We start from the raw sequence: 143,671 nt of genomic DNA, 5'->3' as shown, positions 1-143,671 counted from the left end.
TGACATAAACAGTCAATTAACACATATTTTGTAATATAATATACTGTATTCTTACAGTAAAGTAAGCTACAGAAAAGAAAATGTTAATAAATTTATAAGAGAAAATACATTTATAATACTGTAGTGTATTAAGAAAAATCTGTATATAAGTGTATCCAGACAGTTAACCTATGTTGTTTAAGGGTCCACTATATATCACATGGAATACTACTCATCCATAGAAAAGGAATGAAGTGCTGAAACATGCTACAGCATAGAAAAACCTTTTTTTTTTTTTTTTTTTTTTTTAATTTTGATAGAAGGAGAGAGACAGCATGAGCAGGGGAGGGTCAGAGAGAGAGGGAGACACAGTATCTGAAACGGGCTCCAGGCTCTGAGCTGTCTGTCAGCACAGAGCCCGACATGGGGCTCGAACCCACAAACCGTGAGATCATGACCTGAGCTGAAGTCGGACGCTTAACCGACCGAGCCACCCAGGCGCCCCTACAGCACGGAAAAATCTTGAAAACATTATGCTAAGTGAAAGAAGCCAAACACAAAAGGTCACCTATTGTATGATTTCATTTATATAAAGTATTCAGAATAGCTAAATCCATAGAGACAGCAAATTGGTGGTTGGCATGGGCTGAAGGGTAGAAGACTGGGTAGCAGGTATTTGATAGTTAGGGGTTGTGGTCCCACAAAGTTGTGCATGTACTAAGTCCTGAATTGTTCACTTTAGAATGGTTAATTTTATGTTCTATGAACTTCATCTTAATTTTTTTAAATGGGCAAAGGACTTGGTAGACATTTCTCCAAGGAAGATAAATAAATGGCCAATAAGCATGCAAAAAGCTGCCCAACATCATTAGTCCTTAGGGAAATACAAATTAAAACCATAATGATTACATACTATCTCCACCTACTGGCTAGCTATAATTGTTTTTGATGAAAAATAATATGTCACCAAAGCTGTGGAGAAAGTGGAAAAGTTTGGTGATTCCTCAACGGTTTACATTTAGAATTAACTTATGACCTAGCAATCTACTTTTAGGTTTATACCAGAGAGAATTGAAAACAAGTGTTCAAATAAAAACTTGTACTTGGATGCTGATAGCATTTTTCATAATAGACAAAAAATAGAAACAGCTCTCATGTCCATCAACTGATAAATGGATAAAGAAAATGTAGTGTATCCATGTAATGGGGCTTTTCAGTTATAAAAAGGAATGAAGTGCTGAGAAGTGCTACAATATGGATGAACCCTGATTACCTGCTAAGTGGAAGAAGCCTGATACAAAAAGCCACATGGTACAAAATATCCAGAATAGGCAAATCTGTAGAGACAAAAAGTAGATGAGGGAAGAGAGGCAAATTGAGAATTTATTTGTTCATTATCGCTGCCATAAGAAAATATCACAGGCTTGGGTGGCTTAAACAACAGAAATGTATTTTCTTATAGGTCTGGAGGCTAGATGTTGGCAGGTTTGATTTCTCCTCAGCTCTCCTTGGCTTGCAGATGGCTGGCTGCCTTCTCACTGTGCCTTCACCTGACATTTCCTCTCTGTGTACACACCCTTGGTGTCATTTTGTGTGCCCAATTTCCCCCTTCTTATCGGGGTGCTGGTCAGACAGGATTAGGGCCTGACTTTATGGCCACATTTACTTTAATCACCCCTTTAAAGGCCTCTCTCCTAATACAGCCACATTTTGTGGTTCAGGTCATTAGGGCTTCAACATATGAAAGGGGGAGGGCACAATTTAGACCATAACAGGAAGTGACTGCCTGATAAGTACGGGCTTTCTTTTTGAGGTGATAAAAATAGGGAATTAGTGGTAATGGTTACAACAACATTGTGAATGTACAAAATGTCACTGAGTCACATATTTAAAAATGGTTAAAGTGATGAATTTTATGTTTTCTGAATGATGAATTTTATGTTTTCTGAATTTTACCTCAATTTAAAAAAAAGAGCAGAGCCAGAGAGAACTTTAGATTAAAAGGTCTGTCATGTCATTGTGGTCCCAGAAGTAGAATAGAAATAATATGAAGTAGAGTAGAAATAAGATGGTGCTGAGGAAAGTCCACTCTCTCTGTACTGCAAGTCTTAGCGAGTGCAATCATGCAAGAAATAAAGGCATACACGGGGCGCCTGGGTGGCTTGGTCGGTTAAGCGTCCGACTTTCGCGTAGGTCATGATCTCGCGGTTCGTGGGTTCGAGCCCCGCGTCGGGCTCTGTGCTGACTGCCAGCTCAGAGCCTGGAGCCTATTTCAGAGTCTGTATCTCCCTCTCTCTCTGACCCTCCCCTGCTCACGCTGTCTCNCCTCTCTCTCTGACCCTCCCCTGCTCACGCTGTCTCTCTCTCTCTCCTAGAAATAAATAAAAATATTAAAAAAAAAAAGAAAGGCATACACTAGAAAGGAATAAATAAATTAACCCCTATTTGCATAGGGCATGGTTGTTTATGTAGAAAACCCCAAGGAATCAAAGAAATTCTTAGAACTAATAATTGAACGATGTCACAGAACACATAGTGAATGCATAATAAAAAATCATGTCTGTATATGTTAGTAATATAAAACTAGAAACAAAATTTTAACAGGACCATTTATATTTCCAAAAATAAAATAGGTATAAATTTATCAAAACATGTACCAAATGTTTATGCTTAAAACCATAAAACATTGATGAGAGAAATGAAAGAACACCTAATTAACTGTAAATACACACCATGTTTATGGATTGGAAGACTCGTCATAATAAAGATTTAGTTCTCAATGTATAAATTTAGAACAATAGCAATCAAAATTTCAGCAAGATTTTTTCTGTAAAGACAAACTGATTCTAAAATTTATATGGAAAAGCAAAAGGACTTGCATAACGTAAAACAATTTTGAAATGGAAGAATAAGGTTGGAGGAATTGCACTACCTAGTTTTAAGTCTTGCTATGAAACTACAATAACTGGTACTGAGTAATGGGATAAATACCTACATCAGTGGAACAGAATGCAGTTGAGAAATAGACCCACACAGAGATGACCAATTGATGTTACACAAAACCGAAAAACCTAACAGTGAAGAAAGGATAGCGTTTTCTACAAATGGCATTAGACAGACTACCATATACAAAATAATGTCAATCTAAACCTTACATCAAACTTCATATAAAAGGGGATCGTAGGTCCAAATAGAAAACGTAAATAAAACTGAAAGTTTTATAGGAAAAGAGAAAATCTGATGTTTGGTTTGCCGCCAGCTTATACATGGACCCAAACGTGTTTTCCATAGAAGAAAAATGTGATAAATGAGACTTCATCAAAATTAAAAACTTGGCTGAATGAAAGAAACTTTCAAGAGAATAAAAAGACTACAGAATGAGCAAATCACATATCTGACAATAGACTTGTATCTAGACTCTATAAACAACTCTGAAAACTCAACAAACAGCAAACAACCCAATTAAGAAACGGGCAAGAGACACGAACTGATACTTCAGCAAGGACATAAGGATAGCCAAAAAGCACATGAAAAGACAGTGACCGTCACTAGCTAGTAGGAAAATGAAAATGGAAGCCCTGGTGAGGTACCCCGACATCCCTAGGAGAGTCACTAAAACATACACAGAACCAAGTGCTGGCAAGGCTGCACAATGATAGTCACTTCAGAGAACCGTGTGACTCAGCAGTCTTTGTTATCCGCCAGAGATAAATGAACACAGCTTCACACACAATCCTGTGTGCATGCTTATAGCAGCTTTATCATAAGTGCCGTAAAGTAGAAACAACCAAATTCCTTCGATAGGTGAGGGGATTACCAAACTCTAAGACAATGGAGAACTACTCAACAATAAAAAGGAGTGAATTTTCGATAATAGGCAACAACGTGTGAGATTTGCGGAGGCTGAGTGGAAGAAGGCTACCTGCTGTATGATTGCATTTGTATGATATTCTGAAAAAGACAAAATTACAGGAATAGAGAACAAGTCAGTGGTTATGAGGGCTTATGGACGGGGGACAGGATGTGAGTGTAAAGGGATACCGTGAGGGAGTTTTTTAGGGTGGTTGATGGAAAATGTATGCTTGTTAATGTTCCTGGAATCTATGTGTTAAAATTCTTTGAACTGTATTCCCTACACTTTTGACTACATGACAAAATTAAAACAAGTTATAGGTCATTAGTACATTTGTGACATAATTTGAAAATCCAAAGGAAATGGGTGATTTCTTAGGAAATATTTGGTCACATATACCAAAGTTGACTTAAAAATAGAAAGCCTAATTTGTGCAAATATCAGAGTTGAGACTGAAGATGATGATTAAGGATCTATGATTTTAAAAGGCATCAGGCTTATGTGGATTTACAGCTGAATTCTGAGTAACCTTTGAAGGATTGATGGTTCTGATTCGGTTTACACATTTTGCCAGACCATTCAGAAAGGTTAAAAGTTCCCCAATTTTTAAAAAATAACTAGAATAGTTTTAACACCAAAACCTGATAGAAAGAGGAAACCACTGGGGCGCCTGGGTGGCTCTGTCGGTTAAGTGTCTGACTTCAGCTCGGGTCATGATCTTGCAGTTCGTGGGTTCAAGCCCCATGTCGGGATCTGTGCTGACAGCTCAGAGCCTGAGCTTGCTTTGAATTCTGTGTGTGTCTCTCTCTCTGCCCTCCACTGCTCGTGCTGTCTGTCTGTCTCTCTCAGATATGAGTAAACATTTAAAAACAGAAAGGGAAAAAAAAGAAGAACAAGGAAACTACTGACCAGTGTCACTCTTTATAGATGTAAAAATTCAGAATAAAATACCAACAAATCAAATATAACAGTGTTATTAGGGAATAATACAGAATGAGCAAGTTCAGTTTAAGCCAGAAATACAAGGTTCCTTCTGCTTCAGGAAATCTAAACGTAATACGTAATGTACTTCATTACGTCAACAGATTAGGGGAGAAAACCATAGATATTGGGACGACATTGACAAAAGTCGTTGCTAATGGAAACTGTCAGGTTCTTGATGTGCCTCCTCTCATTTAATTTTCCCAAAAACCTGTGCCCCCTTTTACTGATGAGGAAATGAGTTCAGAGATTGAGACTTGCTCAAACCTGGCATACAGGGCCTTTCTGAATGTCACACATCACTTTTTGCCAATCTGACAGCCTAACAGTAAATAGTGTGCCCATCTCAGTTGCCCATTCATATCCTTGGCTTCATTTTCTGTAGAGTTGTTGGTTTCTTTTCATGCTGATTTGCACAATTTCTTTATATGTTCTGGAAATCTCATCCTCTGTCAGGTGTGTTCTAAATATTTACCGCCAGACCGACTTTGTTATCATTTTATTTATGCCTTTTGTCCCTCTTCTTTAAAAGACCTTTCTTGGGGCGCCTGGGTGGCTTAGTCGGTTAAGCGTCCTACTGCTTAGGTCATGATCTCGCGGTTTTTGGGTTCGGGCCCCGCGTCGGGCTCTGTGCTGACTGCCTGCTCAGAGCCTGGAGCCTGTTTCAGAGTCTGTGTCTCCCTCTCTCTCTGACCCTCCCCTGCTCACGCTCTCTCTCTCTCTCTCTCTCTCTCTCTCTCCTAGAAATAAATAAAACATTAAAAAAAAATTTTTTAAATAAAAAATAAAAGACCTTTCTTTTCCTCAAGGCCATAAATATAGGCTTAGGTTTTTTCTTTTATTGTTTCAGTTTCGTCTGGAACTTAACTTAGTTAACCTCTTGTAGTCAGATCTCTAGTTGTCCCCCCACGGCACTGATTTGTGACCACAAAGTAACATGGAAACAGGCAGTGGCTGAGGGCATGTGGCCTTAAGCCAGCCCACCTCTTTTGAGTCCTGAAGGCACCTTTAACTAGGTGTGTGACTTTGGGAAAGGAATGTGAAGGGCTGAGAGCATATGGGGTGAGGATGGGGGAGAGTGGGAGCCACTGTGGCTTAGACGTCCTGTGCCCACAATTAGGGACCACTCCATCCTGTCCCCATGCCAGGGGCAGGGCCCAGGAACAAGAAGCATGTGTACTTGAGTCTCGGCTGTGGCTCTTACTTGTACCCTCCTAACCCAGGTGCAGGAAACCACCCAGGACATTTTATCAGAAGCCAAGCCCACTTGGTCACACACCCGATGGTCCAGCTTTCTCAGGTTTCAAGGGGAACTGACCTAGAACCCTAATCCATGAAGGAGAAAGGGTTTTGATAATCCTGTTTTCACAGTAGTCTTTCCAGAACAAGGAGGACACAAATCCCCACTATAGTAGTTCTCATTATCGGCATCGTTTTTGTTGCTTTTCTAAATAGGACCTTTTTCCTTTTTCTGTTATAAATTCTGGGTGGTTGTTCTTGCTGTAGAGGTGCTATGTATTTTTCTAGGTAGATGATCATAATTACCTGCCAGCTATCTCTTTGGTATTGATGTACGTATGAAAGTTGAGCAGCAGCCTTGAGTGGCAAACATCAGCCCTTCTTGAACTCTAACGGGAATGCTTCTGGTGTCCTGTCAGGTGTGGGCGTTAGGGTTCCGTGGTAGACATCTTCTCTTCCTTCACGAACTTAAGGAAATTTCTAGTTTACAGAGAAGTTTTAATCACGAATGTCTCTAGTGTTATCAAATGTCTGCTTGTCATGTCCCGAATTGATAATGGGGCTGTTTCCCCCTTTAGTTAATGATTTACAGGGAAAGGTTTTTTTTTTTCCCCAAAAGAGCCGTTATGCAAAAAAAGGCAAAATTACATTGAAAGCGTTTTAAACAGTAAACCGTTGTTGCATTCCTGAGATCAGCCCCGCTTTATCTTGATGTGTTGTTCTTTGTTTGTTGATATTTGGCTTGAAATGTTGTATCTGTGTCCATAAATGAGAGTAGCCCAAAGTATTCTTGTCTTGGAGTTTTCTTGTCTGGTTTTGGTTTCAGGATTATTTTATTAAGTTATAAAATGAATTGGATTTTTTCCCTCTTTTCTGGAAAGACAATATATCATAGTAAATAAGAACATGGCTCTGTGGCCACACATTTTTGTTGGAATCCTGAGTTTCTATCATCTTGACTTCTAAAACGATAGGTTACTTTCTCCTGCTTTTGAACCGTGTATAAACAGAATAATGCAATGTGTACTCTTTTGTGTCTAGGTTTCTTAATTATTATTATTTTAGAGAGAGTGTGTGCAAGCAGGGGAGAGAGGCAGAGGGAGAAAGAGAATCTTGAGCAGGCTCCACGTTCAGCATGGAGCCGGATGTGGGGCTCGATCCCAGGACGCTGGGATCATGATCTCAGCTGAAATCAAGAATTGGACGCTCAACCAACTGAGCCACCCAGGCGTCCCTGTCTAGTTTCTTTCACCCCGTGTTGTTTATGAGATTCATCCATGTTGTTACATGAAGGCGATAGTGTAGTAAGTCTCATAGCTGTGTAAGTATTCCATTGTATAAGCGTATCACAGTGTATTCATTCTATTATTGAGAGACAGTTCCAGGTTTTTTTTTTTGTCTTTTTTTAAATATTTTATTTATTTCTAGGAGAGAGATAGAGACAGCATGAGCATGGGAGGGTCAGAGAGAGAGGGAATCACAGACTCTGAAACAGGCTCCAGGCTCTGAGCTGGCAGTCAGCACAGAGCCCGACGCGGGGCTCGAACCCACGAACCGCGAGATCATGACCTGGGCGAAAGTCGGACGCTCAACCGACTAAGCCACCCGGGCGCCCCAAGACAGTTCCAGTTTTTAAAAGGCTCTTACCAGTTGTGCTGCTATGAATATTCTTGTTGTAAACATGTGTGCATTTGTTGGACATTTCTGTCCGGTGCATACCAAGGAGTGGAATATATATGTGTATGTTAAGCTTTAATGGATGACGCCAACAGGTTCCCAAAGTCTCCCTTCTAACAGCCGTATTGGAGAGTTGCTTCTTCCACATCCCTGCCAATAGTTGGTACTGTGTGTCTTATTCGTTTTTGCCATTCTGGTAAGTGCGTGGTAGTGTTGCATTGTGGTCTTAGTCTGCATTTTGTTGATCACCAGTCAAAAACCTTTCCATACATTTTTTTCAGGTCTAGCATTTATACATGGATACAGTCCTTGGGTTATCTATGGATATATTCCCTGGGTTAAGCCCTGTGTTCATAGCCACAAAATTAAAGTCAAATAATCAGAATGTTTTTACTTAGGTTCATAATGGGTATATAAAAATTTATTAGGTCGTATCAGTTAAAATTACATTTGGTTGGCAACTAAGCAAAAACTGCAAAAATAGTACCTTAAGTAAAGTTAAATTCTCCATCACCAAAAAGAAGTAAACATGTAGACACCACATGACCGTTATTAGGGGAAACGGGGATCTTCCATCTTGTTACTCCATTTACTGGGTCTCCAAAAAGCCCAAGAAGGATGATAAACGTTCAGACTTACCATGATACTCTAAACATCCAATGGAAGGAACTTGTTGAAAAAGATCCCCTTCTTTTTAAGGAATCTTCCAGGTAGTACATATAACTTTTCTGTAAATGTCTTATTGGCTACCAGGTGTACAGTAACAACTAGCTGCGAGAAATGCTAAGAAACATTTGTAGCTTAGAGTCAATGCACCCAGCTAGAAATTAGGCCTTTTGTGTACTAAGAAAGATACTTAGAGGATAATTAGACCAGTTGCTTTTATTCAGGATGTGTTGGAGACAAATCAAGAAGTAAAAGCCACACAAAGCTACCACAAGAAAAGAATACTACAGGTGGATATTCCTAATGAACAGGGATGCAAATATTTTTATTTATTTTGAGAGAGAAATAGCATGTGGGGGAGGGGCAGTGACAGAGGGAGACAGAATCCCAAGCAGGCTCCACGCTGCCAGCGCAGAACCTGATGCAGTGCTCAAGCGCATGAACGGTAAGATCATGACCTGAGCTGAAATTACAAGTCACAAGCTTAACCCACTGAGTCTCAGAGGCACCCTGGGATACAAAAATCTTTAATAAAATGCCATCCAACAGAAATCAACAGCACATTAAAAGGATTATACACCGTTAACAAGTATACAAGTGTGATTTAGCATTGAGTCATAAGGATGTCTCAACATATGCAAAAAAAATCAATTTGACACGTTGTATTAACAGAATGAGAGGTTAAAACCACATGATCACCTCAATTGATGGAGAAAAAAGCATTTAAAAAAATCAACAAAATAGGTATAGAAGGAACTTAATGCAATAATGGCCACACATGAAAAGCCCACAGCTAATATATAATCAATGGGGGGAAATTGAAAACTTTCCCTCTAAGATTCAGCACAGGACAAAGATGTCCACTCTTGCCTCTTCTATTCAACATAGTATGGGACATATTGGAGCAATCGTACAAAAGAAAGAAAAGGTTTCCAAATCAGGAGTAAAAACTATCTCAGATCACAGATAACATGATCACATATGTTGAAAAGCCTAAGAACTCAACAACAACAAAAAACTGATTAGAACTAATAAGTTCCGTAAAGTTGCAGAATACAGAACCAGTGTATAAGAACGGAATTAATAATACAATCCCATTCGTAATACCAACAAAAAGAATAAAATACTTAGGGATAAGCTTAACCAAAGTCAAAGACTTATACACTGAAAATTATAAAAACATTAATGAAGGAAGTTAAAGACAGACAAATGGAAAGACATGCCATGTTCATGGATTGGAAGAATTAATATTGTCAAATGTCCATATTACTGAAAGTGATCTAAAGATCAGTTTTTTACAGAAATAGAAAAAACAATCCTAAAGTCATAGGGAATCGCAAAAGACCCCAAATAGCTAAAGCAATCCTGATCGAGAATGAAGGTGGAGGCGTCACACTTAGTGATTTGTAAATATATTACAAAGCTACTGTAGTCAAAAAGTATGGTACTGGTATAAAAATGGACTTTGAGACCAATGGAACAGAATTGAAGGCCTAGAAATAAATCCACACATCTCTGGTTGGCTGCTCTTCAACAAACATGCCAAGAATACACAATAAAATGAATAAATGATTTTGAAACACTGGATATCCACATGTAGAAAAATGAAATTGGACCCTTCATACCGTATAGAAAAATCAACCCAAAATGGATTAAAGACTTATTAATTTTTAATAGTCTTTTATTTTTTTAATATAGTTTATTGTCTGGTTGGTTTCCATATAACACCCAGTGCTCATCCCAACAAGTGCCCCCCTCTATACCCATCACCCATTTCCCCCCTCCCGCAACCCCCATCCACCCTCAGTTTGTTCTCAGTATTTAAGAGTCTCCTGTGGTTTGCCTCCCTCCCTCTCCTTAACTATTTTCTCCCTTCCCCTCCCTTATAGCCCCCTGTTAAGTTTCTCCTGTTCCGCATATGAGTGAAAACATATGGCATCTGGTCTTTCTCTGCCTGACTTATTTCACTTAGCATAATACCCTCGAGTTCCATCCACGTTGCTATTAAATATGCAAAGGACTTTACATTTCTCAAAAGAATACCTACAAATGGTCAACAGGTATTTGAAAAGGTGCTCAACGTCACTAATTATCAAGGGTGTATATATACGTACACACATACACACACACATATACAATGACTATGATTGAGCCTTAATGTAGAAGGAAAATCTTGACATTTTCAACCACAGGGATGAACCTGGAGGACATTATGCTATGTGAAACAAGCCAGACACAAGAAGATAGATACTGAATTACCTCACTTACATACGCAATCTAAAATAGTCAAAGTCCTAGCAGCAGAGAATCAAGAGTAGAGTGATGGTTGCTGGGGCTAAGTGGTGGGGGAAATGGGGAGATGTTGGTCAAAGGGTACAAAGTTTCAGTTATGCAAGATAAATTCTGGAGAGCTAATATACAGCCATGTGACTATAGTTAAAAATATTGTATACTTGAAACTTGGTAAGAGAGTAACTCTTGTGTCCTCGTCGCACCCACAATTGAACCTCTCTTTAAAATTATTTATTTATTTAATGTGTTTTATTTTTTTCACAATGATACCTCAATAAAGCTGTTTATTGAAGTCCCAAGCATTGATTTCCTCTGAACTTCTGAATGATTTAGTTATAAACATTTTAAGTATTAAGAACAAACTTATTTTTGTAGGATGGTGAAGATTAGTGGTCTGAAACATCTATTTGGGAGTGCATTGTTGGAGGGAAAACTTTTTAGCTGGAAATTGTCCTGCGTGTCAGTTCCAGCAGCTTCAGAAGGTGTTTGCCATTGTGTTCTCAGTAAACGGTGCTAATCCTGTAAAGGAGAAGTGCTACTATAATGGGAAAAAAGAGAAGAATTGAATACTTAGTCACTAGAGCCTAAAGCACTTTAAAAGGTCACTGAGTGTCTTTCTTAAATTTGAGTCTGTGAAAATAAAGTGGCTCATCCAAGACCACGCAGCTGGGCAAGTGCAGGACCAAAGCTTACCCTTGTTGTCTCCTGAGAATGTCAAGGCCCAAATCTGTCTAACTTCAGCAGGCACTGACGAGATCATCCAAATCATCAGTAGAAGCGCTGCTTCTACACTCATAGAAACAGTTTTTTTTTTTAATGTTTATTTACTTATTTTGAGAGAGAGTGAGCGAGAGTGGGGGAGGGGCAGAGAGAGAGAGAGAATGAGAGAGAATCCCAAGCAGGCTCCCCGCTGTCAGCACAGAGCCTGACACGGGGCTCAATCTCATGAACTGTGAGATCATGACTGGAGCAAAAATCAGGAGTCCGGTGCTTGACCAGCTGAGCCATTCAGGCGCCCCTAGGAATAAAGTTTGATCGGGCTAGAAGCAGATGAGCCTTCTCATCCTTTCTTTGAACTCCTGAGCCTTACCTTTGTCTTATCTTACTCTGCTTTAAACTTTTTGTTTCTGACTTTATTGGGTTACAGACCATCTAGAACGTTATCACACGTGAAATAATGGAGAGACCCATGAACAATGAAAATTATGGCACCTATTCAGTGCTCTGGGGGATTTTAACCACCTTAATCTTTAAGACCTTATTTTAGCTGCACAGTGCTATTTTTTTTCTTGCTTGCTTGTTCATTGTTCATTTTTTAAACAGCTTTATCAAGGCATAATTGATATACAAAGGACTGTACGTATTTAATGTATGCAATTTGATGAGTTTGGACATATGTAAATAGATGTGACACCATCACCACAATCAAGGTAATAGACACATCCAGTACCTCCAGAGTTTCCTTGTGTCCTTTGTGGGTTTTTTTTTTATTCATTTGTTTTTGTGGTAAGAAGAGAACATGAGCTCTACTCTCTTAACAGACTTTGAAATGCACTGTACCTTATTATTAACTGTAGGCACCGTGTCATCCAGCAGATCTTTAGAACTTACTGCTGTAACAGAACTGAAGCTTCATGCCCCTTGAATAACAACCCCCCCTTACCCTACCCCCGTCCCCTGGCAACCACCATTGTATTTTCTGCTTCTATGAGTTTGGCTGTTTTAGATGCTTCATATAAGTGGAATCATGCAGTATTTGTCAATGATGGTAATTTATAATTTCTTAGAAAATTGTCCGTTTTGTCTGTTTACCATCCTTTGGACTTGAGGATATATGTAGTTTATTTTTTAAATCTGTTTAATTTTCTTTGTGGCATTTATCCCTAATGTAAATTAGTTCATTTATTATTTACAGTCTCTTTCCCCCATTAGATTGTTACCTCCATAGTTGGGGGGATGTAGACTGTCTTGTTCACTAGTGCCGAGGGCAGGGAGGGCCTGCCATGTCGTAGACATTCGGTAACTATCTCTTGAGTGGAGGGTTGTGTGATCTGTTGCTTTAAGTGTGTTCCCATTCCCGTTGCTGATGCTGTTTGCTTGTGTTTCCTCTTTTTTCTTGATTCTGTTGCCAGAGGCTCATCTGTTTTGTTGGTTTTTTTCAAAGGTCCAGCTTTAAGTTCTCTGGATCAATTCAGTTTCTTAGCTTTTTAAAAAAAAATCCACTTTTCTTTTCATTAATTTCTTCCTTCTATTTCACATACATTTTATTGTTGCTGTGTTGTTATTATTTTTATCCTAAATTCATGAGGTCAAAACTAGGCTCATTTTCTATCTCCCTTGTTTTCTGATAAATACTTCTAAGGGTGTACATAGTCGTCCTCACCTGCCCTGGAACTTCTTTTGGGAGTCTTTATTTTCTCTTCGGCCTCGGAGTTATTTAGAAGTGCATTTAAAAATGTCCAGATTTGTCAGTCTGGGAAGGGGTGGGATTTTTGTTTGTTTTGTTTTGTTTTTGCTATTACTTTAATTTTTAACACATGATGGTAGCCGTGGCCTGTGTGATATCAGCCTTAAGGAATTTTTTTGCTATTTCCTTTGTTACCTAGAAAAGAGGTTCACAGACGACAGCCCATAGGCCACACGGGCCTGGTGCCTGTTTTGGAAATGAAGTTTTATCAGAACACAGCTGCGCTCATTTGTTTACTGATTTAAAATGCACCGTGGAGTGGCTGTGACAGAGACTGTGGCCTATGCAGCTCAAACCATTTACTATCTGGACTTTCCATAAAAAGTTTGCTGGACCTCTGACTAAAGCATGGCCAATTTTTGTGGCCTTTTCATAGAGATAAAAAAAATATGTATACTGTTCCTTGGGTCTAAGTCCGTTATATCCTAGTTAGAATAAGCTGGTTAAGTTCTGTTGTAGCGATCCTTACATCCTTTCTCATGGTTTGTGGGTTTGATTATACATATCTGAGACAGATGTATACAGACTTCCTATCCACTTGTATATTTTAGTCAGCGTTAGCTTCATATATTTTGAGGCTGTATTGTTATTGCATAAAGAGCGTATAAAGGTTCATAACTATTTTATGGTCCTGTTGTGTTTTCCATCATAAAATATGAAATAGCCTCCTTTGCCCATTGGTGCATTTATTTATGTATGCCTTCAAATATTTCTAGAGAATATTATTGTTCCTATCAGGTTTACGCTGAACTACATATATTAAGAAAATAATAAATAACAGTTTAAACAAGAAAGATGATTTCTTTCTTGGGCAGAAGTCTGGAGATAGGTATTCCAGGGCTCTGTGATGTCATCAGGGACCTGGGCTCCTATCTTCTGCTTCACCATCTTGGTATATGGTTTCCATCCTAAGGTCTCCTCATGGTCCACGAGACTTCTGGAGTTCCAGCCCGCACATCTCCATTGAGGGCCAGAAGGAAGAGGAAAGGTAGGAGAGCAAAAAGGGGCCCACCCTAGCTCAGCCAGTTTCTAGTAAGTGACCTCAGAAGTCCCAGAAAACAATTCCATCTCCTTCTCATTGGCAGAACTTAGTGGAGTAGCCACACCTAAGCTACCGGGGAGGCCTGTCGGGTAGCTTTGCCTTGGCCAAAAATTGGCGTTCTGTTACCGAGGAGGAAGGCGACACCGGACATTGCATTAGTCAGTCAGCAGTCTGTGCAACTGCCTGTTGCATGTTTTAGTTCTGGTTAGTAGCATTTTCCATTTATAACTTTTATTCTCAACCTTCCTCAGTTATTTTGTTTCAGGTATGTTTCTTGTAAATAGAATACAACAAGATCTTGAGTTATTTGGTTTGAAACAATCAGAACATCTGTCTATTACTAGGGGAGTGTAATGCTTTCACTTTATTATCACGCATGATCTATGTGGCAGTCTTCCTGCAACGACCTTTGTTGCCTTCTGTTTGCCATGCTTTCTGTTTAATTCTTTTTACATTTCCTGCCATTTGTTACACTGGCTGAGTTTCCTGTTTTTTTCTGTTTTAGAAGTTGTATTCACTGCTTTGATTCTTTTAGTTATTTCTCTTAATGTTTTTTAACATTCTTTTTTTATTTTTTTATTTTGTTTTTTTTTTTAATGTTTTATTTGTTTCTGAGAAAGAGAGAGAGGCAACATGAGCAGGGGAGGGTCAGAGAGAAAGGGAGACACAGAATCCGAAGCAGGTTCCAGGCTCTGAGCTGGCTGTCAGCACAAAGCCTGACACGGGGCTCGAACCCATGAACCGTGAGATCACGACCTGAGCCGAAGTCGGATGCTCAACCGACTGAGCCACCCAGGCGCCCCCATTCTTTTTTTCAAAAATCATTTCAAATTTACAGAAAAGTTGCAAGAATAGTACAAAGGGTTCCTGTGTATCCTTTACCCAGATTCCTCAAATGTGAAGATTTTATCATATTTCCATTATCATTTTTTTCTTTATACCTATATATGGTTTTTCCTGAACCATGGGAGAGTAAGTTATACACACGATGGACATTTCCTAATGAACTGGTATATTCTCTTACATAACAGAAATTGAAAATAGTCAATTTCAGGACATTAAAATCCATACAGTACTATTACCTAATCCACAGATAGTATTCAAATTTCACCAGTTTTCCTAATAATATTCCTTATAGCAGGATAGACCACTTTATTTTGGTCCAGTATGCAGCTTCACACACTGCATGTAATTACCATGACTCTGTAGTCTCCTTTGATTGGAAACCATTCTTTTGTCTTCTGTGAACATAGTATTTTTGAAGATTGTAGGCCAGTTATTTAGGAAAATGTCCCTCATTTTGGATTTGTTTACATTTTATCATAATAAGATTCAGATTAAGCACTTTTGGCAATAACACCACAGAAGTGATGTATTCTTCTCAGTGCTTTGTATCAAGAGGCACGTGGTATCAATTTGTCCCATTGCTGGTAGTTTCAACTTTGACCAGATGCTTAAGGTAGTGTCTATGAGGTTTTTCCACTATAAGGTTACTATTCTTCCCTTGAAATTAATAAGTGTATGGTGGGGACTTTTAGCATTCATCAGTGATTCTCTCCTAAGTTATTACTAAGATGGTTCTCCAAAGCACTGTTCTAATTCCATCATTCCTTTTACTTTTACCCGTTGGCATTCTACTCTCCCAGGAAGGGCTTTTCCCTGCCCATTTGTTTATTTATTCATTTATTTATTAACATTTTTAAAGGTTTATTTATTTCAGAGAGGGAGAGTATGAGCATGCACGTGCAAGCAGGGGAGAGGCAGAGAGAGAGGGGGACAGAGAAGCAGCTCTACACTGACAGCAGAGAACCCAATGCAGAGCTCGAACCCACAGACCGAGAGATCATGACCTGAGCTTTAGTTGGGCACTTAACTAACTGAGCCACCCAGGCGCCCTCATTTATTTATTTATATTCATATGTGTAGCTGTATTCTTATTTTATTCAATAGGTTCAAATTGATTATTATCGTTAGCTATTTTGAGGCACACATTGTTTCAGAATCAACCAGTGGAAGCTCCCCCGGTGTTCGTTTGCCAAGTTCTCCTTATTCTTTGAGCACTGCTTGGTTTTCTGGCACAAGATGTTCCACCTTCATCTTGTTCTTTCCTGGATTCAGCCCTGGATTCAACATTTCTCCAAGGAGCCCTGCTTCCTTTTATTTTTTAACAGCTTTACTGAGGTATAATTGACATAGAGTAAACTATACACATTTAAAGTATATAATTTGCCAGTTTGACAATGAATTATATTTAAAAAATAAAATGATGTAAAGAGTAAAAAATACATTTGTTAAAGCAAAAAAAGTATATAATTTCATAAGTTTTCACATGTGCACACTTGTATATACCATCACCACAATCAAGATAATGAAAATATCCATCACCTTCAAAAGGTTCTTAGTGTCCTTTTGTAATTCCTCCCTCTCATCACTCCCTGTCCCTCCTCTAACCCCAGGAAACCCTGATCTGTGGTCACTGTAGAGTAGTCTGCGTTTTCTATGGGAAAATATACATATCTATAGAATCATAGAATCTATGTTCTTCTTGTCTGTCTCATTTCATACACCAGAATTATTTTGAGATTCATCCATGTTATGGCATGTATCAGTAGCTTACACCGTTTATTACAGAAAAGTATTAAATTGTATAAATATTATCATAATTGTTTATTACTTTGCTTGTTGATAGACATTTGAGTTCCTTGCAGTCTTGGTTTATTACAAATAAAGCTACTTCGAACCTCTGTGTACAAGTCTTTGTGTGGATATGTGTTCTTTCTTCCCTTGGGGAGATACTTAGGAGCCGACTGGCTGAATTATATGGTATATGTATACTTAACTCTTTAAGAAATTGCCAGACTGTTTTCCAAAACAGCCTGCTGATATTTTTGTTTGGAATTATATTGAATATTGATTTGGGGAGAATTGACATCTTAATAATATTGAGTGTTCCGATCTATGAACATGGTATATCTCTCCATTTATTTTAGGTCTTTAATTTTCTTAACAATGCTTTGTTGGTTTCGGGATACAAGTCTTGTGTATCTTTTGTCAGATTTACCCCTACACATTTTATATCTTTACCCTATTGTAAATGCTGTTGTTTTAATTTCAATTTCCCATTGTTCATTGGTACTATATAAAAATACAATTGACTTTGTATATTGAGTTTATCTCCTACCTTGCTAAATTTATTTGTTAATTTTAGTACCTTTTTTGAAGCATCCATTGGATTACCCACATAGATTGTCATCTGTGAATAAAGGCAGTTTTACTTCTTTCTTTCTAATCTGGATGCCTTCTGTTTACTTTTCTTACCTTTCTGCACTCACTGGAGCCTCTAATAAACTGCTGAATACAACTGGTAATAGAAGTCATGGTAGCTCTGTTCCCGATCTTTGGGGAAATCGTTCAGTCTCCTACTATTAAGTATGATATTACCTGAAGGGTTTTTTTTTCCCTTATTGATTTGAGGAAGTTTCCTTCTATTCCTAGTTTGCTGAGAGTTCTCTTTTTCATCAATAACAGATGTTGCATTTTATCAAATGCTTATTTGTATCTATTACGATTATGAATTACATTGATTTTTTTCTGATTGCTAAACCAACTTTGCGGTTCTGGAAAAAACTCCATTATTCATGATGAATGTTCCATTTTATGTACTGCTAGATTTGATTTGCTAAAGTTTTGTTCACAATTTTATACACATGTGAGATACTAGTTTGTAGTTTTCTTGTAAAGTCTTTCTCTGGCTTTGGTATAAGAGAAATGCTGGCTTCAGAAAGCAGGTTCAGCAGTATTGCCTCCTTTTGAATTTAATGGGAGAGTTTTTGTAGAATTGATATTTCTTCCTTAAGTATTTGGTAGAATTCACCAGTCAAACCTCCTGGGCCTGGAGTATTCATTGTGGGAAGATTTTTAACTACCAATTTGATTTATTTAATAGATATAGGGCTATTCAAGTTATACATTACTTATTGAATAAGAAGCTTTGATGATTTGTGTCTTTCAAAGGACTTATTCATTTCATCTAAGTGGTTGAATTTATTGGCATAAAGTTGTTAGGGTAATATCTTTTATTGTTTGTTATCTGTAAAATCATAGTATTCTACATAGAGTGTCATGTCATTTGCAAATGATGAATGTTTGATTTCTTCCTTGCCTACTCGGATGCCTTTTATTTCTTTATGTTGTCTGATTGCTGAGGCTAGGACTTCCAGTACTATCTTAAATAACAGTGGTGAGAATGGACATCCCCGTCTTGTTCCTGAACATAGAGAGGAAAAGCTCCTCAGGTTTTCCCATTGAGGATATTAGATGTGAGTTTTTTCGTATATGGCCTTCATTACGTTGAGGTATGTTTCCTCTAAAGCTAATCTGTTGAGGGTTTACGTCATGAATGGATGTTGTACCTGGTCAAATGCTTTTTGTGCATCTATTGAAATGATCATGTGATTTTTATCCTTTCTTTTACTAATGTGGTTATCATGATTGATTTGTGAATATTGAACCACCCTTGCAGACCAGGAAGAAATCCTACTTGATAATGGTGAATGATTTTTTTAATGTATTGTTAGGTTTGGATTGTTAGTATTTTATTGAGAATTTTTGCACCCATCTTCATTGTCATTCTTTTTTTAAAAAATATGATTTATTGTCAAATTGGCTAAAATACAGTGTATACAGTGTGCTCTGGGCTTGGGAGTAGATTCCCATGACTCATTGCTTACATACAACAGCCAGTGCTCATCCCAACAAGTGCCCTCCTCAGTGTCCATCACCCATTTCCCCCTCTCCCCTGACTCCCGTCAACCCTCAGTTTGTTCTCTGTATTTAAGAGTCTCTTATGGTTTGCCTCCCTCTCTGTTTGTAACTATTTTTTCCCCTTTTCTTCCCCCAATGGTCTTCTGTTGAGTTTTCAGATTTCGCATATGAGTGAAAACGTATCGTATCTGTCTTTGTCTGACTGACTTCCTTCACTCAGCATAACACCCTCTAGTTCCATCCACGTCGTGCAAATGGCAGGACTTCATTCTTTCTCAGGGCCGAGTAATATTCCATTCGTGGAGTCTTTGTCTGGGTTTGGTATCAGGGTAATTGCTGGGCTCACAGAATGAATTTGGAAGTTTTTCTTCCATTTCTATTTTTTTGAATAGTTTGAGAAGAATAGGTATTAACTCTTCTTTAAATGTTTGGTAGAAGTCACCTGTCTAGCCATCAGACCCTGAACTTGTGTTTGTTGGGAGATTTTGATTACTCACTCCGTTTCTTTGCTCTTTATGGGTCTGCTCAAGTTTTCTATTTCTTCCTGTTTCAGCTTTGGCAGTTCATAGGTTTCTAGGAATTTATCCATTTCTTTCAGGTTGTCTAATTTGTTAGCATATAGTTTTCCATAATATTCTCTTATAATTGTTTATATTTGTATGGTGTTGGTTGTTATTTCTCCCCTTTCATTTGTGATTTTATTTATTTGGGTTCTTTCTCCTTTCTTTTTGATGCGTCTGGCTAAAGGTTTATTAATTTTATTAATTATTTTTCTTGTCGTAAGAATTTTCAAGATCAACCCTCGTAGGCAACTTTCAAATATGCAATTCAGTATTATTGACTATAGTCACCATGCTGTACATTACATCCCCAGGACTTATTTATTTTATAACAGGAGGTCTGTACCTCTTGATCCCCATCATTCATTCTGCCCATCCCTCTACCCCTTCCTCTCTGGCAATTACCGCTCTGTTTCTTATATCTATTAGTTTCATTTTGCTCATTTATTTTGTGTTTTAGATTCCACATATAAGTGAAATTGTGTGGTATTTGAAGAAAGCATTCTTAAGCTTGTTTGTGATGGATGAGTAAAAGTTAGCCAAGTGAAACTTGGGAAGAAAACTCCAGGTAGAGGAAACAGCATGTTGGAGGGTCAGAGATGGGAAGGAAGTTGCGTATACATGAGATTCTTTTTATTTTGGATTCGTTTTTTCCATTGCCACCCTTTTTATTGTTTGTATATTTGAAGGCTGTTATTTCGGTATGTAAATTTTATCTTCCTGAATTCCTTTATGTTTTGAGTTAATTTTACCTTTGGTTTTTTAGAGCCTTCTAGATAAATATCATATCTCGTCTGTAAATAAAAATAGCTTCCGTTCTCCAATTTCCATGCATGTAATTGATTTTTTATGTGCAGCTGTACTGGCTACCATCTACTTTCCAGCATTTAAATAGTAGTGAAAGCACTAAGCACTCGTGCTTTATGAATAGAGCCTTGTGGAAATCCCTGTGGCATCTCACTCTTAAGTAAGATTGTATGCAGGACTAAAGTTAACATACTTTTTCATATTAAGAAAGTATAGATTCCTGGGGTGCCTGAGTGGCTCAGTCAGTTGAGCGTCTGTCTCCTGATTCCAGGATCATGGGATTGAGCCCCGCATCCGGCTCTCTCTCCTTCTGCCCCTATCACCTGCTCATGTACTTTCTCTCTCTAATAATAATAATTTTAAAAAAGTATGCATTCCCATTTTCTTCTTTTATTCTGTGCTGAAATCAGGATTGAGTGTTGAATTTTGTTAATTTTTTCAGTATCTATGGAGGTGATTAATGTTTTCTTCAGATCTCTTAATATGAGGTATTGTATTAATGGATTCCCCACTATTGAACCAAGCTTGCCTTCCTGAAAAAATACTCTGTTGGATTGTCTTAATGTGATATCAGGCTTTGCTCACTAATATTTTGTTTCGTATGTTTGCATGAGTAATGATAAGTTTAGCTTTTGGGAATTTTTAGTACTGCTTTATTCAGGTTTAGTTGTCCATATTATTACTTGCTCCCTAAGAATTGTTTGGAGCTTTCTTTTTGTTTGGAGCTTTCTTTCATTTTTTTAGGCTCTTGTGCAAATGTATGTAGCATTGAGGATAGTGTATTGTTTTAATATCCCTCGAAGAAAGCAGTGGGGTCTTTTATTTGGGGGGGGGTGGTAGGTATTCCCTTGATATATTTCTCTGATTGACATGGGAATTGGTCTGTTTATGTTTTCTTTCTTAATGAGGTCAGTTTGGGTAAATTGTATTTTCCCAAGAAATTATCCATTTTGTATTGTTTTCAAATTTATTTGCACAGAGATCTGTCTTCCAGATCTTTACTTCTCTTCTTTTTTAATACTTATCTCCTGTTTGTCATTTCATATTTTTTTCCTTTTCCGCCTCTTGATTATGTTAGCTCGCAGCGTGTCTACTTTGTTAGTTTTCTCCCAAAACAGTCATTCTTATATATTAATTTGATTTTTTCCCTCCAAGTCTCATTAATTTTTCTTGTAGGTTTCTTTTTTCCCTTCCTTATATTTTACTTTGGTTATTTTGTTGTGTTTCATCTTAGTAATTAGAGTTTAGGGGTTAAAATATTTTCGGTCCTTCACTGATATATAAGTGCTTAAGGTATGATTTTCCACTGATCTTCGCTTTAAATATGTCCCACAGATACTGGGATAGTCGTATTTTCATTGTCATTATTTTTAAAAAACTCCTTTCATTTTGGTTTCCATTTCACCCACCCATTGTGCTCCAGTCTTCCTTCCCGCCAATCTGCAAGCCGTGCCGTAGCCTATTTGCGATGGCCCTGCTCCCTGACGCCCGCAGCGAAAGCCCCACACCGGAAGCCATTCGTGCTTCGCCTGCTTCCCTGGCTACAGTCTCTCCTGGTCGTGTCTCTGCCCACAGCGCCTGCAGTATCCGTTTCCCTTTTACTACTTAGTGAATGCCTGCCGACTCCTTTTTGAAGACCAAGCTCAAATTTAGGAATGCTTCTCTGAAATCCCTTAATCCCTAATACCACCAAGCTAAGTACTCCTTCTGAGAACTAAATAGGACACTATATTTCCTTTATCATGATACTTATAACATTTTACTTTAATATTTTATCTCTCTACTAACATTGTAAGATCCTTGAAACAAGGCTTCCCTTTTGCCACTGTGCCCCTGATGCTCCGTAAGTAGTGGAACACCCCTTCAGTGGCAGACTTCCACACTAGTACTTTAGTGCCTATGTTCTGACCTGTGAGCTCTAGCAAACTCTAGAGCTTCTTTGTCAGAAACTTGGGTTGGTTGGTTTTAGCTTTTCAGTTGAAGCGTAATGCATACAGAAGAGTGCACTAATTTTAATGTCCGTAAGTCTCCACAAGGTGAAGACACGCGCGTCCACAGCGAGGATCAGTTGCAAGAATTTTCACAAAGTAAATGTTCCCATGAAGTCGCAACACATATCAATAGATGCTGTTTTATTTGGACTAGTTCTTCTAGTTGTTCTCAACAGGAATAGTCTTAACCATCTACAGTTGGCCCTTAAACCACAGAAGGGTTGGGGTGCCGACCCCCTGGGCGGTAAGAAACCTGCACGGAACTTGCGACTGTCAACAAACTTAACTAATAGCTTCCTATTGACCAGAAGCCTTAGTGCAGTAACATAAACTACTAATTAACACAAGTTTTGTATGGTATATGGATTGTATCCTGTAAGCTACAGAAGAGAGAATGTTATTGAGAAAATCCTAAGGAAGAGAAAATACAGTCAGAGTCCCGCACGGTACAAAATCCACTTCCTGTGCGGCTCGGACCCCAGCTGCTCCAGGCCCACCTGCAGTTCAGTGGCAGAAGCAGGGTCTCTGTCCTAAGCTTTGCATCTCCACCCACACGGGTCGTGGGCTTGCAGTTTTGAGTGCACTGGCAGAGGCTCCAGCTCTTTCCGGGAGGAGTTTATGAAAATGTGAGTCCAGTCCCAGTGGGCCACTGGAACCGTTTCTGCTCATGGTCCTGACAGACTCAGCAGGAAACCCTATTACGTAGCCTTACAGCAGCTACGTAATAGCTGGAGACTGACTTCTTCCAGGTTTTTGGAATCACCAGTAGTAACAGTCGCCGTGGGGCGCCTGGGTGGCTCAGTTGGTTAACTGTCCAACTCTTGATTTTGGTTCAGGTCATGATCTCATGGTTTATGAGTTCAAGCCTCGTGTCGGGCTGACAGTGTGGAGGCTGCTTGGGATTCTCTCAGTCCCTCTCTCTCTGCCCCTCCCCTGCTTGTGCTCTTTCTCTGTCTTTCTCAAAATAAATAAAGGGGTACCTGGTGGCTCAGTTGGTTAAGTATCCAACTTCAGCTCAGGTCATGATCTTCCAGTCTGTGGGTTCGAGCCCCGCGTCTGGCTCAGTGCTGACAGCTCAGAGCCTGGAGCCTGCTTTGGATTCTCTGTCTCTCGCTCGCTCTCTCTCTGCCCCTCTCCAGTTTACACTGTTTCTCTCTCTCTCTCTCTTTCAGGAAAGAAACATTAAAATAAATAAATAAGTAAATAAATATTTATAAAAAATAATAACAGTCACTGTGTCTTCCTGCAAAGAGCCTTCTACACACCAAAAGCAGCTAGGGCATACTTTCATGAATTTCTCCCTGACTACTTGGATGTGAGGAGGGGTGCTTGTAATTCCCCGTTATTTGTGTCCTACATATGTCGCGGTATAGAGCCCAGACACATTCTGCAGGGTGGGAAAGAGAGAGAGGAAGCTACATCTTATGCTGCTGCTCTGCCATGTGCCAGTGAGGCCCCACAGTGCCAGTGGCCCTCAACCCGGATGTTCCACTGAACCCCCCATTAGGTGGAATTTAGTTTGTATTTGGGGTGAGAAGTGGGTTAGAGGTAGATAGGTTGGCCTCAGTAACAAGCATGTTTGTTTCTCCCACTCTAGCATGAAAATACAAGTATTCGTGAATTTCTTACCTATTTCCCTCCCAGGGGAGAGAACGGGAAGTGAGGGCCACTGGTGAACACGGAGGTAGAACGAATGAGGATTTATAGGAGTAATCTCATCTACATCATGAATCTGATGAATCATTGAAGAGTCCGCAGTTACTCTTCCCCAGGCTTCGCGATCAATGTGTTCAACACCACTAGCACCTTCTCAACCCAAAACTGTGTTAATTAGCTCTTCCCCTTTTCCCCTTGTCTGGGGAGTAAGCATAATCTTGTGCTCTCGAGTCTTCAGATTTTGTAGGAGAGTAGAGAATATTGACTCTGCAAATGTGCTTCTAATTTACTCTCCAGATGAGCTCAGTTTGAACCTCAGTCCACTTTGAAGTTGAGCTACTAAATGAATGACAGGAATGTCTAATCTCTGAGTCCAGCGTATCCCCAAATTTCTATTAGGACTATAGAAAACTTCTGATTATGACAATTCAGCATTAAAAACTCACCCCCTTGTTATATATCCAAAGAAAATAAAATATGAATCTCAAAATGATATCTGCACTCCCATAGTCATTGAAATATTACTCACAATAGTGCAGATACAGAAGCAACCTTAAGGTCTGTCAGTGGATGGATTGAAATAAATAAAAATAGTCAAACTCATTGAAGCGGAGAGTAGAATGGCGGCCGCCATGGCAAGAGCGTTGCAGGGGAAAATGAGGACATGTCTGTCAAAGGGATCAGAGTTTCAGGACGATGCGTTCTGGAGATCGAAGGCACGACGTGGTGAGTACAGTTAACAATACTGTGTTGTATACTCAATGTTTTCTAAGAAGGTAGATCTTACGCATTCTTACCACGGACACACAAAAAGAATGGTAACTACGTGAGGTGATGGATATGCTAATTAGCTTGAGTGCGGTGATCATTTTACTCAAAATATCAATGTCTAAATATCGGTTCCTATACCTTAAGTGTATATAATTCCTTTTTTGTCAATTACACCAGAATAAAGCTGGAAACATAAAACTGACCTGAACTGACTGCCCTGCAGGTATGAGAGGATTGAAATCCCAATCCATATCGTGCCTCATGTAACCATCGGGAAAGTGTGCCTTGAATCAGCGGTCGAGCTGCCCAAGATCCTGTGTCAGGAGGAGCAGGACGCATATAGGAGGATCCACAGGTAGAGGCCTCCTTCCTCTCTCGTCTTTCTCCTCAAGGCCTGGTCCCTCTTCTCTCCTCGGGCCCCCCTTTCTTCCCCCTCTCTGGACATGGCATGTTAACACTCTGTTTAACATTCATTGCTCTCCTGCTGTACTCTGCATCCTTCAAGGCCAATGACACAGTCATCCAACCCAACTGGCAAAGGCCTAGGGCAGTGTATCACTTGGTATATAGTCCCTGACCATTTTGTTTTCCCTTCACTGCTGCTTTGCTACTGACCTAAACCGTTTGTTCCCTCTAGCCTTACGCATCTGGATTCAGTAACCAAGATCCATAATGGCTCAGGTAAGACTTTCTTTTTTAGACTGTAGGCCGCGGTCCCTAATTACTCCGCTGACAGAAACAAATTTAGTACAAGTGCTTGAAGTGATAGGTACAAGTTCTCCTTGAATGTCCTTTTCCAGGAGCTTTGCCATTCCTTAGGTCTACTCCCAGCTTTTCTTTAGGACCCTGTGGCCCCTTTACTGTGTACGCTGCGTAGCCTAAGGCTACAGAAAAGACTGGGCCGAGCTTCCTCAGTGGCGTGCTGCCCCTGCCGTGGCTGATTTCAAACAACTAATGTGGCCTCAGCCACCTTGCAGACTTCCTGAAATTTCAACAGCTGGCTCTCATGAGCTGATCTAAACTGGTTCCGGCACACCACTACCAGTCTATTATGGGGGGGGGGGGTGAAAGAGGCGGATAGACAGATAAAAGGGAGGATATGAAAGAGGAAATCTTTTCATGTCAGCAAACAGGGAAGGAATCCTACACAAGGCCAAGGATCAGAAACTCAGTACAACATACGCACTAAATTGCTTTTCTCTAGCACACGCACCCACCCTCCCGTCCCTCATCTTTGCATAACCCTGGCTCCCAGGCCCTTCTCCGTAGTCTTCCCCGGTGACTGCCAAAGTCACCAGTGAGGAAGCAGGTGAGGCTTTCACGTGTTATAGGCCACCACTTTGAGAGGCAAAGAAGAGATGGCTTGGCATTTCTGTCCCATCGTTTCTATCCGGAGGTAAAACATGGCAGAGTTAAAGGTTGGTAATATAAGATCTGTAGCCACAGAAATTTAAAACGTATAAAAAATGAGCAATTAAATCAGTAGAACTGAATAGAGCCCAGAAATGAGCCCATGTGTATATAAAAATTTATATTGAAGAAATATATTACTTCAAACCAGTAAGAAAGGATGGATTATTCACTAGTGTTGGGACAGTTCATTTGTTTGTTAGTTTATTCGGGAAACATCTGAGGGCCTGCTCTCAGCTAGGCACTGCTCTAGCCTCGGGGGTTCGGTGACAAATGAAAGAGACATTCTTTTTTTTAAGTTTTGTTTAATGTTTATTCTTGAGAGAGAGACAGAGACAAAGACAGCGACAGAGCATGAGTGGGGAAGGGGCAGAGAGAGAGGGAGACACAGAATCCGAAGAAGGCTGCAGGCTCTGAGCTGTCACCACAGGTTGATGTAGGGCTCGAACTCACGAATTACGAGATAATGACTTGAGCCGAAGCGAATGCTTAACTGACTGAGCCACCCAGGTGCCCCTGTTGCTACTTTTTTTTTTTTTTTTAATGTTTTATTTATTTCTAGGAGAGAGAGAGACAGCGTGAGCAGGGGAGGGTCAGAGAGAGAGGGAGTCACAGACTGAAACAGGCTCCAGGCTCCGAGCCGGCAGTCAGCACAGAGCCCGACGCGGGGCTCAAACCCGCGAACCGCGAGATCACGACCGAAGCGAAAGTCGGACGCTTAACCGACTGAGCCACCCAGGCGCCCCATTACTTTTTTATTGTCTATTATTTACTTTTGAGAGAGAGAGACAGACAGAGTAGGGGGAGGCGGAGTGAGAGAGGGGAAGAGAGAGAATTCGAAGCAGGCCCAGCACTATCAACACAGAGCCCAATGTGGGGCTCGATCTCACAAACCGTGAGATCATGACCTGAGCTGAAGTCAAGAGTCAGGCACTTAGCTGACTGAGCCACCTCAGGGTGGCCCGCCGAAAGCAATGGAAAGGGATGTTAGTCACAGTCTTTATCATAGCAAACAACTGGATGCCACTGAAATGTCCATGCGCAGAAGACTTCTGAATATTGTGCAGCCCTCGAGAAGGCAAGCCACATCTTTACTGACCAGAAAGATGTCATTGTTGGGTGGCAGAATATAACATCCCAAATCCTGTGGCTTGTATTCAAAGCATACGTACAGAGGCACACACATACACGCGTATCCACATACGTATTGTCTGGGAAGACACACCACACAGTCTTACGCTGGTCATTTTCAAGAAGTCCTGTGTAATGCAGGAGAGAAAGATGTTTCCATTAGGCAGAGTTTGTTTTACAAAGAGCACTACAGAATCTTGTCTCCATGTCAAGCCCAACCTGAAGGATGATAGCTCCCCTCCTCTTCGTCCGCTTTCCTCATTGGAAAAGAGTAGCTCTACACTGTACAGACTGCATGTTAGCTCGCTTGACAATAAATGATACTAAAAACATTAAAAAAAAAAAAAGAGTAGCTCTCAGGAGAGTTGAATTTATGTATTTATTTCTTGAATCGGCGGAACGTTTGAGCCATTCTCCTCCTGGGCCTGTGGAAAAAGCCGTTGCAGAAGGAGGCCACGTTGTAGCGCCCTCCGAGTCGGGGCCACTTGTCACTTGCACCGCGTGGAGGCCCGGGGCTGGGGAAGAGACCTGTGGTTCTTCGCCCTTCTCTGGGGGGGAGGGAAGAGCCGGTTTCTGCCCCCTGCACAGCCAGGCTCCCCTCCGCCCTCCGGATCCAGGCGCAGGCGGGAGGCCGCAGGAGAGGCGTCTTCCTCGCCGGCCTCTTCTCTCTCCCCCCATGGGCGGCGAGCCGCTGCCGTCTGCCAGGCCCACTTCCCCCTGCAGCTCCTCCTTTACGTGCTCCCGGCTGGGGGTTCCTCTTGGCACGTGTCCCCCATCTGTGCGTTTCTTCCGTTGAAGTGTTCACCAAGAACCTGTGCAGCCAGATGTCGGCAGTCAGCGGGCCTCTCCTGCAGTGGCTGGAGGACAGGCTGGAGCAAAACCAACAGCATTTGCAGGAGTTGCAGCACGAAAAGGAAGAGCTTTTGCGAGAACTATCTTCTCTGGAATAAAGTCGGAGACCGCCGGGGTAAACATTTTGTTTTCAGTTTGCATATCAGGCATGGTCTGAGACTTCACCCACCCCGTGTGTAGACAGACGGCTCCGCAGCCGCTCTTACAGCCCAGCGGATGGGCGCTCAGCATGCACTGAGCATGCGCTGTCTTCCTGAAGGTGTCGCGGGGGCTCCCTGAACCCTCTCCCTGTAACTGGCCTACGAAGTACGTATGAAGATGAGTTAAGGAGTAAAGGGTTTTTAAAGGCTATGGAAGGCCTGGACATCGTGTAATGAAATATCCAAGAAGTATATTTTAAATGTTTACTTTGTCCTCGTTTAACCCAAAAGTCTTTATTTTCATTTTTAGATCCAATCCCTAGAGGCAGAAGGGCATTTCATGTCTCAATCGTGTAGTCACGATGCTCCTGTTGGACTAGTAACTGCGCCCACTGTAGGTCGTGGGAGGAAGTGAGGGTGGCTCGTTAGCACCGTGCCTCCCCTGGCAGCCCTCAGCGAGAGCCGTATGTCTTATGTCTTCCTTCTTCGTCTCTGAAATATTAGGCATCCTGAGATACCTATCGAAGGTCGAATCTGTGGGTGCCCGTTCTAACCAAATAGATGAGTTCTAGCATATGTAAGTCTGAAGCACATCCCCACCGAACAGATCCTATTTACCTAGGAACTTCCATCATAATTTAAATATGGTTTTCCAGAAACACTTAGGACTTAGGGTGTAACAGAAATCATGTTTTAACAAGTTCTGTTGCATGATTCTTGCTGCGTATAACCACAGATGATAAGCGTGTCTTCAGCAAAGAGTTAAGCCTATTGTATACTTGAAATTAAAGCGGGAATTGGAGGAGGTGGGAAGAAAGAAATCAATCTCAACAATAGTGGCAAAGGGTTGGTTTTGTTTTTTGATTTTTCTTCTTGCTTCTCCCTAGATTAATGTTTTTCAGGTTTCAAGGTGTAGTCCACCTGCTCGTGAATCACTGGGAGGTCAAACTTCATCTCTGGGGGTGGAACCTAAAAAGCTCTGTGAGCTCCCTAGCTGATCCTAAGGCATACTGAAGTTTAAAAGCCACTACTGTAGCACATGAGTGTAAGTGCTGGTTTTTCCGTAATTTCTCACGGCCACAGTTCTGGTTTTTTTTTTTTTTCTTTCCCTCTAGGAAAAATGAAATTATCCAAGTACAAAATTAATGAAGCTAAATCAATTTTGAAGAAGTTGGAAGACTCACATTACCTGGCTTGCAGACTTACTATAAAGCTACAGTAATCAAGACAGTGTGCTAGATGCCCAACTGACTTCGACAAACGTGTAAAAGCAGTTCAATGGAGTAAGGATAGATAGTCTTTTCAGCAAAGGATGCTGGAGCGATTGATACCCATAGGCAAGAAAATGAACTTTGATCTAAGCTGCATACCTTAGACAGAAATTGATTCAAAAAACATCATGGATTTAGGTGAAAGATGTAAAACTATAAATCTTTTAGGGGGAAAAAAATCAGAGAAAAATCAGGAGGATCTTGCGCTAGGCAACGAGTTCTTGGCCTCCGCCGCAAAAGCACGGTCCTAAAAGGAAAGAACTGATATACTGGACTTGAAAATGAAATAACTTTGCTCTGTAAAAAATTTAGGAGGTGGAAATTATTGAGGGGAATTATTTGCAAATGAAACATCTGATCAGTCTGGACTATGTAAAATCAACAGTAAGCAACCGTCTGATTAGAAAGTGAGCAAGAGATATGAGTAGACATTTTACTAAAGAGGATACGTGGATGGCAGGTAAGCACATAAAGAGATCTTGAACTTCATTAGCCATCAGGGAATGCGAATTAAAACCACAATGAATTATGATTACATACTTATCAGAATGGCTCAAGAAGAAATAGTACAAATAGCAGCGGCTGTCGAGCACACAAACTGGATGTCGCATACAGCGCTTGCGGGAATGCCAAATGGCACAGCTTCTCTAGAAAAGAGGTTGGAAATTTCTTACAAAGTTAAACACACATGTATCACACAGCCCAGCAATTGCACTCCGGGACATTCATCCCCAAGAAGTGAGACCTGTGTTGGCATAAAAACTCATACACCAACATTCTTCGCAGCTTTGTTTGTAACGGCCAAAAACTGGAGACACCCAGCTGTCCCACAACCGAGTGAGTGGTTAGAGCGAACACCTGTACCGCGGATACTGCCCTGCAGTGAGGAAAAACAGGCGACTGCTTATCTACCCAACGTGGGCGGACCCCGAGGGTATCGCGATGAACGAAAAAGCCAGCCTCGAAGGTCACACGTGCTATGACTGCATTCTTGAAAGAGCAAAACTATAGAAATGACTAACAGATTAGTGTTTGGCAGGGTTGGGGGCTGGAGGAGGTATGAGATATGTGCGACTATAAAGGGATCAATGTAGGGATTTCCTTTGTGCCAATGAAATAATTCAATGAAAGAACTCGGTATCTTGACGATGGTGTTAAGTTATCTGTGCTAAAACTACATAGACCCACAAATGAGGGCAGGTAAAATCTGCTGAAACCCAACAAGGTCTGTAGTTTTGTTAGCAGTATTATACCATCGTCAATATGTTCATTTTGAAGTTGTACTAATCATGTAAGATCTTACCTCTGGAGGAAACTGGGTGAAGGGTACGTGGGACGCACTGTACTATTTTTGCAATTTCCTGTCAATCCATAATTATTACAAAATAAAAAGTTAGAAGTATTAAATAAGGAACTAGGATGAATGGTACTTAATTTATGAAATAAGATAGGAGTGATAAGAAAACCCAAGGGGAGTAACATGATTTGAATGTTTTCACAGGCCGAAGTCGAGCACATGTCCCTTTCCTTTACGGGGCTTCCCTTTTCTCACTTAGAAGGTTGGGGTAGACGACCAACAGCGTTCCTTGAGGCCAGTGTTCAGTCTTTAACAGTGTTCAGTGGCACGAGGGACAGTGATACAAAGACGGTGTGTCATTATTTTCCCACCTGTACTAATTGGGCTTACTTTCCACCAAATAGTGCATTCCCTTCGCCACCCCGTATGCTCTTCTGGTTAGTAGATACTCTATTTTCAATCACAGCCAAGATTCTGATGGGAACAATATGTACACTTGCTTCCTCTCTCTGTTTTCTCATCTTCCATTCATTCAACTCATCGTATTCTGACCTCTGCACCTATCACTACGTTCCGGCCACTCCTGCCAGAGTCACCCAGTGACCTCCACATAGTGAACGTCAGCAGATGCTTTCCATGCCCTTAGTGAGCCTGCCAGTCTTGACGCAGTTAGCTACTTCTCTTTGAAATCTACCTCTCGTGGCTTCTGCTTCTCTCTGCTTTTTCTCTCCTCTAGCTGTTCTTCTCAGATTCACTCATAGGCTTCTCTATTGTTGCTTACCTATACGGAGTTGACAGACAAACCCATGTCTCCATCCAGACCTCCGTGTGCACTCTAAATCTCCACTTCCACCTGCCTTAGATCTCCATTCCCACCTGCCTTCTACACATTTCCGCTGGATCTCTTAATATATCTAAATCTGGACTCCTGGCTTTCAATCTCAACCATATTCCTTTGTTCCCATTGTTGAACGGAACAACCATTTGCACAAATCAGAAGCTGAATAGACATCTTTTTTACAACGTGTCTTCATTTTTGAGAGAGAGAGAGAGAAAACGAGCAGGGGAGGGTCAGAGAGAGAGGGAGACACAGAATCCGAAGCAGGCTCCAGGCTCTGTGCTGTCACCACAGAGCCCGACACGGGGCTTGAACTCAGGAACTGTGAGATAATGACTTGAGCCGAAGTGGGACGCTCAACTGACTGAGCCACCCAGGCACCCTGGAATAGACATCTTTAACATCTCTCTATTGCCTCCTAAACTATTTACATTTATAGAATTATGGCAATTTGAATTCTTTTTCTAACCTGATTGTCTGAGTTGTCATCTGTAAGACAGGCATATGGGAGGAAAAGTAGCTGCGTGGACACGTCGCAGTGCCTGGTGGCTGAGGAAGCAGGGCTGGAGGTACTGCACAAAGGCCTTGGTGGGGGAAATCCAGTGAAAGTCATGGTGTGCAGGTGCCCTCAGGGTGAGGAGGCAGCCAGCCATCGGTCACATTAAATAAATAACTTGATTGTGCAAGTCGTGAGGCAAGCGGGAGCTGGGTTTCTCAGTGTCAGAAAAATAACTTACATGAAAAGAGGGAAGGGTAAAATGAACCTCATGAAATTAGATTGAAATTGGAAGTATTGGACCGCCTGGGTGGCCCAGCTGGTTGAGCATCTGACTCTTGATTTCAGCTCAGATCATGAGCCCAGGGTTGTGGGATCTAGGCCTGTGTCGGGCTCCGTGCTGAACATGGAGCCTGCTTGAGGTTCTCGCCCTCTGCCCCTCCCCCCCCCAAAATAGTAAAAAAAAAAGAAAAGAAATTGGAAGTATTAATATGAAATTTTTTCAAGGGAAAGAATTTATATACATAGAGATAGAGGTGTATGTGTGTATACATATACATGTGTGTATATATATATACACATACGTGTGTGTGTGTGTGTGTGTGTGTGTGTGTGTGTGTATACACATACACATTTCTTCACTCTGTCCATTAACAGGGATTAGAAGTGATATCCAGTGGCGCCTGGGTGGCTCAGTCGGTTAAGCATCCGACTTTGGCTCACGTCATGTTCTCACAGTTTGTGGGTTCGAGCCCCGCATCAGGCTCTGTGCTAACAGTTAGCTCAGAGCCTGGAACCTGATTCACATTCTGTGGCTCCCTCTCTCGGACCCTCCCCTGCTCACACTGTCCCTCTCTCTCAGAAATAAATAAAAAACATTTTTAAAAAATTATCTTAAAACAAGTGATATCCAGTATCTATGAACACATCTATCACCTAGATGTTGGTCCTCAAATACTGTCCTTCACTGAAGGTAAACAGGGACCCTTGGAAGAAATGGTTGCTTCCAGGGCTGAGTACTGTACTTTCCAGAGAAAGTACAAGATGTGCCCAGACCATCTTTTTTTTTTTTTTTTTACAAGTAGTTTATTGTCAAATTAGTTTCCACATAACACTCAGTGCTCATCCCCACAAGTGTCCTCCTCCATGCCCCTCCCCCCTCCCCCCCTCAGACCATCTTTTTGGACCATTTCAGTAGGCAAATTGGTCCAGCCTGAAGGGATCCCATTGGCCAAATCTGGAACAATTTGTGCATCGAAATAAAAGATGATAATCCTTTGAATAATATAATAATCTGAGTCCACACTGATAAAAATGAATAGATGAAGAAGGAAAGAAAGCTATTCCTTTAAGTAGAAGGTCAACTAATAAATGGAGAAGGAATGATGAAATTAGAAAATCATCCTTGGGTGATCATCACAGTAGTGGCTGATGGAGGTGGGAGTCATCGACGGACGCTAAGGCAGGCTGACGGGTGGTTTAACTGTCAAGGACATGAAAAATGGGGATAGCCAAGGAGTTTCCCTGGACAGAAAGACATTGAAGACACGATAACTAAGTACAGCATGTGTCCCTGTATTGGATTCTGGACCAGAAAGGAAAACGAAATTGTTGGGACAGTTGCAATATTTGAATGTGGTCTTTGGGTTGGATTGTCGCGTCGTGTTCCCTGCCTTGGGGGGGATACGTGTATGGGGTAACAGCTCTGTCATGGTGCCCTGGCACCTATATGGTCTCCACATATGCCACGTAGGCAAGGCTTGAACAAACAGCTAATCTGGGTCTTGGCAGAACATCTTGAGATCGTCCTGTTACATGAGAGGCTAGAGGCCTGTGAGAAACTTCGGGAGGCTGTCCTGAAACAGTTACTTTGTGCCTCCTCGGTTCAGATGAGGTATGAGGATACTCCCTGCCGCGCCGCTCTCCGCACAAATGCGTGGCCGCGGTCTGTGAGAGGTCCCTCGGCGGTGGGGTGGCTCACAGCTCACGCGGCCAGCCTTCCAGCCCCTTCCAGCCATCTGGGCACACGGGACGAAGATCGCAAGGAGCTGGTACCTTTGAGGTCTCTTCCTTCTGCCGCTGATGTAAGTAACAAAGTGCCTGAATCTAAAAAGGGGCCTCGGTGGCTTAACCCACCAAATCTGTCAGCCTCGGTCGCTCTTGTGCTGTACACCTTTGGGGCCCAACGTGAGGCCGGTAACGTTAGAATGCCCTCCTTAAAGACGAGCAGGGCCGGGTTAGCGGATGAGACAGGCTCTCCAGGGTCTGGTAGCACAGCCCTTATTAACTGTTGAGTGAGAGCAGACAGAGTGAGAGCCCTCCCGCTGTCCTACGCGTTCGGGGGGCTGCGTGGTCTGGCCTAGGGGACCTCAAAGGGCTCCCGGGGATCCCGTAGCATATGATCGGGGCCTTAGCTGTCGTTAAAGGCTCATTTGTTCCAGCTGGCAAAAGGCCACTTAACACCCAGAGTAAATCCCGAGCGGTGAGTACCGGCGTGAGCAGCTTTGCAGCCCTCCCCAAATCCCTCCCTCCTTTACTCTCACTGAAGCGGCTCCGAAACCTCCATAAACTTCCAGCACAACAGTGTGACGAGGTCTACAGACTCACTCCCCAGTGAAATGGGTGAAAATTATTTATTTTTATTTATTTTTAATTTTTAATGTTTACTTTTGAGAGAGAGAGACCGTGTGAGCGGCAGAGGCGCCGAAAGAGAGGAGGGGAACACAGAATCCGCAGCAGGCTCCAGGCTCTGAGCTGTCAGTGCACAGCCTGACACGGGGTTCGAACGCACAAACTGTGAGATCATGGCCTGAGCCAAAGTGGGAAGCTTAACCGACTGAGCCACCCAGGCGCCCCTTTAAAAAANCGAACGCACAAACTGTGAGATCATGGCCTGAGCCAAAGTGGGAAGCTTAACCGACTGAGCCACCCAGGCGCCCCTTTAAAAAAAAAAAAAAAAAAAAAAAAAACCAAAATTAAGTCTCTGGAAGTGGTCCCAAGGGTAAACAGCAAGTTGATAAATGCCTATTCAAGTAAATCTACAAAAATGTGTTAAGTATCTCTAATTGTTGAACTGAGATCAGCTCCCTCCTTCCCCTCTCCCAGCTCTGCGAGGAGGAGACCCCACTTCAGGCTGGTGCGGCCGAGAACACTAGGTTTCCTTGCCCCCAACTCCCAGCTGGAGGGCTTTCTTCCCAGGAGGAGCGGGACTGAAGTGTTTCTCACCAGCTCCCCACTGCCTGTTGCCGAGACTAAGTCCCAGGTAAGTGCAGTGGAGAGGTGAGGGCTCCTTTCTCCCATGCAGCTGCCACTCATTGGACGGAGGCTCTCATTTGGCACGGTGCACTGGGAGTTATGGGTCCCTGGATACCCTCGCCCTCGCTTACGAGGGGGTGCTTCCAGGCCTGGAAAGGCAAGCTGGAAGGATCCTGGGCTGCTGCCCGCACCCCCCCCCCAAATGACCTTTTAACTCCTAGAGCAGAGGTGCCATTCAGAGAGAAGTTTGCCTGTGGCTCTGTCCTCAGCCACAGAGCCCTGGCCTGGGGGAGAAGCAGCCTCCTAATCTCTTCCCAGAGGAACTGACTATTTGTAACAGAACGTGGAAAAGTTCAAGCCTAAGGGCACTTGTTCGAGTGGTAGCGACTATGGTGAAAGGAGGAGGAACGCCCTAACTCGTGCGAAGCAATGGCAATCGAGACAGTTTGGTACCGTTGCAAGGGTGCACGTGCAGGTCGCCGGAGGAGACCTGGCTGTACAAGTAAACCCACACATCTGGGGTCAACTTATTATCAAGAAGTGTACCAAGACTAGTGAATGGGGGAAAGAATAGTCTTTTTAACCGCTGGTGTTTGGCCAATTGCATATCCACATGCAGTAGAATGAAGGTGGGCACCCACCCCACACCATATTCGAATATCAGGCAAAAATGTATCAAAGACCTAAATATGAGCAAAAACTAGAAAAACCTTAGAAGCAAGCATAGCAGTAAATCTTCATAACCTTGGTTTTGGCAGTGGAGTCTTAGATAGGACATCAAAACCATAAGCAACAAGGAAAAATCAGATAAATTGGACTTCATGAAAATTAAAAAACCGTCGTGCATTGAAGGCCATTAACAAAAAAGTGAAAAGACAACCCAGAGAGTGGGAGAAAAAGTACTTGCAAATCATGTAAATTAAGAAAGCATCCAGCATATGGGAAGAACTCTGACAACTGACCAAAATATTCTTAAATGGGCAAAGGACATGCATAGGTATTTCTCCATGGATAAACAAATTGTCAATAAGCAGATGACAAGATGCTTGACACCATTAGTAATCAGGGAATTCAAATGAAAACCATAAGATTCCACTTCACACCTGTACAGGACTGGGGGTACGTGAAACGGACAGTAGCAAACACAGAATATGACCATGTGACCCAGGAAGTCCCCTCCTGGGCACACAGCCCATAGGCCTGAAAGCAGGCCTTCAAACCGCAGTTATGCACGGATGTGTATGTCAGAACTATTTAAGAATAGCCAGAAGGTGGAAAGAACCCAGGTGTCCGCAAAGTGGAATGGATAATCAAAATGTGGTCTCTCCATACAATGGAATATTATTCAGTCATTACAAATACTGAATTGCTGACACTTGCTACAACATAGACGAACCTTGAAAACATGCTAAATAAAAGAAGGCAGACACAAAAGGACACATATTGTATGATTCTGTTCCGATGGAATGTCCACAGTCGGGAAATGTGGAGAGACAGCAGATTAGTGGCTGCCAGAGGCTGGACGGAGGGAGGACGGAGGGAGGGATGATGGCGAAAGGTACTGGATTTCTTTTGGAGGTAACAAAAGTATTCTAAAGGTAATTATGGGGATGCTGCCCAACCCTGGGACCATACTAAAAACCATTGACGTGTCCACTTTCAATGGTTTGTATGGTCTGTAAATCATGTCTCAATAAAGATGTTAATAAAAAATGAGAAGAGAAGACCCTTCCCTGAAGGCTGGCCTCTTCCTCTCCACCCTGAACTCTCAAAGCACCCCGCTGGGGAGATACAATGTAGACTGTCTTTTTGTCAGAACAAAAGAAAAAAAAAGAAAGAAAGAAAAGAAAAGAGAAACACCCTTCTTACAGTTGGACAAAACTCGCAGTGAAGAGAAAAAGACTTTAAATAACTTTGTGATGTGAGCGAGGCATGGGTGAGTCAATTGTATGTACTGTAAAAATTCGTAATTGGTGTTGAAATAGGTTACGTGTCTACCCTGTACATATTTATAAAGTGGTAGAAATGACAATGTCTTGGTTGTGGCAAGTAGGAAGCCTCAAACTCAATGACTGGGGCCCCAACAAAATTCAGACGCCCGCCTGCTAGGGAGAGTTTCCTGAAACGGTGGGGTGAATTTGCAGTGTTTAGCCTCTCTGTCAGTCTGAGAAGAACTGCTGTGTTTCACAAGGCAAAGAACTTTATGTTTCTGATTTTAAAAACTAAAACAAAACAAAGCAAACCCTGGACCTCCCGCCAAAAACTGCCCCATTTGTTCTACGGGAAAGCATCAGATTAGACTTTTGATTCCTTCTTGGGCTACTGGGAAGCCCTTTGTGGGTTACGCTGTTGTCATTTCAGTGCAGTCACACCACTGTCGTCACGTCACTGAGGTCCTTGAAGCTAATTTCGATTCTGTTTTAGTTGATGGACATTCTTCATACCCCCATGTTTATGGCTGATACTGCTGAATGTCCAGGGGACTAGGTGCATTGAGACGGTTTCACACTTCTTCAGGTTGTGAGGGAGGTTCCACAATTAGAACAGCGATGGTGGTGGGGTGAGTGCCCACAGTGGTGTGGAAGAGTGGAAGCAGTAGAGGATGCCAGGGCAAGAGAAATGGGGGATCACTGTCCCAGTGGAGGAGCTGGTAAAAACAGGAGCCATTAAGGAAGCTCTTCAGCATGAAGTCTACAGCCTGAAGCGCTCCTGTTTCCACAAGCGCTTTTCCATGAGTCCCGCTTCCCTTCCCCTGAGGCCTTCAGTACACTGAGGTTCCTGAAGCTGCCTGGGCCTAATTCAAAGATGGATTGGTTCACCGAAGGCCTGGCTGGGTCTCTCAGCCCCTCCCAAACTGAAAATTAAATCATTGTCCCGGATGACATTAGCAGAGTAGACTGCAGAAGAAAGAAGAAAAGCTCAGTGAATTTGAAGAGACATAAAAGGAAAGTGTCCCATTCGAAGGAAGGCTAGGAAAGGAGACGGCTTCAGAAATGAAAATGAATAGTCTCAGTCACTTGTGATACAATATCAGGAACTATGTTACACATTTGACTGGAACATTGCAGCCAATAGTAGAAAAATACGCTTCTTTTCAAGAGTACAGAGAACACTGACCTTGGTAGAGCATATTCTGTCTCATAAAATAAATCTCAACAAAGTTTAAAAAGTTGAAATCGTAAGAAATATGTTCTTTGAGAAGAAAGGCAGTACTTAAGTGTAAACGCTAATATTATAAAGAGGAATCTCGAATAAGTTATCTAAGCTGCCTTAAGGAACCGGAAAATAAAGAGAAAAATAAACCAAAAGCAAACCGAAGGAAATAATAAAGAGCAGAATTCAATGAAATAGGAAACAGAATATAGAGAAAACCAATGAAACCACAAGTTGGTTCTTCCACATCATGAACGTTGATAGCTCTCTGCCCAGAACGATGAAGAAGAAGGAGAGAGAAGACTTAGGCATATAAGGGCCGACAGCGGTACCACCACTATGGACTCCGCACATAGGAAACGTGTAATGGAGGGACAGTAGGAACAACTCTATGGACTTAGATGTCTGATCCTGGGTGAAGGATAGGAGGACATGTCCTCAGGCGGGAAGCGGCCTCCATAACATGTGACTGGAGCCTCCCTAAGAATGCCACGTCAAGGGTTTCCAAAGTATTGTCCTCGGACCACTTAACTTTCCAAGGCCTGGAGATCTGTAGACCCTTTATCTGGAGTCCCCAACATGTCCCCCTTTTTCATAATACTCAGTCAAGCGATTGTTTATTTTGTTATTGAGCATCCACCACGCAAAGGTGGTGGCCTCGCTCCTCTGGACGTGACCCGCCCCAGGCCCCGATCCTGCCCTAGGGACCCCCGCCCCCTCGGCCCGCAGCTTCAAACCCCACCTCACGGGGCTGCAGGTCTGCGTCAGGCCGCGAGGAGAAAGGGTTGCCACGTGGAGGCTAGCCGCGTAGCCGGGCCTTTCTGCCGTCACTCCAGGCGCTCCGCCTTTTGCCTGCAGTACCGGTCCTGGCTCAGTCCGCGGGCCCGGAAGCGGAGGGACCGGACTCCGCAGCCGTCACCCTCGTGGCCAGCGCTCTGTGACGCACCATGGGATCTTATGCGTCCAAGGCTGCCCTCGGGGCTACCACCGATGAGCCCACAGAACCTGAGCCGAAACACCTGGCAGGTGAGTTGCAGTTCTGGCGCAGATGGCCCGTGAGGCCCAGGGGCCTCTAAGGTCGTGGGCACCCCACTCCCCTCCTACCAGCCCCCCTCTTCCTGCGGGAGCCTGGAAGGGAGCCCCTTGCCTTTTTAACCCCAAGCTCTGAACTGTTTACAAGTTATCCCAATAACTTAGGACACGCAAAGTGGTAGAATAATAACAAGCCAGGCTTGGGAAAAGGGTCTCACTTCCACAGTCCGCCCAAGCCCCCTTATAAAATCACCACATTCAGTAAGGCTTCCGAAATCAAGGAGGGAAAAGTGTGCGGAGCAGATCATCCCCTGGTCAGTCCTAACCTGAAGTCAATCAATAGGCCTTAGAATGTCCACTGCAACGTTTTTTGCGCTCCCGTGAATGTTTCCAGGTGACAGAATTTTGATCCTTAAAGTAATCTGTTGTTCAAAGACAGAATAGACTCCCAGGCTATCCCTTCCCACTACTGTTTGAGTTCCCATTGACCACTGACTTCATAAACAATACGTGCTATTGCCAGTATACATAAATCCCGCTGCCTTTGAGAACTTCATAGCCAGCTCACTCTTTTGATCACCTCTTTATTTTGCTGTTTTGCTTAAAAACTCTCCATTGATGTAGTATATATTTGCTTTCTGAATTTTTAACTTTTTATCATCATGATACTTTACAGCAACCGCCACTTCACTAAGTGAAACAGATTATGTACACACAGGCATGCTTAACCGTAATCCGGGCAGGCCCCGTAGGAGATTCTGGAGACTATATACTATACACCCCTGGATGTTGAAATCATGGGAAAGGAGAAACAAAAACCTCCCAGGGGAAACTTCACAGAAAGAGGAGTGAAGCAGACTTAGAAAAATTATGAGAGAAGCTCATTCTTCATAACCTTAAACATGGCACAGCCACTGGCATGTAGAGTACATACTTGAATAAATGAATCTGACTGGGTCTACAGTTAAGGTCATCCTGTTTCTCACCCAGTGTATTTGTTAATCACCCTCCTCAGTACAGATCCTGGTGCTGTATGCATGTGAATGTGCTGCTTAATGATTAAGTGCTACAGATGAGGTTGTTTTATAATGATAGTTTATATAAACAGCTTTGAAATGGAAGAGGATTTTTTTTAGCTTATTCATTTTGAGTGAGTGAGAGAGAGAGAGAGAGAGAGAGAGAGAGAGATAACTAGCTGGGGAAGGGCAGAGAGAGAGAATCCAAAGCAGGCTCCACACTGTCAGTACAGAACCCAACATGGGGCTGGATCCTATGAACCATGAGATCATGACCTAAGCTGAGATCAAGAGTCAGACTCCTAACCAACTGAGTCACCCGGGGGGCCCCCAGAGAGGATTTTGAACTGAATAAAAAGTAGGGGATCCTTGCATATTGTTGAATGGAAAAATGAAATAATGAAAGTTAGCTTTTGAGGCCTTGTATGAATGGTTACAACCCAGAGCAGGAAATTGGGAAGCTGTTTTAGTAAAGTAGGGATAAGGCTGTGTGGAAGTGGGCACCTGGCTGGCTCGGTCAGCGGAGCATGTGATCTTGGGGTCATGAGTTTGAGGCCCATGTTGGAAGTAGAACTTTAAAAAAATTTAAAGAAAGAACAAGCCATGAAAGGTTATAGGATGCAAACAAAAGGGTCAACGTGGGGCGCCGCTACAAGGAGAGTGCCTGACTGAACCTTCACATCATGTCACTTTTCTTGAAAAAGGCAGTATGACCTGATGGTTAGCATCTTGGCCAAACAAATGTGATTTCAAATACAAGCCCTGGCACTTGACTGTTTTAATGCTTTTCACTGTCCCTAATTCAGATCTGATACAATACATAAATGAAACAAACATGAGTGTTGAACATCTGGCTGATGTTCTTTCTGAGAAAGCCAGGAGCAGCAGCTGGGTGGTGGTGTTCAAAGCCCTGGTCACCGTGCATCACCTCATGGTTCATGGAAATGAGGTGAGCATGCTGTACATTCAGTGTGTAATCATTTCCTTCCTGTTAGTTCAAAGGACTGCGGGTACAGGATGGCAAAATATTCTTGGTTTGTCAAGGTTTACTCTTTTACTTTGTAACAAGTAAGGGAAGTAAATACCAATAGGTTCCCTAAGGCTGATTTTTCCATTTTTACTTATGGGTATCTCTTTACAATCAGCTTTTGAGGTATACAGTTTTAGCCACTAGATGATAAAGTAGATAATAGAGTGGATATTTCCCTCAGTTCTTCAGATGATTTAGACCAAAGAGAGAAAACCCTCAAAGATGTATCGCTTTCCTTTATCAGGAGAAACTGGGTGCATGAGTGGATCACATCCTCAGCCATCCACCTCTTCCCATGTACAAACACTCTTTGTATTTTACAGAACTGAAATGTTCTTTAACATGAAATTACTTATTCTACTTTACCATTTTGTCTCAGTAAGCTTTACATTAAAAAGTTAGGATTTATAAGTTGACTGAATTTTGAAACTTACTATAAAGTGATTAATGATACCGTATAGTATTGACTGAAAAGATGAACATACATACATGGAACATAATAGAGAGCTTGGAAGTAGAACTATATACTTACATCGGAGCTCAGTGGCACTAAAAATGTGGGGGAAAGTATAGAATTTAAAATAAAGCCTTTTGGTAGAAATAACATTTCTATGGAATAAATAGAACGAGATCTTTACTTAGATCTTACTCTAATATAGAAAAATAAATGCCACATGATTGAAATATCTACAAATGCAAAACACTAAAATTTAAAATTGAAGAAAATTTAGGAGAATATGCTACAAATGTCATATATTTGAGCAGGGAAGATGCCCTAAAGTTGGAATGAGGTATTTCCAACATATACGTCACAGACCAAAGATTAATATTCAGAATACCTTATCAGTAAGAAAAAGGCACTACAGTGGAATCGTTCACAAACAAATGAACAGAGGGTCCATAGGAAAGGAAATCAGGATGGCTGACGACCATCTGAGAACATGCTCAGATAAGCAGAATTTAAGATGAATGACAGTATCAAGAGTTGGGAAGGTCTTGATGAAATGAGAATTCACATACCCGGTGGATGACATGTAAATATTGGTTGCTAGAGTTTATGACTGTGGAGAGAAGAGCATTGAGACATGTTTAGTAAAATTGAAAATGCCAAGTCCAGTGACCCAGCAAATCCACTTTCATAACATATTTCTAATAATTGAAAAGTAGAACTCAGCTAAATTTCTATCAGTACAGCACACATAACTAAAATGAGGTGTTTATAAAATTAAGTGGGATGTCTACCAGTGAGGCTAGACCTGAAAAACCGTGCTAATAAAGGAAGCAGGTTGCAAAATGATATTTAAATATAGTATGATTTATGTAAATTTCAAAATACTTAGTATTCAGTCATGGGACAATTATATCTGAAACTATAAAGAAAATAGACTGTAAAGATTAAAATTATGATACTGGTTACTTCCAGGGGGGAAAAGGAAATGGAACTTGGGGTTGGGCAAAGGGCACTTTCACTTTATAATACTTCATTCCTCTTATTTTTGAAATAGCCTCGAAGCAGTGATGTCAAAAAGTTAGCAGTTATCATTTCTGGGTAGTGGGGTACACAGACGTATCAGATTATATTTTTATGCAAATTAAGTTGTTAAAAAGCTTATTATTAAAATAATTCTGTAATTAATGAAAACTTCTCAAAATCAGAAAGGAGGGAATGGCTAGATGGAAAGTCCCGGCGGAAAAGAGCGTGTATTCACATGAGCCTCAGTGTTTAACCCCTCATTTCTTTGGGAGAGTTGAGAACAGGGCATATTCTTATGTTGCACTCACCTTTATCAGTGCTCATGAGATAGGTAGAGGCTATACGATAGAATTGTGTTAAATATGCATTCACAATGATAAACTCGTTAAAGAGCTCAACTTGTGGACAGAAGCTAATTTTATAATTTGCACATTTGACAGCGTTTTATCCAGCATCTCGCGTCTAGAAGCTCTTTGTTCACTTTACACAACTTCATGGATAAAAGCGTCCTAGAAGGTAAGATGATTCTTTGATGGAAATATTTCCATGCGTCAAGGGGGGAGGAAGCTCTGTTCTGAAAACTATGCCTGGCTAAAACATGGGCAGACCTGGGGACAGATGGTGACAGTGGGATGGGGAGCTTCAGGGAAATGCTAAGAATTTCCAATAGTTTTGTGGAAATGTGAAAAAAAAAATGATAAAGTTCAATTATTTCCTCAATTCAGAAAAGTCACCATCAACACTATACCATGAGGTGATTTCAAGGCTTTGAGGAAATAAATAAGCTTTTAAAAAAAAATTTTTTTTTACAAATAGTTTATTGTCAAGTTGGTTTCCATATAACACCCAGTGCTCATCCCCACAAGTGCCCTCCTCCATGCCCATCCCCCCTCCCCCCCCAACACCCATCAGTCCTCAGTTTGTTCTCAGCATTCAAGAGTCTCTCAAGGTTTGCCTCTCTCCCTCTCACCCACTATTTCCCCCCTACCTCTCCCCCATGGTCCTCAGTTAAGTTCCTCCTAATCCTCCTAGATGTGCAAGCATATGATATTTGTCCTTCTCTTCCTGACTTGGTTCGCTCAGCATAACACCCTCAAGGTCCATCCAGGTTGCTACACATGGCCAGGTTTCATTCTTTCTCATTGCCATGGAGTATTCCATCGTATAGATAAACCACATCTTCTTGATCCATTCGTCCGTGGATGGACACTTAGGCTCTTTCCATGTTTTGGCTACTGTTGAGAGTGCCGCTGTGAACATTGGGGTCCATGTGCCCCTATGCATCAGCACTCCTGTATCCCTTGGGTAAATTCCTAGCAGTGCTATTGCTGTGTCATAGGGGAGTTCTGTTGTTAACTTTTTGAGGAACCTCCACAATGTTTTCCAGAGGGGCTGCACCAGTGGACATTCCCACCAACAGTGTAGGAGGTGCCCGTTTCTCCACATGCTCACCAGCATCTCGCGTTCTCTGATTTGCTCATTTAAGCCACTCTGACTGGCGTGAGGTGGTATCTCAGTGTGGTTTTGATTTGGATTTCCCTGATGAGGAGGGACGCTGAGCATCGTTTCATGTGTCTGTTGGCCATCTGGATGTCCTCTTTGGAGAAGTGTCTGTTCATGTCTTCTGCCCATTTCTTTACTGGGTTGTCTGTTTTTCGGGTGTGGAGTTTGGTGAGTTCCTTATAGATTCTGGATATTAACCCTTTATCTGATATGTCATTTGCAACTATTTTTTCCCATTCCATTGGTTGCCTCTTAGTTTTATGGATTCTTTCCTTCGCGGTTCAGAAGCTTTTAATCTTGATGAGGTCCCAACAGTTTTTTTTTATTGCTCTTGATTCTTTTGCTTTTGGGGATGTGTCAAGTAAGAAGTTGCTGCGCTTGAGGTCAAGGAGGTGGTTTCCTGCTTTCTCCTCTGGGGTTTTGATGGTTTCCTGTCTCACGTTCAGGTTCTTTATCCATATTGAGTTTATTTCTATGTATGGTGTGAGAAAATGATCTAGTTCCATTCTTCTGCATGTTGCTGTCCAGCTCTCCCAGCACCATCTGTTAAAGAGGCTGTCTTTGTTCCATTGGATACTCTTTCCTGCTTTGTCAAAGATTAGTTGGCTGTACACTTTTGTGTCCACTTCTGAGTTCTCAATTCTGTTCCATTGGCCTATGTGTCTGGTTTTGTGCCAATACCATACTGTCTTGATGATGACAGCTTTGTAGTAGAGGCTAAAGTCTGGGATGGTGGTACCTCCCGTTTTGGTTTTATTCTTCAGTATTACTTTGGCTATTCGGGGTCTTTTGTGGTTCCATACACATTTTAGGATAGTTTGTTCTAGTTTTGAGAAGTATGCTGGTGCAATTTTGATTGGAATTGCATTGAATGTGTAGAGTGCTTTGGGTAGTAATGACATTTCAACTTTATTTATTCTTCCAATCCATGAGCATAGAATGTTTTTCCATTTTTTTGTGTCTTCTTCCATTTCCTTCATCAGTCTTCTATAGTTTTCATCATACAGATCTCTTGTATCCTTGGTTAGGTTTATTCCTAGGTATCTTATGGTTTTTTGTGCAATTGTGAATGGGATCAGTTTCTTGATTTCTCTCTCTGTTGCTTCATTATTGGTGTATAAAAATGCAACCGATTTCTGTACGTTGATTTTGTACCCTGCGACTTGGCTGAATTCTTGGATCAGTTCTAGTAGGCTTCTGGTGGAGTCTGTCGGGTTTGCTATGTAGAGTATCATGTCATCTGCGAAAAGTGAAAGTGTGACTTCTTCTTTGCCGATTTTGATGCGTTTGATGTCCTTTTGTTGTCTGATGGCTGATGCGAGGACTTCCAGCACTATGTTAAACAGCAGTGGTGAGAGTGGACATCCCTGTCGTGTTCCTGACCTCAGGGGGAAAGCTCTCAGTTTTTCCCCATTGAGGAGATTGTTATCTGAGGGCTTCTCATAGATGGCTTTTATGATGTTTAAGTAAGTTCCTTCTATCCCGACTTTCTCGAGGGTCTTTATTCAGAAGGGATATTGTATTTTGTCAAATGCTTTTTTTTGCATCTATTGACAGGATCATATGGTTTTTATCTTTTCTTTTGTTGATGTGATGTATCACACAGATTGATTTGCGAATACTGAACCAGCCCTGTAACCCAGGAATGAATCCCACTTGATCTTGGTGGATAATTCTTTTTTTTTAATGTTTTATTTATTTCTGAGAGAGAGAGAGAGAAAGACAGCGTGAGCACGGGAGGGTCAGAGAGAGAGGGAGGTACAAAATCTGAAATAGGATCCAGGCTCTGAGCTAGCTGTCAGCACAGAGCCCGATGTGGGGCTCGAACCCACGAACCGCGAGATCATGACCTGAGCTGAAGTCAGAGACTCAACTGACTGAGCCACCCAGGCACCCCGGTGGATAATTCTTTTTGTGCTGTTGAATTCAATTTGCAAGTATCTTGTTGAGGATTTTTGCATCCATATTCATCAAGGATATTGGCCTGTAGTTCTCTTTTTTTGCTGGATCCCTGTCTGGCTTGGGAATCAGAGTGATGCTGGCTTCATAAAATGAGTCCGGAAGTTTTCCTTCAATTTCTATTTTTTAGAATAGCTTGAGAAGAATTGGGATTAATTCCGTTGTAAATGTCTGGTAGAACTCCCCTGGGAAGCCATCAGGTCCAGGGCTTTTTTTGTTGGGAGATTTTTTTTAACTGATTCGATTTCTTCACTCGTTATGGGTCTGTTCAGATTTTCTATTTCTTCCCATGTGAGTTTTGGTAGTGAGTGTGTGTTTAGGAATTTGTCCATTTCTTCTAAGTTGTCCAATTTGTTGGCATATAATTTTTCATAGTATTCCCTGATAATTGCTTGTATTTCTGAGGGGTTGGTTGTAATAAGTCCATTTTCATTCATGATTCTGTCTATTTGGGTGCACTCTCTTTTCTTTTTGAGAAGCCTGGCTAGAGGTTTGTCAATTTTGTTTATTTTTTCAAAGAACCAACTCTTGGTTTCATGGATCTGTTCAATTGTTTCTTTGGTCTCTATGTTGTTTATTTCTGCTCTGATTTTTACTATTTCTCTTCTACTACTGGGCTTGGGGTGCTCTTGTTGCTCTGCCTCTAGTTCCTTTAGGTGAGTTGTTAGATTTTGCACTTGCGCTTTCTCTAATGTCTTGAGATAGGCCTGGAGTGCAATGTCCTTTCCTCTTAGGACTGCCTTTGCTGCATCCCATAGAGTTTGGATTCTTGTGTTTTCATTTTCATTTGTTTCCGTATATTTTTTAATTTCTTCTCTAATTGCCTGATTGGCCCATTCATTCTTGAGTAGAGTGTTCTTTAACCTCCATGTTTTTGGAGGTTTCCAAGACTTCTTCCTGTGATTGAGTTCAAGTTTCAAAGCATTGTGATCTGAAAGTGTGCATGGTATGATCTCAACTCTTTTTTATTTATTGAGGGCTGCTTTATTTCCTAGTATGTGATCTTTCTTGGAGAACGTGCCATGCACACTTGAGAAGAAAGTGAATTCCATGGCCTCAGGATGCAGAGCTCTAAATATATCTGTCAGATCCATCTGGTCCATTGTGTCATTCAACTCCATTGTTTCTTTAGTGATTTTCTGTCTGGTTGGCCTATCTATTGCTTTAAGCGGAGTACTAAAGTCCCCTGCTATTAGCACATTCTTATCTATAAGGTTGTGTCTGTTTGTGATTAATAGTTTTAAATATTTAGGTGCTCCCATATTCGGTGCATAGACATTTATAATTGTTAGTTCTTCCTGAGGGATAGACCCTGTAATTATTATATAATGCCCTTCTTCATCCCTTGTTATTGTCTTTAATGAGTCCAGTTTGTCCAATGTAAGTATAGCTACTCCAGCTTTCTTTTGACTTCCCGTAGCATAATAGATATTTCTCCACCCCTTACTTATAATCTGAAGGTGTCTTACAATCTAACATGAGTTTCTTGTAGACAGCAAATGGATGGAATTTGTTTTTTTATCCATTCTGCTACCCTATGTCTTTTGATTGGGGGCATTTAGTCTGTTTACATTCAGTGTTATTATTGGAAAATATGGGTTTAGAGTCATCGTGTCCTTTGTGGGATTTGTGCTTGTGATGGTGTCTCTGGTATCTTGCGTTTCTTAAACGTTTTCCTCAGAGAGTCCCCCTCGGGATTTCTTGTAGGGCTGGTTTAATGGTGACGAATTCTTTCAATTTTTGTTTATTTGGAAAGGTTTTTATCTCTCCTTCTATTCTGAATGACAGGCTTGCTGGATAGAGGATTCTTGGCTGCATATTTTTTCTGTTCATCACATGGAAGATCTCCTGCCATTCCTTTCTGGCCTGCCACGTTTCAGTAGCTAGGTCCGTCACCACTCTGACAGGTTTCCCTTTGTATGTTAGGGCCCTTTTCTCCCTAGCTGCTTTCAAAATTCTCTCTTTGTCCTTATATTTTGCCATTTTCACTATGATATGTCGTGCAGAAGATCGATTCAAGATACGTCTAAGGGGAGTTCTCTGTGCCTCTTGTATTTCAACGTTTACTTCCTTCCCCCGGTCGGGGAAGTTCTCTGCTATAATTTGTTCCAGGACTCCTTCAGCACCTTTCCCTCTCTCTTCCTCTTCTGGGGTTCCTATGAAATGGATATTGTTGCGTTTGGCCGTATCGCTGAGCTCTCGAACTCTTCTTTCATGGTCCTGGATCAGTTTGTCTCTTTTTTGGTCAGCTTCTTGTTTTTCTATAATGGTGTCTTCTCAATCACTTATTGTCCTTTCTGCCTCTTCAGTCCGTGCATTGAACACTTCCAGTTTATTATGTATTTCATTTATCGCATTTTTAAATTCATCATGCCTATTTTTGTTTTCCATGTTGTTTGTAGCCATAGTTTCTTTGAGCTCCTCTATGCTTTTGGCAAGCCCGGTGGTTAATTTTACGATTATTGTTTTAAAATCTTGTTCAGTTATGCTGCTTATATCTGTTTTGAGCAGTTCATTAGCTGTCATTTCTTCTTGGAGTTTCTTTGGAGAAGAGCTCTTTCATTTCATCATTTTGGTTAGCTTTCTGTCTTTTGTTAGTTTTAAAGACTTGTTATGCTCTCTGCACCTATGAGCGCTGCTGTACCCAAGAAGACTCTCTGACTGTCCTGGGACTATCCTTTCAGAAAGTGTTCTTTGAATGGTATCTCTTGGTCTCTCTTGTTGAGACCTTGGTTATTTCATTTTCCTACTCGTAGTGGTATTTGGGACTCTCCACCATGTGTACTTTGGCTTTTTTCTTGAGGTAGCCCTGTCAAAGAAAACAGACAGACAAACAGGGAACAGAGGGACCCCAATGTACAGACAAATCCAACAATCATGCTAACTAAGAGGGAAAATTAAAAAGTAATGAGAAAAGACGGAGAAGGGGAGGTGAATGATAGAAAATAAAAATACATAAAAAATTCAAAAAGAAGAAAAGAAAAGGAGAAAGAAGAAAACTGATAGACAAAGATCGGTTTAACGCATATAACCAGATTTCCCAGCTACGATTAAATAGCCGGGTGGATGCAGTGCTTTTTGAAGAGCTAGAGAAAGAGAGAGATGATAGGGCAGAGATGAGGCAAAATTGGAGATAGAATGAACAGGCAGAAGGGATAAGAAGCTTTTTTCAAAGAGCTAAAAGGTGGAATATGGTTGGAGAGGTGAGAGAAAGACGGCGGTGTTATCCAGAGAGACTATCTCGTCTGATTACTCCTGAGAGGCTTTGTTATACCGCCCTTAACAGTTCTGCTGGCCGCTGCTTCCCTGTTGCGGGGGGGTGAGTGGAGGGTGGGGGAAGTGCCATAGCCGCAGGTCCACGGGGGTCAAGCAGGGTACAACCCGAGTGCGTCTGGAGATCGTAGCAACTTCAGGTCCGCAGAGTCCGCGTCTCCTCACCCCGCCGCAGCCGCCTTAGCGGCCGCCTCCGCTTCAGCAGGCCACTTCCGCTCACGCAGCCGCCGTGTCACCAGGTGCCGGAAGCACTTCACCGGGTCGCCGCCACCGCCACTTCAGTGGGCCGATGTCACGCGCGCCACCGCCACTTCACCCTGCGCCGGGACCGCCTCCGCAGGCGTTGCTGCTGGTTCACCGGCCGCCGCCGCCATGGACGCTGCCGGACGTGCAGCAGTGCAGTTTTTCCTGGCGCCTCTGGGACCAGGGCACCTAGTTTAAAGTCAGCACCGCAGCCAGAGCTACAGAACACTGTCTTTCCAAGCTGAGGTTTTTTCTCTTCTCCAGGGACGTTTCTATGAGCAATCTCAGCTTTTCGTTCCTTTCCCCTGGACTCGCGGCAGCTCGCCCCCACTCGCCGGTGTATCCCTCCCCGCAGCTGCACGCGAGCCGGGTTCCCCCCCTCCCTCCCTCCCTCCGTGTCTCTCGGTCCCGTCCCGCTTGTATCTCCCCCAGTTCGCACTCACGCACCCATGAGGTTTCCTCCCCAGTGTGCTCTGTCTCTTTCTCTTCCCAAACTCCTGGGGCTCAGTGTCCTACGGCTTCAGGCCTTCTCTGTTTGAGAGATGAGTGCAGGCGAAATGTACGGGGCTTCCTGCTTCTCCGCCATCTTGCCTCGAAGCCACGGAAATAAATAACCTTTAACAGAAAGTGTGAGGAATATTGGACTAGGTCATTAATAAGGTCCATTCTAGCTTTTGGTCTTGAAAGATATCATTGAGGTATATGGGTGAATGGAATGAAGAGTCTCAGCATTTATTGACATATATTGTAAATGGTTAATATTAGTTACATTGGAAATAATAAAGTATCTCATTTTAGGCTACACTATGTCAACCTTCATCAGACGATATAGCAGGTACCTGAACGAGAAGTCACTCTCATGCAGACTGATCACATCTGATGTCACCAAAGCCAAGAGAGGGTCAGTAAATATCATTCGTTTGTAAGCAAGAAATACCGAAATACATGTGTGTTCTGATATGTAGTTGACTAAAAACACAGATTTATTTCAAGATGCTGATGTCACAGTGCTTCTCAAACTCTTAATTATTGATATTATGAATCTCTTCTCTTTTATAGGATGGGTGGTATGATGAGAACTATGGATACAAAAGAGCTGCTAAACATTCTTCCGATTGTTCAAATTCAGTTTGATGCTCTTCTTAATTTTAACGTAAGAGCTTTATAAATCTTTTTTAAACATGTTGGTAAATGGCACTGTTTAGCGGTAGGTGGGGGAAGGAGTTATTTTAAACTGTGGTGGTGATTGATTACTCTTTGATTTCATTTCCAGGCAAATCCTGACCAACTAACGAATGGTATAATCCTTGCTGCTTTCAAACTTCTCTTTAAGGATTCTCTTCGCCTCTTTGCAGCCTATAATGAGGGGATCCTCAATCTGCTAGGTAGGCTAGGGAATAAACATTGCTTAAAAAACAAACTGGTAGAAACCTTTTATCTCTACATTTAGATTCATATTTGTTTCAGATTCAAAATAGAAGATCCTTTCAAGGTCATATATATATTTTTAAATAATGAGACATTATATTGCTTTTTTTTGGGATAAAAATTGCTTGACTAATTAGCCACAGAACTTTTATATAAGTGCTAATTGATATTTCTGGGAAATTTACCAGGAAATCAACATGGATCACCATATTTATACGTTACACATTAAGGCCCACTCCACCATGGTCATATAATATCATTTTGACTTTCCTAGGAAGATATAGCTTATAACCTAATTGTTATTATTATATACAAGCATATGCTTCTTATGCTTTCCAGGAATTTTCTGTCCTAATGAATATTTATTTCATAGGAAGTGTTCTCTAAGCTTCATTGATGAGAATTTGATATTTTCCTTATACTGAAGAAGTATCTAGTACATTTGTACAGTTACAAAACAATAGGAAACACAGCCCTTTCCCTCAGAAAGCTTCAGATTGTGATGTTGGTAAATAAGATTTCAGACTGAAAGTTAGAGAAATTAAATTAATCTATCTGTATCTTCGCAGCATCAGTGTTTGGCATGTGGTACTTCCTAAACATCTGTTGGTTATATGGATCGACCAGTGTTGTTGTTTGCCAAGACAGAAAATAACTGGGTTAAAACTATAATTGTTTTTGAACGAGTTAAAATCATATACAGATTCAGCTTTGAAAAGAATGATCACAATGGAGTGTAATTGGAAAGTTGCTGTGATATCGGTTCCTTCATGATAAATTTGTTTTTTCATTTTTAGACAAGTATTTTGCTATGAGGAAAAGCCAGTGCAAGGAAAGCTTGGATATTTACACCAAGTTCCTTGCGAGAACAACGAAGTTGGCAGAGTTCCTGAAAGTAGCAGAGGTACAGAGATCTGTTTCTATCCAGGGCTTTTCTGCTGGTTTCTATATTGGTTTAGTGTCTGGTATAATGTGACTCCCCCGCCCCCCCGCCCCGCCACTTCACACACACACACACACACACACACACACATGCACGCACAGAAGTTGGTAGTATTTTTAACTGTATTTTAAACAGTAAACCTATACACTAAAATTAGGTAGTTTGAGGATTTTTGTGTGTAGCCATGAGGTTAAGTGTTACCAAGCTTACCCTCCCGCCGGAAACGACTCTTAACACTGGGCCAAAATCACGTGACAGACATCTTCTCAGGCAGTGGACAGTAGGAAACATATGAGGTGACCCCCTCATTTGCCCTGACATTCAGAATCCACGCGGGATAATTAGTTGAACTTCTGAAAACCAAAGCAAAAAAACCCCCAAAACCAAAACCTGATATTGCTCCCAGGAGAACAATAGGAATAACAGCTGATTTCTGAGGACCTGACAAATGAGACCATGTTTGTATAATATCCAAAATGTAGTCCAGAAGAGCAAAGATTCAATATCTGGCAAGTCTTTTCTTTTATAGGGTTATCCTTAGGATGAATATAAGTTTGTGTTTAAGGGTACAAGGCATACTTTAGCTTGACATAGTTTTCTTGATCAGCTATGAACTAGCTCAGCAAGGTATTCGTGCGCTGGAGATATTTTCTCTTTTGTGTGCACACTGGTCTCACACTCCCTTTTCTTTGTTGCCTCTCCGTGCTTTAATGTGTACTGTTCTCCCTGGTTTGTGAATTCAGCAAGTCGGAATTGACCAGAAATATATTCCATACCTTACACAGGTCAGTGTATCTTTTCTATGTGTTTAAACAAATTTTTTTGTCCTTACGTTTGTGTGTTTATTGCCTCAGTCATCATCTGAGACTCTATCCTTTGCCATAAACTTAACGTGTGTATTTTCAGTTCCTCGTGACTTACATACACACGTATTTATTTTGAGAGAGAGAGAATGTATGCAAGTTTGAGTGGGGGAGGGGCATAGAGAGAGAGAACGAGAGAGAGAGAGAGAGAGAGAGAGAGAACCCCAAGCAGGCCCCGCCTTGTCAGCATGGGCCCAATGTAGGGTTCGAACTCCTGAACCATGAGATCATGATCTGAGCTGAAATCAGGAGTAGGGACACTTAACTAACTTTGCTTTATAAATGGACAGTGGAAACGAAGGAATATTTGGAATCTCAAGCAACTCATTTCCATTCTCCATGCCCCATTTATGCGACTGCAAAATGGGAATAATAACTACCATCTTCCTCGTAGCAGTGTCACGAGAATCAAATGGAGTCAGGCTTTTCCTTTCCTCAACACTGATCATCAGGAATCCGCCACATGGCAAAGGCGGGATGTGAGGTAGAGGTGGCCGTGCGGCAAGTGTGGGTGAAACAAGGCCACCTGCTCGAGCAGCCAGTGGGTGCCTTTTGCTTGTGCTCTGTCCCACAGGTGCCACAGGACTCGAGCAGTAGGGCTGCTGGCCTAGCCTGGGCCTGCCACAGAGCCCTTTCCTGCTCTGGGCCCCAGACTAACGTGGCCAGGTCGCCTGGGATCGGGGCCGGAGCATTCTTCCCTCGTGTGGGAACATGCTGTCCCCAGAATGCAGAGGCCTGCCAGGTGTTGTGTTTCCTTCTTGATGGTGGGGGGAGCAAGATGCACTACATTATCTTCTGTCCTGGATGGAGTTTCCTGGTAACCCCCTGGCCACTGGGACTCCAGAAAGGTCACCACCGTAGAAGGCCCGTGGCTCTTGGTGAGCTTTATCTCCTACCCTCTGGAGGGCATGTAGCTTTGGAGGGTCTCCACTATACTGGCCACTTCCTGCTCATCTGATCCGGTTAGCGTGATGTCATGGATGTAAGTGGATCAGCATGATCTTCTGAGGGGCAACCCGATGGTCTAGACTTCTTCTGACCATATTGTGACAGAACGTTGAGGGCTGACACAGCCTGAGTCAGAACTGGAAATGTATACTGTTATTCATTCCATGCCTACAAACTCTTTCTGATCTACACTTTTGATAGCAATGGGAAGGAGAACATTCCCAAAGTTGAGAGTCCCACACCATGTGTCTGAGACTACACTAATCCATCCCTGCTGGAGGAACTGTTGTGGCTGGCACCGTGGCTACAGTCAGATTTCCACTTGATTGATTACACTGTAGTTTGTCAGTCTCCGGGGCCTGACTGGTTTTGGGGGCCATAATTGTGAACTACACGGAGTATGATGGAGACCATCACCCCTGCATCCTTTTTATCTCTAAGATTGGCACTCCTTTCTGCCATCCTCCTGGGAGATGATAGTGTTTTTTATTTACTCTTTTGCCTGGAGGGCAGGTGGAGGCCATTTCAGACTCAAAGACCTCCACTCCACAAGTTACATGCCCCCTCACCATCTGCCCTCACCCCACTCCCGGCCTCCAGGCCTCTAACTACAGTTAAGTTCCACTGTAGCCCAGGAGCGTGGGACTTTCATCGCCAGCCCTGCGGCTCTCCCTTGCCCGTAAGTTGGGGCTCTGACCTTTGCCCAGCCGGGTCCCTGACCTTGGTGTGGCGGACCTGCCTTGCTTGGGACTGAAGGAAGGTAAAGTGCTCAGACAGTGCCTGGCACACGTGGTGGTCATGTGAAGAGAGAGAGGGTGAAGATGTAGGGGGTGCGAGGGATAGTAGATTGAGGTCCCCAAGGGGATGAGAAGACACTGGATCTGGAACACTGTGGACACACCTGTGGCATCCAGTGAGAGAATGGAGGAGGCAAGGGTAGGATGCCTGCAGATACAAATAAATGCGAGGTTTGGTGGCAGAAAAGGGAGTTTCGATCTGATGTCTTCTCATAAACTGGGGCACAGACATTGAACCCCACTGTCGCATGAAATGATTCGCAGCTTCCTGAATGAAAAGTCCCATAGCCAGATCGGAGAAAAAGTGACAGTGTGTGAGCGAGTAGGGGAGAAGATGGGATGTCATTGCCCAAAGCCACCATAACCGGTGCATATCAATCAAAATTCACTCGCAAATACACCCTTGACTCCTGGCAGGAGGAAGGAGCTATAATGGATGAGACACGGTCCCAACTCCTGAGTTCCAAAAAAAGACTACAGAAGCATGACTAGATGTCTCCCAAGATGCAGTCCTCTGATTTTGCCCTCAGTTCCTTCAGGGAGGTGGTAGAGGTGAGGAGGGGTCTTTGCTGGGAACTGCAGCTTGGCCATCCTGAGGGCACTGACAGGCAGTAACTGGCCTGGACTTGGACTTGGCCTCTTTCAGTGCTCACTGCCTGTGGCCAGAGCTCTAAGGGGAATGTCCGACAGAAGGAGCCCCAGGACTGAGGTCCACATTTCCCACTGGCCCACCCTCTCCCCTCCTTACCTCACTTCTGGTTCCTGGGACCCCCAAATCAAAACCAAAGTACATGGCTATGGGAGAGGCTGCAGAAGGCGGTTGAAGGTCTTAGTCAGTAAACTTTCTTGCAGATCTTCCTTCCTCCCTAAATCCGCTCCGTTTTCTGGGAAGGCTTCCTTATCATCAGTACACTGGCCCCTGGCCCTCAGCCAGTACAGGAAGTCATGTGTCGGGGCCTTGAGTCGGCAGAGCTGCTCCGGGGACGCGCTGTCTCGTGTCCGGGAAACCCTGGAGTGAAATGCAGAGGGCTCCCTGGGAGGGGCGGGAGGGGAGCATTAAGCCCGTGTCGCCCTGGTCCCACTTCGATGGTCTCCTTGAGAGAGGTGCACTCCCAACAACACGCGGTTGTAAGGAAGGTTTTTGGGTTTTTTTTTTTTAATTTTTTTTAATGTTTTATTTCTGGGAGAGAGAGAGAGAGAGAGAGACAGCGTGAGCAGGGGAGGGTCAGAGAGAGAGGGAGTCACAGACTGAAACAGGCTCCAGGCTCCGAGCTGGCAGTCAGCACAGAGCCCGACGCGGGGCTCGAGTCCACGAACCGCGAGATCATGACCTGAGCGAAAGTCGGACGCTCAACTGACTAAGCCACCCAGGCGCCCCGTAAGGAAGCTTTTAGCCAGCGCGCCACCAGCTCCCTCAGAGGCACTCGGGCCTTTCTCTGTGAACGAGGCTGACCCGTTAGGCACCGAAGCCCTTGTGGCTTCTTAAAAGGAATCTCCCTTGTTTGCTCAGCGCCTCCTTTCTGTCTTGATGTCGACATCGTCCGGGGCCCACGGCGCCTCCCCTGTGAGCGGCCCTCGGGCTTCACCCGCTCTGTGCCGTTTGTGCCGGGGTGACTCCCGGAAACTCAGGCTCGGGCCCGCGCTGTCTGCGTTTCTCGCTGCTACGAGCCTCGCTCCAACATCCACCTCCGGGCCACGTCCCTCGTCAGGGCCCCAGGGACACAAACTCAAAGAGCTACCGGGCGGTCTCGCCCTCATGTGGACCTGCAGGCATTTCGCTCCCTTCACCAGGGTTTCTGTGCTGCTGGGGGGCGGGGGCGGCGGAGGGTGCCTGCGCGCCTCACAGAGACGCCTCGCGGATTCATTCCTGCCCTTTCCCCGCAAAGCACCTTGGGGCCTGGCACGTTCCAGCAGCTCCGAGCCATGTTCTGCTGCTTACATCTGCTAACCTTGGGCAGCGGTATTTCCACAGATTTGCAGCTCGCAGTGAACTGTGTGAAAACAAGTCAGATGAAAGGGAATCTTTCCAACAAACGAAGTTCAAACGTACCGGTAACTGTGGTTATTTTGTTCTTTCACTTATTCGTCATTGTTTTGTTACGCACTTGCTGAATGACTGACTGAGTGAACCAGAAACACTCTGTCCCGGCGGCAACTGTGACGTTGCCCTAATGAAGCTGGCAGCCCCCTGATCATTTTGGGGTGTCCCACTGCCCCTTCTTGCCCGCGTCGTGTATTTGAACCTTTGAGGTTCTCCTTAAACCCCAGACTTCCTGCGTTTCCCACTGCTGAAGTGCCCGTGGGCTCCGTCAAGGGCAGGGTCTCTTATTCTTCTGCGCGCAGGGCGCACGCGTTGTTGGGAGGTGTTCCGGGCGGGCCTTCTCCTGGTCCCCGCCTTTGCCCCCCCCCCGGGACAGGCCCTGTGAGCAGGTGTCTGCTTGGCAGCCTCATTCTGTCAGCTCCTCCACACTGCGTGGCACACAGGCGCCTCTGTGTTTCTTGCCCTTCTTTATACCTGTTGTGCCCCCTGTTTTGCAGAATTGTCCCTTAGCCCTGCCCACACCTCTGCAAACAGTTCCCTCATTAAACCCCCTCCAACTGCGGTTTCAGTGGCCGTCTGCCCCCGCGTCTGCCGCCACACCATCATCCAGCGTCGAGGCTCAGACTTCCACACAACTCCCAACCCTCTGCCACCATATACTCTGCCCTGCGCGCTTTGTTTTGCACAATGCGACCAGAATGCTGATCTGGTAACTGTCAAAACACAAACGTGACCACTTCACCCTCACTCCATAGTCCTCCAGTGGTCACCATTCTTAAGATGAAGTCCAAGGTCACCAACATGGCCTTTAATTTAAGGTCCTGCGTTGTTGAACCCGTACCTACTCTCCTGCTTCGTCTCGCCCACGTTTCCCTTTGCTCTCTGGTCTAGCAGCATGGTGCGTGGGCTTCCCTACTACCCTACGTACCTTCTGGACATCCTTCCGGTGTCAGCTCAGCTGTTGCTTTCTTCAGGAGGACTTGCTTCTCTGGCCTCCCTCACATGCTCAGATTCTCCAACTTAAACACTAGCTGAATACCACGTATGCTTCTCTCATAGTGCTTTTCACAACTTTGATTTGACATTTTATTCATGTGATTCTTTGATACTTCTCGTCCCCCAGACCTGTAGACTGGAGCTTCCCAGGTCATGAAGCCTGGGACCAGGTTCATGGCTGTATCCCTAGTGTCTAATGTATTGTAGTAGTTTATCAGTAAACTTGCTTTAGGGTGAGTAATTGGATCACGAGAGGAAGTGGTGGGATATAGAAAACTCCTCTGGGGAATAGATCTTATGTAAGAAGAAGACTTTTTCCATTTTTAATGGGAATTGGGAATGAAAAGATGTAGCCACATTCATTTAGCAAGTATTAATTAAGCACTTACTATGTGCTAAACCTTCTTATATTCTCTTGCAAGGAAGCAGACAATAAACATACAGAAAGAAACCTGGGGGCACTCAGGGGGCTCAGTCGGTTAAGTGTCTGACCTCGGCTCCGGTCATGATCTCCTGGTCCATGAGTTTGAGCCCCGCGTCGGGCGCTGTGCTGACACCTCATAGCCTGGGGCCTGCTTTGGATTCTGTGTCTCCCTCTCTCTCTACTCCTCCCCTACTCATGCTCTGTCCCTCTTGCTCTCAAAAATAAATAAAACATAAAAAAGGAGAAAGAAACCTATAGTCTCAGTGAAGGTAAGTGATGTGAAGAAAAGTAAAACATGAGGGTAAAGAGACTATTGGTAGCTACTATTTTATATCGGTGAGGAGGTGACATTTCAGCAGAGACCAAAAACCATGATTGAATGTGCTAATGTGAGTGAGACTCTCCCTTTTGTTTTCTCTCTGTTTCTTTCTCTCCCTTTCTCCCTCCTCTGCAATAGGCTTAATGTTTTACTTAAATTTAGTTAGTGACTTGGTGACTCATAAAGGAACCAAAAATAATGAATGATTGCCAAGTCCAACGTCTTCCCCAAAAGAGAGACGTTTTAAACAGCCCTTTTGTCATTTTTAAAAAATGTGCATAAAAGTGTAGTTTGAAAATCTGATTTGATATCAAGATGCTGCTTTTCATAATGAATTTACTTGTAGCAATTGCAGTTGATCATTGGAGAACATGGGTTTGAACTGTGCAGGTCTGATTCTATGTGGAGTTTTTTCAATAAATCGATTGGAAAATTTTTTGGAGATTTGCAGCAATTTGAAAAACCTCACAGATGAACTTCTTGGCCCAGAAATACTGAAAAAGTTAAGGAAAGTTAGGTATTGTTGTAAGAATAGAGCATTTAATACAAATAACACACAAAATCTGCAGTAACCGACTGTTTATATCATTGGTGAGGCTTCCAGTCGACAGTAGGCTATCAGCGGCTAAGTTTTGGGAGTCAGAAGTTATACATGGACTTTCAACTGCATGGAGGTCTGTGTGCCTGACCTCTACATTGTTCAAGGGTCAACTGTATTTACCTTTAATACCTTTGCTATATGGTTGTCTTAGTTTTATGATGTAGGAGAGTATGGATTTCCTAAGAACTATCAGAAAATAAGTCTTCCACAATAACTTGATCTTCAGGCTCCCTACAGTTTACTGGAAGCCCTAAAACAGCATTTAGCTTCTTTGGAAGAGAAAAATGACAGTTTCCGTCCTTACCGGTAAGTTAATAAATGCCTTAATATAGATTAATTTTGTTTCTCTGTAAATAATGTCCTTCGTTTTAACAACATGAAACTGACTAAATAAATCATGGGCTTTGAACCTGCTGGAACCCTATGCAGCAGTTTTATAGAGGTTTTCAATCTTTTCTGGATTCCATACTCTCCACAAGGCTGATACGCTTCCCAAGGGAACATCTTTTATTATGTTGAGTGAGTCTCAAAGTCAGAAGTTGGGACTGGAATAAACCCTCTTATGAAGAATTTGTTTTCCTCACTTAGAGGCTCCTCTAGTGAGAATAACTGTTGTAGATAATCATTTAACGTTTATCCACAAAAACAGCGTGCATAGTAACATTCAAGACGTGTGTGTCTATACACACACATATGCACATACACACAGACCTGCGCTCTTCCGTATATGTGTATATATATACAAATTAAATTATACACTTTGCAAAGTATAACACTTCAAAGTGTTCATGTTAGCTACTTCTGATTGGAAAAATTATGGTCGATTTCAATTTTTTCTTTTGTCTTTTTACTTTTCAGTATTGTTCGGAATTTCTATAAGGGTCATGTATTACTCATTTATTCCACTTATGAGGTTACGTTGATTATAATTGACTTACATTATCACATTCTATTAGACAAGTCTGTTGGCTACTTCTTCTCTTTAACACAGATACATAGTTAGTATATAGTTGGATGGATGGATTAATAAATTGATGGATCGATGGTTGACTTAAGGAAATGTAGGCTCAGCTGGGTAGGATATATGTGATTCTATTTATTCTCTAGTATACCTCATTTTTCTTGTGCTCTTTTAAGTCTCCAGCATGCCTTGATTCCTCCCAGGCCAAATAATCCAGTTGTGAAAGCTTCAACAAGCAGAGCTTGGTTCTCAGGTAACCTAACTCGATCATGTGATTATGTCAGTAATCACTGAGAGCAGGATTAGAGTCTTTAATTATTCTGCCGCTTAACCACCTGCTATGTGTGCTGCCTTCTCCTGAAGATTCTCGGACCAAGTGGTTTCATTGACGGGAATTTGTTTAACGCGTATATTCAGGATTGCGAAATGACATAGGAACTGGGATATCCATTACAATATTGCGATAGCAAAATGACTATCAATAAGAGGTTTATTTTTATGTATTGAAACAGAATGATCTTCAAGATATATTGTTAACTGAAAAATGAGCCAGATGTGACACAAAGTATAGTATACTCCCACCTTTGTTTTTAAAACAGAAAAAAAAGGATATATATGGTTGTATAGTTTCTTAAAGAATACTTCCGGAAAGATACGCAAAAAAATGAATAAAATGCACTACCTTCAGGAACTTGGTAGTTCATGGAAAGGATGATGGGAGAGTCCTCATTGTACACCATGTTGTAAGTTTTGAATTTTGTACCTGTAAACAATTACTAATTAAAAGGTAAATTTAACAAAGAGACACATACATACAGTAGAATACCTTGTTATGCATAACATGGAGGTCCCGTGTAATCTCTTAAGGTTAGTTTGCCTCACGCTTCAGTAGTGTGCTGAGTTTTCAGGAATGTTGCAAGCTGGTTGATGTGACATCGGTATCTTGAAAAGGGCCACGATGGAAGTATTTGCACAACAGAAATGGATAAACACTATACAACAGGCCTTTTCTTTTTCTTGGACAGCTCATTGCTACAAATTTACTAGCCCCTGACGGTTATATAATCAGCCATATTCTGTTTTTTAATGGGTGATTCTGTTTCAATGATGTTATTTAATCCTCTGGTCACAAATCCAGTAATAATGAGCTATATTATCATAGGGTTTATATGTGTTTGAATTAAAGTTTGTGCTTAATTTAACTTGGAGGCTTAAACTGTATCTATTTTAAATGTTTTTACTTTTCTTTTGTACATATATTCTCAATGGACAAACCTTCTGCCTTTTGAATGGGTAAGTTTGACCAAAACTATGAGGAATATAGTAAGTCCTTTGAACAAAACTATATGATAGCAAAAAGAGGCACCTTTTCTTTTTTTCCCCAAAGAATGACTACTTTGCTGAATCCCTACGGGAGTCATTAGTGTCTATGACAGACGTGACAAGACGGTTAAAGATGATAGTATTTGACAAACTGTGCTTAGAACAGGGCTTGACCCGTGTGTTACTTAGAAGTGCATTTTAAAATTTTATGTATAGGTAACATGCAGTGTTATATTACTTCCAAGTGTGCAACACTGTGATTCTCCACTTCCATACAACACCCGGTGCTCATCACAAGTGCTCTCCTTAATCCCCAGCACCTATTTCACCTATTCTCCCCACCCACCTGCCCTCTGGTGACCATCACTCAGTCTGTTCTCTAGAGTTAAGAGTCTATTTCTTAGTTTGTCTCTCCTTTTCCTTTGATTATTTTGTTTCTCAAATTCCTCATATGTTGAAATCGTATGGCATTTGTCTTTCTCTGACTGACTTTTTTCGCTTAGCGTTATACTCACTAGCTCCATCCATGTCATTACAAATGGCAAGGCTTCATTCCTTTTCTATGGTCACATAACATTCCATTGTATATATAAACACCTTCCTTATCCATTTATCTATCACTGGACACTTGGACTGCTTCCATAACGTGGCTGTTGTAGATAATGCTGCTGTGAATGTATGCGTACATGTATCCTTGGCATTAGTGTTTTTGAATTTTTGGGAAAATATCCAGTGGTGCGATTACTGGATGGTAGGGCAGTTCTACTTGTGATTGTTTGAGGAACCTCATAGTGCTTTCCAGAGTGGCTGCCCTAGTTTGCATTCCAATGAACAGTGCAGGAAGGTTCCCCTTTCTCCACATCCTCACTAACACCTGTTGTTGTTGTTTTTCTTTTTTTTTCTTTTTACAAATAGTTTATTGTCAAGTTGGTTTCCATATAACACCCGGTGCTCATCCCCACAAGTGCCCCCCTCCATGCCCATCTCCCTCCTCACCCCCCCCCACGCCCATGAGTCCTCGGTTTGACTCGGCATTCAAGAGTCTCTCATGGTTTGCCTCTCTCCCTCTCCCCCACTATTTTTCCCTCTTCTTCTCCCCCATGGTCTCCGTCAAGTTCCTCCCAATCCTCCTATACGTGCAAACATATGGTATATGTCCTTTTCTGCCTGACTTATGTCGCTCAGCATAACACCCTCACGGTCCATCCAGGTTGCTACACATGGCCAGGTTTCATTCTTTCTCATTGCCATGTAGTATTCCATGGTATAGATAAACCACATCTTCTTGATCCATTCATCTGTTGATGGACACTTAGGCTCTTTCCATGTTTTAGCTATTGTGGAGAGTGCTGCTATGAACATTGGGGTACATGTGCTCCTATGCCTCAGCATTTCTGTATCCCTTGGGTAAATTCCTAGCAGTGCTATTGCTGGGTCATAAGGGAGTTCTATTGTTAGTTTCCTGAGGAACCTCCACACTGTTTTCCAGAGGGGCTGTACCAGTTTACATTCCCACCAACAGTGTAGGAGGGTGCCCGTTTCTCCACATCCTCGCCAGCATCTAGAGTTCTCTGATTTGCTCATTTTAGCCACTCTGACTGGCGTGAGGTGGTATCTCAGTGTGGTTTTGATTTGTATTTCCCTGATGAGGAGGGATGCTGAGCATCGTTTCATGTGTCTGTTGGCCATCTGGATGTCCTCTTTGGAGAAGTGTCTGTTCATGTCTTCTGCCCATTTCTTCACTGGGTTGTTTGTTTTTCGGGCGTGTAGTTTGGTGAGTTCCTTATAGATTCTGGATATTAACCCTTTATCTGATATGTCATTTGCAACTATCTTTTCCCATTCCGTTGGTTGCCTATTAATTTTCTGGGTTGTTTCCTTGGCTGTGCAGAAGCTTTTAATCTTGATGAGGTCCCAACAGTTTATTTTTGCTCTTGATTCCCTTGCTTTTGGGGATGTGTCAAGTAAGAAGTTGCTGCGGTGGAGGTCAAGGAGGTTGTTTCCTGCTTTCTCCTCTAGGGTGTTGATAGTTTCCTGTCTCACGTTCAGGTCCTTTATCCATTTTGAGTTGATTTTTGTGCATGGTGTGAGAAAATGATCTAGTTTCATTCTTCTGCATGTTGCTGTCCAGTTCTCCCAACACCATCTGTTAAAAAGGCTGTCTTTTTTCCATTGGATATTCTTTCCTGCTTTGTCAAAGATCAGTTGGCTGTATACTTTTGGGTCCACTTCTGAGTTCTCAATTCTGTTCCATTGGTCTATGTGTCTGTTTTTGTGCCAATACCATACTGTCTTGAGGATGACAGCTTTGTAGTAGAGGCTGAAGTCTGGGATGGTGATACCTCCCGTTTTGGTTTTATTTTTCAGTATTACTTTGGCTATTCGGGGTCTTTTGTGGTTCCATACAAATTTTTGGATAGTTTGTTCTAGTTTTGAGAAGTATGCTGGTGCAATTTTGATTGGAATTGCATTGAATGTGTAGAGTGCTTTAGGTAGTAATGACATCTTAACTATATTTATTCTTCCTATCCATGAGCATGGAATGTTTTTCCATTTCTTTGTGTCTTCTTCAATTTCCTTCATAAGTTTTCTATAGTTTTCATCATACAGATCTCTTGTATCCTTGGTTAGGTTTATTCCGAGGTATTTTATGGTTTTTTGTGCAATTGTGAATGGGATCAGTTTCTTGATTTCTCTTTCTGTTGCTTCATTATTGGTGTATAAAAATGCAACCGATTTCTGTACGTTGATTTTGTACCCTGCAACTTGGCTGAATTCTTGGATCAGTTCTAGTAGGCTTCTGGTGGAGTCTGTCGGGTTTTCTATGTAGAGTATCATGTCATCTGCGAAGAGTGAAAGTTTGACTTCCTCTTTGCCAATTCTGATGCCTTTGATTTCCTTTTGTTGTCTGATGGCTGATGCTAGGACTTCCAGCACTATGTTAAACAACAGTGGTGAGAGTGGACATCCCTGTCGTGTTCCTGATCTCAGGGGGAAAGCTCTCAGTTTTTCCCCGTTGAGGATGATGTTAGCTGAAGGCTTCTCATAGATGGCTTTGATGATGTTTAAGTAGGTTCCTTCTATCCCAACTTTCTCGAGAGTCTTTATTAAGAAGGGATGCTGTATTTTGTCAAATGCTTTTTCTGCATCTATTGACAGGATCATATGGTTTTTATCTTTTCTTTTATTGATATGATGGATCACATTGATTGATTTGCGAATGTTGAACCAGCCCTGTAACCCAGGAATGAATCCCACTTGATCTTGGTGGATGATTCTTTTGATATGCTGCTGGATTCGATTTGCAAGGATCTTGTTGAGAATTTTTGCATCCGTATTCATCAAGGATATTGGCCTATAGTTCTCTTTTTTTGCTGGATCTCTGTCTGGCTTGGGAATCAGAGTGATGCTGGCTTCATAAAATGAGTCCGGGAGTTTTCCTTCGACTTCTATTTTTTGGAATAGCTTGAGAAGAATTGGGATTAATTCTGTTTTAAATGTCTGGTAGAATTCCCCAGGGAAACCATCAGGTCCAGGGCTCTTATTTGTTGGGAGATTTTTGATCACTGATTCGATTTCTTCACTCGTTATGGGTCTGTTCAGGTTTTCTATTTCTTCCCGTGTGAATTTTGGTAGTGAGTGTGTGTTTAGGAATTTGTCCATTTCTTCTAAGTTGTCCAATTTGTTGGCATATAATTTTTCATAGTATTCCCTGATAATTGCTTGTATTTCTGAGGGGTTGGTTGTAATAAGTCCATTTTCATTCATAATTTTGTCTATTTGGGTGCTCTCTCTTTTCTTTTTGATAAGCCTGGCTAGAGGTTTGTCAATTTTGTTTACTTTTTCAAAAAACCAACTCTTGGTTTCATTGATCTGTTCAATTGTTTCTTTGGTCTCTATGTTGTTTATTTCTGCTCTAATTTTTACTATTTCTCTTCTTCTACTGGGTTTAGGGCGTTCTTGTTGCTCTGCCTCTAGCTCCTTTAGGTGAGCTGTTAGATTTTGGACTTGTGCTTTTTCTAATCTCTTGAAATAGGCCTGGAGAGCAATGTACTTTCCTCTTAGGACTGCCTTGGCCGCATCCCATAGATTTTGAATTGTTGTGTTTTCATTTTCATTTGTTTCCATATATTTTTTAATTTCCTCTCTAATTGCCTGATTGGCCCATTCATTCTTTAGAAGGGTGTTCTTTAACCTCCATGTTTTTGGCGGTTTTCCAGACTTCTTCCTGTAATTGATTTCAAGTTTCAAAGCATTGTGATCTGACAGTGTGCATGGTATGATCTCTATTCTTTTATATTTATTGAGGGCTGCTTTATGTCCCAGTATGTGATCTATCTTGGAGAATGTGCCATGCGCACTTGAGAAGAAAGTAAATTCCCTGGCCTCAGGATGTAAAGTTCTAAATATATCCGTCAGATCCATCTGGTCCAATGTGTCTTTCAAGTCCATTATTTCTTTAGTGATTTTCTGTCTGGTTGACCTATCCATTGCTGTAAGCGGAGTATTAAAGTCCCCTGCTATTAGCACATTCTTATCTATAAGCTTGTTTCTGTTTGTGATTAATTGTTTTAGATATTTAGGTGCTCCCATATTCGGTGCGTAGACATTTATGATTGTTAGTTCTTCCTGATGGATGGACCCTGTAATTATTATGTAGTGCCCTTCTTCATCTCTTGTGATTGTCTTTAATTTAAAGTCCAGTTTGTCTGATATAAGTATCGCTACTCCGGCTTTCTTTTGATTTCCTGTAGCATGATATATATTTCTCCATCCCCTTACTTTTAATCTGAAGGTATCTTCCCGTCTAAAATGAGTTTCTTGTAGACAGCATATTGATGGATTTTGTTTTTTAATCCATTCTGCTACCCTATGTCTTTTGATTGGAGCATTCAGCCCATTTACATTCAGTGTTATTATTGAAATATGTGGGTTTAGAGTCTTTGTATCTTTTGTAGGGTTCATGTTTGTGGTGGTGTCTCTGGTATCTTTGTTCCTTGCAACCTTTCCTTCAGAGCATCCCCCTCAGGATTTCTTGTAGGGCTGGCTTCGTGGTGACAAATTCTTTCAATTTCTGTTTATTTGGAAAGGTTTTTATCTCTCCTTCTATTTTGAATGACAGGCTTGCTGGATAGAGGATTCTTGGCTGCATATTTTTACTGTTCATCACATTGAAGATTTCCTGCCATTCCTTTCTAGCCTGCCAAGTTTCAGTAGATAGGTCTGTCACCACTCTGATAGGTTTCCCTTTGTATGTTAGGGCCCTTTTCTCCCTAGCTGCTTTCAAAATTCTCTCTTTGTCCTTGTATTTGGCCATTTTCACTATGATATGTCGTGCAGAAGATCGATTCAGGTTACGTCTGAGGGGAGTCCTCTGAGCCTCTTGTACTTCCACATTTACTTCCTTCCCCAGGTCGGGGAAGTTCTCTGCTATAATTTGTTCCAGGACTCCTTCAGCACCTTTCCCTCTCTCTTCCTCTTCTGGGATTCCTATGATACGGATATTGTTGCGTTTGACCGTATCGCTGAGCTCTCGAACTCTTCTTTCCTGTTCCTGGATCAGTTTGTCTCTTTTTTGGTCAGCTTCTTGTTTTTCTATAATGGTGTCTTCTAAATCACTTATTCTCCTTTCTGCCTCTTCATTCCGTGCATTGGAGGCCTCTAATTTATTTTGTATCTCTTTTATCGCATTTTTTAATTCTTCATGCCTATTTTTATTTTCCATTTTGTCTGTAGCCATAGTTTCTTTGATTTCCCCTATGTTTTTTTCAATTCTAGCTATTAATTTTACTATTATTATTCTAAAATCTTGTTCCGTTATGCTGCTGATATCTGTTTTGAGCAGTTCATTAGCTGTCATTTCTTCTTGGAGTTTCTTTGAAGGAGAGCTCTTTTGTTTTGTCATTTTAGTTAGCTTTCCGGCTCTTGTTAGTTTTAAAGACCTGTTATGTTCTCTGCACCTATGAGCACTGCTGTATCCAAGAAGACTCTTTGACTGTCCAGGGCCTATCGTTTCAGAGAGTGTTTTTTAAATGGTATCTCTTGGTCTGTCTTGTTGGGACCTTGGTTATTTTATTTTCCTACTCGTAGTGATAAATGGGACTCTCCACCTTGTGTACTCTGGCTTGTTTCTTCAGGGAGCCCTGGAGAAGAAAACAGACAGACAAACACACAGGGAGCAGGAGCCCACAAACGCACAGACAAATTCAACTAACATGCAAACCGAGAGGGAAAACGAAAAAGTTAAGAGAAAAGACGGAGGAAGGAGAGTGAATAATAGAGAGTAAAAAATACACTAAAGAGTCAATAAGAAGAAAAGAAAAGGAAAAAAGAAGAAAACCAATGGACAAAGAACCGTTTAAAGCATATAACCGGATTTCCCAGCTACAGTTAAATAGCCGTGTGTATGCAGTGCTGCTTGAAGAGCATAGAGAAAGAGAGAGAAGACAGGGCGGGGATGAGGCACAATTGGAAATAGAATGAACAGGCAGAAGGGATTAGAAGCTCTTTTCAAAGAGCTAAGGGGGGGAATATGGTTGGAGAGGTGAGAGAAGGACGCCGGTGTTATCCAGAGAGACTATATAGTCTAATTACTCCTGAGAGAAGGAGATGATAAGGTCGGTAGGTGTAGAATGTACATCTACAGAATGGACTAGATGTGACTGTTTAAGCAAGCCGGTGATGGGAGTTAATCAGGTCAGTGTTCCGGGAAAAAGAGAAAAAGAAAAAGAAAAAGAAAAAAGAAAAAAAAAAGGAGGAGGGCGGCTCTCAGGCAGGGATGGGCGCGGCGGGATCCAATGCCTCAGGCGGGAGCTCTGCCTCGGCGGGTGTGGGGAGGAGAGTGACGTGCTCCAGTCCCTTCTTGAACCAAGCGCTGCACCTCGCTTTTTTGGGCGTGTCAACTCCCCGTGCCGGGGGCGCAGCCAACGTGGGTCGCACTCTTTAGCCCAGGCCGGGCCTAGATTCCAAGTCCCAGCCCGCGCGCCCCGCTGCAATTGCCGTAGACACCACCTCGCCGGCGATCCCCTCGGGGCGATTCCAAGCCTCTTGCCCAGCCCTGGGGGTGCAGCCAGAATCGCCGCTCCCTTCTCCTCCAGGTCGGGCTGGCGAGCATGGGGGGGGTTTGCCTGGGGGGCGTGCCGGGCCCGCTGGAGAGCGGGAAACCAGGTCCCTCTGTGGATTGTCACCTGAAACACGAACTCGCAGGCAAATCTCCCAGTTTTAAGCCCTTCGCCTTCCCTCTAGAGTTCCAGCCAGCTCGCAGCGGGGGTCCGCGCACGCCCCTCCAGGGATCCCGCCGCGCCGGGAGCACAAAGCAACAAGGGAGCGGTGCCCTCGCGCGCAGCCGCTCCGGGATGAGATGGCGCGCGGGGACCTGGCGCGCGCTGTCCTTCTGTGCCCCGAGCGGAGGTTTTTCTGTTTCCCAGCGGCAGGGGCCGTATCTTGAGTAGTTTCGGACTCTCTCTTTTTCCCCTCTCACTCCCTGCAGAGGGGGATCGCCCCCGTCCCTTGAGTCTCCGATCCCCGCCCGATTTTATCTTCCCCAGTTCGCACTCACGTTAGAAGGCTCTCTCAGTGGATTCTGCGTCCTTTCTCTCCCAATCTCTTGGGTTCTGTAAGGTTCCCTATGGCTTCAGATCTTTTCCGTGTGAGGTATGAGGCGAGTGCAATGCACGGAGCTCCCTACTTCTCCGCCATCTTGCCCCTCCCTCCCAACACCCGTTGTTTCCCGAGTTGTTAATTGTAGCCATTCTGACCGGTGTGAGGTGGTATCTCATAGTGGCTTTGATTTGTATTTCCCTGAGGATGAGTGACATTGAGCATGTTTCCATATGTCTGTTGGACATCTGGGGACCTTCTAATGATCTTTCTTGATACTGAATTGTAGCTTGGTTGCGTTATGTCAGAAAACCTTTGCTATAATTTCAGTCCTTTGGAATTTGTTGATACTTCCTTCATGGCCCAGCATATAGTCATATTTTTCGGTAGAAGTTTTATGAGCACTAGAGAATGGCATCCTCTTGGTGTTAGATGCTGTATTCTGTTTATGTCAGTTTGGCCAAGGTTGGGAATTGTGTTTTTTCAGATCCTCTGTATCTTCATTGATTATTTTGTCCACCTGTTCATAGAGTTCCTAAGGAAAGTGTGTGAACATTTCCCTTATTTCCTCATAAACCACATTAAGCACTACCTTTAGCTCCTACACCGCTAAATGAGTCTTATTAAAAGTCACCAGTCACCTCCACATTGCAGGACCTGATGGCGACTACTCAGTCTTCATCTTATTGGGTCCCCTCAGTTCATCACTCCCACTTCTTTGATATACATTCTTAAGCTTGCCTATTGGTTTTCTTCTTCTGCAACTCTTGGTTCCTATTTAGACTTTTATTTTTACTCATTTCTCTTCATTTCTCTTCTTTACATATACTTACTCATTCCTAGATGACCTTATCCAGGCTCAAGGCCTTAAACACTGTTTACATGATAAGGACCCCCAAATTCGTATCTCTAGCTGCAGCCATTTCTCTTGGACTCCAGAACTGATATCCAAGTGTCTGTTTAGTGATTTCACTTGAATTATCTAGTAGGGTTCTAAAACTTAATATGTCTAAAACTTAGCTTCTGATACTCTACCCCAAACCTTCAAAACATATCTAAATGTTGACCACTTCTCACTATTTCCAGTGCTACCACCCTAGTTCAAGCTACCGTCACCTCTGACCTGGATGCCGCATGGGCTTTCAGACCGCCTCCCGGCTTCTTCCCTTGCCCTCTACAGTCCCCCCTTCTTTACATGACAGGGTGATTCCATTAAAATGCCTGTCAGATAGGGGCGCCTGGGTGGCTCAGTTGGTTAGGCGTCCGACTTTTGATTTTCGCTCAGGTCATGATCTCATGGTTCATGGGATTGAGCCCGTTGTTGGGCTCTGCACTGACAGTGCAGAACCCGCTTCAGATTCTCTCTCGCTCCCTCTCTCTCTGCCCCTTCCCTACTCACCCTCTCTCTAAATAAATAAATAAACATTAAAAAAAAAAAACCCAAATCAGGTCATGTCTCTCCTCTGTTCAAATCTATCCAGTGGCTTCTCCATCTCAAAGATGGTGGCCTCAGAGTAAAATACAAAGTCCTTACAATTCTTTACAACGCCCTCAATTGCCTTTCTGACCCCTTTGATTACTCTAACTTCAGACACATTTGCCTCCTTATTAGTCTTCAAATATACTCCTTCTTGAGGGCCTTTGTTCATGCTGTTCTTTCTGCTGGATGCACATGGTTCACTTTTACATACTTTACTTAAAAGTCCCCTTCTCAGTGAACGTTTCCTATCTAAAATTTAAACACCCCTCCCCCACCAACACATCATACCTCTTTCTCTGGTATTTTTCCCTTAGCACTTATCACAAACTAACATGTACTTCATTTATCGTGGTTATTTTATGTCTCCAAAGGAACGTAGGCTGCATGAAGGCAGGGAGTTTTCTCTTATTTCTTCATTTTATCTTCAACACCAAGTATGGTGTCTAACAAGTGCTCAATTAAAATATATTTAATGAATAATTTAACATAACTTTCTTTATACTTATTAACCTCATAATTTTATGTGCTATCAGTTTGTAATGGGAGGTACATATATATCATTACTGTATTGATATAAGTTTGCTTTAGGCTTCATCTAATTCTGTCTCTTATTTTCAGATTATTTTCCCTATATGGTATATTATAACCAGCATTACATTCACAAGTCCGCAAATGTACTGGAGTCAGACAGCAAGGTAGAAACATCGTTGCAAACAGTCTGGACGGCTTGCCTGCTACCCTTGCAGGAAGTAAGCATCTATTTTCAAGTTAATATTTTGGATTTATATTATATATTTATAGTTAAATACATTCTAAGAAAAAGTATACAAAAATAATGTGAAATTTGTTTGTTTTATGAAACAGAGCTTAACATCGGAGAAAACCCAGTCAACAAGTAAGTTTTTATTACTTAAAAAGGACAGCTGATAATACATACATGTTAGAGGAAGGGACTCATGAGAATATCAACTAGAAAATAATTATTTTACATTCGATATAGGAACCATTTGTTAAAAAACTCTGTAATATGAGAATTGTTTCCTTCAATACTTTATATAGAGAATTTGTTACATACTATCCCAGTTTTCGTAGGCAAAGGTCTTGATTAAAGTTATTATATTACATATTGCATGGTTCTCTTCCTACCCCTCTGACAATCCCTTCATGGTTCATCTGGAGGATCTGTTTTTTCTAAACATGTCTTAAATATTGGTATTCCTCGTGGTTTTGTACTCTTGGTTCTTTTCTTTATTATATAGACTCAATTAAGTGAATAATACTTATTTTTTATTTTATTAAACAAAGACTATAAAACCACTCGTTGGAGCTCCTCAGCATCTTAATATAATCAGACTATAAAACCACTCGTTGGAGCTGCTCAGCATCTTAATATAATCAGTGTTACTTCAGTGAGTGAATCCCTATATTTTCAGCCAAAAAAACCCTCCACAAAGCAGGCGAATGGAAACCAAAGGGAGGCAGAAGTGATAATATTAACAACAAATACTGTGGGATGTAAGCTTAAAGTCACTACACAGAATTAGGAGTGATACCATACAATGATCAAAGACACTATAGAGGCACTATTTTGTGTATACACAAAGTTAAATACATGAAGCAAAAATTATTAGAAATACATGGAGAACTTAAGAAAAATACAGTTATAAGGGGCGATTTCAAACCATCTCTTTCATTTTTGGACAGATCTAATAAGCAAACCATGAGTAAAGACATAGAGGAATGTGAATAATGCATAATAAATAATAAACCTGAGTGCGCACGCGCACACACATACACACACGGAATGTTCATTTTCTTCAAAGCAATCACACCTTGGCAAAAAAAAACTACAGAATTTTACAGGCTACAGTCTGTCATAATCTAATGAAATTAGAACTCATTAATAAAATTTGACCATGAATCTTAACTATAAGTTTAAAAACATAATCCAAATGTCCATTGACTGACAAATGGATAAAGAAGATGTGGTAGATATATTCAATGGAATACTACTTGGCAATCAAAAAGAATGAAATCTTGCCATTTGCAACAACATGGATGGTACTAGAGTGTATTGTGCTAAGCAAAATAAGTCAGTCAGAGAAAGACAAGTATCATATGATTTCACTCATAATTGGAATTTAAGAAACACAACAGATGAACATAGGGGAAGGGAAGGAAAAAGAAGATAAAAACAGGGAGGGAGGCAAACCATAAGATACTCTGAAATACAGAAAACAAGCTGAGGGTTGCTGAAGGGGAAGTGGGTGCGGCGATGGGGCTAAAGGGGTGATGGGCTGGGGCGCCTGGGTGGCTTAGTTGGCTAAGCGTCCGACTTTCATTTAGGTCATGATCTCGCGGTTCGTGGGTTCAAGCCCCGCGTCGGGCTCTGTGCTGACTGCCAGCTCAGGGCCTGGAGCCTGTTTCAGTCTGTGACTCCCTCTCTCTCTGACCCTCCCCTGCTCACGCTGTCTCTCTCTCTCCTAGAAATAAAGAAAAATATTTTAAAAAAAAATAAAAAAATAAAGGGGTGATGGGCATTAAGGAGGGCACTTGTTGGAATAAGCAGTGGGTGTCATAGGTAAGAGATGAATCTCTGGGCCCTACTCCTGAAACCAAGACTATGCTGTGTGTTAACTAACTTTAATTTAAATAAATAAATAAGTAACCCATAACTTTGCCAAAGAGGAAATCCAAAGGAACGTTATCAAACTATCGAAAGCTAAACTCAGAGGAAAATGTCATCATTCTTGAAAAAGAGACATTAATAAGCATTTAGTTTTTGTCTTAAGAAAATCTATATAAAATTATAAAAATATATTAGATAAAATTTATGAAGATAAAATCTCAAATTAATAAAATTGCAAACAAAAATAAATGCAAAACTTACTTCTTTGTAAAGTCTAATAAAAATACTCCCCTGACTAAAAGGAAAAAGAATGTAAAAGTGTAACAACATGAAATCGAGAGGACCTATGTGGCCACAGATGTAGGCAAGATTACAATAAGTAAAAGCAAATATTTTATGCAGTGCTGCGGTAACAGCATATTTGAAATTTGGAATAAAGTGATGACTTCCAAGCAAAACATAAACAACAGAATTCATCCAAGAAGCAGAAACATGCATGGAGCAAATGCCAGATAACTTTTTTTTTTTTGTATCTTTTGCCAATTTTTATTGCTTACTTACAATGATGCTAAAGTAGACATTTAAATTTGAAAAGTGAGTCCCCCTAAAGATTTTAAGAAAATAACAATACTTTAAAATGTATTTTGAGAAGTCACATTTTAAATAGATATTGAATGAATAAATAGTATTTTTAATAGTTTATTGTCAAGTTGGTTTCCATATAACACCCAGTGCTCATAAATTTTTAACAAGGAATTACAGATAGGCCAGTGTATCATGGGTTCCTGGTCGAGCTCCCAAATAAAATCCAGGAATATATTTTAAAATTACGCTACCTATATAGACTGCTGCTTTTTTTCTTGGTGTGCTGTCCGAAACACCTAGTCCGGGGTGGTGGTGGCAGAGGCGATGTAATGTAAAGTGGATGCGTCTGAGACATGTTTTGAAGGTAGAGTTGATAGCTATTAGAGATGAGGAAATAAGAAGGATTAGGGATGCTGCTTACGGTTTTGGTGTGAGCTGCTGCATGGATAGTAGTGTCACATATTGTGATGAGAAGGATTGAAGGAGAAATAGTTGGAATCAGCATGTTGAATCAAGCGTTCTCTTTTGACATGTTATGTCTCAGATATGTATGAGATATCTAAGAGGTAGACATAGGAGTCTGGATATTAGAGCTAGAGCTAAAAACTGTGGTAGCTATTTTTTTAAGATTTATTTTTTAAAATGTTTTATTTATCTTGAGACAGAGGTAGAGACAGCGTGAACAGGGGAGGGTCAGAGAGAGAGAAGGAGACACAGAATCTGAAGCAGGTGCCAGGCTCTGAGCTGTCAGCACAGAGCCCGATGCGGGAATTGAACCCACGAACCGTGAGATCCTGACCTGAGCCAAAGTCGGATGCTTAACCGACTGAGCCACCCAAGTGCCCCTAGTTTTTTTAAGATTTAAAAAAAAATTTAAGTATTCTCCACACTCAGTGTGAGGCTCGAACTCATAGCTCCGAGATCAAGAGGCAGATGCTCTTCTGAATGAGCCAGCCAGGCGCCCCTGAACACTGTGGTAGTTAAAGTTGTAAGGCTTGATTCCTTCATCTTGGTAGAGAATAAAGAGGATAATGGTAGGTCCAGTGTTGAACTTTAAACATCATAATATTACAGGGATTTAACAGAAAGGTTAAAGTGTCAAGAACTGAGGAAAATGAAGCACAAACAGTGGATGAGAAATAAGTGTAACATTGGTCCTTAAAATAAGAACACTGGAAGCTAGAAGATAATACTTCAACCTGTTAAAAACTTTTAGTAAAATTTATTTCTAGTCTACAGGTTTGGATTCAGACAAGCTCCCAACCAAATGCAACAGTTAAATAGACATTTTCAAAATCCAAAAATGCAAAAAGAACCCTTACTTACGGCACCTTTGCTCGGGAAACTCCTACAGGGTGTGCTCCAAGGAAACAGGGAACTAAGAAAGAGAAACACGTGGGCTTCGGGGAAACAGCAAGCCCTACTGAAGTGAGAGGTAGAAGGAATTCCTCATACGGCAACAATGGAAATCCCAGGTGACATCTGTACAACCGGCCTGGGGAGCACTGCTGGATTGGAACGGACGGATACGGAGCCCCAAGAGAGATGTCGCCAGGAAAAAAAAAAACTTTCAACCTGAGATAGTTATTTATTCCACTAGATCATAAGCTCTATGAAGGCAGATGTGTTCATGTGTTTTATGTATTTTAAGCACCGAGAATAGTGTCTGGCACCTAGTAGATATTTAATGGATATTTGCTGAACGAATGCAATGAATCCACCTTTCACATATGAGCAAATTGAGATGCAGAAATTCTGTAACCTGCCCAACCTTATACAGTTAGGAAGTGGCTGAAGGGGATTTGAACCCAGAGAGTCTTGTTCTAGAGTCAGGGCTATTAACCTCTGTAGTGCTTTTATATTTACATATATAAGGTGTATACACACACACATACACACATCTCTCTCTCTCTCTCTCTCTCTCTGTCTCTAGGTTTCAAAGATGGAGATGTGGAAAGGGGGGAGGGGAAGTAGGGTATGGTGTGAATGACAAATCTTGCAGAGGAAATCAATACTGTCTAACTTATTAATTGAACTTATACATTAAGATATAGTAGTATAGACTTTTTTTTAGAATTATGTATTTAAATATCATGAAGAAAAGAGTGGCTACCTTTGGGAAGGAGAAGTGGTGACTGATGTTTTTGGTTTTAGATCTTTTGGCATTATTTGACTTTTTAAACTCTGAATTACTTAGATAAAAATTAAACTTATATTAGTCATATGACAAATATGGAATAAATAGGAGTTTTTAGGACAAGAACATAAGAGTTTGTTTCCTCTTCTTTCTGTTTATTGTCATATTTATATAAAATATCTTTTTTTTAATGTTTTATTTATTTCTAGGAGAGAGAGAGAGGAGAGACAGCGTGAGCAGGGGAGGGTCAGAGAGAGAGGGAGTCACAGACCGAAACAGGCTCCAGGCTCCGAGCTGGCAGTCAGCACAGAGCCCGACGCGGGGCTCGAACCCACGAACCGCGAGATCATGACCTGAGCGAAAGTCGGACGCTTAACCGACTAAGCCACCCAGGCGCCCCTATATAAAATATCTTCTATCTAGTATTATTTGTTCTCCTAAAGCAGATAGGTAAATCCCATATTACAAATAAGAAAAGAAGTTCCTTAATCAAGGTTACACAGCTAGTGAATAGCTTCGTGGGGCTCAGAATTCAGTACTTCTGCCTCTTACCTTAGTGCCCCTTCTGCCTCCCACCATGGGAGAATACTAGTTTTTTTCTCTAAATAAACCATTAAAATAGCTTAGAATAAAATGTATTCACTCAAGTCACTTCAAAAAAAATTTTTTTAACGTTTATTTATTTTTTGGGAGACAGAGAGAGACAGCATGAATGGGGGAGGGACAGAGAGGGAGTCACAACTGAAAGCAGGCTCCAGGCTCTAAGCTGTCAGCACAGAGCCTGACGCGGGCTCGAACCCCCGAACTGCAAGATCATGACCTGAGTTGAAGTCGGAGGCTTAACTGACTAAACCACCCAGGCGCCCCTCATGTCACCTTTTTTTTATGTGAAACTGCTACCATTGAACTCTTTCTATGAACTCAAAACCCAGCAGAAACATTTAGTTTTATAATGATAACTTAGTTTCATCTACAAAAAAGCCACTGAGGTTTTTTGGGGCTTTGTTTTGTGCCTTCATGCTTAAATGGTAGATTTGTCATTCTCCCGAATGGGCTGATTTATAAATCCCATCTTAGATCTGACACGAAGAGGCCTCAGCCTTCAGATATGGGCACTCCCGGTGGACTGCAGTGGCAGCTGAATACGCACACGTGCACATCAACCATCTGGAAGTGTGTTTCCATTCCTCCTGTTCATCGCATGGTAACGTTTCTCACGGATGATTACCCAGAATGCTAGAATGGTGGCAAGAGATCAAGAATTTGAGAGAGGGTTGCTAATAGATTGAAAGTTGAAATATGGGTCCCCGATAAATTATTTGCAATTCTCAGGTTCAAAAAGCTCCAGAAAACGAGTTTTGTTGTTGTTGTTAAGTTTGCAAGAAACTCTTTTGGCTGCAAAACTTTACCTGAACTACAACGAGGCTGTTGCCCTTATTTATGGAAGTGTAGATATTCACACCTACATTTTGCATTTGGATTTTGCTGCAGAGATATTAACATGTTTGTTTACAGGGTGCTATTTCAGTGCCCCCACAACCCCCAGGGTGTTACTAGTATGGTCTTTGTGTAATTTCTAAATTATTTTTTCCAAAATAGAAAACATTTTGAATTCCAAAAAACATCTGGCCCCAAGGGCTTAAGGATGTTGACCTGTGCTATTTTTTATACGATTTTGCTTTGCTTTGTGTGTGTGTGTTTATACTTTTTTTATTTATTATTATTATTTATTTTTACAAATAGTTTATTGTCAAGTTGGTGGCCATATAACACCCACTGCTCATCCCCACAAGTGCCCTCCTCCGTGCCCATCTCCCCCCTTCCCCTCCCTCCCACCCCCATCAGCCCTCAGTTTGTTCTCGGCATTCAAGGGTCTCTCATGGTTTGCCTCCCTCCCTCTCCCCCACTATTCTTCTCCTTCTTCTCCCCCATAGTTCTCCGTTAAGTTCCTCCTAATCCTCCTATACGTGCAAACTTATATGATTTTGCTTTAAAACCTAATTGGTCCAATGACATGTTAACTCTTTAGCACATAGTGACTTTACTTTTCCTAATATGCAGCTGAGGTGTGTTCTAGGAGTGAGAGTTTTGAGAGGATTTGGGAACCAGGAATAAGTAATTTCAAAACGTGCCGAGGAAAGGTGTGGCTATGCTGCTTCGTGGAGGACACAGATGACTAAGAACCTAGAGGGGTTACAGCAAAGAAGTTTTGGGCTTGGAATAAAAAGGAAGAAATGCAGGAACAACATAACAGTTTGGGTCAAATTTACGTTCATAAAGCTATTAATAGTATTCCTTTATTTTCCTTTCAGTGGCTACAAGGTCTGGTGATTTCCGTCTTTCAGTCTTGATTATTGGTGAGCTGCATCTTCCGTTTTGGCAATCTTGTTGCACTTGCCAGTGTTAGGAGTCATAACAAGCAACCAACTTTCAGTTTCATTGCATTTTCTCTAGTTTTCTCTTTCTAATTGTATTGATTTCTGCTTTCTAAATTTATTTTTTATTTTTTTAGAGAGCGTGTGCATGCATGTGCGTGCAAGGGGGGAGGGGCAGAGAGAGAGAATCCTTCCTAAGTCTAAGAGCACTGGGTGTTGTATGTAAGTGATGAATCACTGAATTCTACTCCTCAAACTAATATTACACTGCATGTGAAGTATACTGGAATTAAGATTAAAAAAACAACAACAACAACACCTTAATAAAGACCAGATCTACCCCTGTAGAGGGGAGGGGAGGGGGACCATGACCCCAGTAGTTCATAAACAGCTTCCCTGTGCTTTTGTATCTCTGCTCTCTCTCCAGTATTTTCCAGTTTCCTGGGACTTTCTGACTTTCCCTAAGCTTTAGAAGTTCTCACCCAGGCCAGAGCTAGACTTCTGGAGTTTTCTCTCATCTGTACAACAGTGATCTCTTCCAAGTTTTAGGCTGCTTAGAGTCCAGTGTGGGGATAGTGGAAGGGAAAAATGATGAATCCACGGCCAGTTTAGTGATACTTCTGATACGGGATTGTTTTTCCTGATCCACCTGCTGATGTTCTAATAGCTGCCCAGGCGTGCGACCCAGTTAGGTGCTCAGTGGGAAAGGCAGGTTGTCTGAGCTGACTAGATTTTAACCCCAACTGAAACCCAATCCTTAGCTTTTACCTTGAGTTTAGTAAATATATTTTATGTGATTACGGATATATTTGAGTATTCCTACTATAGGATATCTTCCCCTCTATTTTTGTTTTTTTCCCTCTCAGTTTTGGCCTTCTTTTGCAATAATTATTTTCCTTTTATTCATCCTTGCATTTTTTTTCCCTGTTAACCTTTGAAGTTATACACTTTTTTGCTCTCCGTTTGCTGTTTCCCTAGAGACTACAGCATGCATAGTTAAAGTGTGGAAGTCTAAAGTTAGTAATTTCCTCTGAAACAACATAAGGACTTTAGAAAACCTGAATTTTGATCATACGCCCTGCTGACTTAATATGCTATTTTTGTAAGGCATTTTACTATTAACTTTTTAAAACTTTTTTATTGTGGTAAGATACATATAACATAAAATTTACCATCCAAACCATTTTAACTGTATAATTCAGTGGCATTAAATGCATTCAAAATGTTAAGTGGTGACCACTTTTCTGTCTTCTCTCTCTATCAAGTTGGACTATTCTAGGCAGCACATTCTAAGTGGAGGCACACATTATTTGTCCTTCTGTGTGTGGCTTATTTCACCTAGTGGAATGTCTTCAGGATTCATCCATATTTAAAAAAAAAAAAGATTCATCTATAGAGTAGCATGTCTCAGAATTTCATTCTCTTTTAAGGCTAAATACTTTTCCATTGTATATACTTACCACGTTTTCTTTATTCATTCATCCATTGATGGACATGTTGGTTGTTTCCATCTTTTGGTTATTATGAATAAGACCGCGGTGAACATTGGTGTACAAGTATCTGAGTTCCTGCTTTCAGTCCTTTGGGTGCCTACCCAGAGGTAGGATTGCTGGATCAGAAGATGATACTTCTATGCTTAATTTTTTGAGGAATTGTCATACCATTTACCCTAGTGGCTAAACCACTTTATATTCCCACCAGCAGTGCATGAGGGTTCCAACTTCCCAACAAACTCACCAATGCTTGTTTTCTGGCTTAAAAAAAATATTATAGCCACCCTAATGGGCGTGAACTAGTATCTCATTGTGATTTTGATTTTCTTTTCCCGAATGATCAGTGATATTGAGCATCTTTTCATGTGCCTTTTTGGTTTCTGTGTATTTTCTTTGGAGAAATGTCTATTCAAAACCTTTTGCCATTTTTTTAAAAGTTTATTTATTTATTTTGAGAGAGCGCAAGTGAGGGAGGGGCAGGGAGAGAGGGAAAGAGAGAATCCCAAGCAGGCTCCACACTGTGAGTGCAGAGCCTGATGCAAGGCCCAAATGCACCTAACCCACGAACTGTGCGATCATGATCTGGGCTGAAGTCAAGAATCATACACTTAATGGACTGAGCCACACAGGTGCCCCAACCTTTTGCCATTTTTGAATTTGGTTATTTGCTTTGTTGTCGTTACACTGTAGATGTTCCTATATAGGAGAAATGTGAATAGCAAATATTGTCTTCCATTCTGTGGGTAATCTTTTCACTCCCTTGATGGTGTCCTTAAACGTACAAAATGTTTAGGGGCGCCTGCGTGGCTTAGTCGGTTAAGCGTCCGACTTTCGCTTAGGTCATGATCTCGCGGTTCGTGGGTTCGAGCCCCGCGCCGGGCTCTGTGCTGACTGCCAGCCCGGAGCCTGGAGCCTGTTTCAGAGTCTGTGACTCCCCCTCTCTCTCTGACCCTCCCCTGCTCATGCTGTCTCTCTCTCTCTCTCCTAGAAATAAATAAAACATTAAAAAAAAAAAACGTACAAAATGTTTAGAGTTTTCATGAAATCCAATTTATCTATTTTTCTCTTTTGTTACCTGGGTTTTTGGGATCAGATTGAAGATTTCATTGCCAAATCTGATGGTATGAAAGTTACTCCCTGTGTTTTATTCAAAGATTTTTATAGTTGTACCTCTTAAGCTTACATCTTTGATCCATTTGGAGTTAATTTTTGTATATACTGTGAAGTAAAGGTCCTACCTTATTGGCTTTGCATGTGAGTATCTAATTGTCCCCACATTATCCGTTGAAGACTGTCCTTTCTTCTTTGAATGGTCTTGGAACCCTTGTCAAAAATCAATAGACTAGATATGTGAGGGTTATTTTCTGTGCTGTCTCCTATTTCATTGGTTTATATGCCTGTCTAGTCCTAAATTTGTCATGTTCAAGGAAAGATCATTGTCCCAGCTATAAATGGTTCACTATATTTGTTCTCAATATTAAATATATAGCAGAGTTTCTTTTGTATCTTATAATATTTCTTAATAAATAGTAGTAGAAAATGTACTATATAGTAACTGATACTTTTCTTCAAGGTACCACCTCCAGGGGCCGGGACCTCAGAGCAAGTGCCCATGTATAGAATGGTAAGAAAAAAACCCTTCTAGGATATGAAGAGTGGGAGATATAGTTAAAATTCCCCATGACTTGCACCAACAGGAAAAAAGCATGATAAAGATAATTTAAAATGGAAGGTAATCCATCCACATCCTTTCCTTGCACTGGAAAAAGAAATCGCCACCCTTTGAGATATGATATGACAAAGGCTTGGTGAGATGGGTCAAGGGACAGAGAAAGGAACCCTAGAAATGGGGAAGAGATGGGATGTGTGGCAGTGCAATAATTTAGAGAAAGCTGTTCTAGAACTCATAGTTAACCCAAAATAGGAATATTTTGCACATAATGGAGATTCAAGTATAACTTACTTTACGTTCTTGGTTTACGAGTTATGAACTACTGTTGGCTGCTGGTTTTCCTCCTTTACTGCAGGGATTTTGTTATTTCATTTTGTTTCATTTTATTTTCCATTTTGCTATGTGGGATCATTTCCACTCTTCATTAAGCAGGTAAAAAAAAAAGTGAAATTAATAAGGCTGAGTTTGTTGTTGTTGTTCAAGACTTGCAGTGGGAGAAATTGTTAATACGAGCAGAATGTCTGGAAATTTTCTGATTTCAGGTTTTTCATCCAACTTGTTTCTCACTCATTTTAGTCCATAATTTCTGTTCTGCCTATTTGGCAATGTTTTCATGATTTAAAATGTTTCTTTGTTCAAAGTTGTTTGCAATCAGCAGTTCCCCTTTTGACAGCTCAGTGCATCCCATAAATGTCATGTGATGTGATACAGTTAATGGAAAGGGTGAAGTCATTCAGGCTACATAGCTTCACCACTGATTAACTCATGTTTTTGATGGTGTTAATTTGGAAAAATGTTGAAACTACAGTAAAACACAGAAGATAATAGCCATCCATACCCCAAAATCCTGAATTACTAAATGTTAGTATTTTGTCATATTTTTCAGATCATTTTTGGTACTTTACAAATAAAAGCAAAGTAATCTTTGCACACTTCCTTTTTTTATTTTTCTAAAATTTTTAAAAATGTTTTATTTCTGAGAGAGAGAGACAGACAGACAGACAGACAGCATGAGCAGGGGAGGGTCAGAGAGAGAGGGAGATACAGAATCTGAAGCAGGCCCCAGGCTCTGAGCTGTCAGCACAGAGCCCGATGTGGGGCTCAAACCCACAAACCGTGAGATTATGACCTGAGCCGAAGTTGGAGGTTTAACCGACTGAGCCACCCAGGTGCCCCGCTTTGCACACTTCCAGTGCTAGTCACCCTCCACCCCTCCAGAGACCATGACTGTGATCAATTTTAAGTATGGCCTTCCAGAACATTTCCATTCTTTTACTATGGAAAAATATGTAGTATTGTTTTATATGATTTTTAAAAATTGATTGTGATCAGTATATTTTTGTACTTATTACCAAAATTTTTCTCAAAAGAATTCTCTATATGCTATGTCACTACCTCTTTTCCTCTCATTCTCTCTTGAACCTATTACGGTAAGGATTCTGTCTGCCCCCATCATTCTTCTTTCAGTCATGAGTGACCTCAGTATTACCATAACTGTGGTATTTGATACAGCTGACCACTCTCCCCTCCTCGAACTGCTTTTTTTTCCACTTGACTTCTAAGACATCATTCTCTCAACCTGTTCCTTTTCAGGTTTATCTTTCCCATCACTGAATATTGAAGTGCTCCAGAATCAATCCCTGAGCACCTTCTCTGTCAACATTCATTCCCTTGGTGATTCCATCTACATCATGGCTTTAAACGTACATTTATATACTGATGATTCCCACACTTGTGTCACCAGTCTAGAGCTCCTCACTGTTACCAACGTATATATCCACCTGCCTAATTGACGTCTTCACCTGGATGTGTAATCGGCATCTCCGGCTGTACAGGTGCGACACTGAACTCCTGATCTCCCCGAAGCTCTTCTACTCACAGCCATCCCAATCACAGCTGATGACAACTTTGTCTTTCTAGGTGCTCAGGCCAAACACCTTGGAGTCCTCCGTGATGCCTCTCTTTCTTTTGCTTCATAAATGCTTGGCTTACAGAATAAGTTAGATCAAGCCACTCAGGTGCAGTGCCCCCCCCCCCCCCGGCCATTTCTCTTGGAGTAGAAGCCAAGGTTCCCCATGCTATCTCTCTGTCTTCATGGCCTGGCGCTCTTGCCTTGCTTAGTTCATTCGAGGCACGGGACTTCCTTGCTGTTCTTTGAGCACACCAGGCACCCTCCCAGCTCAGGGCACTTGCAACTCTGTGCCTTGTGCTCGCAGCGCTATTTTCCTAGATACTCATTTTGCTCACTACCTTACTTCCTTCAGGGATCTGACCAAATGAGTCTACTCTTGACTACCCCATCTAAACAGCACCCCACTATTACCCAGTGAGTTACTTTTCTGTCCTTATCTTACCCTTTTATCACTCAGCCAGCACATAGTCATTAAGCATCTACTATGTTCTAGGTACTGTTTTAGGAAAGGGAATATAGCAATAATCAAAAGAAACAAAAATCCATGCCCTTGTGGTACATATATTCTAATGGTAGGGAGTACACACAGTAAATAAATAAGGTGACATGCTATGAAGAAATTTAAAGCAGGGAAGAAGAGTGAGAGTATTGGGGTAGGTTTCCATCACAAATAGGCTGGTCAGTGAATACTTTATTGAGAGTATGACTCAGTCTTAAGTAGAAAACGGAAAGAGGAGAGGGAATAGGTCATGTGGGAGATCAATTCCAGAGAGAGGGAATGGTCTGTGCAAAAGCCCTGAAGAGTGTCATGAGAGAGTGGATGAGATCACCTAAGAGTCAGTGGAGATCTGTTTTAACACAGATCCAAGCAGTGAGCACTGGGATGAGCTGTCATCCACGGAACAGGGAGATGCAGAGGAACTTGCAAAGGAGGTAGAAAAGGAGTGGCCGTGGGCCACCTGGGTGGCTCATTCGGTGAAACATCCAACTTCAGTTCAGGTCATGATCTCATGGTTCGTGAGTTCGAGCCCCACATCAGGCTCTGTGCTGACAGCTAGCTCAGAGCCTGGAGCCTGCTTCAAATTCTGTGTCTCCCTCTCTCTATGCCCCTCCCACATTCACTCCGTCTCTCTCTCTCTCTCTCTCTCTCTCAAAATAAAATAAACATTAAAATTTAAAAAAAAAAGATAAAAGAAAACCAAACAGGAATGGCCAGCGGGGGAAGAGGAATGCTTCTTGAAACACTTAGATTTGGAAACACCATACTCTCTTAGTTTTACTCCTACCTGTTTTCTTTTCTTTTAACTATAGGGTTCTTAAAATATTTTTATTTGAGTATAGTTGACACACAATGTTACATTAGTTTCAGGAGTACAACTTAGTGATCTGACAAGTGTATACATTATGCTGGGCTCACCACAAGTGTAGCTGCCATCTGTCACCACACACCGCTATCACAATAGCATTGACGATATTCTCTGTGCACTTTTATGTAGACCTTTTATTGCAATGAATTATTCATTCCATCACTGGAAGCCTCTATCTCCCACTCCCCTCTACCCGTTCTGTCCCTCCCTCCGCCCCCTTGCTTCTGACAACTGTCAGTTTGTTCTCTGTATTTGCAGAGCTGATTCTGCTTTCTGTTTGTTTTGTTTTGTTTTAGATTCACATGTAAGTGAAATCACATGGTATTTGTCTTTCTCTGTCTGACTTATTTCACTTAGCATAATGCCCTCTAGGTCCATTCATGTTGTTGCAAATGGCACAGTCTCATCTTTTTTTATGACTGTATAATATTCTGCCTTCCTTCTCCACTCATCTATTGATGGACGCACGAGCTGCTTCCACATCCTGACTATGGTCAATATGCTGCAGCAGACACAAGGGTGCATCTAACTGTTTGTATTAGTGTTTTCATTTTCTCCGGTTAAATACCCAGTCGTGGAATTACTGCATCATATTGTAGTTCTATGTTTACCTTTGTGAGGAGCCTCCACACTGTTTTCTGCAGTAGCTGCACCAGTTTGCATTTCCACCAACAGTGAATGAGGGTTCCTTTTTCTCTGCATCCTTGCCAACACTTGTTTGTTGTGTTTTTAATTTTAGACACTCTGATAGGTGTGAGGTGATATGCATTGTGGTTTGGATTTGCATTTCCTTGATGGTGAGCGATGTTGAGCATCTTTTCATGTGTCTGTTGGCCACCTGGATGTCTCCCTTGGAAAAGTGTCTATTGCAGGTCTTCTCATTTTTTAATTGGATTGTGTAGGTGTTTTGGTGTTGAGACTCATAAGTTCTTTGTATATTTTGAATATTAACCCTTATCAGATATGTCATTTGCAAATATCTTCTCCCATTCAGTTGGTTTTCTTTTTGTTTTGTTAATGCTTTCCTTTGCTGACTTCACAGCTTGTTCCAGTCTTCATTTGGAGTTCTCTGTGCAACTTCTATGATTAACTATATTTGCCAGTTAATCCCCAAAAGAGGATTAGAGGAGTATTATATGATGCTAGGTATGTCTATATGCTAGAAGTCAGTATGGCCCCAAGCCTGGAGAAAGTAGACTCACTAGGACTATAAGGGAACGGGGGCAGAGCTGAGATACTCCACAGGACAGGATAGGCAGTCAGGACCCAACTCCTAAAAGGCAGATTCCAGATTAGGAGGAACCAGTAACCAGATGGCATCTGTTGTTAATATATAACGGAGACCGAAGCAAACTGTGTGGATGGCAAAGTAAAAACTAAAAGGCTGTTGCTTCGAATTCTGTATCTTCCTCTCTCTCTACCCCTCCCCTGCTCATGCTCTGTCTCTTTGTCTCTGAAAAATAGATAAATGTTAAAAAAAATAATTTTAAAAACTCAAAAAGGCTACAAAAAGAGCCAGGTTATGTCAAAAATTCTTTCCTAACAAAAGTGAACAGAATAGGGCCCATTTCCTAGGGAGTTTGCGGGAACTAGCACAAAGTTGTCCCTAACATTGGCTGGACTGTGGAAGGGGGGTCTGATCCCTCAGGAATGAGTAACTACAGACCCAGGTGAACTGAAAGACGCATACACACCTAGGTTCCCTAGAAGGATCAGGTGCTCCATCTGGTCACTGCATGGGGCTGTTCCAGGGTGCAGTGCCTGATAGAATCGTGGAAGTGGACCAAGATCTCAGTCCCTGAGCAAGAGCAATCTTGATGGTTTCTAAGCAGCACTGTTTGTAAGGCAGGAAGTCACATCAAGCCCTCTGTTCCGTCCTGCAGGGGCGGCAGCCCTGTGCCCTGAAGAGAGCTGGGGGCTGCTTCTCAATTGCTGCCATGGAGTTAAGACAACAAGAAGGACAGGGAAAGTTAACCTTAACCTTAAACTTAACCTTTTTATCAACTAAAACTCTATGAGTCATTTTCACTTCTCCCAGGATCCCCATGGGAATTTTTTAAGATCCAAGAGCAAAACTTCACAATTTTCTCTGTTAAACTTCAGCTTATTCATTTGGGATCCTATCTCTAGCCTGGAAAGTACATTAAAGCTTCTGAGTCTATTTAGTATATTTATTATCCCTTCCTAGTATATGTGTTATCCACGTGTTCACTGAACATGTCCTCTACATTCTCACTGAGAACTTAGATAAAGGTAATCTGGAAGGCCAAGGACACAGTCCTGCGCATATCGCCAGAAACCTCTCAGCAGGTCAACACATTAATCATTAGCCTTTAGATACGAGTCATTTCAACAGTTTCTAATTTTCCCAGTTGTCCTTAACACAGCCCAGATTGCCTCAACTTGCGAGCAAAAAGTGCAATAGATAAAGATAGAGAAGCAGTAGACTTGGGAAGTCATGCTGAGTGAGGAGTTTCACAGTCTAGTTAGTGAGGATCCATTTAAGAGGTTTCAACAGGGAAGGAAAATGGCCAGAGTTTTATCTTAATGGGCCTGTGCAACCTCCTTATATTTGTTTTTCATTAAATGTCCTTCTTTCATCTTTTGAATATATTTTAAAATCTGTATACAAATGCCAAATCATAATGTTGTATATTTTAAATATATACAGCTTTATTTGTCAGTTATACCTCAGCAAAGCTGGGGAAAATGTCTGAGCTTCTCAGGTCACCGGAAAGGTAATACGAACTAGAGAAATGTCAAAGCAACAATTGGCGGGGCATCAATTCTTAGCCCTGAGTGCCTGTCTGGCCCCACCCACTGCCGTTACCGGGTGTGCCGGCCGCTCTTCCCTCATTCCTTTCGCCGGGAAAATTTCTACATATCCTTCATGTTTAACCTTGACATCATCAAATCAAATCGCATGCCTGTACTAAACGTTTTCATCAAAGATACATGCATATCGTTGTATAGTTAACATGTTCCATGTCTGCCTACAGACTTCCCTTCTCTTTCCCATGAGGATTATTGGCCCTGAGACATAGGGGATCTTTTTCTCATAAAGAGTCCTTGGTAGGCCTTCTAGGTAGTCCGTCCATGCCTCCTTTTCAAGAACTATTCGTGAGGTCTTCTCCCTTCACACCGGCTCACTAGCGGCTCCTTCCCAGATCTGTTTTTCTCTCCGGCGGTTAACATTCCTTTCGGCTGACATTCAGTGATGTGGCGTTTTACTCTGGAGGGGCTTCCTGTGCTCCTGGTAGAATCGGACTGGGAGAGCAATTACATGGTGATTAAGTTTTTACTTTCTGTTTTCTTTTCCATTCAAATTCATAGGCTCAAACTCCAGTGGGAGCTCCTTACCAAATGACACCGCAACCCACGGTTTAAACCCAACCAGGCTTAAGGACCAGCGAGCAGTCCTTCTGTTCCATCCACAAGAAATAATATGTGTGTGAGCTGTTGTTGCTTAGGACTTCGGCACAGATGTACACTCGCCAGAGGCGGGGCCAGTGTCAGAATAGAGTTTTACAACATATACATCTTTTGTGTGCTGTTCGTCTCTCCTAGGAGGAAAACGAATTCTGACATTTTCAGCAGACCTCGCCCTCTACAAACTTGGGCTGCTAAACCTCAACTGGGTTCTGATCCTTCCTCAGCAGTCCTTTTATTCGTTCATTCAGCAACCCCAACTGGCTCAATCCTGGACATGTGGATAGCTCAGTCTGGAGATTTCAGGAGCAACTTTCCAGAGAAGTGTTATCTAAGTTGATTGCTAAGATTTAAAAATAGACAGCCAGTCAATGGAGCGGGGAAAGGAAATTCCCAATGAACAGATGGGAAAGCACAAAGCACCATGGGAAATCAAAGGAGGGAATGGTTAAGTCAGGGATCGAAGGTTCCAGGGTAATGAGTACCAAATGATAGGAAGGATTTCAACTAGCAGATGTATAGAAAAGAGAAGTTTTGTACCACAGCTAGAAAAAACAGCTTTGGCATAGAAGTGGATGCAGGCATGGAAACGTGAGTGCATGTCGCTGAGGCGTATGGGAAAGCGTCATTGCTCCAGAGGATTGTTTTCTAGAAGGTCTTTACAAAGTTCCTTCCTTCAGTCTTTAGGTGATGTATTGCGTCCCCTAGTTCCTGGATGTTTGTTTTAGGAGGCCTGACAAAGCTTCGAGTATTAGATAATAAGATTGACCAGAGGTTTGTATAAAAGTATTTGTAATTTATTCTATAACCACAAGGAAAGATATGTAGAAATGATAAAAGACTTACATTTCTATCTTTCTTTCATGCAGACACAACCCACGTAAAAGTACCAAAGCACAAAGATTCAGATTCAGAGGTGAAAAAAAGGCGATCGTCTCTCTACAGCCTGAGCTGAATCATTCACATCTGCCAAGTAAAATAAACATTCATTTGAACCATCAGTACTTTTGAGACTCTTCAATTCAATGTTTTAGGGGTGATGCACTCTACTTCTCTTGCTTTAATAGTTATCCTTGAGATTGTACCCTGAAAAATTATCAAAACCTAAAGTTACTATCTTAATCTCCCCTCCCACATAACACAAGGACCATAGAATACTTTTAAACCATAAGGCCATTTCCTCCTAACTCACATACTATCGTGGTCCAGTATTTTAGCCCTGTCCCATTTTGTCAACCCCCCAGATTAAAAGCATTCGTATTTATATGGGGCATCTGGCTGGCTCAGTCAGTAGTGCATGCAACTCAGGGGTCATGAGTTTGAGCCTTATGTTGAGCATACAGCTTAGTTAAAAAAAAAAAAAAAAAAGATTGGTATTTACAGAAACAGTTTTTGCTTAGATTTAGCCATGTGTTTACAAATTCTTTGTTCACTATCCCTTCTTGTATTGAAGTTATTTCCCTTTTCCTGAAGTATATCTTTTAGAAGTTCATTTAGTTTAGTTACGCTTGTGATAAACTCAGTTTTTGTTTATAGGAAAATATCTTTCTTCTTACTCATTATTTTTAAACTAAATTTTATTTTTCAAGTATATTTATTTATTTTGAGAGAGAGAGAAAGACAGAGAAAGAGAGAGTGTGCAAGCAGGGGAGGGGCACAGGGAGAGGGAGAGAGAGAATTCCAAGCAGGCTCTATGCTGGTGGAACTGAATCCGATGAACCGTGAGATCATGACCTGAGGCCAAGCCAAGTATTGGATGCTTAACCAACTGAGCCACCCAGGTGCCCCTAAACTAAATTTTATTTTTAAAAATATTTTTAAATGTTTATTTATTTTGAGAGAGAGAGAGAGGGAGCGCGCGCGAGTGAGCGAGCCTGGGGGAGGGGCAGAAAGAGAGAGAGAGGGGAGAGAATTTCAAGCAGGCCCCATGCTGTCAGTGCAGATTCTGATACAGGGCTTGATCTCTTCAACTGTGAGATAATGACCTGAGCCAAAATCAAGTGTCGGACTCTTTACTGATAGAGCCACCCGGGTGCTCCCCTAAACCAAATTTTAAACTTATGTATACATACAAGTTCTATAAGCATGCTTGTACAAATCTTTTTGCGAAAAAATGTGGATATATCTCCTGGATAAACATATAGGAGTAGAATGGGTGAGTCATAGAGTAGGTGTTTGTGTAAAATTAAAACTGCCAACATTAAAAAAAATTTTTTTAACGTTTATTTTTGAGAGACAGAGTATGAGCCAGGGAGGGGCAGAGAGAGAGGGAGACACAGAATCGGAAGTAGGCTCCAAGCTCTGAGCTGTCAGCACAGAGCCCGTCCTGGGGCTCAAACTCCTGAACCACGAGATAATGACCTGAGCCGAAGGGGGATGCTTAACCGATTGAGCCTCCCAGGTGCCCCCAAACTGCCAAAAGTTTTCCAAAAACAACTGTTCCACTTTATCCTCCTGCCAATGTGTGAGAATTCCAAGGACTCAAAATTGTGGCCAGAAAATTACTGTTGTCAGCATTAAAAAAATTTTTTTTAATGTTCCTTTCTTTTTGAGAGAGAGAGCGCGAGAGAGAGAGCATGAGCAGGAGAGGGGCAGAGAGAGTGACGCACACACAGAACCCGAGCGAGCTCCAGGCTCTGAGGTGTTAGCACAGAGCCTGACTCAGGCTCCAACCCGTGAATGTGAGATGCCACTTGAGGCAAAGTTGGGTGCATAACCAACTGAGCCACCCAGGCACCCCACAAATGGTTAATGATGAGGGAGCATGGGGCAAGCTGAGGGCCAAGTACAGGCTAACAGAACCCCCACCCTCTCAGATGGGATCTGTGTGATGTTCCTCGGACACTCCTGGCCACCCAAGAACAAAGGAAGAGGGTTTAAGTGCTTGCCATGGTGATGAGGGAAACTAAGGCAGGTGAGAAATTAAGTTCCCTTACTGCCTACAGTCCATTGAAAAGTCCTTGAAACCTGCAGAGTGACCTCCCTGTAGGAGCTCAGCCACCTCTGTGATGACACTTTGCTGGGGGCAAAAGGGAATCTTGGCTTAACATTATCCTGACCCCCAGGAACCTGTAAATCTACTTTAACACATAAAAATTCCTTTGGAAACTTCTTTGTCTCGACTCCCCTAAGGTATATGCTGGCAATCATACTTCAAGCTTATAGCCCCCTGACATACATCTGAAGGGTCTTATGACTGAGGTTTTACTAAATGGTAATAAATGGCGTTTGCCAAGCAACAGCCAGCCCCTCAAGGTCCTGGAAACCTTGCTTCCCAAATTCCTTAGAGACTTATGCTGTCCCTAAACCCCTCCCAACCTGAGGGTACATAATCAGTTACCTGTCAGTCCCCAGTGCAGCTCTTCCTGCCTATAGGTCCTGTCCCCATGCACCTTTTTGCACGAAAGACGTCTTCAAGAATTCTTTCCAGATCACCCCACCATCACCCCAAAACTTTATCAGTTCATTTTTAAGGTTCTTTAGTTTGTCTGTAAACTGTGAGTGATAACAGTCCCTGGCCCACTGAGCTGGTGGCAATTAAATAACATGAGTCAGTGACTGGCCCATAATTAGTTTTTGATAAATGTTAATCACTATTATTATTACATATGTATCCCCACTAAGTAAGGGAGCTAACATCCTTTATTCGTAACCGAGCTGGCTCATGGCAGGGTTTGTGAATGGATGAAGCACCGCTTCACTGGAAAGCACTCCAGTGTAAGCAAAGACAGAAACCAACAGGGTGGTTAGGTGTTAGAAAGAGACCAAAGAATAATTATTTAGGTCTGTAGAGCGCACTTGCTTTCGAAGGGTTGTAGGGGTGGACGACGCTGAGGAAGTCCTCAGGGCTGGAAACCTCGGAAGAGTTTAGGATTTTGTAGGAAGAATATGAAGTTTTGAAAACGTGTGAGTTGGGGTGGCAAGATTCTGATCTAAGGTAGCTTTCGGGAAACGTTGGTGCAATGGGCGGGGTATTTATTAAAATCAGATCAGTGGCTCCACCCCGAAACATGCACAAAACCTGTCCCCTTTGAGGGCCAGGAGGCTCGCTGGGATGGTGGGACCAGAGAGGCACCGACACCAAAGCCCCTGATGGCGTCTAGGTCCCAGACTCACTTTGTAGCTGACAGGCGGGATCGAGTTTTGAGGGTGCTGCCTGTTCCGGCGCGGTACCGGGGTTCCAGTCTGATCTCTGATTCCACGGGCCCTCGAGTCGTCCCACCCACAATAGTCCCTGGACCCCTCCCCTCCCCCTTTCCCGGAGTCCGCATTGGTTCCTCCTGCAAAGCCAGCAGCTCCCTCGCGACTTTGTCACTTGTCACTCACCTGCTCGCAGCCAATCAGCACTCACGATGTTGGCACCTCCTTCTCCGAGAGAAGGGGCGGCTACTCCCCGCGCGCCAATGAACGCGCACACTCACAAGGTTGGGGCGGGCCTGCAGCTGTGAGCAAGCCAATCAGGGACCACCGGCGGTTGGCGGCTCGAGAGGGTTTGTCGCGCGCTTGCTTTCGCAAGATGGCGGCCTCTAAGGAAGGCTGTGGACTAGGAGAAGTGGCGGCAGGGAACGGCCGGCGGCTCCACCTAGGGATTCCTGAGGCCGTGTTTGTGGTAAGAGGCACGCTGGTCCTCGAGATCTCGGCGCTGGGCCGCGGGCTACCCCTTCCTTCCTGGCCTCCACCCCGGCCTTGACTACGGGGGGAGGAGTTGAGCTGATATACCTGGGAGGGAGAGCCCCCTTCGTCCGCTCGCCCCTCCGCGCCTAGACGCGCTGAACTGTGTCGGGACCCGCCCGGGGGAAACGCGGCCCGGGAAGGGAAGGGGCGCGGGGCGTGAGGACTGTGGGGCGGGGTGGTCTGAGGGGCCGCCCCCCGGGCGCCGGGTTTCTCCCTCAGCTGCTGGGAACGGGAAAGGGGGAGGCGGCGGGAAGCCGCAGAGAGACTCGGCCTGCAGGCCGGAGCGGCTGACGGTTGTTCGGTCATGTAGGGTGCCGTGAGCAGGCGGGACAGCGGGTGCTGAGGTGTGAAAATAGGAAATGAGACGCGGTGCGTTGAAGGAGTGGAAGGGGAGACTGGCGGGCAAGCGGCGTGGGGGCCGAGTGCGAAGGCCTCCGTGTCCTGCTGAGGAACCGAGGCTTTGCCCACTGGGCAGCGGGCTGTTACTAGAAGGTGTCTCCGGCAAGGCACCGTGTGGCCATATTTGGTTTTAGGTGCATCGTTCTAACACCTTGGTAGAGGATGAATGGTGTGGAGTTGACAGAGGAGGCAGGGAATGCGATTTGGAGGCTTCACAGATCAGGGACAGGGAGAGCAACTGAGGTCCAGCCAGGGAGAAGCAACTAGATGCTTGCAACACTGTCCTTCCATTAGGCTGTTCTAGAAATGGTGTTTGAAAACTGTTTGAATAGTGAGAGAAAACCCGCCTGCCTTCAGCTCAGTATCCTCTGTCTTTCCTCGCTCAGTTCAGACTGACGTACTGTAAAGTGTTAATGAATGAAATTTCTCGACCGTTTTGGTTTGTACCTATATTGCCTTTCAGCCTTTTTGTTAATGGTACCGTACATTTGTTCAAAGGACCCGTTTTTTGAATTTATTCTTTATTTAGACCATTTTAATATACATTCTATTGCGTATTCGCATTTGCTGATTCAATTTTGTAGTTGTCTTTTGTTACTATTTTGTACCATTTATTTCTTTCCATTCATTTCCCAACTAATGGTAACAAGAGACAAAATTTGTTGATTGCCAGGCACTTTGCTGCTGACGCTTTTAGAGAACTCCAGGAGGTGAGATGTTCATTTCCAGTGTGTAGATGATGAAACTGGGTTCCTTTAAGCATTTGCCCCAAGTCATAGCGTGTAAGCAAGTGACCCAGAGGTTGAACTTGGGCAGTCTGTGGGGCACTAGAGCCGCTGTTTGTACATCCTCCTCTGCCAGTGGGGGGGGGAAAGTGAGGTAGTCATCTTGGCTCAGTGTCATTTCTCCTGGTCCAAGCACAGCGCCTGACGCGGAGTGTAATAAGCCCATAACTAGATGTTGAACTGAATTTCCATAGTGCCTTGAATAGTGCATTCTTGGTCCTCTGCTAGATATGGCTTCACGATACACTTTATCTGATGCTTGATAAAGTCTTATCTTAAAATGCCGTTTTCCCCTAAAACTGCTGTGGGTTATTTTTTCCACACCTTTAAATTTCTAGCAGTATGATATAATGTTTATGCAATCCAATATAATACATAAGCAATCCAATTTTTATGTAATTCTTTGAATGATATGGTACTGTACAAAGAACATTGGCTTCTAAATACACCAGGGTTTGAATCCTGCCTCTACTTCCCAAATACTGCCTCATGTTGAGCATTATTATTTTACCGCTTTGAGCCCCAGTTACTTTAAGTGTAATAGGGATAACAATATGTAGTTGCTGTGAGAAGGGATATGTGCTTTCAGCATTCCACTGTGCAGTACTTTATTTTCTTTCTCTGCTTGAATTGTCTCTTTCCCCTTTGTGCAGTGGCTGACCTCTTGATCTCTCAACATCTTGTTCAGATAGGACCTCCCTGTAGTTTTTCTTGACCACTACCACTACCCCAAGACAGAATTCTTGGCACTTTCATCAGTTCCTCCAGTAGATTGTATTATACACATAGCTAATGTTTGTTGAGCACTTATTAGTGGTCATGTATTCTTCTAAGCATTTTACACATGCTAACTCATTTAATTCCCCTGTGAGGGAAAGATATGCTCGTTTTACAGATGAGAAAATTGAGGCAAAGAGAGAGGATAAATAACTTTCCTGAAGTGAACACATCTGGTATGTGGTGAAGCCAGGATTCAAACCAGGCGGGCCCTGTCTCTTAGCCATAGTCCTGTGATGCTGTAGTTAATTATTGCTAGACTCTAACCTCCTAGGAACGTTTACCATGTGCTAGAAACCTTAATTTAGATCTCTTTCCTGCAGCGGCCCTTCTAGTAGGAAGATGTGTCTCCATTTTACAGGCAGAGTTCAGCCATTGCCTCCAGCCTCCTTTTCAGTTTCTTTTGCCTCTTGTCTTGTTTTGGGTGAAATATTCCCTTATAGCTGGTAAGCATGGATAAGAATAATGATCCAGGGGTCACAGAAACCATAAGGTAGTTGAATTTAACTTACAGTGAAGGAATAAAGTTCTTTAAAGTGCTGGAAAGCTCCAGTACGATTGCCTTACAGTTTCTTTATATTTTCATCTAATTCTTGACCCTTCTCTAATTAACTAGCTTTTCTTTAAAGACCAGGATATGGTGTACATTTAAAAAATGGTATTGAGTTTGACTACTTTTTTTTCTTAATTACTCTGTTAAAAAGATTGTTTTGTTTGCCTTTTAGGTTTATTTTGACCAGTTGATACTTAAGGACGTATTTGTGGCTTGCCTTGGGAACCCAAGGACCATATTTAACATGGTTTCAATTGCAGAACTTGTTGAGTTAAAAAGTGTAGTTGAGGGGCACATGGCTGGCTCAGTTGGTAGAGCATGTGAGTCTTGATCTCAGGGTCATGAGTTCAAGCCCCATGTTGGGCATGGAGCCTACATTAAGAAAAACTTAAGCTGAGGGGCACCTGGGTGGCTCATTCTGTTAAGCGTCCAACTTCGGCTGAGGTCATGATCTCGAGGTTTGTGAGTTTGAGCCCCGCGTCGGGCTCTGTGCGAACAGCTTGGAGCCTGGAGCCTGCTTCCAGTTGTGTCTACCTCGCTCTCTGTGCCTCCCCTGCTCATGCTTTTGTCTCTCTTTGTCTCTCAAATGTAAAAAAAAATTTTTTTTAACTTAGTCGATAATTTTGGCATACAGTCTGTTGAGTTGTTCTGTGGCTAGTGCACATGACTAGGCAATGTGTTTGATTGTTGGTAATTTTCATATTTACTACTAAGACTGCCTGGGGGGTGCATAAAGCATGTGAGGTCATATTTCTTTCCATATATATATATAAATAAAAAGAGGAAGGTGAAGGAAGAATAAATTGGATACGTAATATATGTGCAGTGTCTGAAATGGTCTTGAACTTTTTATAACTACTTTTTTAGTTAAAACAAGCCTCTGGAAAAAAAGAAACACAAGCTTCTTTTTTTCTTTTATGTTTTTTTTTTTAAATTTTTTAATGTTTTATTTATTTTTGAGAGAGAGAGATAGAGAGAGTGTGAGCAGGGGAGGGTCAGAGAGAGAGGGAGACACAGAATCTGAAGCAGGCTCCAGGCTCTGAGCTAGCTGTCAGCTCAGAGCCTGACATAGGGCTCGAACCCATGAAGCGTGAGATCATGACCTGAGCCGAAGTTGGACGCTTAACTGACTGAGCCACCCAGATGCCCTTTATTATGTTTTAAAGATAAAGTAGAAGCAGTCAAAAATCAGAGGTATAAATTCTAAAATTTGTCATGTGTTATTTTTGATAATAAAGGAAGATGTGGATTCCTTCATGAAACAGCCTGGGAATGAGACTGCAGACACAGTACTCAAGAAGCTGGATGAACAGTACCAGAAGTATAAGTTTATGGAGCTTAATCTTGCTCAAAAGAAAAGGAGGTAAGTGTAAAAATTTACAAGAGATTTTTTCTTTTTGGTTAATCTTGTATGGCTTAAACTTCTTAGAAATTAAGACATAAGTAACATATGATGAAATGTCCAGGGGGGCCTGGATGGCTGGGTGGCTCAGTCAGTTAAGCATCCAACTCTTGATTTCAGCTCAGGTCATGATCTTGGTTCGTGAGATTGAGCCCCACTCGGGCTCTGTACTGGGTATGGAGCCTGCTCAAGATTCTCTCTCTCCCTCTACGGCTCATAGTTTCTTATGCCTCATTTAAGAAATCCTACCTTTATATTTTGTGTTTAAAGAGACAAACTTCTATGTTCTCTTCTAAAAGTCTTAAAATGTTGCTTTTCACATTTAACTTATTTGTTTTTAATATTTTATTTATTTTTGAGAGAGAGATAGAGACAGCATGATCAGGGGAGGGTCAGAGAGAGGGAGACACAGAATCTGAAGCAGGCTCCAGGCTCTGAGCTAGCTGTCAGCACAGAGCCCGACGCGGGGCTCAAACCCACGAACCCACAAACCGTAAGATCATGATCTGAGCTGAAGTCGGACGCTTAACCAGCTGAGCCACCCAGGCACCCCTACACATTTAACTTCTTAGCCTAGAAATTTATTTTTATGTATGGTGTGTGGTAGTCTTTCAATTTCTTTTTTTTAGTGGATATACTGTGGACATACTATTTGGCTCGGCACTATTTAATTTTAACGTAGTCCAGTTTAACAATCTTTCTCCTTACTAGTCAGTGCTTTTTTGTATCCCATCTAAGAAATACTTTCCTATCCTAAGTTCATGAAGATCTCCTCTTCATGTTTTATTCTCTACATTTTATGGTTTTATCTTTTCACATTAAAATTTTTTTTTTTTAATTTATTTCTAGGAGAGAGAGAGAGACAGCATGAGCAGGGGAGGGTCAGAGAGAGAGGGAGATACAGACTCTGAAATAGGCTCCAGGCTCTGAGCTGGCAGTCAGCACAGAGCCCGACGCGGGGCTCGAACCCACGAACCGCGAGATCATGACCTAAGCGAAAGTCGGACGCTTAACCGACTAAGCCACCCAGGCGCCCCTCTTTTCACATTTAGATCTTTAATTCCTGGGTTATTTATAAGTGTGTTGCTAAATTTTGAAGCAGTTGTGAAACTTTCTTGCGTCTTTCTTTGTCCTCTTTGTCTTCTCAGTGCTATAAATTGATAGCTGGGTCTGTAGTCTTTATCGTATTCAGAGTTTTTGTGTTTTTTTGACAACACTGCTTCATAGGTTTCTGTACTGGTTTTCCATTAAGAGGTGGATAGTATCTAGTTGTCTTTTTTTTTTTTTTCTTTCTTTTTTCTTTTTTTTTTAATAGTTTATTGTCAAGTTGGTTTCCATTTAACACCCAGTGCTCATCCCCACAAGTGCCCTCTTTTTATGATGCTCTGTGCCTGGATTAATTTGTTCATAAGCTGGTATACTTCTATGAAGGGAAACCTCACCTGCCGATTGTTTGGTGAAAGTAGCTGCAGGAGATCAGCTCGCTTCCCAGTTGCTTCCTGGGGGGGGGGGGGGGGGGTGAGGAGGAGGCAGGCAGCCCTGTGGTCCCTGCGGTCCGTGCCACCCTCCACTGCCATCCAGTTCATGAGGTGTGTGTTTTCTCTGGCTGTTTGGGCCTTTACAGCTGGGAGGGCCAATCTGCCATTTAAACCCGAAACAGTTTTTATCCCTTTTTTAGTCTATATAATCAGGTACGTGCAATTTGAGAATTGTTATGTCTTGGTGAAGTTAACCCTATATGAAATAACGCTTACTGTTTTCAAGTCTGTTTTGTTGGATACTTAGAGCTGTTCCAGTTTTCTTTCGGCTAACATTTTCTCGATGCCTCTCTTCCAATCCCTTTACTATCTCCCTATTTATTACTTATATTAAAGGGTGTTCATGGAAACAACACAAGGTTATTGTTTTAAACCTAGCCTGTCTTTTTAGATAAACTAATTTTTCTTCTTGGGTACTTTTGAGATCATCACTTCTTTTGTTTTAATTCACTGGAATTTGGGGCGCCTGGGTGACTCATTCAGTTAAGCGCCCGACTTTGGCTCAGGTCATTTTCTCGCAGATCGTGGGTTCGAGCCCCGCGTCGGGCTCTGTGCTGACAGCTCAGAGCCTGGAGCCTGCTTCGGATTCTGTGTCTCCTGTCTCTGCCCCTCCCCCACTCATGCTCTGTCTCTGTCTGTCTCTCAAAAATGAATAGACATTTAAAAAAATAATAATTCACTGGAATTTGTGTGTGTGGGGGGGTATCTTTCGACTCTCTTACCTAACTGTATATCTGCTTCCTGGAAGTATGGATGGCTGTGGGGTTTGCCTTTACCCATAGAGGACTTTGCTTTTGCCAGGAGTGCTGATTCTGTATAATCCTGTTCCTGTTCTCGTACTTAGTATGTGAGCTCCCTCACTGAGCTGCTAGGTGGGGGGTGCAAGGCAGGCTTAGGTCTGCAGCCCACCCGGCACCTGACTCGCCTCCTGATGCTTATTACTTTTCTCTAGGTCTCACTGCTCCAGCCAAAGCCTTTTCTAGTTTTTTACCCTTTGATGTTTTCTGGAACTTCCTCACCTCTGTGATATCAACTGTTGCAGCAAAAACGATTTTTTTGTGCATGATCGAGTTGTTTTGCAGCAGATGGCTCTATGTAGTTTGCATACTGACCGCTTTCTTTACATACGCTGTGAACCTTTCTTTGTAGCCTATCATTTTTCTTTGACTTCACCTTCAGCTGTATAAAAGTTCTTTAGTATTTCTTAATTCTCTTGTGGTTATCTCTCTAACACCTGGATCGTATGCCTTTTATTGTTCTTTAACTGGAAATTTTGTGGTCTTTTTTTGCATTTTTTTCTGTTAATTTTTTTTCTCCTCCTGGGATTCCTGTTAATATAGATGTTGATTTTTCTAATTCTGCCTTCCATTTCTCTAGGATTTCTTCTCTTCTGCTAACTTCGGTAATTTGTCTTTTGATGATTAGATGGATGTCCATGAGTTCTTTATTTCAGCCATTATATTTTTATACCTAGTTGTTCTGGTTGGTTCTTCTTACAGCTACTCGTTTCTTCTTCATATTACCAATATCCTTTTTTTTCTGTCTGAGGTATTTTAAAATACTTATCGATAATCTAATCTTTCAGTATTTCATTTTGTTTTATCTGATGGATATTGTTGATTTTATTGTCTTTATTGTAGCTGTGTTTATCAGATTATCATTTCGTTTCCCCATCAGCTCACATTCCCTCAGGGATACCAGTTACTTTGGCCAGTCATGGAGTAATGTGGAGGTGGGAGTAATTTAAGCCCCTCTTGGTGAGTTAGGGGTAGGAAGAATGGTGTTGGTATTACAATCTAGGTAGGGTACCGCCGTTGGACAAATGTTTCTTCTCCCCAACCAGGTGACTTGGTCTCTGAGGATTCTCTTTGTTCCTCTGCCCTTGACTGTCTTCGCTGTCATCACTCCTGGGAGTAATTGTGGGAGGAGGGGGGGTGACTGGGGACCAGTATTTGTCTTCTCAGCTCAGCCTGACCTCTCTGCTTCTGTTCAATTCTACTATTTTTCCACCCTGTAGCAGTGATGGAGTAGGTAAGGTGATTCACCCAGAGCAATTTAGAGGGAGGAGAAAACACCTAGAAAATTTTCTTTTAGCTGTACTCCCCTTTTGAAGATTTGGTATGCTTCCCTTCCAAGCCTCCATCTCCCTTCTCACTCCCCTACCCATTCCTAGAACCTAGAGACTTCTATTGTTTATATAATAACAATGACATAGAACTGACCCAAGTGTCCATTGGCAGAAGAGTAGATAAAGATGTGCTGTATTCAGAATTGAATGTTATACAGCTGAAAATAAATGAACAAGTCTTAGGAACCTAGTTGAGTTAAAAAAGCAAACCCAAGAAAAATGCATACAATATGAGATTGTTTGTATTAAGCCAAGAAACCTGCAAAGAATATATTATTTGGGGATATACATAAATGTGATGAAACTCTTGAAAAAGAGAAACAGGGGCTGTAAGCATACAGTTCAGGAGAGCTGCTATCTCTCGAGATGGAGAAGAGTGGGGGAGGGGTGTATTGCTTGCATACACCCAGCAGCCTTGGTGATGAGGTTCCTAAGTTGCCTGGGGTTGCAGCTGATTGACTTATATGCTCCATAATTTATATGTTACGTGTAATATTTATACTTACAAAAACATATCCTAGAAATCATTGACATGGCCAAAAAATCTTTATCTGAACATTCTTCTTATGTTGTATATATATATCGGATGTTTTATAAATATGGCTTTTTAGCATTTACCTATATCAACACAGAATACAAAAGTAAGCAAAACTAGCAGATCTACAACATCCATGTTGAATTTGTAAAGAGTTCACAGAGCATTAGCCTTCAAACTAAGTAAAAAATATAAATGCTAAGTATGTGTTTCTAGATTATTTACTGGTCAGAAAGCATTCAGTATACACATTCAGTATACACATTCAGTATAGTCCCCATCAAAATTGCACCAGCATTCTTCACAGAGCTAACAATCCTAAAATTTGTGTGGAACCAGAAAAGACCCCAAATAGCCAAAGTAATGTTGATAAAGAAAAACAAAGCTGGAGGCATCACAGTCCCAGACTTTACAAAGCTGTAGTCATCAAGACAGTATGGTATTGGGGCGCCTGGGTGGCTCAGTTGGTTAAGCGTCGGACTGCAGCTTAGGTCATGATCTCACTGTCTGGGTTCGAGCCCCGCGTCATGCTCTGTGCTGACAGCTCAGAGCCTGGAGCCTGCTTCCAATTCTGTGTCTCCCCGTCTCTTTCTGCCCCTCCTCTGCTTGCACTCTGTCTCTCAAAAATGAATAAATGTTAAAAAAATTAAACAGTAAGACAGTATGGAATTGATACTGGGTTTTTTTGTTTTGTTTTGTTTAAAGTAGCAAGCTCTTCTGCCACACTTCTTGCCAGGTCAGTAGCACAGTGTAGAATAAAGTTTGCCCTGCTGCTCTTCACATGTGCTGTGACTTTCTTTATATGACACAATACATGTATTTTCTTTGTTTATCAAATTTTCATTTAAATTCCAGGGTAGTTACCATACAGTGTGTTACATTAGGTTCAGGTGTACAATACAGTGATTCAACACGTCTATAATAAGTACGTTTTCATCATCACGTTTAAGTTTTGTTTACATACCAATCTCCAGTCGTATTTAGTTAAATGTATTCTGAGAGAACCACAGCTTTGTTTTTGTATCCTTAGTTTGTTTTGTTACAGATTCCATTGTCATTTGACAGGGACCTCAGAACTAGTTTGCACATTTTTCCATGCAAAAAACATTTTGTGGCCTTGGGCAGCTTCTAATCATCACAGAAAAGAGCTCAACCTCAGTGCCAACAAAATAAAAACTGTTTCATCCTTTCTTCTAAGTAACTTTGAGTGTTTTCAGCATATTTTTATCTCTTATTTTCTTGTCAGTGCCGTTGATGTCATTTGGGAATCAGTTGTTAGTAGTTTTGCTTTTTTTTTTTTTTTTTTTTTAAATATATTTTTTATTTATTTCTAGGAGAGAGAGAGAGAGAGCGCGTGAGCAGGGGAGGGTCAGAGAGAGAGGGAGTCACAGACTGAAACAGGCTCCAGGCTCTGAGCTGGCAGTCAGCACAGAGCCCGACGTGGGGCTCGAACCCACGAACCGCGAGATCATGACCTAAGCGAAAGTCGGACGCTTAACCGACTAAGCCACCCAGGCGCCCCAGTAGTTTTGCTTTTTAACATTAATTTTTAATAGATGTTCATTTTTACAGCACTTTTATCTCCATAGCACAGTTCAGCAGAAGGTACAGAGATATCCCATACACTCCGTGCCTCCCCAGACATGCAGAGTGTCCCCCATTATCAACAGCTCAACAGCCTCCACCAGAGTGGGACATTTATCACAGTCCATGAGTCAAGGGGCTGCTGGCTGCCTCAATCGGTAGAGCATGTGGCTCTTGCTGTCAGGGTTGTAAGTTCGAGCCCCACTTTTGGCATAGAGCCTACTTAAAAAATAAGTGAATGATGAAGCAATATATAATAATAATATATTATTATTAACTAAAGTTCCTAGTTTACTAGGGTTCACTGTTGTATATTCTGTGGGTTTTGACAAATGGGTGATTTTAGCAGTCCTCAAAAAGATATCAGTAGAAAATGCAAAGCTAGTAAGACTGTGTCCTAGAGTTTTTCTTGCCTGCAAAACACTAAGTCAACCTTTTTCTTATTCACAGGCTGAAAAGTCAGATTCCTGAAATTAAGCAGACTTTAGAAATTCTAAAATACATGCAGAAGAAAAAAGTAAGTGCATTTTGTTTATAAATGTGAGTGAACCAGAATACTTCAGCAGAAGTTCATCTTCCTTGACTCCTTGGTCACTGGTATTTGAATGTGCTGGTAGATCCAGTCTGCCTTCTTGATTCTTGTGTACGTGTACAGTGTGCGTCTGTGATAAATGTGGCTTTGTGGCTTTTTCCCCAAGGCAACTTTCATTTTAGGGCCCTCACGTCTTGGACTATTTTACTTATATGGAGTATTTATAAAACTTAAATGCAATTTGAAATTATTTTCTTTTTAAAAAAAATTTTTAATGTTTATCTTAGCGAGAGAGCACAAGCAGGGGCAGGGATAGAGAGAGAGAGAGGCAGACGCAGAATCGGAAGCAGGCTTCAGGCTCTGAGCTGTCAGCACAGAGCCCAACGTGAGGCTCGAACCCACAAACTGTGAGATTGTGACCCGAGCTGAAGTCGGACACTTAACTGACTGAGCCACCCAGGCGCCCCGAAATTATTTTCGATACAAAAAGAAAATATCTTATTTTGGGGTAGCAGCATCTAAGGGGTTTTGTTATTGTTGTTCTTCCTAAGTGTAAGGAGTGAGACCTTACAGACCTGCAAAGACTCTTAGAAATTATGTTTTGGGTTCTTGTTTCACAGTTGAAGAGACCATTACAGAGAGGTTACTCTTGGCCAGTGTCACATACCTGGTTATTGGCAGAGCTGGATTTGAGAATCTGCTGAGTCTTAATCCCATACTCATTTGAGGCTGTAAAGATTAAATTTTATCAGCATATTATATTTAACAGATTATGTGTCTATATATGATTTATTACTTGACTGATATGATAACTGTAGTTCTAATACATTATTTTATGTGGTGAATTTTTTTAATATACTTTATTGTCAAGTTAGCTGACCTACAGTGTAGACAGTATGCTCTTGGCTTTGGAAGTAGATTCCCATGATTCATTGCCAACATAGAACATCCAGTTCTCATCCTAAGAACTGCCCTCCTCAATGCCCAGCACCCATTTTCGCCTCTCCCCTCCCCCCATCAACCCTCAGTTTGTTGTCTGTATTCAAGAATCTCTTATGGTTTACCTCCTTCTCTGTTTATAGCTATTTTTTCCCCTTCTCTTCCCCCATGGTCTTCTGTTAAGTTTCTCAAATTCCACATAATGAGTGAAAACATATGATATCTGTCTTTCTCTGACTGACTTATTTCACTTAACATAATACCCTCCAGTTCCATCCACGTTGTTGCAAATGACAGGATTTCATTCTTTCTCATTGCCAAGTAGTAGTCCATTGTATCTGTAAACCTCACATGGTGAAATTTGTAAGAAACTTCAGAAAACTGGCTGGGTGGGCATGAAGCACTGATGAAGTAATAATTGCTAACTCTTGCATAGCACTTACTTTGTGCCAGGCACTGTTGTGTGTGTATGTGTATATTTGTGTGTGTCTGTGTCTGTCTGTGTTTGTGTAAAGTCTGCTTGCCACAGCCTTCAGAGGTGTAGGGATAATTCTCCTAATTTTACAGACCGGGAACCTGAGACACAGGGAGGTCAAGTGAAATGCTCGATTTACAGAGGTCAGAAGTAGCTGACCCAGAACCCATGCCCCACATGCCCAGCTCTCTGGCTCCAGCGTTCATTCCCGTTACCGCTACACTTAGTTGCCGTGATGTTACTGTTTTCAGTGACTTCGATTCAGCTCTGTGATCTCTCTTTTCTAACCTTTTTATTAAACTGATCTATTTACAGTGCTGTCATTTTTTTTTGAAGGAGTCCACCAATTCACTGGAGACTAGATTCTTACTGGCGGACAACCTGTATTGCAAAGCTTCAGTTCCTCCTACTGATAAAGTGTGTCTGTGGTTGGGGGTAAGTAACTGAAATGGCCACAGCTTTCTGGGCTGACATCTGTAAACCAGCGTGGTTTTCCCAGCACAGCAACACTGTTTGAGCTGGGTAAGGTGCCCATCCCTCTTTGACCTTGGAAGTAACAGAGGTGGAGTTCAAGGGGTCTGTACTGGGAACCGACTGGGATTAAGAGCGTGGTGAGCTTCATAAGATGCTCAGGTCTGTCCCGGTCAAGACAGAGCTGCTCGCTGCCCTCACCTCTTCCACTCATGCTGTGTCATTTAAATGTAACAGAAGGAAGAGCGATAGAAGTAAAATAGAAGGGACTGTTGAACCTCCGATGAATGTTTCTTCCCCATAAGAGTTTATTAGTTTTGGAAAGATCTCTCTGAAGTTAAGAGGGGAAAGATTATTACAAAAACCTTGAAAATGGAGTCCATTTTTTAAACCATGTACTTTGATTTTAGACGATTTCATAGGCCCTGTGTGTTATTTTTCCTGTCTCACTCCTCTCAGTCCCCTGACCAGTCAGCCAGGCCATTCCTGACAGGCCAGCTGGCTGTCCAAAGGTCTTGTTGCCCCAGGCAAGTGCCCATACAAAGTAGCAAGCTGTGTGGACAGCTCCAAATTTAGAGGGTTTCTGAAAAAGAAACAGTAGTAAGAGACAGTGTCAGTTGACTCAGGAATGAGATTGGGGTTTGGGATTTAAGAGACATGTACTTGCCATTGAATTTTTTTTTTTTGTCCGATCGGAATTTTTATACAGCTTTCTAACTATCATGGAGTAGGTTATTCAGTCAGTAAGTATTTATGTAGCACCTACTTTGTGCCAGACACTTTCATGTTGTCTGTCTCATTTAATCCTTACAACCATCCTTTGAGTAATTTTTAAATTCCATTTGTCAGGTGAGGGAAGTGGTTCAGGAAATGCCCAGTGGTAAGTCAGGTGACAGGAGGAGTTCAGTGCTGGAAAAGGTTTGCTTCCCCACCTCCAGCACGCTCACGTCTCTGAGTGTCGGCAGTAACGAACACCAGAGCTTCAGAATTCAACACAGTCACTTTGTCTTTGCTTCTAGCATCTGTTGGAGGGTGGGAAGGGACCTATGGGGCTCCTGGGTGGCTCGGTCAGTTGAGCGTCCAACGTTAGCTCAGGTCATGGTCTCGCCGTTCAGGAGTTCAAGCCTAGCGTTGGGCTCTGTGCTGACATCTCAGACCCTGAAGCCTGCTTCAGATTCTGTGTCTCCCTCTCTCTCTGTCTCTGTCTCTCTCTCCCCCCCCTTCTGTCTGTCTGTCTCTCTCTCCTTTTCTCTCAAAAATAAATAAAAACGTTAAAAAATAGTTCAAAAAAAGGAAGGGGACAGTAAAACCTTTCCATTACTGGACCAAATTATATAATTTATATATGTATTTGAAAACTTTTAAGTTACTGTATCCTTAAGCTTGAAAAAAGTATTTAAATTGATTTAAATGTGGGGCACCTGAGTGGCTCAGTCACTTAAGCATCCAACTCTTGATTTCGGCTCAGATCATGATCTCAGTTTACAAGATCAAGCCCGGAGTCGGGCTTGTGCTGACAGCATGGTGCCTGCTTGGAATTCTCTCTCTGCTCCTCGCCCCGTCTCTCTCCCTCTCTCTCTCTCCCTCTCTCTCTCCCTCTCTCTCTCTACTTCTCTCTCCGCCTCCCCCCACCTCAAACTAAATAAACTGTAAAAAAATAGATTCAAATGCCATACAATTTACTGTTATCCTAGAGACTGGAGAAAGATGGAATTTGATGTCTGAACATAAATCGGTTTTTCTCTTAATTCTCCTGTTTACTTCCTGTCTATGTTAGTGTAGGCAACCTGACCTCTTTGAGCCCGCATTTTCTTAGCTGTAAAGAAGAAGGTAACTTGCCTGACCAGGGTTGTTAGGAGGAATAGATGATATAATGTATGTAAATATATTCTCTAACCCAGGGATCAGTAAACTTTGTGTCAAAGGTCAGAGAATAAATACTTTGGTTCTGTGGACCACACAGTCTCTGTTACAAGTACCCAGCTCTGCCACTGCGGTGTGAATGCATAAGTGAATGGAGAACATCCAGATTCCCAGGAAACGTCTAAGAAAAGGCAGCTAGGTTTGGCCTAACCCCTTCTAGCCCTGTGAATTCACTGTGTGAATGTTCAGTAATTGTTGTGCCTTTCTCTCTCCAGGCTAATGTGATGCTTGAATATGATATTGATGAAGCCCAGGCATTGTTGGAAAAGAATTTATCAACTGCTACAAAGAATCTTGATTCCCTTGAGGAAGACCTCGACTTTCTTCGGGATCAATTTACTACCACAGAAGTCAGTATCCTTTCTTTAACTAAAAGCCAAGGGAGGAAAGGAGAAAGATGGTTTTCAGCACTCTTACTTGCATTACTGTAATGAGAAGAATATCCTTATTCCTGGGCTAATTTGAAGTTGCAGATTTTATGAGAGGGATAAAGAACATATTGGGAACTAATAAGTAAGTTTGTAGATAGGTTAATCTGAACCTGAGGTGTGAAGGTTTTGGAAACCGCAAAATGCATGAACGTTTTTCTTTCAGGTGTTTTCTCAAGATACGTTCATAGCTAGTCGAATTGTTTTATCCGCTGGCATTTATTAACGGTCTCCTGTGTTGTATGGGGCACAGGATGGCGAGGGGTGCAAAGAGTGGCAGAGTTGGGCTGTGTTAGAGCTACATCCTCATTTCATAGCAGGATGTAAGTTCATTTCATGTGCGCAGCGCCAAAGCAAGGTAAAGTTAGGGAAAGAGAGATGAGCCGGAATTTGTGCGAAGAAGACCTGGGCAAGTTAGAACTTGGTTTGTTTTGAAAGGCAGCAGAGGATTCGGATGAGCGGAGAGGAGAAGCGGAGGCAGGTATTCTGCTTAGGGAGGGGGCAGCTTTGTTGAAACTCAGCTCTGCGCCTCTCCTTTCTGATTCCTCTCTCCTCATTCCTGTCCCACTTCCCAGGACAGAAACCCGGGAGTTGCCCTCCACCCCTCTTTCGTCACCAAAAGCCAACCAATCACCAGATTCTTGTCACATTTCCCTTGTCAGCCTCTCTGTCCATTGTCTCATTTTGGCCTTCCAGAACCTAGACTAAGTAGTTTTATAGTCTCTTTTTCTCCCATCTCTCCCTCACACTATCTCCAGTGTGAATTTACTGAGTCACGCATCCTATCTTTATTCCTTTGGTTGCAGTAGAGAGCTTCAGTGGTTCCTTGTTGCACGTAAGGTGTGCGCAGTGGCCCTGAGTGAAGTGTTCCCATCTGTCTCCCCTTGTGCCCCTGACCTCTCCCTGCCCCAGCCTTCCCCCAGTGCACCCGGGTTCCAAGTAGCCCCAGTCGGTTCTCCTCACCACACCCCAAGTGTGCCACACCCTTTATGCTTCCACTTTGTTCCTCCTACCCGGAATGATTTCCCCCTATTTATGTTTCTGTGGGGTACTCCTTTTTTTCCTTCGTAGCTCAGCTCAAGTATCAGATCGTTTCTGAACATTTTCAAATCCTCAGGGTGTTTTACTGTTTCTCTGCTTACTTAGCGCTTTGCACTTAGTACTTGGTTTTCTGTGCCAGATCGGGAGTGCTTCAAGCGTGGAGCTGTTCTTGCTCTTTTCTCCATGGCGTGCCAGTCAGCAGGCACCGAGTGCATGGGCGAGGGAAGGCAGGCGTGGTGCAGGCCTAGCGCAGGGGCTGGCGTGGGACCTGTGATGTGGACACTTGATCCACAGAGGTCCAGGCAGATAGCTATAAAACTTGTAGAAGGTAATATCGGAGAAAATCTAGATGACCTGAGTTACGCCAATGACTTTTGGATACAACACCAAAGGCGCAGTCCATGAAAGAAATCACTGATACACAAGGGCCTACAAAGGGTGGTGCTTGTGACAGGAAAATAAATTGAGTGAGTGTCCTGTTAAACCAAAGGGAGGGTAAGAAATGAAATCATTGATAATTAAGTTGTCCTAATTTAAATATTGCCTGTAAGGATATGGTATGAAGTCTGAAATTTCATGGACGAGGAGCTGTCTTTAAAACTGTTGACAGTGTCAAGCACATGTTTTGTCAAGTGTAAGACTGCAGTTGACTACATATGCTAACCAGTTACTGATTTGAGACCTAGACGCTACTGTATTGGTGGAATTTAGTTCCAGTATTTTCTTAACAAATGATATTCTAGCAAGGTGGCTCACACTACTAGTTGTTACTGGTATTTTGCGTGCATGATTTCTGTCTTTGATGCAATATGTGAGTGAATACTTCCTTAGTCATTGCACATGTTATCTTTAGAATTCCATTTACATTTTCTTTGACAATTCTTGCAGATATGGCCAGAGTTTATAATTGGGATGTGAAAAGAAGAAACAAAGATGATTCTACTAAGAACAAAGCATAATGCTGGCAATTAAAAATGTGGTTCAGTTTTCCAAACATGTTATTTTAAGTATCCTAAAGGTTGACATTACTTTGACTGATTTTTTTGAATAGTAAGAACGATAGTTAAAACTTTAAAAAAATATATAAGCATTTTATTATAAAAACAAAATTAGTTTCAAATATTTTATGAAATTAGCAGTATTTTTTTTTAATTTCCATCAACGTAAATGCTACTTACATCTTTTTTTTTTTTTTTTGCTGGTCATAAACAAAGTCTTAGCTGGAATGGCTGAAAACTGTGAGGTCTGCTATAGACGCTGAATTCTGGACACTTTAGCACAGTTTACTTTTTCTTTATTGGCTGATATTACTCTTACTTGATGTAGTTAAACCAGTTTAGAGGTAGGAAAAGCACTTAGTTTAAATATTTCCAAACTTGTTTTCTTTAGTACATGTGGGGCTTTATGGCTCTCTGTTGCTGTTATTTGTCTTATATAATGGATTTTCATGAAGTGCTGCTTAGCCAGTAGCTATCTATTATAATATTGTGTACTTTTAAGGAACTTACTCCTAAACAGTAAGAGAGCTATTGAGACGCTTTTTCTTACCCCATGGAAGTACACGGTGTCTTTGCACTGCCAATGTAAGGGAGATCTTGGCCTACATGAAAACAACGAAATTCTTTGCCTCTCAAAACTCTTGGCTAAGGCAATTTTGTATTTCTTAACAGTTCTCCAAAGCAGCTGAACAAGAATATTAAGATAAATAGAAATCTGCAGTGGTAGAAAAGATTTGTGAGCTTTTTTTATTCATAAGACCTCACGGGAAGAGTAGAAAATCCCTGTGGAAAGCTGTCGGTACCGTGGCTAACGCTGGGGGTAGAGGTTCTGGTAAAAAAACACAAATGTATTATTCCATCTCCGTGTAGAACATATACTCGTATGACGTTTTGTAGTTTTATTTCATGATATTAAAACATTGAAGTTAAAACTGTGGCATGGCATTTTTTCACATTATTCTTTCTAAAGTTAACGTGTGTCTTTTCACATATTTGTAAAGCACATTTACTTCCGCATAAAACTAGCATGTCCCAAGAACTAATGTTTGTAGAAATAACACCCAGTCCCTTCGGAAGGAATACAGATCAGCAAACAATTGAGGAGTTAAATCTGAAAGATGCCAAAGTTCCTTGAGACAGGTTTTCTTTCACAATTTTACATTCCCATATTTTAGTTTTTGAGCTTTGTAAACATCTTAAGATATTTTAAGTGCTACTTTTTCTCAAACCTTATTATGGTAAGTATATTGTCACAAAATGTCCTTGTTAGAATTAGGACAGGAACGATTTGCTTGGTTGAAGTCCATGGAAGTTGAATTGAATATGAAGAAATAGTGCTCTTTAGAGATAGGAATTAAAGCAAAAATTAAGTTAATTCAACAAATCTATATAAACACCCCGTGTGTGTCAGGAACGGTATTAGGCTTTGTTAATAAAAGGAAGATATTTAAATCTTGCCTCTGCCAGATCATTTCTCTTCTGTGGGTTTACAGTTTCAGAATAACAGAACCATCCTGACTTGACATGATGTTTTCAAGCTTAATCTTAATATTAGCATAGTATACGCAGAGAGAATATGGGCAAAAGATTAACTACAAAACTTGATCATGAGTAATAAGTGTTTTGGTAATGAAACTGATGCTGAACTATTTTTCCATTCAGATGCTCGTTTGAGAAAATTTAGAAAATGGGAAAAAGAAGTTCCATTTGAGGTCCCCTTAACATTTTTGTGTCTTCCATTTCTTTTTTACGCATGTTTTTTAAAACATAATTTAAATAACTTTGTCTTTATAATTTGTATCCTTTTTCGCTTACCATGTAATTTGTTTATTTGTAGTGGTATTACATTAACATCATTTTACTAGTTCCACAGTAGTATGCCAATGGGGGAACTCTAGTAAACTGTGATACACATTTACACATCTGGGTGGTTTAAAAATTTTTTTTTCCATTATGAGTAACAAATAATTTGGTAGTTTACATTTTTACATAGGCTTTTTCTTGTATTTAGGATTTTTCCTGAGACTGGCCAAAAACGGAACTAAGGAGTAAGATTAGAGCGTTTTTATTTCTGGGGTTAACTGAGAGTAGTTTTGTCAGTAGAGGCGGGATGACGGAAAGCAGTTAGACATTTGAGACCCCCACCCCCACCCCTGCCCTCCTCTGGCATACAGATATTGATGGACCTTATCCAAGGCCGCATAGCCAGAATGAGACTCAGATCCAGTTCCCAGGTGAATTTCCCTCCCTTTGTACCATAATGCCTTGCTCCTTTAGTTAATAACTAATAGCTAAGTTTGGTAGAAATGTTACATGAAATCCAGTACCTTAGTGAATAATACTCTCCTCTCTCTGCTGTTCTCTGCCTTAAACCTCAGTGATACCTTTAAGTCTTGAGCCATTTCCTAAAGATTTGTCTTGGTTGGTTCTAATCATGTGCCCTTTTGCCAGCCTCGCCTGTGCCCGTTCAGGGCTGACGTGGGATTGTGTTGTGTCTGGAAACACTGGCTGAGTGCATGTGCAGCACCTGTCATGGCTGGTGGTGGGTTCGACCATACACTTAAGCTCCCAAACCCTGGGTCGAGGCTGTGTCTGATACCAGTGTGTTCTGAAGGACATGAGGCAGTAAGACACCACGTCAGAGGGTGGCTCTGGACACAGCTCTGTGGGAATTCTCGCAGCAGCCCCCACAGACTACCCAGGTAGGCCGCAGGAGCCACCGTGGCTCAGAAGCCCCAAGGGGACCACTCCATCTTAGATCGGTCCCCTGTGCGTAACGTCCGCAGGTCCCGGCCAGGGCCAGGGCCCGCTGACTGCAGGTACCCTGTACTCAGGGAGCCTGAGCCGGCGCTCCTCGCGGTGGCAGCCCTCTCAGCCGGGACGCGGCTCGCCAGGGGCATTCTGCCAGGGGCAGGCTCGCCTGCTCGCACAGCTGCTGCTGCGCTTGCGTCGGCTCTCCGAGGGGAACTGAGCTAGAAAGCAATTCCAAAGTCGGTCCCCCCCTCGAAGGAGAATGGGGGATTGACCATGAGAGACTCTTGAATGCTGACAAAAACTGAGGACTGATGGGTGGGGGGGGAGGGGGGAGGGGCATGGAGGAGGGCACTTGTGGGGATGAGCACTGGGTGTTATGTGGAAACTAATTTGACAATAAACTATTTGTAAAAAAAAAAAAAAAAAAAAAAAGAAGGGCGTTTGAATACCTCTTGCCCACAGCCCATTGGATCTTGCCTAATTATGGCCCAGTTTTTGATAGTGGCTTACTTCCTTTATAAGGCCCCTGCCTGACAACTGCCTCTGCAAAAAAGGTGGTAACAGTTCAGATACTTTAAAGGGCCAGACGGAAGCATTTCTGTCTGGATTAGGTGAAAGGAAGACTTCAGGTAGCCTCCAGAGTTGTGCAATTATATGATGCATTGGAGAGGTTTCTTTCCTCCTTGACCCAAAACCAAGTGATGCCATAAATTTAGCAAAACTATTTAGGAAGCTGTTACAAAGTAACTTCTTAGTCTTGTGGCCCAAACTACTTGATCACATTTTTTATTTTTACACTTTTTATTTTGAAATTTTATAACTACAACTAGCATCAGGATTGATGTGCCTGCTAATTAACCATGTTTTCTGTATATTAATACTGTTCTGTATTCAGGGAGAGTACTGCTCACGTGACCGATAGGAGAGGGAAGTTTGAGACTTGAAGTGTTTGAACTCGGTAAATGTGCACACAACTGCTTTTCTTGTCGAATTAGTGGAAGATGTCCTGGGACACTGTGTATACATGAAAACTGAGGTGTGAGGGCGCCTGGGTGGTTCAGTGCGTTAAGTGTCCGACATCTGCTCAGGTCACGATCTCACGGTTCGTGGGTTCGAGCCCTGCGTCAGTTGTGTGCTGGCAGCTTTTCAAAGCCTGGAGCCTGCTTCGGATTCTGTGTCTCCCCCCATCCTTCCCCTGCTCGCGCTGTCTCTCTCTCAAAACTAAATAAACATTTTAAAAACTTAAAAGAAAACTGAGGTGTGAGTTGTGCCTCAGTTCATTTGAAGAATTTATTTTTGTTTGGTCCTTCTCTCTTGTCTGATGTCAGATTTAGTTACAGCCACATTAAACATAAAGCATGGACCTGGTGTGTACAGTGTATCTAAGCAATTTGTTTATAAAGGATCATACCCCATGGTCATGGTTTTCAAATAATTTCATTTTTGGTTGGTTGTAGAACAGCTATTTGCCTTTCAGGGATACTTTATTTGGAGGTAGGCCGTGACCAAACAGGAAATTTCTTCTAGATCTTTTAGCTGCTTGAGTAAACCCATCTTAGTCTGAATTGGCTTCTGTTCCCTGGATCAAACCTGTGGATTTTGGAGAGTAAAAAATACAAAAATTAAAAAGCAAAAGGTTAACAGGTAACAGTCTCTACTTTTCATCAGTACACCCCAGATGACGACACCACCACCTTAGGCTACTTCAGCCCATGCTTGGACTAGATTGGGCAATAATTTCTTCTTAAGAGTTAAATTTTAATTCACCCTAGATCATTAATTTTCAACTCTGCTATACCTATTGGTTGTAATAGGTATAGAACAAAGTAACAATTCTGGCTTTTCAGTATCTATTTGGTGTCACACTGAAACACTGGTATCAGTGTTTCTTTAAAAAGTAGACTGATGATGGGGAAAGAAGGGGGGGGGTGTGGAAGACATTTTATCCTAGGGAGGGAGTGGTCAAGTTCCAAGACCATAATAAGCCTGACCCTGGAAGACCAAAGGCAGGAAGCGAGCCGGAACAGGCGGAGGCAGGCAAGAAGGGAACTAAGCCTGGAACCCCGTGCTTTCTTACCTGCTAGGGAGCAGGTATCACACCCCCCTTCTTGAAACCTCTACCTATCCCAGAGGTACAAGTTGACTGTACCAGGAACTCCTGAAATTAGATGGGGTCCAAACTGGTTCTGGGAGAAATCCAGATATAGTAACTGTAGGGAAAACTGCTCAGCCATATTAATAACCAAGGAAGGGGGCATTTAAAAAGTATATAATAATGATACAGCTTGGGTGGTTCAGTCATGTCATGATCTCACAGTTTATGAGTTGGAGCCCCACATAGGGTTCTCTGGGCTCGCTGTTGTCATCAGAGTCCACTTTAGATCCTCTGTCTCCCTCTCTGCCCCTCCCCCTGCTCATACTCTCAAAAAAAAACGTTATAAAGAAAATATAGCTTGGAGGGGTTTTTCAAGGTCAAAGTGCCTTTATACAGCTCCGATTTTTCATGTGTGACTGCATATGCCTTGATACAAAATAAAGATTGGTACTGAATAATGGCAAGTAAATACCAATATTTAAGTACTTAAAAGTGGAGGAATACACTGGAATACTGAACGCTGGTTATGGTCGTCACTAACCATATCTGTAGCCCTCTGTGCCCTCATTTCCACCCCAGAAAATCTTTCTATGAAATTGTCATCAATATAAGTAAAGTATTTTGGAGTAACATACTTTTTTTAAAAAATGTCTTTGAATACTTTAAATGACATGGCAAGGGGTATTTTAGAGAATCAAATTTTGGGCCTTCTAGTTGAGTAAAAACTCTCCCTTGTTAACGTCTTTTGCTGTTTGATGTTTCTGTGTTTTCAGTTCCAAAGAATCCAGTCACCAGAGGGTTTTCAGTAGGAATTCAGCCTACTGTTTCCATAAATTAATTTTTCTTTCTACTTTCATATATTTAATACAGGATCCTGTTACATTGGTAAAGGGTGCCATTTATGATAAAGATGAAACCTTTGTGAACATGTGTCTGATAAATAGCATTGTGTCAAAATATATAAAGTGTTAGAAATTCAAGAAAAAAAATGGATCAAAACATTAATACACCAATAGTCAATTACAGGCAAATCCTCCAGGCCACATTTTGTGATCATAACTTGTAAAATTAGGAATTAATAATACTTTAAAATAAATCTGAAACATTCAAAACTAAATACTGTGAAGTAATGTTCAGGTCAAAAAACTCAAAGCTAGAATGAAAGGTTATCTAGGCCTTAATGCAATGAGAACACTAGTAAGCTTGAAAACGGAATTCAGATGAAAATATGGGCCCTTGATGCTAAACTCAAAAGAATAAAAAACCAAATGTCCGACCACTGATTTTTGCTGCCTCTATCAATAAAGGTCAAGGATGATAGGTCCCTTAGGGTAATACTCTTTTTCTCTTCTGCCTCCTCCCCTCCCCTCCAGTGATCTTGTCTGTCTCCAAGCCGCTTATTCCCACAGTCACACCTCAGACCTTGTCATTAACCAATCACTGCCACCCCTTCCTAATCTCAAATTCAACCCTTTCCATCCTGCCGGAGGCTGGAGCCGGCTCCGACAGGCCCAGGGGTCCCTGAAGGACGGACGGTGTGGGAGAGCGAGTGAGAGAGCCCCGGAGAGTCTTTCTGATCACCAGGCAGGCATCTCTGTCCTGTCGGTTTTTGTGTTTTTATTTAAAGGTTCAATGGGGCGCCTGGGTGGCTTAGTCGGTTGGGCGTCCGACTTTCGCTCAGGTCACGATCTCGGGGTTCGTGGGTTCGAGCCCCGCGTCGGGCTCTGTGCTGACTGCCAGCTCGGAGCCTGGAGCCTGTTTCAGTCTGTGACTCCCTCTCTCTCTGACCCTCCCCTGCTCACGCTGTCTCTCTCTCTCTCTCCTAGAAATAAATAAAAAAAATTAAAAAAAAAATAAAATAAAGGTTCAGCAACAAGATGAAGTCAGAGAAAGGAATTTCTTACAATGGGAGGTCTTTTGTGATAACAATAGTAGAATTATTCCGACCAAGGAAATAACAGAATGTTCTTAGTGAAAAATAGGATAACTTATAGGTCAAATTGTATTTAGTTAAGTTATGAGTATTTTTTCTGGTTCTCAAGAGGTTGATTGTTTCTGAATTGGTTTGTTTGTGGAGACTAACATGGGGGCCCTGAATGGGTCAGTCCTTTGCCCCTGGGTTATGTTTTAGCTACTCTTATCCATCCTCACCCCCGCTGCCAGTGTAAGGGAGGGGGTTTGTGGAAAGTAGGCCTTGAGGAAGGGACGTTATGTTTCACCAATTAGCAAAGGTCTAAGTGGTAACTATGTTTTGCTCTTAACCCCCAAAATAGGCCCTTGGTCTCAGGGCCGGGCTCAACTGTAATTCTTGTGTTCCTAACCCCCTAAGTCTCGGATCTGCAAGGCCCATAGGAAGAGCCTTTTGACGATTTTCCCCATAGAGCTCTCATCCAAAATCTCTTTTGTAAAGGCAGGAATATGCTTTTCCTTATGAGGTATCTGTGTTCAGAATAGGGGTCTGATATGGAATATTGTGAGGCCTGGTCAATACCAGCAGGCTTATCCCCAACATGAGCCAGTAGTAGCAGAAGGAGACCCCGGTTTTCCTTTCTCACGGCCGGAGCTGCAAACACTGCCACTCCCTTGCTGTGACTGCCCCGGAGCTGCAAACACTGCCACTCCCTTGCTGTGACTGCCGTCCAGAGAGGCCCCGTCCCAGTTTGGTTGGGGTTTCCGGCTGAAGCACAGGAAAGGGAAGCCCCTGGGAACTGGAGGAGGGAGGAACACGGGAAAGTGACCCCAGTGAACCCAAGCTCCTGGGTTCATATGTGTTCCTAATTAATATACCAACTAGCTGAACAAAAGGATAGACTACTGCCCCGTTTCTGGACTGGCTACTGTGTTGTGCACGAGCACAGGAATGATCCAAGTGGTTCAGCAAAAGCTTTGAAAACTGAACCGGTATTGGATGACAGCTCACAGAGGACAGGTTGGAACGTGTGCCCTGAACTTACCCAGAGAAATTGTCAGCTAAAACAAAAATAGCAACGTTCTCCGTAGAATTTAAACAAAACCCAGAGTTGCATGATATTAAACATGTTCAGAATACAATTACAAATTACTTGGCATATGAAGAAGCAGAGAAATACATGAAAAAAGACAAAGTATAAATTTGTGTAGATAACATGAAAGGTTAATAAATTAGAATGCCGAATAAGCAAAATTGATAAAAACCAAGAACTGTTTCTTTGAAACACTGATAAAAATAGACAAGCCTCTAACAACTCTGAATTACAAAGACAGAAACATAAAGAAAGCATTACAAATGAGAGCGAGGTTTCTATGCAGCAATCCAGAGATTTTAAAGTTATACTAAGTACGACAAGTGTATGCCAGTACATTTGAAAATTTAAATGGAATGGATACCTTGCAAGGAAAATATAAATTACCAAAATCCACGCACTAGGATGTACGCTGTGTGCTGCTAGGGTAGTCCTTCCCAATCCCTGTGCAGCATGGCCGCTACAGGCCGGGGTGGCTCTGGAATCCAGTCAGAGAGGTAAGCCTCCAGCTAGGGCACACTGACAGTCACACGGCCACGCCCACATCATAGGAGGGAAGCATAATCCTATTCCAGGGAAGGACAATGAGTATATGTGAACAACAAAATAGTGTCTCCAATGGTTTAAAGTTGAATCTAACCATAACTCTGAAATAAAATGAAAGGATTGCTAAAGATCTATACCCTCTTCTGGAAAAAAAAAAAAAGTCTTCAAGAAGAATAAAGAAAGAAAAGGAAGAAAGAAAAAAGAGAAGGGAAGGAATGGAAGAAAAAGAAATAAAGGTAAATAAATGCTGAATCCAAAAGCTTTTACAGGTGAATTCTATCAGAGTTTCCAGCAGCAGACCACTCTTATTTAAGTACTCTAGGATATAGGAAAAGAAGACCTATATTTTCAACCACGAGGCCAGAATAACCATGGTGCCACAAGCTGGCAGAAAACACAGATCAACATCTCCAGTGAACACTTAGTCCTTAAGTTATTTTGTCATAACAGTTGAGGACACGCTGTATAAAATTTCCTCCCATTGGAAAGCCCCGATATATACTAGTGTAGTCCTACAGAATACTGTTTTGCTTTGTTTAATCCACAATTTTCCAAATTTCATTTGACTGTAGATCCCCCCCCCCCGATTCCTCTTAATCTCTGTGGAATGTTTGGAAATACTGTTATGAACCAATCTCAAACATGAATATAGATGCAAAGACCCTAATAAAATATTAGTAAATTCAAACTTTTAAAAATATACCATGAACAAGTACAGTTTATTCAAAGAATGTATAGAAACATGGTTAAACATAAACAGATTTACTAATACAATTTATTACATTAATAGGTTAAGGAAAAAAACCCGTTGATTATCTCAATGGGTATAAGAAAGACATTTGAAAAACTCAATATACATTCTTTGTAAAAAGCTCTTAGTAAATAATAATGTGAAAAGTTCTATAACCTAACCAAAGTAATTTAAAGTTAAAATGCTAGAAGCATATAATAACAAGAACAAGACAGATGCCCACCATCACTGTTGTTATTCATCATTTTAATCCAGGTTCTAGTCAGTGTGAAAAGACAAGAAGAAATGAAGTATAAATACTAGAAAGGAAGAGAGAAAGTTATTATTTCTTTTTTAAAAATATTTTTAATGTTTATTTTTGAGAGACAGAGCACGAGCAGGGGAAGGGCAGAGAAAGAGACAGACAGAATCCGAAGCAGGCCCCAGGCTCTGAGCTGTCAGCACAGAGCCTGACACGGGGCTCGAACCCACAAACTGTGAGATCATGACCTGAGCCGAAGTCAGACGCTTAACCGATTGAGCCACCCAGGTGCCCCAGAAAATTACTATTTCTAGATTACAGTGTCCACCTAGAAAACAAGAGGTCAATTGAAAAACTGAAGTAATAAGAGCATTTAGTATGGTGTCTGGATAGATGTAAACGTGCATGTATCCACAGATTTCCTGCACACTAGTAATTACCGATTAAAATATGTAATGAGAGAAAACCCATTCAAATAAAATATAAGTATTTATGATATGTAAATATTATAAAATATCTAGGAATAAACAGACAATAGCTAAAACCTGTAAGTGAACTATAAGAATTTACTGAGAGGCATAAACGAGGATTAAATCAATGGAAAGACATTCTACTAGTGTCAGTAAATTAAAGCAATCAAAATCCCAACCCTGCATGAGGGAAAATGTGACACATTTATTATATTTTATGTGTTTGATAAAAATTGTATTCATTTAAGGTGTACAACATGGTGATATATCCCTATCTGTCTATAGTGAAATGGTTACTACAATCAAGCTCGTTAACATATCCATCTCTTCACATAGTTACCATTGTGCGAATGTGGTGAGTGCCTGAAATCTAGTCTCCTAGCAGATTTCCAGTATGCAATATACTATTAATAACTAGAGTCACCATACTGTACAGTAGATCTCCAAAGCATATTCATTCTGTATAACTGCAACTTTGTAACCTTTGACCACACTCCCCTATTTCCCCTCCTCTCCCTCCTCTGGTAACCACCATGTACTGCAGGAGAATATCAAAGAAAGTTTTGAAGGGAAAAAAGGTAATAAAAAACACAATCTAGTATTAGGGCAGGAATAGACAAACAGACTAGTGAACTATAAAATGAGAGTCCAAAAACAAATTCGTATATATGACAATATTTGAAAAGAGTAGGATTTCCAGTCACTGGAAGAAGCATGACATGTTCTATGGATTGTGTGGGGAAAATAGACATTTGGGAAGAACAGTTGGTATCCCTACCTCCACATCCTAAACAGAAGTCAATTCCCGAAGGATCCCTAGATGGATTATAGGAAATCCTGGTTTTCTAGTATTTTAGAAGTTATCTAAAACTAACACTATCACCATAAAGAATGGTGTAAATATACATGGTATAAAAATAAAAAAATATAAAATATTATCTGATACACATTAAGTGTTCTTTGCACCTTGTCCCCCAGCCACCCAGTTCCCCAACTCTGAGACAGTTGTTTCCAGTTTCTCATAGACAATGTGTAAAATAATGATTAATAAACAAAATATTATTTATTAGTAAATTATTTAATACTTATTTATTAAATACTAAAGACTTCTTTCTATATTACTAAACACCATAAATAAAGTTAAAAGTCAGAAAAACATGAAAATATAGAATAACATGTGGTGTATAAAGAATTTATTTTCCTATATAAGGAAATCTTATTAATTAATAAGAAAAAAGCCAGCACCTTATTATGAGTACTGTATGCAGTTGAAAGCGACAGAAAACCAATTAACCAGATATATGCAAATTATAAAATGTATATTATTCACCTCTCAGTTTGCAAAGAGTTAAAAGATTGACAATAATACTCATTATAGAGATTATCACACAGTCTTCATGGGTATTCAGTAAAAGCTTTCTAGAGAGCAATCTGCTTAATTATATCAAAATGTTAAATGTGTATATTCTTTGATTCATAAATTACACTATTATGATTTTGACTTGACATAATTGGTGAAATACACAAATATATGGATACATCACAAGATTACTTTAAAGCAGCAATGAGAATTTAATAACTTACTGTATAATGCTATTGTATCAGGAGACTTCCAGCTACGAGTTGAAAAAACGGCATAAACTAAAAAGGGATGTATTATATCATGTAATAAAGAATCTTAAGATAGTGTGGCTCTAAGGGAGGTTAAGTCTGTAGCTCAATGGCATCATCAAAAACCCAGATTTCTTCTGTGTCTGTCATCTTCAATATGTCAATGACCATTTTTCCTGATCACATTCAACAAATATGTATCAGGCACTAATTGACTATAGGAGATACAATAATAAGCAGAAAACCAACAATTCCTGCTTTCATGTATTTAGAAAAAATATACTGTACGTGTGCAAAAGGTAATAGCACGGTATGTGTTACATAATACAGTTTATGAAAAAGTTTCATTTAGGTGCAAACATAAAACACCCAAACATTTTTTGAGTATATTTACTATGTGACATTTACCCACTGCTAAGTACTTTATGTGGATTATCTCGTTTCACCCTCACAACAATTCTATGAGTTAAATATTATCATTGTCCAATTTAGTGTATGTGGTGCCCTGAGACTCTAAGAAATTGAATCACACATATATTAACTGGTAGAATCAGAATTCGAACCCATGTTTGTCTTACTCCGAAATCCATACTCTTACCCACTAACGTTTTGATAAATAAATAAATAAATAATAAATAAAACAAACGTCTAGAAGGAAATAGACCAGACTTTTAACAATCATTTTCTTTAGGAACTGATGACCTGAATGCAGCTGAGACACCACAAGAGCCAGGAGAAAGAGGGAGGGAAACAAAGTCAAAGGGTTCATTGATAGACACAATGGGCGGTGGTTGATTGCCTGAAGGTACTAGAGAAGTTTAAAATAGGGTTCATGGGTAGAGTAGACAGCCAGAACCTGTAATCAGGTTTCAGAGGCTATGTAAAATTTCATCATGGGGTGCCTGGGTGGCTCAGTCAGTCAAGAGTCCAATTCTTGATTTTGGCTCAGGTCATGATCTCAGTCGTGAGATTGAGCCCTGCGTCCTGCTCTGTGCTGACAGCCTGGAGCCTGCTTGGGATTCTCTCTCCTTCTCTCTGCCCCTCCTCCACTCATGCTTGCTCTTGTGCTCTCTTTGTGTCTCAAAATAAAAGAAAAATTTGGTCATGCTTTAGGATAGGGCCATGTGTGTATTTTACTGAAGTGAGGTAATAGTGAAGGTCATTGGATTACAGTAGGAGAATAAAACCACGATTCACTCAAATATTTATTGATTATTCAAGCGTATGTATATGTTACAGGTTGCAGAAACACTGGTGAACAAGATGAATAAGATTCTTACATTTGTGGAACTTACAGAGGCCAGATCTGGCAAGGCCTTGTAGCCATGTTAAGAAATGTAAGGTTTATTTGGATTTTGTTCTAAATGTGATGAGAAACCACTGATGAGTAGTAAGCAGGACGACTTGATCTGTTTTTCTGTTTTGAAAAGACCATTTTGGCTCTTATGTTGAGAATGTATCTTGGGAATAAGAACAGAAAGTAAGGTGACCACCTAGGTAGATACCGAAGTAGTTCAGGAAAGAGTTGATAGTAGCCTGGATGAAGGTGATAGCAATGGAGATGCTTGGTGATGGATTTGATACAGGAGGTAGGGAGAAAGAGGAGCTAAGGATATCTGCTAAGTTTCCATGTTGAACAAAGGGATGGATAGTGGTGTTATTTATAGAGATGAGAAAGATCGGGGCAGAAGGAACACATTCTGATCGATGCTGATTTCATATGGGATACAATAACTGAAGTGTGAGCAAAGGGAAGATTGTCTAGTAAGAGGAGAGCATAGAGAGCAAGGAAAAGAACTGGGAAAAAAAAGAAAAGGAAAGCCTTGGACTTCTAACAGAACTGAGAACAGTTCCCGAAGGGGCATGGTGTAGTCAGAAATCATTCCACCAACGCTGTGCTGACAAAGGTCACTCATGACTTCCGGCTCTCTTGAACCTTACAGGTATATTGTAGTCACTATCTTTCTGAAACCACTACCGCGCACTCCTTCCTGTGAAACTACACTCTCCGGGTTTTCCATTCTCTCCTCTGCAGTTTCTTTGCCCTTTATTGCTGTCCTCCAGGCAAGACTAAGGAGTTTCGCTCTATGTTGAGCTGCCAGGGACAACTTCCAGAGCTACATCTTCTCTAGAATCAGGAAGCTGCTTGCAGATTTTGAAGGCTGTTTGTTTCAAAATTTGATGGAGGTGAGGGAGAAATCCAGGCAGTTATCTCAGGAAAGAGAATTCCACATACAGCATAGAGCAAGTACAAAGGCCCTGAGGTGTGAATGTGCTTGGTGCATTTGAAGAGCGTTTCAACGTCTCAAGTATGGGCCTGATTCTGGTTACTTTTAAGGTAAAGCCAACATAACCAGAGAGATCCAATGTGGACTATGAAAGAGAGGAGTCAAGGATGACTCCAAGGTATTTGGCAAAAGTACACAGAAGGGCAAGGTTGCCATTTACTGAGGAAGGAAAGGTCATGGGAAGAACACATTTGGGGAGGAAGATTAGGAGCTTGGTTTGGGCCATGTTAAATCTCTGATGCGTAATAAACATTCAAATGGATATGCTGGGTAGGCAGCTGTTTATAAAGGTCTGGAGCCCATGGGAAAGAGACAAGCTGGAGATATAAATTCAGGACTCTGGCTTATAACTTGGTATTTATAGCCATGGGACTGAATAAGGTCACCAAAGGAATTAACCAAAGAAAAGATGATCAGGTCCTGGAGTTAAAAGGAGTGTTTTGAGGAGAATGGAATATTAACTATATTAAATGCCATGGCATTGTTGGTTTTTCCTTTCTACCTTCCTTCCTTCCTCACTCATTCGCTCATGACTATAAAAATGGTAAAGCTGCGCATAATTCAGCCTTCCTGTGCCTAGACTCAGAAGCAAACATCTTTCCCTTTTTTCCCCTCCCCTAAATATGCACCATCAACCACAGGCAGTGTTCTGAACTACTGTGTTCCAATCTGGGCCCCACACTCCAGGTGACCCTGACACAAAATGGATGTCATAGACTGGGACTCCAAACAGCAATTTAGGCTGCAGAAAAGATTTCTGGGGACGACAGTTGTAAACAGCTACGCGGTGTTATGGGATTCTCAGACAGTAGTGAGGTCTCTGTGACTTTCAACTTGATGATTATATAATTTTCAAAAGTCATATTCTTGTTCTGGCTCTCAGATACTGGTGAAGACTGTTTTGCATAGGATGTGTCATATGTAACTGATAGCCTGCAATGGTTACTATTGCGGTGACAGACTCTGGAAATAGCTACAACACACACTTGGAATCTCACAGTCACATAATCAACCATTTTACTAAATACAAGCAAATTCTCATTCACATACAGCTAAAGAAAACATTTTTCCACATTTCATTACAATGCACAACAAAGTGAGAAAAAGGATACAGTACATTTTATTCTGGAATATGGGACAATCCAATCCAACATGCAGTTGCAGTCTTTGTTACAAGTTAGTTGATCTTTTCTTTACCTATGTAGTAAAATAGCTTCTAAAGCTTCATCCTTAGTATTGTTTTAAGACCTGATTTTTTCACACTCAGTTTCTAAAAGCCACTTATTGCAGTGACAACAGCACTGGCTTCTACTAAAATGATTTTTAAAGTTTCTAGAACTTGTTTAAGCAATTAAGCTCAGCCACCTTTGCTGGATCCTATGCTGAGTATTTTTAAACCTGCCCTTAAAAATGCAAGGAATGGAAAAAGTATACATAGAATGTCTTTTAGACAAGAAAACCATGAAGTTTTGTTTCTATCCTTTTTTGGAACTGACAGAATCCACTGAAAAAACTCATGTACCCACTGGATAATCTTGCTTTCAGAATCTTCTTAATATAATTAAACATAATAGTTGATGACACTTTGTGTTAATCCTGTGCACCATCTTTTATTTGCCTTCTAAAACCTCAAAGCCGGCAACTTAACCACTGCAGCCAGGCCACGTCATGTGAAACGAATGGTTCAGGTGTAGTTGATGCCGCACGGCAGTCCAAGGTGGTTTGTTTCCATAATTCTCGCTATGTGGCTGCTTCTTTGTGGCTGAAGCACATTCCCGAAGTTTCAGATCCAGTCACATTCATAGTGAAGTTCAGGATTCCGTCTCAAAGCGATTTACCATTGTCAGGCTTTCCTGTCACAATGGATATGAGAAACCTGACTGTTCAGAATTGTTTTCTTACTGTGAAAAGTATGGCTTTTGCCTAGCTCAGCTGGCTACGATCTGAAAAATAATTTGAAGCACGACCTCTCTTCAAGAAGGTAATGGAACCTTAAGCCAACCATTTCAGTTTTCCGATGCAGTTAGACATCTGTTCACCTGAGAATTAGGAGCTGACTCTCGAGGGTAGACAAGGACCCAGTGTAGAATATGGCAAACAGGTGGCCAAGGTCGTTGTGAGGTGAGTGTTTCCCTCCATCCCACTCCCCATTGCTGCGTTTGGTTCCTTTTGCCAACACGTCCACTGTGTCTCAGTGAGAAGAACACTCGTAGCCCACACAGTTTTCATGTGTTTTTAGTTGTGCAATTACTCACTCGTTTAAAGCCCATGGTCAGTAGTAATACCTGAATCGGCTTTACCTTCGTTTCCTCCCCAGGTTCCCTCAGGATTATAGCTGAGTCGTAAGCAATAAGGAAACACCCTAGCACGTAGAGAACATTTATTTACAGTCATCTCTCTTCCAAAGTAAACAGATTAATAACAGTTCATTCATCTGACAGCAGGGACAAGATGGTGCGGCGGGACAAGAACTAGGAGTCAGGAGGCCTTCACCTTGGCCAAGAGAGGCTCCTGCGTCTTAGCTTACTCTTCTGTAAAATGGGGAAGAAAACCTTAGAGGCCTGCTGTTAACTCAAGTGACCGGTGGAAGTGTTTGTGAGGGCGAGGGCGGCGCCTCTTGCTGAGCAAATGTTGCCTCAGGGCTCTTTGCGAAGCAGTCCCTGAACTGCCGCCTCCAACCCGAAGGGACAGGCAGCTTGTGCGTTTTCAGTTAGGTCGAGTTAGGCCGCAGCTGCCCCTGCAGGGAAACCCCAGGCACGGTAGGGGCGTGTGTGTGTGTGTGTGTGTGTGTGTGTGTGTGTGGTTGGGTGGGTGTGTGTGTGGCATGGGTCGCAGGGTCCCTTTCTTCTACTTATATGGTAATCTGCATGGCACAGTTTCTTCCACACACTTGGTTATTCCATCACAAGGGTGTGCATTTTCTGGAATGTGATTTAAAAAATTATGTATAATGGCTTCCCTTTTCATATACACAGTCTTTTTACTAGAACAGGCCTCGAAAGGTCTTAGTAAATAGCTGGTCCGTGCCCCTCATTTTACAGACGAGCTGTTTGGAAGCTAATTGGTACCTTTTCACCAAACCCCGCACACACACTCAGTGTAGGATACTCTGACTGATTCAGTTGGTCTCGTAGTCTTTTTTAGTTTTGCTTATTGTTTCCAATGTGATACTTTTCCCCCCTTTACAGATTTATGTTTGTGACCTATGAATGAGCTGAAACACCAGGAAATAGCTGTCCTGTCTGTGGGTGTATTTTTCTGGGGCCCAGCTCCCCAAACCTCAGCCCCTTGACATGTGGTCCACAGAGAGCACGTGGAGCAGCCACCACTCACACTGGGCCATAAACAGTGCCCGGAATGAGTCCTTCAGTCCCAGGACCCAGGCTCCCACATCTGCCCGCCCGCCCTCCGCGGCCTGTCCAAGACCCCTTGAGAAGGAGGCTCACTTGTATGTAAAATGGAGGTTGAATTCTCTTTAGTCACGCAAGATTCTCTTCATTTTGATCGCTTTTAAGTTCGGGTGGGAGAGCATGTTTGGGAAGTAAAAGGGCTGACTAGCACAGACATCTCCTCTCTGACTTGACAACCTCTTCCGAAGAGTGAACCACGTTTGGTACAAATCCACTCTTCACCCCTTCCCATCCCTCCTGGATTGTAATATCCCCCCTTTTAACCAGCTCATAGATGTCTCTTGTCAGGTCTGTGAAGGCTTTCTCCACGTTAATGGCATCTCGGGCTGATGTTTCAATGTACTTCATGCCGTACGCAGCAGCCAGTTTCTCTGCCTCGTGGCGAGTCACTTGCCTCTGTGTATCCAGGTCACACTTGTGACCCACCAGAACAAATACAATTTGGTAGGGCTGAACGTGTACTTTGGTCTCTTCTAACCACTCATGGACATTCTGGAAGGACCTGCGGTTGGTAATGTCAAATAAGAGAAGGCCACCTACTGAGTTCCTGTAGTAGGCGCGAGTGATGGATCTAAAACACAAGAAAAGAGTAAAGAATAAAGGCCATGTCCAAACTCCTGTCCTTCAATGAACTCAGATCGTGCATTCTAGCGTGTCTGGTTATGGACACAGTCCTTTAGTTAAAAATGATTTTCCTTTTTCCTTAAACAATGGAATGCAGATGTCATTCTGTAATAACAATACACGAATTTTCAGTTGGGCAAAACTTTGAGATGGCATCTTCTAAAAATGAATGCTTATGGCCTTACAGTCATTTTCCCTCAATTCAGGTAGAACCACAGCTCACTCTCCCACCCTGGCAAAATGGGATACCTAAGCCCCAGGTAGCAAATGAAGCAAAATGAAATAATGAATGCTAAAGTGTTCTATGACCTGGAGAGCTCATTACAAATTGTAGTAGTTGAAACAGGACTTGAAAAGACTCAAAATGAACTTTCGATAGTCGACAGACATATATTGCAATAGGCTCCATTTTTCCCACTTCTCATTGCTATGTGTATCTATTATTATTACTATTATTTTACTCTAAGAGCGGTCCTCCATCTCTTCTCTGAGGAGAAACGCATTTTGTTTTTTTTATTTGCTAGGCCATGTGGGAATGGGAAAAAGAAGAATGGTCTGCAAAGGTCCTGACACACTTCACAGAGGCTGACTCAGGAGCTACCACTGTGAAAAACTGCCTAAAGAGCCAAAATTAACCCTTAAAGTGACATAATTTATGTAAAGCAATGTAATTAGAATATTTCTAAAACCTATTATACATGTGCTGTGCTTCTTAAACAGAGGAAACTGACTATATTTTAACTCCTTAACTTGACACATGTTATGGTACTTTGCTTATTAGAGGGTGTCGAACTATTTCTGCCTTTACAGTCACTGTGCTTTTTGATCTATGTCTATTCTTAGGTTTTCTGTCTTCTTGGATTAAAAAAAAAAAAAAAGATAAACAATAAGTGACTCAAGAGCTTAAAGCTTAGGACAAGTGGCCCAGTGATAAGAGAACAAACATCGTCCAGGGAATTAAAGTCCAAGCTAGAGGATGATAAGGACAAATGTCGCGAATGAGTTCAACCAAGCAAATCCGCCTTGGAGACAGAAAGTATTTCTGATTCCCTTCATGGAGAATGGCAGTTGTAATCAGAAAATTCAACATGAACAAAGGTTTTCATTTGTGAACAACTTGGTTTAGGAAATCAGTGAGCAAGCTGTAGATCCCTGTCAGAATGCTAAAAGACATTATTTATATTGATGGTCTGTGAGTATTTAGAAAGTAAGAAAGCCCTTTCCAAACACAACACGAGGCTACATAAAAATTAAAACCTTCTGTACATCAAAAAGTTTTTCTTAAAGTGACAAGACAAATGACAAACTGGGAAAATATTTTACAACGTACATGACAGAAAAGGATTAATAATCTCTAAGGAACTCTTACAAATCAATTTATCACCCGATAAATGATATAAGCAGTGGATAGGAAAAGGCTGTTCATACAGAGATTGCAGTAAACATATAAAAGACACCTTTCTTCATTTATAATATGAGAAATGAAATCACAGACTCCATGTGAACCTGTACGGGGACATTTGGCACCGTGTTGTTCGTGGAACTGGGGGAGGGGGAGGGACAACTTAAGTTTGTGGAGAACTCTTCTCTCTCCTCTTCCTGAACTACCTAGCCAGTATTTTCTGTGCTCAGTTAGCATTCAATAGATAAATGAAGAAATAATCCTAAACATATTTCAAAATGAACAAACACTATTGAGTCCTTTTGGTCCCGTTCCTGCTGCTTTCTGTGACTTTAGCTCCAATTGTTGTGTCAGAGTTTTCTGCACAGCACTGCTCTCTCTCCCTTGTCTTTATACAGGATGCTCTCGCTCCCTGGGCTTTTCCTGTCTCTGCTGGGCTAGTTCTACTCATCATGGCCTCATCTTCTGCAGAGAGCCTTGTCTGTGTTCACACACGTAATTACACATGGTACATACTACAAAGGAAAAACAAAGGGTTGTAAGAGAAAATTACACCTGTTCATTGATTACTCATTATATGCAAAGCGTTATAGTAGGGAGTGAGCATACAAATATGAACAGGACACTCTTTTGTATAATTGCTGATTATGTATTTCCTCCCTCTGTGCCAGCACAGAAGTTGCAACAAGGAAGGGCCTGTGTCTGTTTTGTTTACGAGGCATCCTCCTGTGTGTTTCCTTGGGCTGTTTCCCCAGAAACAAGCTCAGCGCTGGCATGCAGCGGATGATCACTGAATGTGTGCTGGTGGCAAGAAGGGATCAATAATCAGTATCTATTTCATGTAATTATGTGTGTGTGTGTGTCTCTTGATCTGTATCTAGGTCTATAGGTAGCTGTCTCTATAAACCACCTATCTATACCCGTCAGTTATGTTAGGTTGACCTGGGAACGTTTTTGAGAGTATGGAGCGTAAGGACTGAGACGGATAAATTACAGTGACCGATTCCAGCTAGTGTGTTAGGCACCGAGGGGCACATCGGTGGGGTGGAATTGTGGTGCAAGCAATACGCATCAGTGACCGGCCTTCCCGGCCAGGGCGCTTCTTTCCCTGCACTGAACTCCCAGGTAGCTGAAGGTGGGCTTGAGCAGAAACCCCCGGGGGCTGGGTATCGTCCCTAAGGGGCCGCGACCAGGACCAGGAAGTCCTCTTTCCCCAGGGGTTGTGCAAGCCCCGAAGACCCTCCCGCTGCTCGCGGCCCCGGCTGAGCTCCCACCTGAACCTCTCTTGACCCGCGGTATCCCAGATCTGGAGCTTGATGCGTTTTCCTGGCTCGATCTCCACCAGACGGGAGAAAAAATCCACCCCCACAGTGGGGTCCGAAACCTGGGCAAAGCGGCCCTCGGTGAAGCGGCGAATCAGACAGGACTTGCCCACCGTGGAATCCCCGATGACAATGAGCCGGAACTGGTATAGCCAGATGGCCTCCATGGCCAGAGATCAGCAGGTCTCCTTGGCCCGGGCCGGCCGTGGGCGGCGAGAGGGGCGCCCAGCCGAGGCCTCGGAGAGCGTCGCTTGGTCCGGATCTAGATCGGCCACGAGCACATCGCTGGCCTGGGAGCCGAGGCGAGGTAGGCCCAGGCGCAGGAAGAGCGAAGGAATGGATGCTGCGCTCGCAGAGGTGATGAAATGGCAGCAGCATCAGCACCACGCACTCTGACTCATCACTGACAACCAAGTTACTGTAATCCCGCGCGTAGACGCGACGCCCGGGACTGCCGCACTATCTGTAAAAGAAGCGCACACAGAAACAGCCGCGAAAACAGCTCCTTCCTTTCCTACTTCCTCCACCCACCTCCTCTTCTTTTAATTTTTCTTTCCATCGTCAAAAAGCAAAAGTAATACCTTTTCATTAAAACTAACAAAACAAAGCAAGGATGTACACAAAAGGTATGTCCATCATTGTCTGACCCCTCCCCCCCCCCGCCCCTTCCCCAAGATATTAACAGCTTGGGATATATTCTTCCATGTGTAGTTCCATGCAAATACATATGCACATAAAAATTCTTTTGCTGTTTGATGTTACAAAAATTGTATCAACTTGGACCATCACCCTGACATTTGCTGTTTGCAATTAATAAAGAATCTTAGAAGTCACTACCAACTCATTTTCCTTTTGCCATGACAATGCTGCAATAATGATTCTTGGTCACACATCCATTTTTTCTATGACATGGAGTCTTTCAAAGGGGAAGACGAAATCAAAGAGTATGAGCATTTTAAATGTAATGGATATGGACTTTGCAAAAACATTTACCAATTTAAATTCTACTTAGCAATGTGTAAAAAGACCATTTCTTCACCTTTTTTCAAGCATCATGTTATATTCTTTCCAAATTCTTGCCAGTCTGATGTACTTAAATAAAAACGTGATCATTGTTTTATTTTACATTTTCCTGACTACTAATGAGGTCAATACCATTTCGTGTGCATGGACCATTTGCATTTCCTCTTCTGGAAATTGCCTCTTGAAATCCTTTGTTCTTTTTTAAAAACTGTAATCCCTTATCATTGCCTTACTGAATTAAAAACAGCTTTATTGATATATAATTCACATACCATGCAATTCGCTCATTTGAAGTGTAGAATCCAATGCTTTTTAGTCTAGTCACAAACTTGTGCAACCATCACCACAGTCAGTTTTAAAATATTTTCAGGGGCACCTGGGTGGCTCAGTTGGTTAAGGATCCAACTTTGGCCCAGGTCCTGATCTCGTGGTTTGAGCACTGGAGTCCTGTGTCGCGCTCTGTGCTGACAGCTCAGAGCCTGGAGCCTGCTTCAGATTCTCTGTCTCCTCTCTCTGCCCCTCCCCTGCGTGTGCTCTCTCTCTCTCTCTCTCTCTTTCTCTCTCCCTCTCTCTCTCCTTCTCTCTCTCTCTCCCTCTCAAAAAGAAACATTAAAAAATATTTTCAATACGAGGTACCTGGGTGGCTCACTTGGTTAAGTGGCCGATTCTTGATTTCAGCTGAGGTCATGATCTCATGATAGTGGGATCCGGCTTCCCATGGAGGCTTCTTGGAATTCTCTCTCTCTCCCTCTCTCTCTGGCCCTCCCCCACTTGCACGCACTCTCCCTCTCTCAAGATAAACAAGTAAGCATTTTTAAAAAAGCAAATAAATATTTTCATCACCTCAAAAACAAATCATCCCTCCCTCCTGGCCCCTGGCAACCACAAATGTACTTAGTCTCTATATAGATTTCCTTATTCTGGGCATTTCATATAAATGAAATTCTAGAATATGGAGATGTTTATAGCTGGCTTCTTTCACTTAACATGTTTTAGAGGTTCATCCACATTCATTTTTATCACTAATATTCCACCAGGTGGGTATACCACATTTTGTTTATCTATTTATCTATTGGTAAACATTTGGGTTGTTTCCACACTTTGGCTGTTATAAATAATGCTACTATGAACATTTGTGTACAAGTGTTTGTTTGAACACATGCTTTGAACTCTTTTGGGTTTAAAACTTGGAGTGGAATTCCTGAGTTCAATGGTGACAATATTGAATCCTTCGAGGAAATGCCGGACTGTTTTCCATAGTGGCCACAATGCATGAGGCTTCTAATTTCTCCATATCTTTCCAACACTTGTTATTTTCTGACTTTTTGATTTTAGACATCCTAGTGGCTGTGAAGTGGTAGCTTATTGTGATTTTGATTTGCATTTCCCTGAGGACTAATATGACAGTGTGTATATTTTTGCACTTCTATTGGCCATTTGTATATCTTCCTTGATGAAATGTACACCCAGATCCTTTTCCCATTTTTATGTTTATTTATTTTTATTTTTTTAAAGTTTATTTATTTTGAGAGAGAGAGAGAGAGCTCGCTAGCAGGAGAGGGGCAGAGAGAGAGAGGAAGAGACAAAATCCCAAGCAGGGGGCTGAATCTCACAAGCTGTGAGATCATGACCTGAGCCAAAATGAGGAGTTGGACGCTTAACCAACTGAGCCACCCAGGTTCCCCATCTTTTCCCCATTTTTAAACAGTGCTGTTTGTCTTTTTATTATTGAGCTGTAACAGTTCTTTATATATTCTAGGTATGCCCTTCTCGGATACATGATTTATAAATATTTCTCCCATTCCGTGTACCTTTTTGCACTTTGCGCTTTCTTGAGGGTATTTCCTTGAAGCACCAAGTTTTAAATTTTGATGAACTAGAATTTTTTTTCCCGCTTTTGTTGCTTAGGCTTCTGGGGTTGTATCTAAGAGTACTTTGCCAAATTCAAGGTTATGAAGATTCACTCCTATGCTTTCTTCTAAGATTTTAACTCATACATTAGGTCTATGCTCTATTTTGAATTGATTTTTTATATAAGCTGTGAGCTAGGGGTCCAACTTCATTCTTTTGCATATGGGGAGCTAGGGCGAGTCCTCCTCCTATGTTCTTTTCCAAGATTGTTTTGGCTATTTGGGGCCTCTTTTAATTCCTTATGAATTTTAAGAGCGGCTTGTAAATTTCTGCAAATAAGGCACTTGGGATATTGATTGGGATATTGATTTATAGATCAATTTCATCTTAACAAAATTAAGTTAAATTAAATCTTCTAATACTTGAACATGAAATATCTTTCTACATATTTAGGTCTTTAAATTTTTACTTTAATAATTTTTTTTCAGTTTTCAGTTTACAAGTCTTTTTTTTTTTTTTTTTTTTTTTTACAAATAGTTTATTGTCAAATTAGTTTCCACATAACACCCAGTGCTCATCCCCAAAGTGCCCTCCTCCATGCCCATCCCTCCCTCCCCCTCACATCCATCAGTCCTCAGTTTTTGTCAGCATTCAAGAGTCTCTCATGGTTTGCCTCTCTCCCTTTCCCCCACCATTTCCGCCCTTCTTCTCCCCCTTGTTCCTCCGTCAAGTTCCTCCTAATCCTCCTATACGTGCAAACATATGGTATCTGTCCTTCTCTGCCTGACTTATTTCGCTCAGCATAACACCCTCAAGGTCCATCCATGTTGCTACACATGGCCAGATTTCATTGTTTCTCATTGCCATGTAGTATTCCATGGTATAGATAAACCACATCTTCTTGATCCATTCGTCTGTTGATGGACACTTAGGCTCTTTCCATGTTTTAGCTATTGCGGAGAGTGCTGCTGTGAACATTGGGGTCCATGTGCTCCTATGCCTCAGCATTTCTGTATCCCTTGGGTAAATTCCTAGCAGTGCTATTGCTGGGTCATAGGGGGGTTCTATTGTTAGTTTCTTCAGTTTACAAGTCTTAACACTTCTTTGGTTAAGTTATGACTAAGTATTTTATTCTTTTTGATGCTACTGTGAATGAAGTTGTTCTCTTAATTTCATTTCCAGGTCGTTTCATTGCAAGTGTATAAAAATACAACAGAGGCTGTCTGTGTGGGCGTGATGGCTTCAGGATTACTTCACGGAGTTGGAGCACTGGCTGCACAGGCCCTCAGTCAGGGCCCACGGTCCCAACGGAGTCCCCCTGGTGCGCTCCATGCCACCTGGAGGCGGTGTTCCTACTGGGAGGAGGAGGTGGCTGGGCTGGAGGGGAAGGTCATGAGGGCTGCACAGAAGGGAACCCTACAACATGCTAGCCCCCAGGCAGCTTCAGGCACCAAAAAAGACCCTACTCTAGTCCCATCTGTCACCAACAAGCAAATAGTGCTGCTTCTGTGAAGAGGACAATACTGCCATCATCTGGTTCTGGCCGCAGAGAGGAGAGGCCCAGTGAGGACCTAGTTGGGGACCCATTACGAGCTGGTGCCCCACCAGTTGGCCACTGAGCCTTTGCACTAACTTACTCAAATGTGCTGTAGGGACACCTGGGGGGCTCAGTCGGTTAAGCGTCCGACTTTAGCTCAGGTCATGATCTCAGGGTTCCGTTCGTGAATTCAAGCTGACTGACAGCGCAGAGCCTGGATCCGGCTTCAGATTCTGTGTCCCCCTCTCTCTCTTCCCCTCTCCTGCTCGTGCTCTCTCTCTCTCTCTCTCTCTCTCTCTCCAAAATATATAAATGTTAAAAAAATTTTTAATTAAAAAAATTTGTGGATGTTGAGTCAAACTTGCATTCCTGGTGTAAATCCTACTTGATCATGGTGTATAATTTTTTAAATATGTTGTTACACTTGATTTGTTAGTATTTTGTTGAGAATTTTTTCACTCAAGTTCATAGTATTTATTGGTCTGTAGTTTTCTTTTATTGTGATGTCCTCCTCTGGTTTTAGCATCAGGGTAATATTGGCCTCATAACAGGAGTTTGGAAGTGTCCCTTCCTCTTCTGTCATTTGGAATAGTTTGTGAAGAATTGGTCTTAATTCTTTAAATGTTTGCTAAAACTCAAGTCATCTGGGCCTGTGCTTTTCTTTGTGGGTAGTATGTTGACTGCTAATTCAGTCTCTTGTTATAAATCTACTCAGATTCTCTATTTCTTCCTCTTTTAAAAATTTCTAATGCATTTTGTTTGACCAAATATATCCAAATCTATACTCAATTTTATAATCAACGACTCAGTTTATAATCAATATAAAAGTATGAATGAAATGTTTTATATATTTTTGTACTAAGCCTTGGAACTCTCATGTGTATTCTGCACCTACGGCTTTGTCGCTTGTGGCTTGTGGCTTGTGGCAGTGTGGCTCCCTCCGTAGAGGCTGCCCCCTACCTCCTTCCCCTACAACTCCTTCTCCAGAGCAGCTGGCTAGTGCCTTAGCCCCACCCCACCCCCCTCTCCGGTTACATCACAGAGCCCGCCCCGCAGGTCGGGGGTGAGGAGATGTTCCCGCCCTGCCCTGAGTGCTCAGATGCTCACATTCTCCCCACCTCCCTACCTAAGTTCTAAAAGGAAGTGAAGACCCCCTATCCCCACAGAGCCATGAGGGTGGGGTCTGCCAGCTGGCCACTGGGGTTAAAAGGCCAGAGGCAGTAGTCCAAAGCCCCCTGGGTACTTCATCCCAGTGCCCGCCCCCCCCCCCCCCCCCCCCCCCCCCCCCCCCCCCGCTCTAGCCACCATTTCCTCTTGAGTCAGCTTCACCAGTTTGTATCTTGGTTGGAATTTTTCCATTTCATCTAAGTTATCCGATTTGTTGGCATACGCTTCTTCATAGTATTCCTTTATAATCCTTTAAGATTTTGTACGGTCATTTGTAATGTCCCCTCTTTCATTTCTGATTCTAGTAATTTGAGTCTTCACTCTCTCTTTCTTTCCTTGCTCAATCTAGCTAAAGGCCTGTCAATTTTGTTCACCTTTTCAAAAAACCAATGTTCCCATTTGTCAAATCTATTTTTAATTTAAGTTTACTTTCCATTTCATTTATCTCTGCCATAATTATTATTATTTCCTTCATTCTCCTTGATTTACTTGTAGTTTGCTTATCTTTTCTCCAGTTTATTAATGTATAAGATTAGGTTATCGATATGAATTTTCCTTTTTTCTTAACATACGCATTTACAGCTATACATTTCCTTCTGAGAACTGCTTTATCTGCATCTCGTTAAGTTTCAGTATCCTGTGTCTTTGTCCTCATTTATCTAAAAGTATATTCTGATTGGGGCACCTGGGTGGCTCAGTCAGTTAAGCGTCTGACTTCAGTTCAGGTCACGATCTCCCAGTTCATGTGTTCGAACCCTGCGTCGCGCTCTGTGCTGACAGCTCAGAGCCTGGAGCCTGCTTCGGATTCTGTGTCTCCCTCTCTGTGCCTCCCCTGCTCATACTCTGTCTCTCTTTCTCTGAAAAATAAATAAACATTAAAAAATGTTTAAAAAAAAGAAACACAATAAAAGTATATTCTGATTTCTATTTTGATTTCTTTTTCGAGCCATTTGTTACTTAGGAGTGTTTTGTTTAAAACTATTTTTTAAAATATTTTTATTTATTTCTAGGAGAGAGAGAGAGAGAGACAGCGTGAGCAGGGGAGGGTCAGAGAGGGAGGGAGTCACAGACTCTGAAACAGGCTCCAGGCTCTGAGCTGGCAGTCAGCACAGAGCCCGACGCGGGGCTCGAACCCACGAACCGCGAGATCATGACCCAAGCGAAAGTCGGACGTTTAACTGACTAAGCCACCCAGGCGCCCCTTAAAACTATTTTTTAAAGTTTTTTTTTTATTTTAAAAGCGAGAGACAGACAGAAAGAGAATCCCAAGTAGGCTCCGCACTGTCAGCCCACACTCACGAATCGTGATAATGACCTGAGCCAAAATCGAGTCTGACGCTTAACCAACCGAGACACCCAGGCAACCCATAGGAGTATTTTGTTTAATTTCTATATATTTGTGTTTCCCACATTTTTTCTTGCTATGCTTTTTAATTGTACTCCATGTGGTCAGACATACTTTGCATGGTTTGTATCCTTTCAAATTTCTTGAGGTCATTTTATGGCATACCATATGGGTTTATTCTGGAGACTGTACCACGTGCAGTTGAGAAAAATGTTTATTCTGTTTTCGGGTGGACTGTTCGGTATATGTGTCTTAGGTCTAGTTGGTTTTTAGTGTTGTCCAAGACTTTTATTTTTTTTGTTGATCTTCTATACAATCGTCCTATCCTATTGGAAGTGGGGTGTGAAGTGTTCACTATTTTTGTAGAAATATTTCTCACGTTAATTCCATCAGTTTTACCCCATGTATTTTGGAGCTCGGTTGTTGGATGCCTAAATGTTTGGGAGTCTATTTTGTGTGATACTATTATAAACTCTTCAGCTTTTTTTGTAGTTGCTGTTTGAATGATCTATCTTTTGCGATATATATACATATGTATTTAATTGTATTCCATGTGGTCAGAACATATATGAATATATATAATATATATATTTATTTTTAATCAGCTTGTATTGTGGGGTTAAAACCATCTAACAATTGTTAACAACAGTTCAATATTGGTTTCAGGAGTAGAATTCAGTGATTCATCACTTACATTTAATTCTCAGTGCTCATCACAAATGCCCTGTTAAGCATTTCTACTGTATATATACAGTTGTCTCACTTTTAAAAATCCAGTCTCACAATCTTTGCTTTTTTATTAGGTTTTGTTATTGTAATCATTGGTATAATTGGATTTACACATGCCATTTTATTTTATTTTATTTTATTTTATTAAAATTATTTTAAATGTTTTTTTATTTATTTCTGAGAGAGAGAGAGAGAGAGAGAGAGAGAGACAGCGTGAGCAGGGGAGGGTCAGAGAGAGAGGGAGACACAGAATTCGAAACAAGTTCCAGGCTCTGAGCTGGCTGTCAGCACAGAGGCTGATGCAGGGCTCGAACCCACAAACTGTGAGATCATGACTTGAGCCAAAGTTGGACGCTTAACCGACTGAGCCACCCAGGTGCCCCTATTTTTCACTTTTCTATATATCTTAGAGGTTTTTTATTCCCCTATTCCTCATTTATTATTTTTTGCTTTAAATTAATATTTCAAAAAATTGAAATATAATTAACATACAGTGTTATATTAGTTTCAGGTATACAATATAATGATTCAACAATTCTATACATTACTCAGTGCTCATCAAGATAAGCATATTTTTAATTCCCTTTCACCTATTTCACCCATCCCTGCCCCTCACCTTCCCTCTGGCAACCACTAGTTTGGTCTCCGTAGCTAAGAGTGTGGTTTTTTTCTTTGTCTCTTTTTCCTTTCTTCCTTCCTTTTGTTTCTTAAATTTCACATATGAGTGAAATCATATGGTATTTGTCTTCCCCTGACTGACTTATTGTACTTAGCATTACACCCTCTAGGTCCATCCATCCGTGTTGGTCCAAATGACAAGATTTGATTCTTGTATTAAGTTTTTATTTAAACTTCAGTTAATTAACATACAGAGTAATATTAGTTTCAGGTGTACAATTTAGTGATTCAACACTTCCTTCTAACACCTGGTGTTCATCACAAGTGCCCTCCTCAATTCCCATCACCTATTTTATTTATTTGTTTGTTTGTTTGTTTACTTATAAGTTTACATCCAAGTTACTTAGCATATAGTGCAATAATAATTTCAGGAGTAGATTCCAGTGATTCATCCCCTATGTATAACACCCAGTGCTCATCCCAACAAGTGTCCTCCCTAATATCCCTTGTCCATTTAGCCCCTCTTCCCACCCACAACCCCTCCAGCAATCTTCAGTTTGTTCTCTATTTAAGACTTTATTTTAAAGGCTTGTTAATTATATTATTTTTGCTTCCGTTCCCATATTTTCATCTGTTTTGTATTTTATCTTGTTTCTTTTTTTCAAAAACATTTTATTTATTTCTGAGAGAGAGAGAGAGACAGCGTGAGCAGGGGAGGGTCAGAGAGAGAGGTACAGAATCTGAAATAGGCTCCAGGCTCTGAGCTGTCAGCACAGAGCCCGACGCGGGGCTTGAACCCACGAACCATGAGATCATGACCTGAGCCGAAGCTGGACGCTTAACCGACTGAGCCACCCAGTCACCCTGGTTTGTATTTTAAAGTCCTCATATAAGTGAAGTCATATGATATTTGTCTTTCACTGACTGGCTAATTTTCCTTAGCATAATGCCCTCTAGTTCCATCCATGTAGTTGCAAATGGCAAGATTTCATTCTTTTTGATTGCTGAGTAATAGCCCATTGTACGTATATACCACATCTTCTTTATCCATTCATCTGTCAGTGGGCATTTGGGCTCTTTCCATACTTTGGCTGTTGTCGATAGCACTGCTATAAACATTGGGGTGCATGAGCCCCTTTGAAACAGCATATCCTGGGATAAATACCTAGTAGTGCAATTGCTGGGTCATAGGGTAGTCCTTTTTTTAAGCTTTTGAGGAACCCCCATACTGTTTTCCAGAGTGGCTGCACCAATTTGCATTCCCACCAGCCGTGCAAAAGAGATCCTGTTTCTCCACATCCTCGCCAACATCTTTTGCTGCCTGACTTGTTAATTTTAGCCATTCTGTCTGGTGTGAGGTGGTATCTCATTGTGATTTTAATTTGTATTTCCCTGATGATAAGTGATGTTGAACATTTTTACATGTGTCTGTTAGCCATGTGGATGTCTTTTTGGAGAATTGTTTATTCATGTCTTTTGCCCATTTCTTCACTGGATTATTCGTTTTTTGGGTGTTGAGTTTGGTAAGTTCTTTATAGATTTTGGAGACTAACTCTTTATCTGATATATCATTTGCAAATATCTTCTTCCATTCCATCAGTTGCCTTTTACTTTTGCTGATTATTTCCTTTGCTGTGCTGAAGTTTTTATTTATTTATTAAACAGTTTTAATGTTTTATTTATTTCTGAGAGAGAGACACACACACACAGCATGAGCAGGGGAGGGCCAGAGAGAGAGAGAGACATGGAATCCGAAGCAGGCTCCAGGCTCTGAGCTGGCTGTCAGCACAGAGCCCAATGCTGGGCTCGAACCCACGAACCGTGAGATCATGTCCTGAGCCGAAGTCAGACGCTTAACTGACTGAGCCACCCAGGCGCCCCTGAAGTTTTTATTTTGATGAGGTCCCAATAGTTAATTTTTGCTTTTATTTCCCCTTGCCTCCAGAGACGTGTTGAGTAAGAAGTTGCTGCGGCCAGGGTGAAAGACGTAATTAATTGCCTGCTTTCTCCTTGAGGATTTTGATGGCTTCCTGTCTTACGTTTAGTTTTTTCATCCATTTTGAGTTTATTTTTTGTGTATGGTGTAAGAAAGTGACCCAGTTTTATTTTTTTGCATGTCGCTGTCCAGTTACCCCATCACTACTTGCAGAAGAGACTGTCTTTATTCCATTGGATATTCTTTCCTGCTTTGTCAAGGAATAGTTGGCCCTACAGTTGTGGGTCTATTTCTGGGTTCTCTATTCTCTTCCATTGATCTGAGTGTCTGTTTTTGTGCCAGTACCATGCTGTCTTGAAGATTACAGCTTTGTAATGCATCTTGAAGTCCGGGATTGTGATGCCTCCAGCTTTGGTTTTCTTTTTCAGGATTGCTGTGACTATTCAGGGTCTTTTCTGGTTCCATACAAATTTTAGGATTGTTTGTTCTAGCTCTGTGAAGAATGCTGGTGTTATTTTGATAGGGATTGCACTGAATGTGTAGATTGCTTTAGGTAGTATCAACATTTTAACAATATTTGTTCTTCCAACCCATGAGCATGGAATAGTTTTCCATTTTTTTGTGTGTGTCTTCTTCAATTTCTTTCAAGCTTTCTATAGTTTTCAGTGTATAGATTTTTCACTTCTTTGGTTACATATTCCTAGGTATTTTGTAGGTTTTGGTGCAATTGTAAATGGGATCAATTCCTTGATTTCTCTTTCTGTTGCTTCATTATTAGTGTATAGAAAAGTAGCCGATTTCTGTGCATTGATTTTTATATCCTGCCAGTTTGCTGAATTCATGGATCAGATCTAGCCGGTTTTTGGTGGAATCTTTTGGGATTTCCATATAGAGTATCATGTTGCCTGTGAAAAGTGAAAATTTGATTCCCTCCTTGCCAATTTGGGTGCCTTTTATTCCTTGGTGTTGTCTGACTACTGAGGCTAGGACTTCCCATACTATGTTGAATAACAGTGGCAAGGGTAGACATCTCTGTCGTGTCCCTGACCTTAAGGAGAAGGCTCTCAATTTTTCCCCATTGAGGATGATATTAGCATTGGGTCTTTCATATATGGCTTTTATGATCTTGATGTATGATCCTTCTATCCCTACATTCTTGAGGGTTTTTATCAAGAAAGGATGCTCTATATTTATCAAATGCTTTCTCTACAAATATTGAGAGGATCATGTGGTTCTTGTCGTTTCTTTTATTGATGTGATATATCACATTGATTGTTTTGTGGATACCGAACCAGACCTGCATCCCAGGTATAAATCCCACTTGGTCGTGGTGAATAACTCTTTTAATGTATTATTGGATCTGGTTGCCTAGTATCTTGTTGAGAATTTTTGCATCAATGTCCATCAGGGAACTTGGTCTGTAGTTCTTTTTAATGGAGTCTTTGGTTTTGGAATCAGGGTAATGCTGGCTTCATAGAATGAGCTTGGAAGATTTCCTTCCATTTGTATTTTTTGGAACAACTTCAAAACAGTAGGTGTCAACTCTTCTTTAAATGTTTGGTAGAATTCCCCTGGAAAGCCATCTGGACCCGGACTATTGTTTTTTGGGAGATTTTTGGATGACTAATTTGATTTCTTTACTGGTTATGGGTCTGTTCAAATTTTCTATTCTTGTTTTTGTTTTGGTAGTTTATATTTTTTTAGAAATTTGTCCATTTCTTCCTGATTGCTCATTTTATTGACATATAATTGCTCATAATATTCTCTTATTATTGTTTGTATTTCTTCTGTGTTGGTTGTGATCTCTCATCTTTCATTCTTGATTTTATTTATTTGGGTCTTTTCCTTTTTCTTTTTGGTCAAACTGGATAGGGGTTTATCAATTTTGTTAATTCTTTCAAAGAACCAGCTTCTGGTTTCATTGATCTCTTCTGCTTTTTTTTTTTTTTTTTTGTTTTGATAGCATTGATTTCTGCTCTAATCTTTATTATTTTCTGTCTTCTGCTGACTTTTGGATTTATGTGCTGTTCTTTTTCCAACTCTTTAAGGTATAAGGTTAGGTTGTGTATCTGAGGCCTTTCTTCCTTCTATAGGAAGGCCTGGATTGCTATCTACTTCCCTCTTATGACCGCCTTTGCTGTGTCCCAGAGGTTTGGGGCTATGGTCTTAACATTTAATTGGCTTCCATGTACTTTTTAATTTCCTACTTAACTTCTTGGTTAGCCCATTTATTCTTTTTTTTTTTTTTAATGTTTTTTATTTATTTCTAGGAGAGAGAGAGAGACAGCGTGAGCAGGGGAGGGTCAGAGAGAGAGGGAGTCACAGACTCTTAAACAGTCTCCAGGCTCTGTGCTGGCAGTCAGCACAGAGCCCGACGCGGGGCTCGAACCCACGAACCGAGAGATCATGACCTAAGCGAAAGTCAGACGCTTAACCGACTGAGCCACCCAGGCGCCCCTATGATATGCCTTGCTGATGGTCAGTTTTTGTTAAAGCTAATGGGAGTCCTCTGTGCTTCCCGGATTTTGACGTCTGTGTCTTTCCCCAGGTTAGGAAAGTTTTCTGCTATTATTTGCTCACATAAACCTTCTATCCCTTTTTCTCTCTCTTCATTTTCTGGGAACCCTATGATTTGGGTGTTATTCCTTTTTAATGAGTCACTGAGTTCTGTAATTCTTATGTCATGCTTTTTTGCCTTTGTTCCCCTCTTTTTTTTCTGCTTCATTATTTTCCCTAAGTTTGTCCTCCCTATCGCTGATTCACTGCTCTGCTTCATCCTTGCCACCATGACATAAATGCAGTTCATTTATACCATTTTTAATTTCGTCCTAAGTAGATTTTACTTCTTTTATCTATGCAGAAAAGGATTCCCCGGCTAGGATTTTTATTATCGTGATTCTAAATTCTGGTTCAGACATCTTGTTTGTATCTGTGTTGATTAAGTCCCAGGCTGTCATTTCTTCCGATTCTTTCTTTTGGAGTAAATTCCTTTGTTTCATCATTTTGAAGGAAGAAAACTAATAAAATGAAAAATAAAAAATTAAAATAAAAAATTAAAAACAATACCAAAAAATCAAATAAAGGGTGTTAGCTCCTAGGTATGTTTTGGGCTAGCTGTTGAAAGAAGCTTGATAGAATAGATACAAAAGGGGGAAAAAAAGAAAAGAAAGAAAGAGGGAAAAAAAGAAAATGTTTAAAAATTTAGAAAGATGAGTGCGATAAAATAGAATAAAATGAAATGATGAAAGTAAAATGGAATATAAAAAAATTTACAAAAATTAAAAAATATAGTAGAAAAAGTTGAAAAATACTTTTATAAAAAGGGAA

At 41.7% G+C, this 143,671-nt stretch overlaps 4 protein-coding genes and 1 pseudogene across 13 annotated transcripts in view; 4 read left to right on the top strand and 1 right to left on the bottom strand.

Annotated features, from left to right (window-relative positions):
- Positions 1–30,915, top strand: part of BRCC3 (BRCA1/BRCA2-containing complex subunit 3) — a 56,247-nt gene extending 25,332 nt beyond the window's left edge. For 3 of the 6 annotated variants that reach the window (XM_039222683.1, XM_039222681.1, XM_039222687.1), the window contains 5 exons: positions 14,068–14,142; positions 24,969–25,100; positions 25,383–25,426; positions 28,085–28,253; positions 29,394–29,481. In XM_039222683.1, the coding sequence (XP_039078614.1) occupies positions 14,068–14,142; positions 24,969–25,100; positions 25,383–25,426; positions 28,085–28,236 (403 nt within the window). In that variant the 3' untranslated portion in view covers positions 28,237–28,253; positions 29,394–29,481. The other 3 variants (XM_039222682.1, XM_039222684.1, XM_039222686.1) reach the window with 3 other exon arrangements.
- A 3,302-nt stretch (positions 30,916–34,217) lies between these two features.
- Positions 34,218–89,441, top strand: LOC120224448 (phosphatidylinositol-binding clathrin assembly protein-like). 5 transcript variants are annotated; one of them, XR_005526569.1, is made up of 18 exons: positions 34,218–34,264; positions 35,286–35,442; positions 39,425–39,614; positions 41,443–41,585; positions 43,581–43,656; positions 50,917–51,019; positions 51,178–51,271; positions 51,392–51,503; positions 52,344–52,450; positions 53,233–53,274; positions 59,705–59,784; positions 60,616–60,692; positions 71,492–71,590; positions 71,706–71,736; positions 77,270–77,396; positions 81,634–81,684; positions 83,326–83,567; positions 89,310–89,441. XR_005526569.1 is itself a non-coding variant. In XM_039222679.1 (17 exons), exons 3-17 carry the CDS (start codon positions 39,536–39,538, stop codon positions 89,322–89,324), a joined length of 1,236 nt encoding a protein of 411 aa, XP_039078610.1. In that variant the 5' UTR covers positions 34,218–34,264; positions 35,286–35,442; positions 39,425–39,535; the 3' UTR covers positions 89,325–89,441. The 5 variants fall into 5 exon arrangements, 4 of the variants coding, with proteins under 4 accessions (XP_039078610.1, XP_039078609.1, XP_039078608.1 ...); XM_039222679.1 differs by lacking the exon at positions 83,326–83,567; XM_039222678.1 differs by lacking the exons at positions 83,326–83,567; positions 89,310–89,441 and adding an exon at positions 88,345–88,473 and having other exon boundaries at positions 39,447–39,614.
- Positions 89,442–92,922: 3,481 nt separating this feature from the next.
- Positions 92,923–109,762, top strand: VBP1 (VHL binding protein 1). Its single transcript, XM_039222667.1, has 6 exons — positions 92,923–93,049; positions 96,867–96,991; positions 103,266–103,332; positions 105,098–105,196; positions 107,371–107,509; positions 109,513–109,762. The coding sequence occupies exons 1-6, from the start codon at positions 92,957–92,959 to the stop codon at positions 109,581–109,583; spliced, it is 594 nt and encodes a 197-aa protein (XP_039078598.1). The 5' UTR covers positions 92,923–92,956; the 3' UTR covers positions 109,584–109,762.
- Positions 109,763–124,372: 14,610 nt separating this feature from the next.
- Positions 124,373–130,498, bottom strand: RAB39B (RAB39B, member RAS oncogene family). Its single transcript, XM_039222668.1, has 2 exons — positions 130,091–130,498; positions 124,373–127,361 (listed from the first exon to the last, which is right to left on the bottom strand). The coding sequence occupies exons 1-2, from the start codon at positions 130,303–130,305 to the stop codon at positions 126,935–126,937; spliced, it is 642 nt and encodes a 213-aa protein (XP_039078599.1). The 5' UTR covers positions 130,306–130,498; the 3' UTR covers positions 124,373–126,934.
- Positions 130,499–134,248: 3,750 nt separating this feature from the next.
- LOC120224456 lies at positions 134,249–134,644 on the top strand (annotated as a pseudogene).
- The last annotated feature ends 9,027 nt before the right edge of the window (positions 134,645–143,671 follow it).

This window comes from Hyaena hyaena, unplaced genomic scaffold, assembly GCF_003009895.1.
Source record: "Hyaena hyaena isolate Hyena2069 unplaced genomic scaffold, ASM300989v1 scaffold_1178, whole genome shotgun sequence".
NCBI classification, from domain to species: Eukaryota; Metazoa; Chordata; class Mammalia; order Carnivora; family Hyaenidae; genus Hyaena; species Hyaena hyaena.
The sequence above is the reverse complement of the archived record's forward strand: the minus strand, read 5'-3'. Positions and strand labels throughout refer to the sequence as shown.

What these genes read in the sequence shown, in the direction of transcription:
- RAB39B (XM_039222668.1), bottom strand. Translation starts at nt 130,305, where the DNA reads ATGGAGGCCATCTGGCTATACCAGTTCCGGCTCATTGTCATCGGGGAT. An exon ending in GCGGGTCAAGAGAGGTTCAG is followed by an intron (nt 127,362 to 130,090) that starts GTGGGAGCTCAG and finishes CTTGTGTTTTAG; the next exon opens with ATCCATCACTCGCGCCTACT.
- LOC120224448 (XM_039222678.1), top strand. Translation starts at nt 39,536, where the DNA reads ATGGGATCTTATGCGTCCAAGGCTGCCCTCGGGGCTACCACCGATGAG. An exon ending in TGAGCCGAAACACCTGGCAG is followed by an intron (nt 39,615 to 41,442) that starts GTGAGTTGCAGT and finishes TCCCTAATTCAG; the next exon opens with ATCTGATACAATACATAAAT. An exon ending in GGGGATCCTCAATCTGCTAG is followed by an intron (nt 51,504 to 52,343) that starts GTAGGCTAGGGA and finishes TTTCATTTTTAG; the next exon opens with ACAAGTATTTTGCTATGAGG.
- VBP1 (XM_039222667.1), top strand. Translation starts at nt 92,957, where the DNA reads ATGGCGGCCTCTAAGGAAGGCTGTGGACTAGGAGAAGTGGCGGCAGGG. An exon ending in TTCCTGAGGCCGTGTTTGTG is followed by an intron (nt 93,050 to 96,866) that starts GTAAGAGGCACG and finishes TTGATAATAAAG; the next exon opens with GAAGATGTGGATTCCTTCAT. An exon ending in CTTGCTCAAAAGAAAAGGAG is followed by an intron (nt 96,992 to 103,265) that starts GTAAGTGTAAAA and finishes TCTTATTCACAG; the next exon opens with GCTGAAAAGTCAGATTCCTG.